The sequence below is a fragment of the Aquarana catesbeiana genome, linkage group LG05, assembly GCF_042186555.1.
Source record: "Aquarana catesbeiana isolate 2022-GZ linkage group LG05, ASM4218655v1, whole genome shotgun sequence".
NCBI lineage: Eukaryota > Metazoa > Chordata > Amphibia > Anura > Ranidae > Aquarana > Aquarana catesbeiana.
The window spans coordinates 122,225,906-122,360,056 of NC_133328.1; the positions used below are offsets into that span (position 1 = coordinate 122,225,906).

Below are 134,151 nucleotides of genomic sequence, written 5' to 3' on the forward strand. Positions count from 1 at the left end.
ATGGGGGTACACGGATCTTCCGCTTACAGGAGAGAAGTGCTATGTCAAAAGACATCAAAATGATGTTTCATTAATTGGAGTGCAGAATATAGTTTTTGTTGAAATTATTTATTCCAGGGTGGTTGTATATGGTTAGTCTTGCCCTAGGCTAAATAATTCAGTTAGAAAGGTACTGTTAATAACTTTGGTATTGATGAAGATAGTTTGAATTATTTTGGGATTTTAACCCTTTTAGAGTAAACAATTACATATTTTATTCATATGTAACTGTTTAGATATGTTAACTCATAAAATTGAGGTTGTATTGCTTCAGATTAGAATAAACAAAAACATAATTCTAGGAACTAGTTAGGTAATAATATATTTGTTTTAAGAAAAGAAAGAAAAAGCTTCCATTACTTCTGGATTATTGAACATATTTGTCCTAAAAAGTAATAAATCTATTGTTATTACCTAATATATAACTGAACAAGAATTTCCTTATTTCACTTATATATTCTAAGACTATATGAATCAGAAGTAATAAGAAATATAACTGGAATGTAACATGATCCCACAAAGTGTGTGACTATCAGAATGCAGTTACATTCAGTTATAAATACAGGTTTTTTATAGAGAACCATCTCTTAGTATAATAAATGAAGAGATATCAGGAATTAGGATGTCAGTCCATTGAATCTTCTTGGTCCATGGATGATGTGGCATAACGGCCTCTTTTGTGAGAATGATGATTCCCATTTTGTTCTGAAATTTTCTGTGTGCTGCCTGAAGGTGAAGATGATGCCATTCTTCTGCGTGTGGGAGTGTTGCTGCTTGTGGGTTCTGTCAGATTTAATTTTAAAAGGGTTTGTTGTAGTTCATCTGCTGATCTGCTTCTGTAAATTGTACCTTGGTAGTTAAATCTGACTGAAAAGGGGAAGCCCAATTGATATATAATGTTGTGGCGTTGCAGTTCCATTAGTTGGGGTTTCATGGATTGTCTTTTAGTAATAGTAAGTTGGGATAGGTCAGCAAAAATTTGATAATTGTGTCCTTGAAAATTAAGTTCCTTTTTTTCTCTTGCAGCAATTAGTATTTGTTCTTTCGTTCTGTAATAATGAAATTTTGTGATTATATCACGTGGGGGTCCATCTTTCTTTTTGGCTGTGAGGGCTCTGTGTACTCTGTCCAGTTCTAAACGTTCAATAGGGATATCTGGCTTTAGTTCTTGTAATAGAGCAGTAATAGTAGATTGCAGGTCTGTCACAGTTTCAGGTATTCCCCTTATGCGCAAGTTTGAACGTCTGGCTCTATTTTCGTAATCTTCGAGCTTAGTTTGAAGTATTAAATTCTCTTTTTTTAATTGTTCCAATTCTGTTATATATTCTTGGGTTGTAATTTCAATTTCATCCATTTTTATTTCTAAGGCTGCGGTGCGGTTTCCCAGCTCTCTTATTTCTTTGGTTAGGCTTTTTGTTATTTGGTCTGAGGTTTGTTTTAAAGCCTTATGAAGCATCTTTTCAAATTGTAATAATATTACTGGGGATGCTGAGGAGGCTTGTGGAGAAGTTTGTGAGAGGATTTGTTCTGTATCTGACTCAAATGGAGAGTCTTGCTGTGACATTTTCTGTCTGTGAGAGCGCCCTGATGCTGTATATTGTGAGGTGACTGGAGCTGCTTCAGCTGCAGTGAGTGCCTGTGAGCTCTTTGTGAGGTGATTTTTATTTCTGCCACGGTTTCCTCCCAGTACCATATTTTCTGCCCAAACTTTCACAGTTTGTTCCCTGGGGCAAAAAGGTTCAAATGGATACCTTTTGAGCCTGCAGGCTCCGCTTTGTCCTTCTCTTCTCTCCTCAGCGGTGTGGAGCTCTAACAATGCATGTCTGCTCTGCTAGGCTCCGCCTCCTGCCCCCCTCGTGTTCTTTCTTTTTAAGGATGTTCCAAACAGTTGATTTGGCCATACCTAATGTTTTTGCTATCTCTCTGATGGCTTTGTTTTGTTTTTTTCAGCCTAATGATGGCTTGCTTCACTGATAGTGACAGCTCTTTGGATCTCATATTGAGAGTTGACAGCAACAGATTCCAAATGCAAATAGCACACTTGAAATGAACTCTGGACCTTTTATCTGCTCTTTGTAAATGGGATAATGAGGAAATAACACACACCTGGCCATGGAACCGCTGAGCAGCCAATTGTCCCATTACTTTTGGTCCCTTAAAAAGTGGGAGGCACCTATACAAACTGCTGTAATTCCTACACTGTTCACCTGATTTGGATGTAAATACCCTAAAATTAAAGCTGAAAGTCTGCAGTTAAAACACATCTTGTTCGTTTCATTTCAAATCCATTGTGGTGGTGGATAGAGCCAAAAAGATTAGAATTGTGTCGATGTCCCAATATTTATGGACCTGACTGTATATATGTTGGAGACTGTATATATGTTTAATGCACTGCATATCACAGAATCACCTGCCTGCCTGCCTGAAAGTGTATTTGAAAATGTACACCAGGAACTACTTGCAGTCAAATATAGGCTTGGCTCGACTAGAATGCAGTGGATATTATATATATGTAGGAGACTGTATATATATTTTATGCACTGCAGATCACTGAATCACCTGCCTGCTTGCCTGAAAGTGTATTTGAAAACATACACCAGGAACTACCTGCAGTCAGATATAGGCTTGTCTAGATTAGAATGCAGTGGATATATATGTAGGAGACAGTATATATATAGAAAGATTTTCATGTAAAAGGAAAAACATACCAGATAAAGGGCTTTTATACCTGTTCTTCTGATCATGTCGTCTACTGCCTTACATGCCCTTGCGGCCTTTTTTATGTATTGCGCACCATTCGGCCATTGCGTAAATGTTTTGGCGAACATCGCCATTTTATCACTGGTGGACTGGATAACCATAGTGTCCCTAAACACTACCTTCAATTTCATAAAAAATCTACAGACGGTCTCAAGGTCTGGGTTATTGAAGCTATGCCTAGAGACCTCCCTCCAGCCGAGCGCTATAGAAGACTTTGTCATGGGGAAATGTATTGGATCTTTCTATTAAACGTTCTGGCCCCTGGAGGGTTAAATGAGGACTTTGAAGTCAGTGCTATAATTTACGACTCTATATACTGTTTGCCAGAGCCATTACATTACATGTGAATCTGCTATTATGTGATGCCCTATATTTAGTATACATACCTATGACATGCATGTCCTTGGTATATACATGCATGTATCTTCATGCACAGGCTGACATGCGTATATCTAGAACACTATGCATGGCATTCACCAGCTTACATTATTCATTCGTTTACATATATCAACATTTTATTTATTGTCCCCTTTTTTTACATACACATACATTTTTATTATTCTCCCACAAATTTTAAATATGCTTTTACTATGTTCTGCTGTATCAACTAGTATATATTTGTCTATATATACAGATTTTAAATATCTTCTCCCCTTCAAGAACGCTATTTTAATCACTCTAAATTGTTTATTTCCTGTTTTTCTCTATTGTCTCCGCCCACTGAAATCCCATTGTTAGTATATATTATGCACAGTCATCCTGATGGTCATAGGTTGAAAAAGGAACCAGTTAGCGTTCCGAAACGCGTCCCTTCTTGATGACCACATCCGTCCAGCGCTGCGGTCCAGGCTGGTTAGCTGTCTCTCCTGACTGACATCACTTCCAGGCTTCTTCCTCCTCTCTTCGGATGACCTCAGTTCCGCCGGCGCTTCAGCGTCCAGGACACTCTGCCGCTGACTGACACTGGATTTGTGATTAAGCCTGAGGACTCCCTCCTGCCGTGACCCCTTCCAATGCTGTATACTGCATTTCCGATGTGCCGTTTTTATCATCCCATCTTGTAAGTGTTTTTAGTCCCGTTGGGGATATTAAAATATGTAAACTTCTGCACTTAGATGCGCCTTGTCTTTGTTTATATTTCCATAGAAATTGATTCTTTCTGCTAGCTGCTGCCATAAGTGTTGAAGAATCCTCCAATTTCTGCCATCATCACTAATGTTGGACTTTTTTAAGAGACTTTTATTACCCTGAAGCCCTGAGCACCCTTAACATCCCTTTTTTTTGTACTGTATCTATATATACTAAATACACTGCAGCTAACTGAATCAACTGCCTGCCTGAAGTATATTAGAAACAGTACAGCAGGAATGGCCTGCAGTGAGATCTAGCTAAACTGTGTGCAGTGGATATATATACTGTATATATATATATATATATATATATATATATATATATATATATATATATATATATATCAGTCTGACTGTATGTATATATTAAATACACTGCAGCTAACTGAATCAACTGGCTGCCTGAACTATATTAGAAACAGTACAGCAGGAACGGTCTGCAGTGAGATCTAGCTAAACTGGATACAGTGTAAATGAAATGACACTCTCTCTCTCTATCAGCAACACACTACACAAGGCCGACATGCAGGCAGCCTTATATAGTGTGGGGAGTGGACTTAACCCCCTGAGCCATAATTGGCCGATGGCGCCCTGCCTTTGGCCACTTATGGCTCTCTTTGCTGACGGCGCTGTGATTGGCCAAAGCATGCTGGTCATAGTGCATGCTTGGCCAATCATCAGCCAGCAATGCACTGTGATGAGGCGTGACGCGCTGCTCGAATTTGGCCCGAACGCCCCATAATGTTCGATCTTCGTAGAACGATCGAACATCCAATGTTCGAGTCAAACTCATGTTCGACTCGAACTCGAAGCTCATCTCTACTTACAGGTAAGCCTTATTATAGCCTTATCTGTAAGTAAAAGTGGTGTGTAAGCGTTTACAACCACTTTAAATACCATATAATAGCTACAGATTAAACAGAGCAGGAAAAAGAAAATACATCCATATGGTTGACAAATCTGCTTGGTTCAAGACCCTTAACGCAAAAAAATCGGCAAAAAAAAACAAACAATAAATATGTGCCGCTTACAGGGCTGCAACCTTACTAAGTTTTTCTCTGTGTTTTTAAATAGACCTCAAGAAAAGGAAAGACAGAGCTTAGATACAGATTTTTTAATTCTGTGTTATGGATCTGAATGCAGTGTTTGTTTATGAACTTGTGTAAATTACTCCATTGAAATCAATGCAACTGTGTTCAGATCCGGAATTAAAAGACACTTTATCAAAACTTACCGTAATTTGCCTTTCCTGATGTACTCCATGGCAGACTACGTGTGGTTAACCCTGCCTCCTCTCCAATGCTATAGGACCCCACTCCCATAAATTTGAGCTCACCACTAGAGACTGCATTCCGTAACTAGCCAACTCTTTGACTGATGGGGGGGTGGGGGGTGGGGACTCCGTCTGCCATGGATTCCATCAGGAAAGGAAAATTACGGTAAGTTTTGATAATAAATTTTCTGTTTTCCTGACAGAATCCATGGCAGACTATGTGTGGGAAATAATTAGCCAATCCACACGGGTGGGTATACAGATCAAGAAGAAATGTAATTTAGCCCTTTAACTGACAACACTCTTAAACCAAAGTTCACAGAAGATAGAGACGCAAGCTCTATGCAATAATGTGACATAAAGGTATTAATGGAGGCTTATGAGGCCGCTTTACAGATGATGTCTGGAGCCACATGCCGGGCTGCTGCCCACGACACCTCCTGGTGGAATGTGCCGTCACTGCCTCTGGAGGAGCCAAGCCCTTGCCTCTATAAGCTTGCTGGATGGACTGGACAATCCAAGCCGCAATCGTTCTGGCCGAAGCTCACTTCCCTCTGTTACTGCAGACAAACAGGTAGTCAGAGCGTCTAAAGCAGGAAGTAACTTGCAGGTATTCCTTCAGTATTTCGCCTACATCCAGAGGATGAACTTCAGAGGACCCCAGGGTCCTGAGTGTAGGTAGGACAATTTCTTGGATCTCATGGAAAACTGAAGTAACTTTCGGGTTTGAGCCGAGCATAGGGATGAGGACCACCCGGTCCAGAAAGAAAGTCAGGAAAGGTTCTTCATGACCCAAGGACCCGATTTTTTAAACCCTTTTTGCCGAAGTGATGGCAACTAGGAAGGCAACTTTTGCACAAAGATCTTTGATAGAAAGCGGAGCGCATCCTGCGGTACTGAGACCAGACAGTGAGTCGAGAACAAGGGGAAATCCCATTTGGGAAATCTTGGTCTTGTCGCCCCACGGAAGAACTGCCGGATTAAAAGGTGAGCCGCCCATGATGTTCCAGAGAAGGCTGACAGAGCTGACACTTGAACTCTGAGAGAGCTGATGGATAGAGACAGATCTAGGCTGGATTGGAGGAAGCCGAGGATATCCTGGACTCCTGGATCCCTGAATGATCTGCCCGTAGAGGATGAGGATTCAATGAACTTGGCCCATATCCTCCCATAGACTTTATTCGTGCTCGCTTTTCTAAAGCTCATGAGGGTGGAAATTACTCTTGAAGCTCACCCGAGAGATTTCAGCCTTTCCCTCTCAAGTACAAGACCATCAGTCTTAGTGACGCTGGACAAGGGTGCAGGACTGCCCCCTGAAAAAGAAGATTCAGCCTGGTAGAAAGAGGCACCGGGTCCTGGAAGCTGAGCTGGGTCAGGAGGGGAAACCATGGCCTGTTCAGCCAGTAAGGTGCAATCACCACCACCTCGACTGCTTCCGCCTGGAGTCTCTGTAAGAACCTGAGGATGATCGGCAGCAGGGGAAAGGCGTATGCCTGTCAGGTCACCTGTATCCAGGTGACAGATGCACCCCATTGGGGTCAGGAGTGCACCGCTATGATAGTGGACCCTAAGGCTGACTGCTGCAGATGGAACTTGGGGTGGTTCAGGAAGGCAGGTCCCCTGGAGCACCAACACGGATCCCACAGTGAGTTAGAGCATAGATTCCCCAGGGCGCGGAGTCTAAGAGCCAGTTGGTGTTCACCAGAGCCTCTAGTGGTGAGGATGGACTGGGCTGCAACTGGCTCCAGGTCGCGGCCCCCAGGGTCTCCCAGCTCACGCTCAAGGTAGGCTACAGGAGGATGGAGAGGAAACAGCAGCCCAGGACAGCAAGGAATAGTAAGGAGGTAGCCAAATGTCGGGGCGACTAGCAGACAAGGATAACAGAGAACACGCCAAAAGTCAGGGTCACAGGCAAACAGGGATAGTCGAGAACGCGCCAAAGGTCAGGGTCACAAGCAGACAGGAATAGTCGGGAACACGCCAAGATCGGTAACAGAGACAGAGACAAACTAGAGCACACGGCAAACAGGACTCCAAACACACAATATTGCACGGCAAGGCAGGCTTGGAGAATACGGTGTTAAATAGTGGTTCCTGTTGAGGCTAGGGTGGAGCCACACAGAGGAAAGATTACTTAAGCATGCAGGTGTGAGAGTACAAACCTCAAGGCTGATACACAGACCAGGTAAGAGACAGACAGGTCATGAATGTATTACTGCAAGGTCATGACAGTACCCCCCCTCTTACGAGGCCACCCCTTCCCCCGCTTTGGACCAGGCTTGGAGGGGAACTTCAAATGGAACTTCCTCAGAAGACGAGGTGCGAAGACTTCAGATGCAGAAATCCAAGATCTCTCCTCAGGACCGAAACCTTTCCAATCCACGAGATATTGAAGGACACCTTTATAGAAGTGAGCATCCAAAATTTGACTAACCTTGTACCCCTGATCATCTTCAGAGACTGGAGCCAAGGTAGGGAGAGGTCGAGAGAACTTATTGAAAACTAAAGGTTTCAGAAGGGATACATGAAAGGAGTTTGAGATCCTGAGGCTTTTAGGGATCTGGAGTTTAAAATAAACAGGATTCAGCTTAGAAATTATATTGTAAGGACCAATGAATCTCGGGGCAAACTTGAGAGAAGGAACCCGGAGTCTGATGTTCCTGGTAGAAAGCCAGACTTTGTATCCTGGATGTAGAGAAGGCGGCTTATGCCTGCGACGGTCAGCAAAACTTTTGAACTTGTTGGCAGCTTTCTGGAGGGAATCATGAACGTCAGCCCACAAGGAATTGAATGATTCCTGAACAGTAGCCAAAGCTGGGATGTCAGAAGAACAGGTCATAGGAAGAGGGAGCTGAGGATATCTTCCATAAACAGTGACAAAGGGTGTCTTCTGAGAACTGACATTGACATGATTGTTGTGGGAGAACTCTGCCCACGGGAGTAATGAGACCCAATCATTGTGATGAGCCGAGACCAAGGTACGGAGGAAGACCTCCAACTCCTGATTAACCCTTTCAGTCTGGCCATTGGATTGGGGATGGTAAGAAGAGGTAAAATCCAAGGTAATGTTAAGGGATTTGCAAAAGGCTCTCCAAAAGCGAGAAGTAAACTGAACACCCCTGTCTGAAATTACATGGGAAGGGACACCATGAAGACGGAAAATCTCTTGTACGAAAATGGGAACCAAGGCAGGAGCAGAAGGGAGACCAGGAAGAGGAACAAAATGGGCCATCTTGGAGAACCGATCAATTACCACCCAAATGACCGTATTCTTCTCAGAAGGTGGAAGATCGGTGATGAAGTCCATAGCTATGTGAGACCAGGGCTCCTTGGGAATGGGCAAGGGCATGAGAAGACCAGCAGGAGCCTGCGTGGAGGACTTAGACTGGGCACGGACATGACAAGCCTTAACATAGTCTTTGACATCCGAACGGAGAGTAGGCCACTAGTAGTGGCGACTGATGAGGAGGAAGGATCGAAGAAACCCAGCATGACCTGCCACCTTGGAGTCATGTCCCCAACGAAGGATCTTAGCTCTTAGCTCAGTGGGGATGAAGGTCCTGCCAGGAGGAATTTTTGACTTCAGGGTGGTTGAATGGGCAAGGATGCATGAAGTAGGGATAATCGGCTCAGGTTCAATGGTAGGCTCCTCATCCTGAATGTCAAAAGATCTAGAGAGTGCATCAGCCCGACTGTTGCAGGGACCAGGTTTGAATGTAATGATGAAGTTAAAATGGGAAAAGAAGAGACTCCGCCTGGCTTGTCTGGGATTCAATTGTTTGGCATTCTGTAAGTACTGCAGATTTTTATGGTCAGTGAAAATTGTTATGGAATGTGGGGAACCCTCCAAGAGATGACGCCACTCCTCCAACACCAATTTAATCGCAAGAAGTTCCCGATCACCAATAGCGTAATTCTTCTCCGCCTGAGAAAATTTTCTGGAGAAAAACGCACATGGTAGACGTTTTTTCCCAAAGGATTGAAGAAGCACAGCTCCCACCCCAGTTGAGGAAGCGTCCACTTCAATAAAAAATGGATCCCTCGGGTCAGGTCGCCTCAACAAAGGTCCAGAAATGAAGGCCTGTTTCAAATCATGAAAGGCAGAGACAGCTTCGGGGGACCACTCCTTGGCATTAGCACCCTTCTTGGTCAAGGCAATAATTGGCGCAGCAATAGAGGAGTAATTTCTAATGAACTGCCTGTAATAATTAGTGAACCCAAGAAAGCGCTGCGTGGCCTTGAGGCCGGCAGGAAGAGGCCAGTTGGTAATGGCCGAGACCTTCCCAGGATCCATACGAAGACCGAAGTTAGAGACGAAGCATCCCAGAAACAGGACTTCAGAACATTCAAAAGAACATTTCTCCAGCTTGGCATACAGATTTTTTTCCCGAAGGCGCTGAAGTACAATCCGGACATGGTCTCTGTGAACCGACAGACTATCCAAAAAGATGAGAATGTCATCCAGGTAGATGACAACAAATTGGTAAAGCACATCCCTGAAGATTTCGTTAATAAAGTTTTGGAACACCGCTGGGGCGTTACACAAACCAAAGGGCATGACCAAATACTCGTAATGCCCATCTCTAGTGTTAAACGCAGTTTTCCATTCATCCCCTTCCCGTATTCGGATCAAATTGTATGCACCCCTTAGATCCAACTTGGTAAAAATGGAGGCACCTTTCAATCTGTCAAATAGTTCCGATATTAGGGGTAGAGGGTATCAATTTTTGATCGTTACTGCGTTTAGGCCCCGGTAGTCAATGGAGGGTCTTAGGGTACCATCCTTTTTGGCAACAAAAAAGAACCCTGCTCCTGCAGGCGATGAGGATTTCCGGATGAATCCTTTTTCTAGGTTTTCTGCAACATACTCAGACATGGCCTGGGTCTCTGGGATGGACAGAGGGTAGGTACGACCCCTGGGTAGAGCTGTTCCAGGAACAAGGTCAATGGCACAGTCAAAGGACCTGTGAGGAGGAAGAACCTCATCTGACTTTTTACAGAACACATCCCGGAAATCGCTATATGCAGTGGGAAGGGCAGAGGATACTGAGGTGGTAGCCATGGGAAGTCTCCCCTTAGGGGCAACCTTGAGTAGGCAGGAAGAAAAACAGGAGGGACCCCAAGCCAGGATCTGCCCAGAAGTCCAGTCAATGTGTGGAGAGTGGAGCTGCAACCAAGGAAGCCCCAATACGATAGGGGTTGAGACCTTAGGAAGGATAAGAAAGGATATCCACTCCTGGTGGAGTATCCCTACCGACATCTTAACAGGAGGAGTCTGGAAGCGGATAGGCCCCCCTGGAAGAACAGTGCCATCAATCGCCGAGACCACCAATGGAGTGGTGAGGGGTAAAAGGGTAAGGTTCATGGAAGATGCAGTTCTCCAGTCCATAAAGTTGTCAGCGGCTCCTGAATCCAGATAAGCCAAGGCCGAGTGGGAGGAAACGCCAACATGAAGAAACACCGAAAGAAGGAGAAGAGAAGATGACTTTTCTGGGTCCAATACTCCACCTTCCAGATGTATTACCCGAGCTTTTCCTGGACGAAATGAGCATGTGTCACGAAAATGACCTTTGCCCCCACAGCAGAGACACAGACCCAGAGTTCTGCGCCTAGCACGTTCCTCGGGGGATGGCCTGGTCTGGCCCAGCTGCATGAGTTCCTTAGTTGGCAGGAGATGCTCCACAAGATGAAAAGAGGGGAGCTCGGGCTGACTAAGGACCAAGGAGTGCTGGCGTCGCTTTTCTAAGGTCCTTTCCTGAAAACAAATATCTATCTGGTTACACAGGGAGATAACTTCGTCCAGATCAGTGGGGATGGTTCTTCCTGCTAATTCGTCCTTCACTCTATCAGAAAGGCCATGCAGAAAGGTTGCGACTAAGGCCTCATTGTTCCAGCTCAGCTCAGCCGTCAGTATGCGGAAACGAAGAGCATACTGTCCCATAGAAGCAGACTCTTGGCGGAGACGTAAGAGGGCGCTGGCCGCTGAAGAGACACGACCTGGTTCCTCAAAGATATTCCGGAAGAGTTTCAGAAAATTAGAGAGGCTGGAAACCACTGGGTCTTTCCTCTCCCACATAGGGGCAGCCCAAGCTAAAGCCTCGCCGGACAGGAGAGAAATAATATAGGCTACCTTTGCCCGATCAGACTTGAAGTTTTGGGGTTGGAGTTCGAAATGAATAGTACACTGGCTAAGGAATCCTCTGCAGGCCTTGGAATCCCCAAAGTAACGGGACGGAGCTGGTAAGTGCAAAGGGATAGCAGCTGCGACTGTAAGCGGAGCTGATACGGCAGCCGATTGCGGTTGTGGAACCGTGGAGCCTAAGGAGGCTTGAAGTTGTTCAAAGCGGAAGCCAGATCCTGAAGGAATCGCATCACCTGGGTCTGATTAGTTTCCTGGGTCTCGAGTCTGTAAACTATGCCCTGCAGCTGATCATCGGCATTGTAGCAGCACATCAGACAGGTCCATGGCCGTGCAAACTGTCAGGTCACCTGTATCCAGGTGACAGATGCACCCCGTTGGGGTCAGGAGTGCACCGCTATGATAGTGGCCCCTAAGGCTGACTGCTGCAGATGGAACTTGGGGTGGTTCAGGAAAGCAGGTCCCCTGGAGCACCAACACGGATCCCACAGTGAGTTAGAGCATAGATTCCCCAGGGCGCGGAGTCTAAGAGCCAGTTGGTGTTCACCAGAGCCTCTAGTGGTGAGGATGGACTGGGCTGCAACTGGCTCCAGGTCGTGACCCCCAGGGTCTCCCAGCTCACGCTCACAGTAGGCTACAGGAGGATGGAGAGGAAACAGCAGCCCAGGACAGCAAGGAATAGTAAGGAGGTAGCCAAATGTCGGGGCGACTAGCAGACAAGGATAACAGAGAACACGCCAAAAGTCAGGGTCACAAGCAGACAGGAATAGTCGGGAACACGCCAAGATCGGTAACAGAAACAGAGACAAACTAGAGCACACGGCAAACAGGAAGCCAAACACACAATATTGCACGGCAAGGCAGGCTTGGAGAATACTGTGTTAAATAGTGGTTCCTGTTGAGGCTAGGGTGGAGCCACATAGAGGGAAGACTACTTAAGCATGCAGGTGTGAGAGTACAAACCTCAAGGCTGATACACAGACCAGGTAAGAGACAGACAGGTCATGAATGTATTACTGCAAGGTCATGACAATGCCCTGTTAAAGCTCCACTGATCTGTCAAGGCATCCGCCCAAAAGGCCTGACTGCAACGGCCCCGTGTGTAATATTTCTTGATCTTGAAGTTGCAGGGGGATGCAAATAGGTCTACTTCAGGATTGATTCCCAAGGACAGGATCCATTCCAATGTCTGCACATGAATAGACCACTCGTTGTCTAACTGTGTGCGAGACAGGAAGTCGGCTTGGACGTCCTGAGTAAAAGATTGAAGGGCACACCAGGCTGCCCGTAGTTCCAGGCTGTAGTTCCAGGACATTTGAGCCCGGATTGTAAAGATGTAACCCCCACAGGGACCATTTGACCATGGGGGTCGTAGAGACCATTGTGCCGATAATTTTTAGGCACTGTCAGGCCTTTAGGTGTGAGAAGCTCAGAGCCCATGAGATTCTCCCTTGGATGACTGGGATCTTCTCCACTGGGAGAGAGATGGTGCTTTCCACCGTGTGGAACTGGGCCCCTAGGTATACCAGGAGCTCAACTGGTTCCAGATGGATTTTCTCTAAGTTTAGGAGCCAACCAAACTCAAGCAGTGTGGTGATAAGCTGCTCTCTGTGGATCAATAGCTGCTTCTTGTCTTGGGACAGTAGCAGGAGGTCCTTGAGATAGTGGTACAAGCATATCCCTTTTGTTCTGATGAGAGCCATTACGGCCAGAAGAACTTTTGGAAAGACTCAGGATGAGGTTGTCAACCCAAAAGAGAGGTAAGTGAACTGTAGATGTTCTTGCCTGACTCTGAACCAGAGGTATTTGCAGAATTCTTCTGTCACAGTCACATGAAAATAGTCATCTTTTTGGTCGATTGAGATTAGCCAATCACCTGGCTGCACCGCTTGTTGGATGGTAGACAAAGTCTCCATTTTGAATCTTTCATATTTTATAAACTTGTATACCCCCTGAAACTCTTCGCCTTTCAGGACAGGCACCGTGGCTCCTTGTACTATCAGTGAATCCACGTAGGACAGTAACACCTGCTTCTTTTCTTTTTTTTTTTTATTATTTATTTTATTTGATCAAAATTCTTGACATATAAAAAAAATGGTAAAACAGGATAAACCACTCAATTTACATTCCGCATCATGTTTTACATCAGAATTATACCAGTTCCCCTCTCTCCACCCCACCCCCCCTCTCCTCTCCCCTTCACCCACCCCACCCTTCCTCCCTCTCACAGAGCTAATTCTATTTTGTTTCACTCGTTATATCAGGCCTCCCCCCTCTCTCCAACATATAACCGCAACATATCTCCACGTCTTCTTGAACTCTTTCCAGCTTTCCCATTTATCAATCCCCTTGTCACTTTTTTCCTCCCCGCTATTTCCCAAATGCTCTATTTTATATGTGTCTTCTATAGCATTTATCCATTCCCAGATCCTAGGGCCGTCTACTTCTTGCCAATTTTTGGGTATAAGGCTTTTTGCGGCATTCAACAGGTGGGGGATTATTGACTCTTTGTATTTTTTTACGGAGCCTTCCACTTCATGAAATAAACATATCCACGGTTCTTCTGGGATTTCTTTTTTGATAATTTCCCTTATTAGATGTAAAACCTCTTTCCAATATTTTTTGATCTTAGGGCACTCCCACCACAGGTGGGCCATCGTTCCTACTGCCTTACATCCTCGCCAACACTCCAGGGATTGCTTCTTTTCTTCTGACCATGGAAGCAGGGTGGAGATAAATCTGGGGGGAGGAGTACTGATGAAGGACCATGTGTGGCCTATGGAGACCATCTTGATGGTCCAGTAGTCTGAGATCGAGGCCACCCAGATGTGCCTGAAGAGAAGCAGACGCGCCCCCACCCATTCTCTCAAAATGACTTAGCTGGCTCTCGTCCACTTGATGCCTGGCTTTTAGCAGACTTTTGCAAGGATGTCCGACCTCTGCTCCAATTCCTTCTGAAACCTCGGCCGGGCCTGTAAGAGCGTGCTTCCCTTGAACACTCAGTACTGCGTCTTCTGCGCTGAGGCTTCTTTTGACCAGATGCATATCCTGGGGCACGAAACCCGATACCCGTGGCTCGGGCTATGGCACTATCCAGCCTGTTACCAAACAATGAGAGCTCTTCAAAGGGGATCCTACACCAGGCTTGCTTAGATGCTGGATCAGCGAGCCAAAGGTGCAACCATAGGGCCCGCTTAGCCGTGACCAAGGATAGCATAGTCCGGGCCAATAGGCGGATCAGATCGATGGAAGCTTCCACCAGGAAGGCCACTGCTAGCTTCAATTCCCGGACTGCCGAGCCCTTGGCCAGATCTTCTGAGATGCCCTTGAGTACGGAGTCTACATTTTCTGTCCAGGCTTCCATAGCCTTGAACATAGCCCCAAGGGCCAAGGCGGGGTTTGCAAGCCATAACGGCTAGCCTGTAAATTCTCTTGAGGTCTTGGTCTATTCTCCTTTCAAGCCCGTCCTTGAAGGACACAGTGCCCTCTAAAGGAAGAGTAACGTATTTGGCCAGTCGCATTAATGCTGCATCTACAAGAGGGGCATTTGCCAGATATTTCACTTCCTCTACCTTGAAGGGGTATAATCTGGAGGTTTTGCTTGACATAGAAGTCTTCTTGTCTATCTTGCTCTACTCCTTGTCAATGATATCCTTTAATTCGGAAAGGAGCGGGAAGTTGGAACGTTCCTTCCCCAGGTGCTTAAAGAACTTTCTTTGCTTAGCCATAGGAGTGGAAGGATCTTCCCACTTAAGGGCCTCTTTGACCGCCTTAATTAGTGGGGAAACAATGGTGGAGCTGAAGCCACTGACAAAATCATCTTCCTCCAATTCGCTATCTGAAGAGCCGGGGGAGGCATTGTAAGGCTTGAATGGGCTCGGATCCTCTTGGGCATCGTCAGCCAGGGAGCCAGATAGAGTGGTGGAGTTGTATCCCACTCCTTTAGGGATTGCTGCACCACACACTTAACATGAGACTCCATTTGTTGGTTTTCCATCTATTTTTCCCCAACCGCCTGGGCATAACATGAATCACCAGTGACTTGCCGTCTGGGTCCCACATCCCTCTGTGCTCTGTGATCAGAGCGGCTGTCATGGCCTTGGGTGCGGTGTCTGGAGGAGGAATGGGAACATCTCCTCTGCTGGTGGGTCCTAGATGGAGAGTCATGTCTGGACCTGGATGAGAAAGGTTGACGTTGTGGCCTGGCAAGGTCCCTGTCGTTTTGGACAGTAAATTGACAGTCTGACCTGGAAGGGCTAAAAGAGAAGCAAAATAAAACATGACTTTAGGGGATATGTCCACACCAGTGTGGACTTGGCCCCCCCTTCTGCCGTAATGACGTCATGGTCGTGCCCGTACTGCGCATGCGCGAAACCAAGCCTCGGTTTTGTCCGAGAATCACGCATGCGCGGAAACACACCAGAAGAGGGAGCCTGCGTTCCAGGCGCCAAAGAAGAAAAAGCAAAGAAACAAAAAATTGCAGGAAAGAGGTGACGTGAGGGGGAGACAGACGATCACATACAAAAACTTTCTGCCATGGAGGAAAGATAAATCTTCAGACCTGCCAGCTGATCAACCGCTTCCTCACCTGGGCATACGAAAGGCCGCCCCCACCACCAGACATAGGGGCCTGGAGCCTCACACCCGCCCATGGCTGGACCCTGGGCTTCTTCACACCGCTAGAACATATGCCCAGCAACAACCTTGATCGATTTGGATGTCCAAAAAACATAAGTGTATTGTTTGTAGCTCCAAAGAGGAGGACAAAAAAGGAACGCAGTCTCTAGTGGTGAGCTCAAATTTATGAGAGTGGGGTCCTATAGCATTGGAGAGGAGGCGGGGGTTAACCACAAATAGTCTACCATGGAGTCTGTCAGGAAATGTATATTTTTTACAGCCGTGTGAATGAAGCCTAAGGCCCCTTTCACACATGTGGACAGTTTGTTTCATCCGTTCAGTCACGTTTTTTCAGGGAAAAAATGGATGAAGTTTGTCATCAGTTTTTCACTGTTTTTACATACTTTTTTTTACATCTGCCAGCTAGAGTCCTTTTCATGCAAAAATAGACCGTATGTACGTTTACATCTGCTTTTCATCCGATCCATTTTTTTTTTTTAACAGAAGAAAAATAGGGCTTTGATCCGTCCCAAAAAACTAATGTTGACAGAAACGGATGTAAATGGATGATTATCAGTTTACATCCTTTTTTTCTATAGAAATGCATTGATGTCTGTTTTTCATCCGTCAACAGAAAAATGGACAAACGGTCCGCAATTATCAAAGGGGCCTTATGGTGTATTTTTGTTTTTGCCAAACAAAGAAGGTTTTATTGAGCATAGGAAACAAAACATACATGTTCCAGAGCAGAACCATTACACACAATCTCCAGGGTAAATCACACAAGGAAGCAATTCAAACAATGTACTTTATCACCATCGTGCACCTATTTCTAGTCCAGTATTATCCCTATAGCCAACCCTTACATCATTTTGTCTCTTCAGGTAGACTCGTACAATCGCTAAATGTGAAACATAGACATGACAGGAAGAATGTATCATCTTTCAGTGCTAGAATATACGGTCATAAACCAAATCTACTGGAGCTAAACCTGGGACCTCTTACCAGGGGGCCCATAATTTGTCAAATTTGGCCCATTTACCCATGTGTTGATAAATAAGCTTCTCTAGGCAGAGGGTTTCACCCATTTGAGTAATCCATTGTTGCAATGTGGGAGGTTCTGTGGATTTCAGTGTAATAGCTTGTCTAGGGATATCCTCTATTGGGAGGCTATCTAGTATCCCTAGTAAGCAATGTTTAGGGCCCAGTGGAATCTGGGCCCAAAAGACTCTATTAAGAGTATTAATGACCTTCTTTCAATATAGGTATAGCTTTGGGCATCTCCATAAAAGGTGTATTAAATCTCCATGTTCCCTACTGCATCTAGTACAAGTGGAGTCAGGTCTCACCCCCATGCGGGCCAGCCTAGCTCGCGTGTAATGTACCCTAATTATTATATAGAGCTGTGATAGTCTCTGAGCCACATTCAAAGAACACTGGGGAACCGCCTGCAGGCAGGGTCAGACTGGGAATGAAAACCAGCCCTGGAAATAATTTCATACCAGCCCCATAGCATCATTATACCAGCCCAACATCATAACCATCATAACATCATTATTTTCTTGTTCATAAAAAGGGAAAACCATACATTTTAAAGCACTTTTGAAGAGCGTATTATATATAGATAAGACATATATGAAAGAACATAGGGCTAGGGATAGATAGAGATATATATAAAACAGTAAATTTCAGTTAAAAGTAGTAAAAGTGGAGCAATCACCAAGGGGGACACCTAGGACTTTGGTAATGTGGTGGGGGGGGCTGTTATTGTATTTACTCTCCCTTACATCAATGACCCCCCCCCCCCCCCGACTGGCTTGGTGGCGCTGTCACCTACCTCCTCTCAGGTGCACCTTGCGGGGATCAGTTAGCTGGCTCCAGCTTGGTGGCTCTGGTTTTTCTATGGTCTCCTCTCCACAGTCCACACACGTCTGACTTCTCCCATGATCCCCATCCCGGCGGTGCTCCCATTCTTAACTCCTCTCCAGACTCCCTCAGAGACTGCAGACATGATATAAGACAAGAGATTGGTCAGAGGTTGCGGACATGATACAAGAGATGGTTAGAGGCTGTGGGCATAGTACAGGAGATGTCAAGATGTCAGAGGCTGCGGGCATGGTACAGGAGATGGTCAGAAACTTAGGACATGATACTAAAGATGTTAAGAGAATGTAGACATGATACAGGAGATGGTCAGAGACTGCAGACATGGTACAAGAGATGGTCAGAGACTGCGGACATGATACAAGAGATGGTCAGAGACTGTTGACATGATACAAGAGATCAATGCAGCCACACCAGTGCCCATCAAATGCAGCCTCACTGTGCCCATCAATGCCAGCTCACTGTGCCAGTCAATGCAGCCTCACTGTGCCCATCAATGCAGCCTCACTGTGCCCATCATTGCAGCCTCACTGTGACCATCATTGCCGCCTCACCGTGCCCATCATTGCAGCCTCACTGTTCCCATCATTGATGCCTCACCGTGCTCTCATTGCAGCCTCACCATCATTGCAGCCATACTGTGCCCATCATTGCCGCCTTACTGTACCCATCATTGCCGCCTCACTGTGCCCATCATTGCAGCCTCACCATGCCTATCATTGCAGCCTCACATGCCCATCATTGTAGCCTCACCGTGCCCATCATTGCAGCCTTACTGTGCCCATCATTGCCGCCTTACCGTCCCCTCATTGCAGCCTCCCTCACCATCATTGCAGCCTTACCGTGCCCTCATTGCAGCCTCCGTCACCATCATTGCAGTCTTACTGTGCCCTCATTGCAGCCTCACCACTCAGTGCGTGCATTACGCACAGCGAGCATCTCCCACTGTGTCACGGAGCTGAGTGTGAAAAATTTGGCCGCACTGTGATAAAATTTCCACCCTTCTCCTAGACCAGCTCGTGTGATAGACAGAACACTGCGTCTACCACACGAGCTGGTCTAGGAGGAGGACGGGACTTTTATCACAGCGTGGCCAAACTTCTCACACTCAGCTCCGTGACACAGCGGTCTCACGCTGTGTGACAAGTAGGCAGGAGGAGGGGGAGGAGGAGGGATGGGAGCACTGCAGCCACAGCATAGATCAAAGCGGCCCCAGGGCAGGCAGCCTACTGGGAAATTTCCCGGTATCCCAGTAGGCCAGTCCGGCCCTGCCTGCAAGGCTTCCTCACATTGCTCTTCCTCAAACACCCCAACGTCTTGTTCCCACTGGGACACTGACTTCAGAGGAGAGCCCTGTAGGAAGGGATTAAGCAGCATGACATTGCAGCAAGATATACCGTATTTATCGGTGTATAACACGCACCAGCGTATAACACTCACCCCAAGTTTAGGAGGGAATTTTAAGGAAAAAAACTTTTAGGAGGGAAGTTTAAGGAAAAAAAACTTACATTTAAATGCCCATCAATGCAGCCTCATCAGTGTCCATCTGCAGCCTTGTCAGTGTCATTGCAGCCTTTTCAGTGTCAGTGCAGCTTTGCCCCAGTGCAGCCTTGTCAGTGCAGCTTTGCCCCAGTGCAGAATTGTCAGTGCAGCTTTGCCCCAATGCAGCCTTGCCCCAGTGCAGCCTTGCCCCAGTGGTCAGTGCAGCCTTGCCCCCAGTGTCCATTACATGGTTGCCTTGGACAGATCGCCGCCGACATACACAAAACATGTAGTTTTAAATATGGCGCCGCAGAGTTCGGAGGGACTCGGTGACTGGGCGGAGCCGAGTTACACATAGTGTTCTCGGCTCTTTCCGGTGCCGCTCACAGTCACGCCCAGTCCCGCCCTATGATGGACATAACATAGGTCCAATGGCGGGACTGGGCGTGACTGTGAGCAGCGCCGGAAAGAGCCGAGAACACTCTGCTATGTGTATCTCGGCTCCGCCCAGTCACTGTGATCTCGGCGGCGCTCGTTCAGCTCCGCCGAGACCCTCTGAACTCCGTGGCGCCATATTTAAAACTACATGCTATGTGAATGTCGGCGGCGATCGCGGCAATCGCTCCGATAGATCACAATTAGCGGGGATCGGCGTATAACACGCACCCACGATTTTCCCCTTATTTTAAGGGGAAAAAAGTGCGTGTTATACGCCGACAAATACAGTAAATCCTTTGTATGTGGTAACCTCAAACAGGTAGTAAAATCTAAGGTCCATTGATCCGCACCCCTCTGGGCGTTGACGGCATATTGGATTTGCAAGTAATAAAAGTGCGACGAAGCCTAAAGTTCTCGCGGAGCTCAAAAAAAGGGCCTCAGTTTTCCGTCTCTGAAAATATGGGTCATATGGGAGATACCAAACTGTTTCCACTTCACGCCAATTGCTCCAGTTTGTTTCTAGCAGGCTTAGAGTGCCAAATCAGGGATCTGAAAATTGAGTTAATAATTCTAAACTTTTTCAACGGAATGACCATAGGGGAATTGTGTAGCACATATAGCAATTGTGGCATCAAAATCATTTTTATAGGATTTACCCAGGGACAATTTCAGCCTAGTCCATACCTTAACCCAATCGTGACACCGATTGAGTAAACGGGTCAGGTCTGATATAGTCTAATGGGCTTGGAGTGACCTGTATACCTAAATAGTGAAAGGATGCAGAAACAGGAATATACTGTATGGTCAAGAAAGGGGGGGTAGGTGTCTGATCCAATAACAGCAGTGAGGACTTGGTCCAGTTAATGACCAGTCCCGAATACTCTCCAAATTCCTGTACAACCCCCATAGCCTCATTTAAGGAAGTAGATGTATCACCACGGAACAACATGGTGTCATCAGCGTACATCATTATTTTTTCATGACGATCTCCATAGTGAAAACCCTGTATTAGGGTATTAGAGTGGATTAGAGCAGCCAGGGATTTAATGGCCAGGGCAAACAAAAGGGGAGTCCGGGGGGCAACATTAAATGCCCATTAAATACTGTCAAAAGCCTTGTGGGCGTCAAGGGACAGTAACGCTCGATCCCCTTTGTTATCCGCTGAGGATTGAATATTCAGGAAGAGTCTACTCAGTTGACTTTTGGGGCATAAAACCGGACTGGTCCGAGTGAATGATAGTGGAGATTACCTTATTTAAATGTAGAGATAAAGCCTTTGCCAAAATCTTTACATCATTTTGCAGAAGAGAAATAGGCCTATATGAGCCCGGGTCAAGGGGGTCTTTATTTGGCTTCAGTATCAACACTATATTAGCCCTAGTCAATAGACAGTGGAAGGTTACCACTTTCCCTCGCCTCATTAAACACCTTCAATAGTTTAGGAAGTATGGACTCTCCAGGAGCCTTATGCTGCGTACACACGATCGGACTTTCCAACAACAAAACCATGGAATTTTGTTCAAAGGTTTTTGGCTCCAACTTGTCTTGCATACACACGGCCACACAAATGTTGGCCAACAATTAAGTTCGTAGTGACGTACTAGACGTATTACGTGGTCTTTCAGCTCTTTTGCGCCACCCTTTGGGCTCCTTCTGCTAATTTAGTGTTAGTAGACGTTTAGTGAGTGTTATTTCGCGCTTTTCTTTTTCCGTTTTTCATTTAGCACTATTATTATTATTATTATTATTATTCTTCTTGATATCACTTGAAAAAAAAAAAGCCTTTGAAAATTTGTTTGCAATAACTCCATCAGTATCACCAGCAAAGCAGCTTCATTATTATCCCATTAAAGAAGAAGAGAATTGTGCGCTGCATTTGGAGATTTCCTAATTTACCACGTCACAAATGTTAATTCTCCATTACGAACGCTAGTTTACAAGACCGACCGCTTCTGCTTTGGAGAATGCGTGAACTTTTGTGCAACAGACTTATGTACACACGATCGGAAAGTCCAACAACAAAATTTTGTTGGCGGAAAATTTGAGAACCTGCTAGCAAACATTTGTTTAGCGGAAAGTCCAACAACAAATGTTCGATGGAGCATACACACGGTCTGACTTTCCGCCAAAAAGCTCACATCCAACATTCCGAAAATCCGACCATGTGTACGTGGCATTAGAGTTAGGGAACAACAATCGCCACCTGCAATTCTTTCAAAGTCAAGGGGGCATCCAGTTGCCTTCTGAAGTATCAGACATACTAGGCAATCGGACAGTATCAAGGTAATCGGTCAGAGATTCCAATGGATACGTTTGGTTAGATGCATATAAGGAGGAGTAATAGTCTACAAGTTCTGACATAATCTGGTCTGGGGAGTTAGTCACACGACCAGTATGCATGCATAACGCCCCAATAGAGGGGGATACTTGCTGAGAATGAGCTATTTTTGCTAAGAGGCGACCAGTGTGCTCATCTTCTTCGTAGAAGGCCAACTCATTAAAAAACCTCTTTTGCTCCACCGCCGAAGCAGTAGTTCGGTAGAGAGCCTCCTGAGCTGACATCCAAGCCTCCCTATTAGCATCCGTTAGGTGGCAATGAAGTTTGCTTCAAAATCCTCTGCCAGCCATTCCATTCCCTCCCTCTGGGCATTCGTGTTTCACTTAATAGTCTGAATCTCTTTAATAAATATTCCTCTAAGGACAGCCTTAAAGGCCTCCCAGTTACTGTCTGCACTCACACCATCAGTATGAATGCGCCAGAAGTCTATAATTTGGGATTCAGTCTGCTCATGGGAAGGGAAGAGATGTAGCCAAAACGCATTCATCTTCCATGGAGCCCTGGCCACAGTTGAAGGAGGTTTAGCCTTCAGTTGCACAATCAATGGAGAGTGATCAATACACTTCTGAGGGCATATGTAGCCTCTGAAATATATAGTTCAGCCGAAAAAGAGCATAAACATAAGTCTATACGTGACAACGAAAAGTAGCTCTTGGAAAAGCAGGAGAATTGCTTCACTCCCAGATTTTTAGCTCGCCAGGGATCCTTCCACCCCACCTCATCTATGAATTTTTTAAGGGCAGTACAGCGAGTCCACCGCCCCACAACAACAGGCGGGTGTTTGTCTAAAGCCTGGTCTGTATAGCAATTGAAATCTCCCAAGACATAAAGTGGCACCTCAGGGTATTTCATTTGGTATTCCAATAGGGCTCTGAGGACCTGATTATTATACGGAGGGGGTATATAAACAAAAGCCAGAATACATTTAAGAGAAAGCAATTTTTGCGCAATTTTGGTGATCCAGCCACGTGCCTTCTCCCTGCTTGCCACAGGTCAGCATCGTTACTGTATGAGGGCAGATTCGTGTGGGTGCTCCCCGATGTCGTATGACCAAAACCGGGTGTCTCACTAAGCCGGAAACCGGATCAATTCAGGGCGATATCGGGAGCTCTGTGAAGAAGCATCTGCTCACATGCCACGCTGGCCACGCCCCCGCCTTATGGTCTATAAAGTGCTTCTAGTTAGGTGTCATGCACACAGGCGCACAATTTGATGTGTACAGGTCTGTAATTTATATAGATCTGAACGCAGCCATATTGTATCCTATGGGCCCAGTCACACTTCTCCATTATGGTCCACAGTAATTAGCTCCATAAACCAAAACTACAAATTCTCTATTCATAGTCCTGTATGTGGACTGTATTTTACACGTACACATGTAAACATTTGTGCCAAGCTTCCATGCATATATGGACCCTATGAGTCGCCATTGCTGCTCAGGGCTGACACATAAATATGAAAGATTTCTAGCCAGCGAAGAATGACCCTGGCCTTCAGCCATTCAGTTAGAGACGGTTCACACCTAAATGCATTCCTGTGCAGTGTGATTTTCAGCCCATTCATTTGAATGGGCTGAAACTGCACTGAATGCCACAAAAAGTAGGGCATGCCTTTTAAAAACGCACCACACCAAATTTCATGGTACTAATCTGCATTTGGGGAGTCAGTAAGAATATATTGACACCCACAACAGATCACACAGGCAGTGCATTTTGAGCGCAGTGCATGAAGTAAGCATGGAATGACTTTTCTCATACCACATTCTAGTGTGAACCAAGCAGAGCTCAACCCTCCTATCCTTTACAGCCAAGGAAGCTGCCATTTTAGCCTCTGTTTGATCTGCAGTAGCTATGGTGCTGCACATGCGATCAGTTATGATGGTTTGGTTGAGAGCAAAAACTACTGTGACAGTTCTTCACAACATTCCTTCCTGGATCCAGACTGAACCCTCTGTGAAGGGGCTCTAAAACACCCATAACGATTTTCTTAGATTGCTTTAGCTTGGTTTTCAGTCCCAGCATGCACTCATATACACTTTTAAAAAATATAAAAATGAAGGAACACTAGTGTTGTTTAAATGTTACAAAGAATATAACAGAATATGTAAAAAGGAAATCAAGGACGCAAAAACTCAAAACGAACAACAGATTGCAAAAAATAGTAGGACAAACCCCAAAAAATACTTCAAATATATTAATAGTAAAAAGGTCAGGTCTGAGCATGTAGGCCCTTTAAAAAAATAATCTAGAGTGGGTGACTGGGGACAAAGAGATAGGATAGAAAACTGGTTAAAAGACAGAATTCAGAGAGTAGTGGTTAATGATTCTTACTCTGAATGGTCTAAGGTTATCAGTGGTGTACCCCAAGGTTCAGTGCTGGTACCCTTACTTTTTAATATCTTCATAAATGATATTGGGTCTGAGATTAAAAGTAACATTTCTCCCTTTGCAGATGACACTAAGCTATGCAGTGGAATAACATCCTTACAGGATGTCTCCAAGCCAACCTCAATGCACTGTCTAATTGGGTGACTATGTGGCAGATGAGGGTTAATGTTGATAAAGGTAAAGTTATGCACTTGGGGGCTAAGAATATGCATGCATCATACATACTAGTGGGAGTACAACTGAGGGAATCAATGGTGGAGAAGGATCTGGGGGTTTTGGTAGATCATAAGCTCAATAATAGCATGCAATGCCAAGTTGCGGTTTCCAAAGTGAGCAAAGTCCTTTCTTGTATTAAGAGCGGTATGGACTCCAGAGAGAGAGATATCATTTTGCCCCTGCACAAATCATTAATAAGACCTCATCTAGAATATGCAGTTCAGTTTTGGGCACCAGTTCTCAAAAAGGATATCAGGGAACTGGAGAAAGTGCAGAAAAGAGCAACCAAACTGATAAGAGGCATGGAGGAGCTCAGCTTTGAGGAACTGAATTTATTCACTCTTGAGAAGAGGAAATTAAGGGGGAATATGATCACCATGTATAAATATATAAGGGGTCCATATAGTGAACTGGGTGTTGAGTTATTCACTTTTCAGTCAACACTGAGGACAAGGGGGCACTCTTTACGTCTAGAAAAAATGAGAGATTTCATCTCCAAATACGGTTCTGGCCAGCTCAGTAGATTGCTTTAAGAAAGGCCTGGATTCTTTCCTAAATGTACATAATATAACTGGGTACTTACATTTATTGGTAAATTTGATCCAGGGAAAATCCGATTGCCTCTCTGGGATCAGGAAGGAATTTTTTCCCCTGCTGTAGCAAATTGGATCATGCTTTTCTGTTTTTTTTTTCGCCTTTTCCTCTGGATCAACTGTGGGTATAGGATTGGGTATATGGGATTGTATGATATTTTTGTAGCCATGGTGACAAACACTCCTGACAAACAATCTGCCAATCACCCTGCTGCCAGACCCCCATCTATTATTTGAGAGCAGTCATTTGCGTAGTTTTGTTGCGTTTATTGTGGGTTACAACTTGTTTGGGGTAAAGGACGATATGGGATGCCCATAGTACTTAGAGAATTGTCATCCCATTAATAAGACATTAATTAGCAGCTTTAGTCTTGAAATGAAGCATCTCTAACATTCACAGTCTATTTCCTCTGCTTTATCTCCTCTGCAGACCATTGCTCCTCCTCCTCTGAACTGAATCCTGCAGAACATCACTTCTCTTGTACAAATCCTCCACTGCAAAACTGTTAGATTACTGCTGCTTCACTTCCATTGAAACAAGGAGGGATCACTCTGAATAACCCCAGCTTGCAGACCATAAAGGTGTTGCTTCAGCAAATCACTAAACCAGAGACATACACAGCCTCACCCCGATGGCTCAGTGAATTTAGTAGTCACACAGTCTTTTAAAAGGTATTATCCGGGGTGCTTCACCAGGCCAGAGATACTTGGTACCTCCCCCTGACGGCCTGACACATGGTAATAGGCGGACTACTGTTCCCAGCCAGTCTATTGCTGTAAATGCTGCGTTCCCCGGCCACAGCATTCTGAACTACTCTCAATAAGGTCTCCTTCTTCATTTCTCTCACACTGACCTTCTCCAAAGGGCGAATTCTGTGTTCCCAGGCCACAGAATGCTGATCTACTCTCCTCCGCTTTACTGCTACTTCTTTTTTACCAATCTTCTCCTGTGTTCAAGTCCTGTGTTCCCTGGTCACAGCAGCTTGACACCAATTGTATGATGAAGATCTTTATCATGCGGTAACTCCCTAACACTCCATTCTTTCTTCCTGCACCATCAGACTCCTCCCTGGCAGCATGTGACCTCAGCTTATATGGGAGGCCTGCTCCCTACCAATACCAAAGGGTAATTGGTCAGAGCTCCTCACATAAGCTGCCTGCCACTCAAACCTTAGGTCCAACCTCTCTTCCAGAACAATCTGCCTGAAAGCAGGGGAGGCGCCTCTGAGTCAGAGCACAGGTGGTCACATCCACCACCATACCAAACACTCCCAATCCCAAATCAAAACAACCAGGCCCAGCCTAAAGCACAGGCCTGGCTAAATTTGCCTACACTGAAAGCTTTAAACCCAGAAAAACCTCACTCTAACACCTACCTAAAGGTAGAGAGTACTACATTTTTTAATTTATTTTATTTTTTTATTTTGGTTGAACTAGATGGACTTTTTCAACCTGACTATCTACACGTGTACACTACATGGAAATACTGAGTGTGGATGCAGAACTTTCTGCTTTGATTTTACACAGCTGAACACAGCACAAGATTACAGAGCACAATGCATACACGGGTCCATACTATGCAATACTGCTGCAATCAGATATATACAAACTTATACACTCTACAAATCTTAAGGAAACATCTTTAGGGCCGTGTGCATAAGCTCTTATTGTAGGGGAAAGGCACAACACAGTGCATTTCAGGGCATATGCATTCACATGTGCAGATAATGTTCATAGAATTTGTTCATGCTTTGCTTTTTTTAAGGACCGATCTCATTGTGATGTATTAATGCACGTTGCCTTAAGGCAGTCCATTTAAAATTAATGGGCTGCCAATGTACCCTAACATCCTTAAAACCCCATTCTGGGCAAAAACACATTTTTCAACATCCGGGGGTGGGAGGAGGGACGTTTTTATCCCAGAGAGGGGCTTTAAAGGATAAGTTAAAGTGGAGTTCCAGTCCCCCAATTTGATTTTTTTTTAAGACTCCACTCTAATTTGATCCACTGTTTATGCCATCTTTAAATAGTGTTACATAGTTACATAGTTACATAGTAGGTGAGGTTGAAAAAAGACACAAGTCCATCAAGTCCAGCCTATGTGTGATTATGTGTCAGTATTACATTGTATATCCCTGTATGTTGCGGTCATTCAGGTGCTTATCTAATAGTTTCTTGAAGCTATCGATGCTCCCCGCTGAGACCACCCCCTGTGGAAGGGAATTCCACATTCTTGCCGCTCTTACAGTAAAGAACCCTCTACGTAGTTTAAAGTTAAGCCTCTTTTCTTCTAATTTTAATAAGTGGTCACAAGTCTTGTTAAACTCTCTTCTGCGAAAAAGTTTTTTTTCTATTGTGGGTCACCAGTACGGTATATAGGTTCAGTGCTCGCAACCTTTCCTCATAACTAAGATCATCCAGACCCTTTATTAGCCTTGTTACCCTTCTTTGTAGTCGTTTCATTTCCAGTACATCCTTCCTGAGGACTGGTGCCCAGAACTGGACAGCATACTCTAGGTGCGGCCGGACCAGAGTCTTGTAGAGTGGGAGAATTATCGTTTTATCTCTCGAGTTGATCCCCTTTTTAATTCATGCCAATATTCTGTTTGCTTTGTTAGCAGCAGCTTGGCATTGCATGCCATTGCTGAGCCTATCATCTACTAGGACCCCCAGGTCCTTTTCCATCCTAGATTCCCCCAGAGGTTCTCCCCCCAGTGTATAGATTGCATTCATATTTTTGCCACCCAAATGCATTATTTTTACATTTTTCTACATTGAACCTCATTTGCCATGTAGTTGCCCACCCCATTAATTTGTTCAGATCTTTTTGCAAGGTTTCCACATCCTGCGGAGAAGTTATTGCCCTGCTTAGCTTAGTATCGTCTGCAAGTAAAGAGATTGAACTGTTTATCCCATCCTCCAGGTCATTTATGAACAAATTAAATAGGATTGGTCCCAGCACAGAACCCTGGGGAACCCCACTACCCACCCCTGACCATTCTGAGTACTCCCCATTTATCACCACCCTTTGAACTCGCCCTTGTAGCCAGTTTTCAATCCATGTACTCACCCTATGGTCCATGCCAACGGACCTTATTTTGTACAGTAAACGTTTATGGGAAACTGTGTCAAATGCTTTTGCAAAATCCAGATACACCACTTCTACGGGCCTTCCTTTATCTAGATGGCAACTCACCTTCTCATAGAAGGTTAGTAGTTATCCTAGTAGTCCTTTTTATTTATGTTTGAATTGAAAAAAATTACCTGGATCTCGGAAGCTTGCAGGGTCCAACTCCACTATGGGCATTTGAAACCCTCTTCTATCCATTTCCGGGAATCGGTGCAGCTGGCTACCCAACATGCACCTCCTGATCTCGCGCCTGCACAGTAATGCCACCCGCGCCGCTCCTCCCTCCTGAGTCCTGACACATTGCCATAGTGGCATAGCATCAATCATCACAAGATTTAGTCACTAGGCGTTTCGCAAGGTCTCCTGGGATACATGACATCGCTATCCCAGGAGCCCTTGAGAATCGCCTAGTGATGTAATCGCCTAGGCAGGGAATGCCGGAAATGCAGGAAAAAGAAGATAATTAAGGTATTTCCTTTGAAAAAAAAAAAGAATTTCCATTGCGAAAAGAATGCTTACAGGCGATACCAGAGAGATGAAGTGTTTAAAATGGTTGGAACGCCGATTTAACTTAAAAAAAAAATTAAAAAAAAATAAATGCACATTTTTTTTGCAGGTAAAAACATGTGCATTTATTAATATTTTTTTTTTGGCCTGTAAAGCATTGCACCAGTGATCAGCAGATGGTGCCATGCAGATCTGTCAGTGTATCTGTGTGGCCGTACATCCCGTATGGGCAAGCAAATACACTGACTGGAAGAATCAATGAACTACTACGGCGCTCCACAGCACCATGGTAGTTCATTGATAACTACAAGCCGACAGCCGCAAAGGATATCGGGGCTTGTAGTTCATTCACACACAGAGCTGTGAGAATAAATGACGTGTGCGGAGCCCCGCACAGCCGCGCTGATTTTAAAAAGTGACAACTAGTGTAGGGTACTTCTCCCTGAACTGCTGTCATGGGGGGGGGATAGGGCAGCGGCTGCAGCATTGGGAACATGTTACATGTTCCCAAAGGTAAACGTATCCTTTAAAAAAGTACATGACTTTTTTTGTACAACCAGGAACTACCATGAACTTACATAATAAAGAACAAAGATTTTTGTCTTGTCCATGTTTTTGGAATACCTTGACCAACTGAGCCCAATGCATGTGGCGTGAAGGAGCCCTTCATGAGGTAGAATGTAAAAAATCCCTTTTATCAAGTGAGGTGGCTGTATACAATCTAATATAACAGTAATGCCGCGTACACACGGTCGGATTTTCCGATGGAAAATGTTCGATGGGAGCTTGTTGTCAGAAATTCCGACTGTGTGTAGGCTCCATTGGAAATTTTCCATCAGAATTTCCGAAAAACAAAATTTGAGATCTATATCTCAAATTTTCCGACAACAAAATCTGTTGTCGGAAATTCCGATTATGTGTACACAATTCCGATGCACAAAATGCCACGCATGCTCAGAATCAAGCAGAAGAGCCGCACTGGCTATTGAACTTCATTTTTCTCGGCTCGTCGTACGTGTTGTACGTCACTGCGTTCTTGATGTTCGGAATTTCTGATAGGATTTGTGTGACCGTGTGTATGCAGGACAAGTTTGAACCAACATCCGTTGGAAAAAAAAACAGGATTTTGTTGTCGGAATGTGCGATCGTGTGTACGCGGCATAACAGTAGGAACAGTTCCAGCATCAACTGGACCATTGTAAGGTGCATGACATGACTGATTCCAACCACGTGGTGATTTTTCCAGTGTGGTGTATAGTCTGCATGAAAGATTTTATTCACTTTCTTCTCAACTTTTCAGGTTTCTGAAGATGAGCTTTAATTACAGTGGTTGGTTCACTTGCAATGATTGTTTGGTGAATGTCACGTTTCTTGCCTTACAAATAGGCCCTGTTGCTAGCGGTATAACACAGGTCAGGGCCAGCTGGAGAGGTTTTCAACTTGCTGAAAAATCTCTGTTCAGTCATTCATTTTCCTGCATGATAAAAGAACAAGTCTTTCATTGTGCTGGGCTGCATGAATAACCACAGAAGGGTGCAGCATTAGCAGCAATGGGAGATCTCTTTTGGGTATGACAGATCTTAATAGACCTCTTTTGAGTAGGACAGCTCTTAGGAGTCCTCTTTTGAGTAGAGCAGATGACCTCTTTTGAGTAGGGCATATGTTAGGAGACCTCTTTTGAGTAGGGCAGATCTTAGGAGACCTCTTTTGAGTAGAGCAGATTTTAGGAGACCTCTTTTGGGTAGAGCAGATTTTAGGAGACTTCTTTTGGGTAGAACAGATCTTAGGAGACCTCTTTTGGGTAGGACAGATCATTTTCTTAGGAGACCTTTTTTGGATAGGACAAAAAGAACATTCCAAAGATCTGCCAGGTTATGGAGAGTCTACAGCTAAGTGTAATCCTATGCAGTATATATTGCTTAACCACTTTCTCCCCACGCTGTAGCCGAATGACAGCTACAGTGCGGGCTTCCAGTGCCGGGAGGACATTAATAGACGTCCTCCCATGATCGCGCTGTGATCAACGAGTCCTTCGGACTTGGCTGATCACAGAACAGGGTAAAGGTAATCACAGCGGGCTCTTTACCACGTGATCAGCTGTCACCCAATGACAGCTGATCAGGAAGTAAACAGAAGCCAGTTACCGGCTTTTTTTCTCCTCAAGATCAGCGTGAGGAGGAAGAATAAAGCTGGTACCCGGCTTCTGTTACAGGGACATCAGTTCCCGATCTGTGCTGCTATCAGTGCCCACCAGTACCACCTTTCAGTGCCAATCAGTTCCCACCAGTGCCACCTTTCAGTGCTAATCAGTGCCCTCCAGTGCCACCTTTCAGTGCTGCCAATCAGTGCCTCATCATTATTGTCACCTACCAGTGCCGCCTACCAGTCAGTGGTGGCCAGTGGTTATTTTCTTTGGGGGGCGACAAACAGTGACACCCCCCATCGGTCAACCAGCCGGCGGTTCTGGTGCACTGACTTACCCCATCCAATTGGCGCTTCTCCTCTCCCGGGCTCTCTCGGCAGCGGTGGCTCTCCCTCAGTTTCCTCCCTCCTGGCTCTGGCTTCCGTTTCCTCCATCTCAGACCTGCTTCTGATTGCCTGGATTGAGGATCAGTGTTACAACAACAAATATTAATTTGCTGTTGTAACACCTGGGTGGGCTTGTAGTGCAATGCTCTGCGCCACGAGTCCACCTTTTTTGAAGCCTATTAGAGCCTATGTCTCTAATCAGGTGCTTCAAAAATACACCCCCACTGCTGTAATTCAGGTGCCTGGCGTCCAGGAAGGGGCCGGAGGCCTGAATAGGGGTTGGCAGCGGCGGCCATGCATAGATTTATGCTATGCATGCATTTATCCCTTACTCATATAGGGGGTGGGGGGGTGGGGGGAGAGAGGGGGCGGCGCCCGGGCGCCCCTAATGGACGATCCTGCACTACTACCAGTGCCCGTCAGTTCCACTTATCGGTGCCCATCAGTGTAGCCTATCAGTGCTCATCATTGCCTCTCATCAGTGCCTCCTCTCAGTGCCGCCTATCAGTGCCCATCAGTGCAGCCAATCACTGCCCATCAGTGTAGCCTCATCAGTGCAAATTTTGCAAAACTACATTTTTGCAAAATTTTATAACAAACTACGAAAAAAAAATCAACATTTTCGGTCTTTTTTTTTTTTTTTTTTTTTAGCAAAAAATAAAAAACCCAGTGGTGATTAAATACCACCAAAAGAAAGTTCTATTTGTTTGAAAAAAAAATGATAAAAATTTTGTCTGAATACAGTGTTGCCTGACCGCGCAATTGTCATTCAAAGTGCAATAGCGCTGAAAGCTGAAAATTGGCCTGGACAGGAGGGGGTTTAAGTGCCCAGTGGATAATGTGTACAGTCTTGGTAGAAGTGGAAAGTAACAAAAAAAGTCTTGGCCTTTGGTATTTCTTTTCATCAATATTTGCAGTTAAACCGTGTGAGATGCATAAGCATGCCCTGTATATTTGCTGTACATTTCAGTACAACTTGATTGCATTAAAACAACACATATGTAAATAAAACAGTGAAAATTTTAAATGAATAGGAGTGGCTGTTTTACACTTTGGCTGCTACAACAAAAGTTCATTTACATTTCCTTTCTGTGAAGTGGGCTGGTCTGAAGGATTCATATGCATGCTAATAGTGTCTGTGGTAGAAACTTCATCATCACCAGTGTGAAAGTTATTTACATCAGAGTGGAAATCAATTCTGACTAATACACTTTACTGATGAATTTTAACAAAATTGTTATGTTTGTAGCCTATCAAAGATATTGATCATGGAAAATTTGGAAATAACGTATCAGTGTAGTTTAGTTTGGGTCTGGGCTTCGGGAGGCCCTCTATACAACATAATAAATGGTAATGTGTAGATGTTATTTTTCCAAATGATGTATACTCCAAATGATCTTCACTGATGTCAGACACATTTACTATTTTAGTTTCTTGAGTTCATATTTTTTTTCTTGCAACGCTCAGCAATACAGCTATGATCTTCATTTCTGATTTTTGATGCTCAAAGCGGTAGAATGTTTTGCATGGAAATTTAGCGTTTTATATTGTAGGCCTGTTTCTTAGGAAAAACTCACTTAAATCTGTCCAAACAAGAGTCTAGTAGAAATCCCGGGTATGATAAAGTTTAAAACATGAAATCATAAATTATAATATAATAAATAACTATAAATAATTATAACAAATAATAATATAATAATAAAAATTATTCAATAATGTAATCAAATCAAAAACACTGAAATGTGCTCAGTTGCAGAATTGTCGCTGTCATTACTTTCAGTGTTTGGTGACAAATTTCCCCACAAATCACTATCGCTCAATTCTGCAAGTGATTCTAATTTATTATCGCTGTTTTCTAGCTGGTCTAAAACTGCTTTTGATGTAAAGGGACGCTTTTTTGGTTGCTATGGACAATCTACAGTTTCCAGGCAGAAAGAACAGTATATATAATATAAAAGTGCATGCAGGGCACTGAACAAACCACTAGGGACAAAAGGGAGGTGAAATAATGTGATACAGTAATGTAATCTGTAAGATCTGTATTTTTTTTTCACTTTTTGAATTTGGCGCCGTGCTCCATCCCGTGCGTCGCAGCGCTCGAAGGGAACAGAGCTCGGCACTGTGATAGATCCGGCGGAGGACACAGCTCGCACAGCAGGGTGATATCGCAGGATCCTGGGGACAAGGTAAGTAACTTTGCCTGGATCCTGCGATGCGATCCCGAGTGTGGCTCAGTACCAGTTTTGGTACTGAAAATCCACCCCGAGCCACACTCGGAATTACCACTAGGGAGGTTAAATCCCTGGGTAAATTATGTATCTTATCCAAGTCTGAGCTTAAACTGGGCCAAGGACCCTTCCTGTCTCAACATGGCAGCATCCAGGCCTGGTGAATGGGTGCTTAGTCACAAAGCACTGCCTTATCGGTGGAAGAAGAGAGCATTTTATGCTCACCCATAACCTAGAGATAGGAGAGCATTTGGAAAGTAATTACTGGCAGTGGAGGGGACCTGCTATGGCGTAAACCTGTAAGTTTACCCTAAATGGGCAAAGGACAAGTTTGCTTTAACCACTTCAGCTCTTGAAGATTTTACCCCCTTCATGACCATGCCATTTTTTGCTATTTGGCACTGCACTACTTTAACTGGCGATTGCACATGCAACGCTGTACCCAAAAGAAATTTGTATATATTTTTTTCACACAAATAGAACTTTATTTTGGGGGTACTTAATCACCACTGTTTTTTTTTTTTTTTTTTGTGATATAAAGGAAAAAAAGACCAAAATAAATACTATAAAACCTATCCAATAAAAAAATCAAATTTCTTCATAAATTGTGGCCAAAATGTATTCTTCTACATGTCTTCTATTGATTGGCTTGCATGAGAGTTATAGCGCCTACAAACTATGGTATATATATTGGATTTTTTTTACTACTAATTGTGGCGATTAACCACTTATAATGGGACTGAGTTAACGTGGCAGGCAATCTGATACTAACTGACGCTCGGTGGAAATAACTAACTGCCACTGACATCACCAGTGACATTATTACAGTGATCAGTGATAATACTACTGTATACATGGTCACTGTACCAATGTACTACTAATGGGAAGGGCTTAACATCTAGGGCGATCAAGGGGCTAAATACAGTTGTGCTCATAAGTTTACATACCCTGGCAGAATTTATGATTTCTTGGCCATTTTTCAGAGAATATGAATGATAACACAAAAACTTTTCTTTCACTCGTGGTTAGTGTTTGGCTGAAGCCATTTATTATCAATCAACTGTGTTTACTCTTTTTAAATCACAATGGCAACAGAAACTACCCAAATGACCCTGATCAAAAGTTTACATACCCTGGTGAATTTGGCCTGATAACATGCACACAAATTGGCACAAAAGGGGTTTGAATGGCTATTAAAGGTAACCATCCTCACCTGTGATCTGTTTGCTTGTAATTAGTGTGTGTGTATAAAAGGTCAATGCGTTTCTGGACTCCTGACAGACCCTTGCATCTTTCATGCAGTGCTGCACTGACGTTTCTGGATTCTGAGTCATGGGAAAAGCAAAAGAATTGTCAAAGGATCTGCAGGAAAAGGTAGTTGAACTGTATAAAACAGGAAAGGGATAGGGATGAACTTCGTGTTCGAATCGAACCCATGTTCGATTCGAACATCGGCTGTTCGATCGTTCGTCGAATTACGAACGATATGGGCCGTTCGCGCCAAATTCGTGTGGCGCGTCACGGCCCATAATTCACTGCAGCATCGCAGTGCATTGCTGGCTGATGATTGGCCAAGCATGCACTATGACCCGCATGCTTGGCCAATCACAGCGCCATCGGTAGAGAGAGCTGTAATTGGCCAAAGCCAGGGTGGCTTTGGCCAATTATGGCTCAGGGGGTTTAGAACACGCCCCACACTATATAAGGCCGCCTGCACGGCGGCCCTGTGTAGTTTGTTCCGGCGTGCTTAAAGAGAGAGAGAGACAGTGTCACTTCATTTGAGTTAGCTAGATTAGGCAGGACAGTCAGTGAGTTAGCTGCACTAACAGTGTATTGTGTATATATATGCATCCCAGGTATTGCATATATATATATATATATATATATATACACTGTATTCAGTTTAGCTAGATGCATTCCTGTTATCTTCCTACTGACAGGCAGGGTTGTCTTGTTACAGTATTTACAGCTACCTGAAGAAAATTGTGTTCTTTTGATCCTATTAGTACCACAGTCAGCCAGCTAGACTATTTACAGTTAGTGTAGTGCGTCCTCCTCACAGTGTTCAGCTAAAGCTACAAGTTAGTTTAGTGTGACCTCTGCACAGTTTTCAGCTAAAGCTACAAGTTAGTGTAGTGTGTCCTCCTCACAGTGTTCAGCGAAAACTACAAGTTAGTGTAGTGCGACCTCTGCACAGTGTTCAGCTAAAGCTACAAGTTAGTGTAGTGCATCCTCCTCTAAAGCTACAAGTTAGGGTAGTGCGTCCTCCTCACAGTGTTCAGCTAAAGCTACAAGTTGGTGTAGTGTGTCCTCCTCACAGTGTTCAGCGAAAACTACAAGTTAGTGTAGTGCGACCTCTACACAGTGTTCAGCTAAGGCTACAAGTTAGTGTAGTGCGTCCTCCTCACAGTGTTCAGGTAAAACTACAAGTTAATGTAGTGAGACCTCTGCACAGTGTTCAGCTAAAGCTACAAGTTAGTGTAGTGTGACCTCTGCACAGTGTTCAGCTAAAGCTACAAGTTAGGGTAGTGCGTCCTCCTCACAGTGTTCAGCTAAAGCTACAAGTTGGTGTAGTGTGTCCTCCTCACAGTGTTCAGCGAAAACTACAAGTTAGTGTAGTGCGACCTCTGCACAGTGTTCAGCTAAAGCTACAAGTTAGTGTAGTGCGTCCTCCTCACAGTGTTCAGCTAAAACTACAGTTAGTGTAGTGCGACCTCTGCACAGTGTTCAGCTAAAGCTACAAGTTAGTGTAGTGCGTCCTCCTCACAGTGTTCAGCTAAACCTACAAGTTATTTTTTTGCGAGCTCTGCACAGTGTTCAGCTAAAGCTACCTGTAGAAGGTTGGTGGTGTTTTCCTGATCCTATCACTACCGCAGGCAGCTAAATAAGCTACAAGTTAGTGTAGTGCGAGCTCTGCACAGTGTTCACCTAAAGCTACCTGTAGAAGGTTGGTGGTGTTTTCCTGATCCTATCACTACCGCAGGCAGCTAAATAAGCTACAAGTTAGTGTAGTGCGAGCTCTGCACCGTGTTCACCTAAAGCTACCTGTAGAAGGTTGGTGGTGTTTTCCTGATCCTATTACTACCGCAGGCAGCTAAATAAGCTACAAGTTAGTGTAGTGCGAGCTCTGCACAGTGTTCACCTAAAGCTACCTGTAGAAGGTTGGTGGTGTTTTCCTGATCCTATCACTACCGCAGGCAGCTAAATAAGCTACAAGTTAGTGTAATGCGAGCTCTGCACAGTGTTCACCTAAAGCTACCTGTAGAAGGTTGGTGGTGTTTTCCTGATCCTATCACTACCGCAGGCAGCTAAATAAGCTACAAGTTAGTGTAGTGCGAGCTCTGCACAGTGTTCACCTAAAGCTACCTGTAGAAGGTTGGTGGAGTTTTCCTGATCCTATCACTACCGCAGGCAGCTAAATAAGCTACAAGTTATTTTTTGGTGAGCTCTGCATAGTGTTCACCTAAAGCTACCTGTAGAAGGTTGGTGGTGTTTTCCTGATCCTATCACTACCGCAGGCAGCTAAATAAGCTACAAGTTAGTGTAGTGCGAGCTCTGCACAGTGTTCACCTAAAGCTACCTGTAGAAGATTGGTGGTGTTTTCCTGATCCTATCACTACCGCAGGCAGCTAAATAAGCTACAAGTTAGTGTAGTGCGAGCTCTGCACAGTGTTCACCTAAAGCTACCTGTAGAAGGTTGGTGGAGTTTTCCTGATCCTATCACTACCGCAGGCAGCTAAATAAGCTACAAGTTATTTTTTGGTGAGCTCTGCACAGTGTTCACCTAAAGCTACCTGTAGAAGGTTGGTGGTGTTTTCCTGATCCTATCACTACCGCAGGCAGCTAAATAAGCTACAAGTTAGTGTAGTGCGAGCTCTGCACAGTGTTCACCTAAAGCTACCTGTAGAAGATTGGTGGTGTTTTCCTGATCCTATCACTACCGCAGGCAGCTAAATAAGCTACAAGTTAGTGTAGTGCGAGCTCTGCACAGTGTTCACCTAAAGCTACCTGTAGAAGGTTGATGGTGTTTTCGTGTTCCTATGACTACTGCAGGCAGCTAAATAAACTACAAGTTAGTGTAGTGCGAGCTCTGCACAGTGTTCACCTAAAGCTACCTGTAGAAGGTTGGTGGTGTTTTCCTGATCCTATCACTACCGCAGGCAGCTAAATAAGCTACAAGTTATTTTTTGGTGAGCTCTGCACAGTGTTCACCTAAAGCTACCTGTAGAAGGTTGGTGGTGTTTTCCTGATCCTATTACTACCGCAGGCAGCTAAATAAGCTACAAGTTAGTTTTTTGCAAGCTCTGCACAGTGTTCAGCTAAAGTTACCTGTAGAAGGTTGGTGGTGTTTTCCTGATCCTATCACTACCGCAGGCAGCTAAATAAGCTACAAGTTAGTGTAGTGCGAGCTCTGCACAGTGTTCACCTAAAGCTACCTGTAGAAGGTTGGTGGTGTTTTCCTGATCCTATTACTACGGCAGGCAGCTAAATAAGCTACAAGTTAGCTTTTTGGTGAGCTCTGCATAGTGTTCACCTAAAGCTACCTGTAGAAGGTTGGTGGTGTTTTCCTGATCCTATCACTACCGCAGGCAGCTAAATAAGCTACAAGTTAGTGTAGTGCGAGCTCTGCACAGTGTTCACCTAAAGCTACCTGTAGAAGATTGGTGGTGTTTTCCTGATCCTATCACTACCGCAGGCAGCTAAATAAGCTACAAGTTAGTGTAGTGCGAGCTCTGCACAGTGTTCACCTAAAGCTACCTGTAGAAGGTTGGTGGAGTTTTCCTGATCCTATCACTACCGCAGGCAGCTAAATAAGCTACAAGTTATTTTTTGGTGAGCTCTGCACAGTGTTCACCTAAAGCTACCTGTAGAAGGTTGGTGGTGTTTTCCTGATCCTATCACTACCGCAGGCAGCTAAATAAGCTACAAGTTAGTGTAGTGCGAGCTCTGCACAGTGTTCACCTAAAGCTACCTGTAGAAGATTGGTGGTGTTTTCCTGATCCTATCACTACCGCAGGCAGCTAAATAAGCTACAAGTTAGTGTAGTGCGAGCTCTGCACAGTGTTCACCTAAAGCTACCTGTAGAAGGTTGATGGTGTTTTCGTGTTCCTATGACTACTGCAGGCAGCTAAATAAACTACAAGTTAGTGTAGTGCGAGCTCTGCACAGTGTTCACCTAAAGCTACCTGTAGAAGGTTGGTGGTGTTTTCCTGATCCTATCACTACCGCAGGCAGCTAAATAAGCTACAAGTTATTTTTTGGTGAGCTCTGCACAGTGTTCACCTAAAGCTACCTGTAGAAGGTTGGTGGTGTTTTCCTGATCCTATTACTACCGCAGGCAGCTAAATAAGCTACAAGTTAGTTTTTTGCAAGCTCTGCACAGTGTTCAGCTAAAGTTACCTGTAGAAGGTTGGTGGTGTTTTCCTGATCCTATCACTACCGCAGGCAGCTAAATAAGCTACAAGTTAGTGTAGTGCGAGCTCTGCACAGTGTTCACCTAAAGCTACCTGTAGAAGGTTGGTGGTGTTTTCCTGATCCTATTACTACGGCAGGCAGCTAAATAAGCTACAAGTTAGCTTTTTGCGAGCTCTGCACAGTGTTCACCTAAAGCTACCTGTAGAAGGTTGGTGGTGTTTTCCTGATCCTATCACTACCGCAGGCAGCTAAATAAGCTACAAGTTATTTTTTGGCGAGCTCTGCACAGTGTTCAGTTAAAGCTACCTGTAGAAGGTTGGTGGTGTTCTCATACTACAGGGAGGCAGTTGATTTTGCTAGCTGATATATATCCCCGTTTAGTGCAGCTACAGGTCATTAGTATGTCTGGAAGGCCAACAAGGAGAGGCAGACAGTCGCAAGCCAATAAAAGAGGGCAAGCAGGCTCTGTGTCTAGAGGCAACAGTGCTGGTCGTGGAGACGGTGCATCCTCATCAGCACATGGCCGTGGGACACGCTTGGCCTTTTTTTTCAGCAGCTGGCCATGTTGAGCCGCAACATGCGGAAGACTTGGTCGAGTGGATGACCAAGCCGTCCTCATCCTCCTCATCCATGCTCAGGGTACTTTGTCTGGCAAAGCAGCGGCCTCTTCCCTCGGCTCAATGTCATCAGTGACTCCTTCCCTAGCCCCACCATGTCCTCCTGAGGAGTCCCTCGAACTGTTTGACCACAGTGTTGGGTAAATGCTCCAGGAGGATGCCCAGCGTTTAGAAGGCTCCTTTGATGACACTGAGCTAGATGAAGGCAGTAACGTGAGCACGGACAGAGGGGGTGCCCAAGAAGGACAGCAATCTGGCAGTCATGCTCCCCCTGCTGCAGCATACTGCCAGGTTTGCTCCAGTGATGAGGAGGGAGGGGATGATGAGGTCACTGACTCAACGTGGGTGCCTGATAGGAGAGAGGAGGAGGAGGAGGAGGCACATCACCAACGAGGCAGGATGCCCTCCAGGGGCCAGCCTAAGGGCAGCACACTGACTGCATCACACCCCAAAGCTCCGCATGTGCAGGGCGCTGCAGTCTCTGCGCGTTATTCAAAAAGATCTTTGGTGTGGGCCTTTTTTGAGATGAGTGCATCAGATCGCACCGCTGCTATTTGCAACATATGTCTCAAGCGTATCTCGCGTGGCCAAAACATCTCCCGCTTGGGCACCACATGCTTTACCAGTCATATGTTGTCCTGCCATGCAGTTCGTTGGCAAGCGTATCTGAAAGACCCACACCAAAGAACAAAGAGGACCTCTCCTTGCTCCTCATCAGCTGAGATCTCCAACCCCACTATACCTTCAGTTCTCTCTGAGACCTGCACTGAGAGGAATGAAGGTGTAGAATTAGGTGTGTCACAGCCAAGTACTTGTGGGCAATCTGCTTTCGGTACACCGACGTCAGATTGTACCAGGCAAATTTCCCTGCCCCAGCTGCTGCACCGCCGAAAGAAGTTCGCTCCCAGCCATCCACATGCCCAGCGGTTGAATGCTAGCTTGACAAAATTTCTAGCACTTCAACTGCTGCCTTTTCAGTTGGTAGACTCTATCCCCTTCTATGAGTTTGTGGAATGTGTGGTTCCTCAGTGGCAGGTACCCAAACGCCACTTTTTCTCACAGAAGGTGATTCCGGCTCTCTACCGGCATGTGGAAGGCAATGTCTTGGCCTCGCTGGACAGGGCGGTCAGCGGTAAGGTGCATATTACCGCTGACTCATGTCCAGCAGACATGGACAGGGACGTTACCTAAGTTTCACCGCGCATTGGGTGACTCTGCTGGCAGCTGGGAAGGATGCAGGACAAGGTGCAGTAGTGTTGGAGGTTGTTCCGCCACCACGCCTCAAAAATGCCACTACTAATGATTGTGACACACCTCTCTCCTCCACCCCCTCCTCTTCTTCTTCCTCCATGGACTCTTCCTGTAATTTGACCTCGGAACCAGCGGTGCTCCGTAGGCGTTCAAGGGGCTACGCAAGTACGCAGGCCAAAAGATGCCATGCGGTGCTTGAGCTGGTATGCTTGGGTGACAGGAGCCACACTGGGGCAGAGGTTCTGTCAGCTCTGCAGGGGCAGGTTCAGAGGTGGTTGATGCCACGCCAACTTAAGGCAGGAATGGTGGTTTGCGACAATGGCACCAACCTCCTCTCTGCCCTCCGACAGGGACAAATGACCCATGTGCCCTGTTTGGCTCACGTCCTTAACTGGGTGGTGCAGCGGTTCTTGGGCAGGTACCTGGGCTTACAGGATGTCCTGAGGCAGGCCAGGAAAGTCTGTGTGCATTTCCGCCGGTCATATAATGCCAGTGCTCGGCTGGCGGACCTCCAAAAGGAGTTTAACCTGCCCAAGAACCGCCTAATCTGTGACATGTCCACCAGGTGGAACTCAACGTTGGCCATGCTGCAGCGGCTGCACACGCAGCAGAGGGCCATCAATGAGTACCTGTGCGACTATGGCACCAGGACAGGGTCGGGGAGCTTGTTTTTTTCTCCCCACGTCAGTGGGCCATGATCAGGGATGCATGCACTGTCCTGTCACCATTTGAGGAGGCCACGAGGATGGTGAGCAGTGACAGTGCATGAATCAGTGAGACTGTCCCCCTTGTCCACCTGTAGGAGCACACGCTGCGTGGAATAATGGACAGGGCACTTGAGGTAGAACAGATTCAGGAAGAGGCGGACTTCCTTAGCTCTCAAGGCCCCCTTTATCCAGACAGTGTTCCTGCGTGCCCGCCGATCACACAGGAAGAGGACGAGGAGGAGGAGGATAGTGTCAGTATGGAGGTGGAGCCTGGCACTCAGCATCAGCAGCAGTCTTTAAGGGATCAGTCCCAAGAAACACATGGACTTGTACGTGGCTGGGAGGAGGTGGCTGCGGACCATGTCGTCCTTAGTGACCCAGAGGACTCCGGACCGAATGCCTCAGCAAACCTACGCTGCATGGCCTCCCTGATCCTGCAAAGCCTGCGTAAAGATCCTCGTATTCGTGGTATCAAGGAGAAGGACCAATACTGGCTGGCAACCCTCCTTGATCCACGTTACAAGGGTAAGGTTGCGGACCTTATTTTGCTGTCGCAGAGGGAGCAGAGGATGAAACATCTTCAGGAGGCCTTGCAGAAAGGTCTGTGCAACGTGTTCCCAGAGACTGGGAGGTTACAAACTCCTGTTTCTGGACAACGTGTTGCTGAGGCTTCGGTCTGTCAAAGAAGGAGCGGTGGAGAGGGTGGCCGCCTGACCGATGTGTTCAGCCAATTTTTTGGTCCGCAGCCCCAAGGTATGATCGGTTCCAGCAACCATCGCCAGCGTCTGTTTTACATGGTGCAGGAACACCTAGGGGCAAGATCTGACTTGGACACCTTTCCCACCGAAAATCCTCTGGGTTACTGGGTCTTGAGGATGGATCACTGGCCAGAGCTTGCACAGTATGCAATTGAGCTACTGGCCTGTCCTGCATCCAGCGTTCTTTCGGAACGCACATTCAGTGCTGCAGGAGGCTTTGTAACCGATCACAGGGTGCGTCTGTCCACCGACTCGATCGATCCACTGACCTTCATAAAGATGAATCAGTCTTGGATCACCACCAGCTACCAAGCACCTGATGCTGTTATACCGAATAATTTTTTTTGAAATCTCAGATCCCTTCAAAGACTGCTTATGCTGATGCTGAGTGACTATCCTGAGTAATTTCCTCTTCCTCCTCAATGATCACGCTGATAGCTTGTAAGAACATTTTTGGTTCTGGGCGCCGCCACCAGTGCCTAAGGCCCAATTTTTCAGCCCCTGTTTAACCACATGCCGACCGGGCCATAGCCGAAAGACAACTACAGCGTGGTCGGCTTGTTCTGGGCGGGCGTCCATGGACGTCCTCCGGAACTCTCGCTCCACCGGGGGCGCGCGCACGGAAGTGTCCGTGCTCGCCGGGTTCACGGGACCCGGCGCAACACGGATCACGGTATGAGGGAGCGATCACAATGTAAACAAACTGGGGTCATGCAAAGGTCCCAGCTCCCTTCTCTCCTCACACAATACAGCGTGAGAGGAGAGAAGAGAGATTGAGTGAAAAACCATGAGTGAAAGGTACAACAGTGCCCAGTAGTGCCATACAGTGCCATTCAAGTGCCACGACAGTGCTAATCTGTGCCCCACAGTGCCATCAGTGCCACTTCACTACCCATCAGTGCCACTAAAGTGTCCTAAAGTGTTCATCAGTGCCACTACAGTGCCCATTTGTGCCACCAGTGCCACTACAGTACCCATCAGTGCCACTAAAGTACCCATCAGTGCCACTAAAGTGTCCATCAGTCCCACTACAGTGCTCATTTGTGCCATCAGTGCCACTATAGTGCTCATCAGTGCCACATCAGTGCCACCAGTGCCCATCAGTGCCACCTCTGCCACTTCAGTGCCCATCTGTGCCGCCAGTGCCACGTCAGTGCTCCATTAGTGCCACACCAGTGCCCAGTGCCACTACAGTGCTCATCTGTGCCACCAGTGCCACATCGGTGCCACCAGTGCCCATCAGTGCCACCTGTGCCACTACAGTGCCCATCTGTGCCACCAGTGCCCACCAGTACCACTAGAGTGCCACATCAGTGCTCCATCAGTGCCACGTCAGTGCTCCATCAGTACTCCATCAGTGCTCCATCAGTGCCACGTCAGAGCTCCATCAGTGCTCCATCAGTGCTACACCAGGCCACTACAGTGCCCAGTGCCACTACAGTGCTTATCAGTGCCACATTATTGCCAATACAGTGCTCATTTGTGCCATCAGTACCATATCAGCGTCACTAGAGTGCTCATCTGCACCACTACAGCGCTCGTCTGCCCCACTACATCGCTCATCAGTGCCACTACAGCGCTCATCGGTGCCACTACAGTATCCAATAGTGCACATTAGTGCCCATAAGTGAGTGCTCATCAGTGCTACCTTATCAGTGCACATCAGTGCACCCTCATCAGTACCCAGCAGTGCACCCTCATCAGTAGCCAGCAGTGCACCCTCATCAGTAGCCAGCAGTGCACCCTCATCAGTAGCCAGCAGTACACCCTCATTAGTAGCCAGCAGTACACCCTCATCAGTACCCAGCAGTGCACCCTCATCAGTAGCCAGCAGTGCACCCTCATCAGTAGCCAGCAGTACACCCTCATCAGTAGCCAGCAGTACACCCTCATCAGTAGCCAGCAGTGCACCCTCATCAGTACCCAGCAGTGCACCCTCATCAGTACCCAGCAGTGCAGCCTTTTCAGCACCCAGCAGTGCAGCCTCATTAGACCAGCCTCATCAGCACCCATCAGTGCAGCCATATCTGTCCAAGTGTCCCTACCACAGCAGTTTGTCACCACAGCCCACAGTCACCAGTATGGCAAAAAAAAAATTTTCCGCTGAGGAGGCATACCAACAGCTTAGCTTGACCGACGAGAGCAGCAGGGAGCTCTCCGAGTCTGCGTCTGATTCTGGTTCAGAATATGAACCCGTTGTAAGCAGTGGGTCTGATACAGAATCGGAGGAAGAGCAAAGTGTGCCCGTCAAACCAAGGCGCTCTGGCATGGAGGAGCAGGCTACCACAAGTAGTGCTGTGGCATCAACGAGCAGCTCCGTGCCATCCACCAGAAATGCAGTGGCATCAACTAGCAGCTCAGTGCCACCCACCAGTAGCACAGTTCCATCCTGAAGAAATGAAGTACCACTGCAGCAAAGGCCAAGAACTAGCGGGGTGTCATCTCAGACCCAAAGCGTTAGGACCCATGCCGGTCTTCCCTATGCCCTTGAAAACCCTCTGTGGCTTCCCCCTAATTCAAGAGCAGCAAACATCCCCCCTTTCACCGCCCAGCCAGGTGTTCGGGTGAACACAGAGAATTTTGCCCCTATTGATTTTTTTAATTTAATTTTTACCCAAGACCTATTATCCTCCATCGTGGCCCAGTGCAACCTCTATGCACAACAATTTATAACAAGCAACCCTGGTTCAAGTTATGCCCGTCCCTATGAGTGGAGACCATTGACTGTGGAGGAATTTAAATTATTTTTAGGTCTAACATTTAATATGGGACTCACAAAAAAAAATGAATTATACTCCTATTGGTCCACCAACCCCATCCACCATATGCCAATCTATTCATCCATTATGCCAAGATCAAGATACCTTATGATAATGCGTTTCCTCCATTACAATGACAACACCCAGTGCCCTCCCTGAAATGACCCATCACATGACAAATTATTTAAAATTCGGCCACTTCTAAATTTTTTCTCTGAGAAATTCCCCCAGTTATTCATCCCCAACCAAAAAATCTCCGTGGATGAGTCATTGGTCCACTTCACAGGTACTCATTACATGGTCCCTGCAGAGGGCAAAAATCTGCATGCCTGATAGACCCTGCCAAGGAGGGGGTCCAACACGGAGGGTAAGAGTCCACCTTTATCACTTTCTTACTTATTGGAGTCACCGCCAGTGGATTTGCACCATCCTGCACATCTCTCTCCCTTGTCAATCCACTCATAGGGGGATTAGTTGCTGCTGAGCTGTATAGTGGATGGAAGCTTTTTTTTCACTGATGAACTTTTTATATTTGAACCCATGGACTGAGTTTGTTTGATTTTCAGATTTTCATGCTATTAATATCATTGTATTTCACATGTACACATTTTTTGTTTCTTCTTTTTATTTGAGTTTTTATGTTTTGCACTTATATATTTTTACCACTCATGGAGTCATTTACTTGCTCTCAGTAGATTGTGGTTTTTACTACTACCCACATGTATTCACATCTATGTGTGTATTTTCATATAATTAGCGCACTTTATTTATTTTTTACACTTCACAGGTAGGCTTGGGTTCAAGCAGCTTATCCCCAGCAAAAGGGCCCGATATGGGGTTAAGCTCTACAAGCTATGTGACCGAGAAACGGGGTATATCTACGCCTTCCGGGTGTACAAAGGGAAGGACACCCAACTGCATCCCCCTGAATGTCCGGAGTACATAGGAGCCAGCGGAAAGGTTGTTTGGGAGCTTGTATATCCACTCCTTGGAAAGGGTTACCACCTTTATGTGGATAACTACTATACAAGCTTGCCCCTCTTCCGCAATCTTTACCACAAGGACACTCCAGCGTGTGGTACAGTGCGAGCCAATAGGAAGGGATTCCCGCAAAAACTCATTACTGAAAGACTACGACAAGAGGAGACGGCATCTTTACGGAATGCAGAGATATTGGCTCTCAGGTGGAGGGACAGACGAAATGTCCACATGCTCACAACTATCCACAATGACACCTACGTGGAAATCCCCCCGAAGAAACGGCCCAATCCAGAAACCAAAATGTGTCCATGACTATAATTTGTTTATGGGGGGTGTCGACTTCAATGATCAGATGATCGAACCCTACCTTCCCACAAGAAAAAGCCGCTTTTGGTATAAAAAAGTCTCTATATATCTTTTCAGTTTGGCCATTTACAATAGTTTTGTTATTTACCGTAAATCTACAGGAAGCCCCGTATCTTATCTTCAGTACCAAGAACAAATTATCTCCACCCTTTTGTACCCTGAAGGCGCACCAGAAAGCATTGGCTCGGATTCAGTCAGCAGACTGCACGAATGCCACTTTCCTAAAAGACTCCCCCATCATGAAACAGGCCGGAAACGTCAGAAGAAATGCCGGGTGTGCACCAAAGGAGGAACTGGAAGAGACACCGTGTATTATTGTCCTTCCCAACCAGGCCTTTGTATTGATGAATGTTTCCGCCGTTACCATACTTCTCTACATTATTAGGGAAGTATGGTAAACGTAATTGTCATTTACCGCCACACCCCTTTATGCCACTGTATATACCCCTGCCTTCTCCGGAACTGACCCTGGTTTGCTAAACGACCACGCTTCTGCCTAATGCTAAACTGTACCTACCTCTGCCTTCTCCGGAACTGACCTTGGCCTGCTAAACGACCACGCTTCTGTTTAACGCTAAACTGTACATACCTCTGCCTTCTCCGGAACTGACCCTGGCCTGCTAAATGACCACGCTTCTGCCTAACGCTAAACTGTACCTACCTCTGCCTGCTCTGGAACTGACCCTGGACTGTTTGACCACGTTTTTTGCCTGCCTCTTGGATTGATCTTTTACCCTGCTATGCTAGTGGGAACACAGGGGTCTCACATGTGAGGGGCTCCAGAATTGTTTTTCTGGATGAAGAAAACTAATTTTTTAGTTTTCTCATTCCCGATTAGGGTCTGGAGACTCGGAGGCTTCAAAGAGATTTGGGTGGGAGAAGCCTCTACCCCTGTCCCCATTCTTTCCTGGCCTGCTACTTGGACCATGTTCCTGCTTACTACCAGGACCAATATTTTGGCACTGCTGGCAATGTCTCTACTTGCACTGACCCTGGACTGTATATGGACAGTATCCCTGCCTGTACTGACTATGGACAATATTCCTGCCTGCTGCCTTGGACAATTCCATTCACTGTCGCTGACCACGTCCCTGCCTGCTGCCTGGATCAGGGCTCTCCTCCTGTGACAACTGCACTACTAAAACCACAGGTAATCTTTTGTTTACCCTTTGCTCAGAAGAATGTATTTTAGGGTGTAATTCTTGGTATGTTCATGCTATGTGTTAGAAATATGAAGGGTTTTCAAAAATGTGATAGATTGTAAGGAAATTAGATGTGTAATTTATGCTCCTAGAACGCCTGAATGTGCTACTTCAATGTTGGGCCTCTGTATATGGCCAGGCTGTGTAAAAGTCTCACACATGTGGTATCGCCATACTCAGGAGGAGTAGCAGAATATATTTTGGGGTGTCATTTTTGCTATGTACATGCTATGTGCTGGAAATATCTTAGAAATGGACAACTTTGTGTAAAAAAATGCGTTTTCATTTTTTTTCCACATTTTCCAAAAACTTCTGGAAAAAAATGAACCGTTCAAAAGACTCATTATGCCTCATAGATTATACGTTGGGGTGTTTGCTTTCCAAAATGGGGTCACTTTGTGGGCGTTTCCATTGTCCTGGTGCTCCAGGGCCTTCAAAAGTGTAATAGGTGGTTGAGAGATTAGATATGTAATTTATGCTCCTAGAACGCCTGAATGTGCTACTTCAATGTCGGACCTCTGTATATGGCCAGGCTGTGTAAAAGTCTCACACATGTGGTATCGTCATACTCAGGAGGAGTAGCAGAATATATTTTGGGGTGTCATTTTTGCTATGTACATGCTATGTGTTGGAAATATCTTAGAAATGGACAACTGTGTGTAAAAAAATGAGTTTTCATTTTTTTCCCACATTTTCCAAAAACTTCTGGAAAAAAATGAACCATTCAAAAGACTCATTATGCTTCATAGATTATACGTTATGGTGTTTGCTTTCCAAAATGGGGTCACTTTGTGGGCGTTTCCATTGTCCTGGTGCTCCAGGACCTTCAAAAGTGTAATAGGCGGTTGAGAGATTAGATATGTAATTTATGCTCCTAGAACGCCTGAATGTGCTACTTCAATGTCGGGCCTCTGTATGTGGCCAGGCTATGTAAAAGTCTCACACATGTGGGTGTCATTTGTGGAATGTACATGCCATCTGAGAGAAATAGCCTGTTATATTGACAATTTGGTGTGAAAAAAAATAAAAATAAAAAAAATCATAATTTTGCAAAGAATTGTGGAAAAAAATGACAACTTCAAAAAACTCACCATGCCTCTTACTAAATACCTTGGAATGTCTACTTTCCAAAAAGGGGTCATTTTGTGGGTATTTGTACTTTTCTGGTTTGTTAGGGTCTCAAGAAATGAGGCCTCAGTACATCAGGTGTGATCAGATGTGATCAATTTTCAGTGATTGGCACCATAACTTGTAGACTCTATGACTTTCACACAGACTAAATAATATCTACTAATTTGGGTTATTTTCACCAAAGATATGTAGCAGTATAAATTTTGGCCCAAATTTATTTAGAAAAATTACTTATTTGCCAAATTTCTATAATAGAAATGAAGAAAAATTCATTTTTTTACAACATTTTCGGTCTTTTTTCATTTATAGCACAGAAAATAAAAAACCCAGAGGTGATCAAATACCACCAAAAGAAAGCTCTATTTGTGTGGAAAAAAAGGACGAAAATTTCATATGGGTACAGTGTTGCATGACTGAGTAACTGTCATTCAAAATGTGAGAGCACCGAAAGCTGAAAATTGGTCTGTTTAGGAAGGGGGTTTAAGTGCCCAGTGGTCCAGTGGTTAAGAGGGGCGTGTAATTAAAATTTTTGATGCAATACTTTGCAGCAGGGCTCGTTCCTGCATTCCAACTAGAGTATCTGTGAGGGGTTGCAGTGTTGTGGCACCAGCACCAGTGCCTAAGGCCCAATTTTTCAGCCCCTGTTCAACAGGGGCATGTAATTACAATTCTTGATTTAATATTTCACAGCAGGGCCCGTTTCTGCGCCTACCAAGAGCGAGTGAGGACTTATAGTGTTGTGGCACCAGCACCAGCACGACCACCAAAGACCCAATTTTTCAGCCCCTGTTAAACATGGGCATGTAATTACAATTCTTGATCTAATATTTCACAGCAGGGCCCGTTTCTGAGCCCACCAAGAGCGAGTGAGGACTAACAGTGTTGTGGCACCAGCACCACCACCACCACCACCACCAAAGGCCCAATTTTTCAGCCCCTGTTCAACAGGGGCATGTAATTACAATTCTTGATCTAATATTTCACAGCAGGGCCCTGAGAAGGCTTACGGTGTTGTGGCCACAACAACACCTAAGGCCCAAATTTCTGCTGAGTATATAGGGCAGGCCCCTACTTTCAAACATCCAACTTACAAACGACTCCTGCTTGCAAACGGAAGGAAACAACAGGAAGTGAGATGAAATCTACCCCTAAGAGTTAATATGGTAAAAACATTTATGCTTTCCATTGATGCTTTATCACCAATCCTTGTTTCACAAAAAACCCCACATTTCCAAAAAACATTTGGCATTGGGACAAAAAGTGAGGTTCAATCTTCTGAAGAGGAGCACAGACAGCAAAACAAATGTCACAGGGGTGATGTTTTACAAAAAGCTTAAAAAATATTTTTTGGCTGGAGCTAAACACGTTAAAAATGTACCCGTTCAAAATTACAAACAGATTCCACTTAACAACAAATATACAGTCCCTGTCTTGTTTGCACCGCCTGTATACTGCTGTTCAGAGTATATAGGGCCTGGTGGCCCCACACCTTTCCTTTTTTTTATTTGGGTGCGGGGTTCCCCTTAATATCCATACAAGACCGAAAGGGCCTGGTAATGGACTGGGGGGTACCCATGCCGTTTGTCTCACTGATTTTCATCCATATTGCCAGGACCCGACATTACATTAAAGCTGCAAGCAGTTTTAAATGAGTTTTTTTCCTTCAAAAAGACATTTTGTGCAGGGACTGTTCTAAGCACGGGAAACACGCGCCACTTTACAGGCATACTATAGACACCCCCCAGGTACGATATTTAAAGGAATATTTCACTTTTTTTTTTTTTACTTTAAAATCACTGCTCCCGAAAAAACTTCAGTTTTTAAAAGTTTTTTTTGCATTGATACATGTCCCCTGGGGCAGGACCCAAACGCTTTTTAGGACAATACCATGAAAATTAGCCTTTAAAATGAGCACTTTAATTTCGAACGTTCGAGTCCCATAGACGTCAATGGGGTTCTAACGTTCGTGCGAATTTTTGGTCCATTCGCAGGTTCTGGTGCGAACCGAACCGGGGGGTGTTCGGCTCATCCCTAGAAAGGGATATTAAAAGATATCCAAGGCATTGAGAATGCCAATCAGCAGTGTTCAAACTCTAGTCAAGAAGTGGAAAATGAGGGGTTCTGTTGAAACCAAACCACGGTCAGGTAGACCAACTAAAATTTCAGCCACAACTGCCAGGAAAATTGTTCGGGGTGCAAAGAAAACCCCACAAATAACTTCAGATGAAATACAGGACTCTATGAAAACATGTGGTGTGGCTGTTTCAAGATGCACAATAAGGAGGCACTTGAAGAAAGATGGGCTGCATGGTCGAGTTGCCAGAAGAAAGCTACTAACTGATCTCTAAGTTTGTCCAGGACTTGCTGACAATCTCCCGCAGCGGGATCAGTAATCACAGCGGGGGGGTTGCATTCTTGCGCTCTGAACCTGAAAGTAGGCAGTCATGTACCAACACATTGCTTTGCCTACAGCGCCTGCTTGTTCGCAGTACATTGCGGGTGGGCGGTAGCTAAGTGGTTAAAGGTTATTTTCTGAGTGTGATAAATCAGGTATAGTTGTAATACTTTTATTTTTCAGGTCTGCTTGTTTACTTTTTGATGTTTAAACCTCCTGATGCCCAAAGAATGCATCAAAAATAGACATGATTAAAGTATATCTAAACCCAGTTACTAAAATTGTTTTCCATCTTTTTAAATCTGCAGCTTAGGGTTAAAATAATATGTGGTGATCCTGCCATGAAGGTCCTTGCTCAGGCACTTCCTGTTAGGGGTTGACAACTGTCTCCCAATTGTGCTCCCACGTTCTCATCCTTGCAAGGTGACAATGCAAGAGAGTAATTGGAATCCTGGGACAGAGTATATTTAATCCATAACAGAAAGTGCCGGAATATGGACTCTAACGGCAAGATCAGCAGGTATTTTTTTTTAAAAGCTGCAGATTTAGGCTGGGTTCACACTAGTGCGAATTGGATGCGGTTTTCAACAGCCTTAATGATGAAATTCACCAGTAGGACTGTGTTGTAGGAATTGTTTGTGTGTGATAGAACTGAATAGAAATGAAAAACACAGGAGAATAAAACCCAATGACCATAACAAGTGTTGTAGCAGGAGGCTATTGTTGTCAGTGGAGACGACACTTCGTCCCAATTGAGTCTTAAATTTCATTAATATGTTATTTTCACCTTGAAGTGACACTAAACTCTGGTTTAAAAATATATTCAATTAAGTATTCTTAACTTAAAAAAGTATCCCCTGTTGCTCTCAGCCTCCTGCAAATCTCAAAATTCCTTTTTATTGCTGCTGTGATCTGCCTTTTTGTTAGAGGGTGTCTACGTTTGTTCTCTATGGTTCCACTATATATAGGAATGTAGCCATCCTCTCTTGCTCGCTCCCAAGATGGACTTTGAACTATGGCAAAGGTCTCCAAACTTTCTAAACAAAGGGTCGGTTTACTGTCCTTCAGAGTTTAGGGGGCCAGACTAGGGCCAGTGGGGGTAAACAATGCCCTATCTTTTGTGTCTGTTCCTTCACTACTTTTGGCGATTTCGAGTGCAACTTGCATAGACATCTGTGCGTGAAGCCGCACACATGTCTTCCAAGTCACCCCCGAAGTCGCGCTGACATGCAGACCGCCTTTCGGTTTCCATCCCATGCTATCCGATCCACCAGATGGATGGGTAAAAGGACCACCATCTATCTGTTTTTGGCAGACAGGATTAGATGGGATGGCGGCGGGTGTCAGCAGACAATTTGTTAGCTGACATCCCCGCTCTATAGAGGAGACTGGAGGGTCCAATCAGGTCCGCCTGAAAAACTGACCTGATCAGATAGCCCGTGTGAAAGGGGCCTTAAAGTTTTACAATAAATAACAAACATACTTACCTGCTCTGTTTAGTAGTTTTGCACAGAGCAGCTTGGATCCTCCTCTTCTCGGATCCCATGCTGGAGCTCCTGGCCCCTCCTTGCTGCCAGATGCCCCCACAGCAAGCAGCTTGCTCTGGGGGGCACCCAAGCAGGCGCGCTCCAGAACTGCGGCTCTGTATGTCCATTCACACATAGAGCTGTAGCTTGGCCCTGCCCTCTCCGTCTCCTGATTGGCTCACTGGCTGTGATTGACAGCAGTGGGAGCGAATGGCTCACGCTGCTGCCAAACCCAATCAGACTGTGAGCCCCTGGAGAGCCAAGGTTTCTCGTTCACATCACTGGATCGAGAGGGGGCTCAGCTAAGTATTTGGGGGGCTGCTGCACACAGAAGGTTTTTTTACCTTCATGCATAGAATGCACAAAGGTAAAAAAAAACCTTGTGCCTTTACAACCACTTTTATCCATTTAACCCCCGGAAGGATTTACTGCCCTAACGACCAGGCCATTTTTTGCGATATGGCACTGTGTCTAACGGTCGTGCAACGTTGTACCAAAACAAAATTGATGTCCTTTTTTTCCCACATATAGAGCTTTCTTTTGGTGCTATTTGATCACCTCTGTGGTTTTTATTTTTTGCGCTATAAAAAAAGACAGACAATTTTGAAAAAAAAAACAATGTTTTTTACTTTCTGCTATAATACATATCCAAAGTGATTCATCGGTTTAGGTCAATATGTGTTCTGCTACGTATTTTTGGTAAAAAAAAAAAACGCAATAAGAGTATATTGATTGGTTTGCGCAAAAGTTATAGCGTCTACAAAATAGGGGAAAGATTTAAGGACTTTTTATTTTTTTATTGTTTTTACTAGTAATGGTGGTGATCAGCAATTTATAGCAGGACTGCGACATTGCGGTGGACAAATCTGACCCTAAGTGACACTTTTTGCTGACCAATGACACCAATACAGTGATCAGTGCTATAAAAATGCACTGATCACTGTATAAAAGAAAGAGGTTAACACTAGGGGGCGATCAATGGGTTAAGTGTTCCCTAGGGAGGTGTTTCTAACTGTCAGGGGGACGGACAGACTGGGAGTAGAGAGAGATCACTGTTCCTGATCACTAGGAAGAGCTGATCTCTCTCTCCTCCCCTGTCAGAACGGGGATCCACCTTGTTTACAATGGCAGATCCCGTTCTGCCTCTCCATACCGCAATCTCAAGTGGCTGGCGTACATCGAGTCAGCCGGACCCGCGGGTGGGCTCATGCGACAAGCACATGCCCGCAGTACCACATGCACAAACCGATGTACAGGTACGCCGGTTTGCGCATCCAAGCCGCCTTGCCGCAGTATATATGCGAGAGGCGGTTGGCAAGTGGTTAAGCTTTGACAATAACTTGTGCGATTTCAAACCGGCATTTTAGTCCAACTTTGGGAGCAATTTGACAGATATCTGTGCGGGTTCATTTACAGTGCGGGAACTACTTTTGGGAATCGGTGCAGTGCTGCAAAGTCGGTGTTGCACCGATTCGGACAGTGCCATTGTAGCAATTTGACACGTCAAATCGCATGTCAAAACGGCACAATGTGAACGTGGTCTTAACAAGTGATCCATAGCTGATCCCCTAATAGGTCAGCTCTAAACGGTAAAATAAATTACATATGAGAGATCCACGTCCTTTACATTTTTTTCCTTCATTGTGTGGAGGAAAAACTAACTCCTTACAGGCGATCAGATGTAAATGGACATGTATCCACCAATATCCACCCATATTTCTTCAGGTCTGCATAAGTGGACCTGGATGCAAACTTATCTGAAAAAACCTTAACTGACCTGAATGTAAATGTACATACATCCACTTACTGTACCTAGTAAAGACCAAGGCATCCTATTGCTTCAACTGTTTTTAGATGTCAAAGAGGAGATGGATCCTTGCCAGTGTTTATTTGGTATTATTGATACAATATTAAAGTTCATGTGTAACCTAACATATTTTGTTACTTTTGGATAGAAGAGGGAAGGATTACAACCTCTGTCAGTTTATTTTTTTCTGTCTGTGTCCTGTTTCCTGCACTTTTTGTCCCCGAGATGCAACAGGAAGTAAGAGGAAATCTATGCAAAGTCATTTGAATTCCTCTCTGAAACAATTGTAAGCAGAACAGATGTCCCTATCAGAAGATTTCCACTCACCTCTTCTTCTGGTGACTTTCTGTCTCAATGATCAAAAGACTACACAAAACAAGAGGGTGAAACTACTTAGAAGGGGCATGGATAACAATACAAAGTTGACAGGGGTTCTGGTCTTTCCCTGCTTAAAACAAACAAGAGGTTTTTATTCACTATGTGGCCCCTTTCTGGAGATATTAGGCATGTGGCAACCTGTTCTAACTCCTACTAAGCACCCTAAGCAGCCTCGCTTTGCCTATAATGGCAGCCTCACCGTGCCCATAATGCAGTCTCACTGTGCCCATAATGCAGTCTCACCCTGTATCCTGAGCATTTTAGCTCGGTTCATAATATGCAGCTGGGGAGGAGTGCTGGGCTCCAAATCCTATTTGCAGTGTTAAGACTGTGACTATCTTTTGGACTCTGTGACTTATTCTAGTGGTCCAGTAAAGCTGGCCATACATGGATTACTTCTGGCTGGTTCAGCAGTGACCAGCTGAATTTCGATCAATGTATGGCCACTGTGGTTGAACAGAAGTCAATCTACTGATTTACTTCAGTTCAATCATCCTGACAGATTTTAGCCGCTTGATCAGTGCTGCAGGCTATAGTGTGCAGTGCTGATCAGTGTATTCTGATGGTGGGTAAGTCTCCCCATTGTCAAAATACAATTACACAGCAGGTAGGATTTCCCCATCCACATTAGGTTGAGCGAAAAAAAATGGACTCATCTACGGGTTGCATAACTATCAGACTACTGCTTTGAAAAACTGCATTGGATGCTCTTATGGGGTAGTGTCAGGAAATCTCTACTGTGCACTGGTCCATTATTCACATGGCCCTTTATAAAGATGGACAAGTGTCTACATGCATAGGTGCGTGTGTTTGTTAGTACACCTTACAGCCTATGGGGTTGATTTACTAAAACTGGAGTGTGCAAAATATGGTGCAGCTGTGCATAGAAACCAATCAGCTTCCATGTTTTTAGTCAAAGCTTAATTGAACAAGCTGAAGTTAGAACCCGATTGGCTACCATGCATAGCTGAACCAGATATTGCAATTTCCAGTTTTAGTAAATCAACCTCATGCATTTATGTCTAGTATTGGCATTAGGGCAACATGAGCCCTGCTTGGGATCATTACATTTGCAGTGATAGTGAGACAAATAGGATGTGCTCTAGGTAAGCAATTAGTAAAAGAGGAAGGAATTCTCTAACTATAGCATTAACAAAATGCTGCATTGGTGCCCGAGTTATACATACAATGGGAATAACCAATAATAAAACGCAGAGTAAATTTGAAATGCACTTGTCTCCCTCCTGGATTCCATCCAGATGACATGCACACCCTTGGTTCAGTTTGGTAAACCCTTTAGGTGATCAAAATGTAGTGATGTGAACTGTAACCAGAAAGTTTCGTACCTTCCAGTGTTTTGAATATTGTGATCAGGGCAGAACTGAGGGTGGTGGGGGCCCCTGGGCTTGAGTCACTTTCGGGCCCTACCTTCTATACATTACTTTAAACCTTTGGTTTTCTTTTAAGCGCGCCACTCTGATACCGTTTGTCCGCCATTACATCACTGTCTAATGCAGGCAGGTTTTCTCAACGGCAGTAAACGAGGCACTACGTAACTGCCAATAACCAATCAGCAAACCTCAAGATAAGGAAAAAACTATTTAAGGAAAAAAACTTAGGGCTCTTTTTTTCCTGCTGAGCAGGAAAATGACAGGTCCGTCGCTGCACAGTGTCAGAGCGCCGCTCTCCCCTATGGGGGATCGGATGATGACGGACCGTAGAGTACGTCGTCACCCGATCCGATCCGAAAACGGATGGAAAAGTAGGGTTTTCCTCCGTTACACTTTTCGGATCGGAGTGGGTCGGATGTCAGCGGACATGTCACCGCTGACATCCGACGCGCCATAGGGATACATGTATGTCCGTTTTTCATCCTTACGTTTTCGTCACAGCGCGGCCAAAGTTTTCACACTCAGCTCGGAGACACACAGCGGGAGATGCCCGCAGACTGTGTATGACATATAGTGGAGGAGGAGGGAGCAGAGCGCAGCTCGGCCCAAAATGGCCCCAGGGCAGGCAGCCTACCGATCAAAAAAATTTTGATCGATCAAAAAAATGAACGATTAATCGAGGAATCATTAATTTCCGCAGCCCTAATATATATATATATAACACCAGCAGGAGATTAGCTCTCCCATTAATATAGCATAGGCTGTTTAAATTGCATTTATCGAAGTGTGGCCACAATCGTAGTTAATTGAAACATCCACTAGAAGGTGACCTAGGATCTGAATACAGTGTACCTTTGTGTATATAACATTATTCATTGTTCAACCATTGTTGTGTTTGGGAGGAGTCTGCTTGCTGAGTTGGTGCTGTTATCACTACTCAGCGAATTCACTCCTTGCTTTGTACAATAACTTTTTGAGTCAACATTTCAGAACCTTATACTATTGAGTTGCTTGATTCTTGCTTTATAGTATTAACAGGATATCTGAACCCAGAGTGTCAGGTGGGTTGGAAGGTTCACTTGGTCATGGCCGTGCAGATGAGCAGGTAATTCTTAGCAGTCCTCAAGGGGGCAGTGCTACATAAATCTCTGGAAAAACTTTGGAATAAGAAGCAGTAGATATATTCTTTTACAGTGGTTTTATTAAGGTCCCTGTAATCCACACATGGATGGAGGAAAAACTGATATTAGCTGGACTCAGAGTTGAGGCAGAGTGATGATGTGTCAGGGCTGGGCTCAGCCCTTCCTTCTCAGAGCAGGCCGCTCAGCTGTCAGTTAATTGCCAGCTCTAATCTTTCCACAGTGACTAACCTGGTGATGATATCCTGCTTGTCAGTCCTGCTGGCTACTTAAACTGCTGAGTCCAGATCCTCTCTGCTTTTGCCTTGGTCAACACATCCAGAGACTCTCTCTTGTGTACCTGTTGAAGACTCGCTTGGCTGACGTCCCCTCTGGTTCCTGATCCTGCTTGCTGTTCCACCACGTTGATTCTCCGGTTTCCTGATTTCCTGGCCTGTCCTGAAGTACAATGATCTCTGGCTCCCTGACATCCTGGTTTGTCTGACTATCCGTTCCGGTTACCGAACTCTGGCTATGATTTGACTACATTCAGTGGCGGCTGGTGCTCAAAATTTTTTTGGGGGGCGCAAACAAACTGAAAAATTCAGAAAAAAAACAATCAATTGCAGCCTCACTGTGCTTATCAAACGCAGCCACTGTGCCCATCAATTGCAGCCACTGTGCCATTAAATGCAGCCACTGTGCCCATCAATTGCAGCCACTGTGCCCAGTAATTGCCGGCACTGTGCCATCAAATGCTGCCACTGTGCCCATCAAATGCAGCCACTGTGCCCATCAAATGCTGCTACTGTGCCATCAAATGCTGCCGATGTGCCCATCAAATGCTGCCACTATGTCCATCAAATGCTGCCACTGTGCTCATCAAATGCAGCCACTATGTCATAAAATGCTGCCATTGTGCCCATCAAATGCTGCCACTGTGCCCATCAAATGCAGTCACTGTGCCATCAAATGCTGCCACTGTGCCCATCAAATGCAGCCACTGTGCCCATCAAATGCTTCCACTGTGCCCATCGAATGCTGCCACTGTGCCATCAAATGCTGCCACTGTGCCATCAAATGCCGCCACTGTGACTCCCCCACCTGCTCGCCATCTGCCCGGCCCTTACCCTATCTCAGTAGGGCAGAGGGTGACAGCGGCAAGTGGTGTCCTCCATGCGTCTCTTCCCGTCCTCTCCTCTCGATAGGCATCCAATCACAGCGCTTGTCATTTGAGCCAATCAGGTGACCGGTCCCAGAACCTGATAGGCGGAGAGGAGGTTCAGTGTTAGGAAAGTGAATATTAATTCGCTGTTCCAACACACCTGGGTCACCTTTTTTGATGCCTAGTAGAGCTTAAGGCTCTAATCAGGTGCTTTAAAAACACCCCCCGCCGCTGTAATTCAGGCGCCCGGCACCCGAATAGGGGGTGGCAGTGGCAGCCATGGATAGATTCATGCTATGCATGAATCTATCTATTGGTCATAGAGGGGGTGGCTGGAGAGAGGGGGCGGCGCCCGTACACCCTTATGGACGCACCACCACTGACTAAGTTGCTCTGTTTACTTTTTACTATTATTATTAAACAAGTGTGATTTTAACTGTACTTCTGTCTCGGTCTGATTCATGGTTTCTGACAGAAGGCGAAGGCCATGAATTTACCTGTCCTGACTTACCCAAAGTTTGTGCCTTCCTTTAAAATGGTATTTGACATTCCCGCAACCTCCACTTCTGATGCCAAGTGCATCATGTCCATCAAACAGAGTATGAGAACTGGTGCCAATTATGCCATTGAACTCCATACTCTGGCAGCAGAGATTGCGTGGAACAATGTGGCCCTCGTGGCTGCTTTTTCTCATGGTCTCTCGGATACCATCAAAGATGAGATAGCAGCCTGAGATATACCCACTGAGCTGGAGAAGTTGATCACGTTTGCCATCCTCATTGACTCTAGACTCAGAGAAAGACTCTCTTTTAAAGAGCGCTTGCAGAAGCCTCCTGAACGTTTGTCTCCAAACTTTGCAGTCCCACCCTTGCCTCCCTCACCTCCTGGTACTGAGTCAGTCAGTGAAGGTGAACTCATGTACTTTAGCTTCACATGTCTCTGTGCGGATGGGAGAGCCCTTAGGAGGAGGGAAAGATTGTGCCTTTATTGTGGCCAGGCAGGTCACTTTTTGAAGTCTTGTCCTACCCATCCAGGGAACGTCTGAACCTTGAGGTCCTGTAACAGACAGACCTTAGGTGGCATTGTTTTGTCCCAAGTTATCCAGAAGGATAAGCCCCTGGTTCTGGTTACCCTTTCTTGGTCTGAGTTGTCCGTCGAGATACAGGCTCTAATTGACTCTGGGGCTGCAGGCCTGTTCATTGATGCTGCCTTTGTATCTAAACACTAGATTCCACTGCAATTGCGTGCCACTCCACTTGCCATTGAGGCTCTTGACGGGGACCTCTACAGCCTGCCCATGTAACTCATGAGACTGCTCTGTTGTCCATGGCCGTAGGGGCTCTTCACCATAAGATATTGCAATTCCAAGTTATTTTCCTCCACTTCCAAGATGGAATCGATTCCTGTTCCTGTTAGAGGTCGACCGATATGGGTTTTTCTCTGGCCGATGCCGATGCCGATATTTAGAAATCGCGGTGGCCGATGGCCGATATGTGATGCCGATTTTTTTGGGCCGATATATTTGGCCGATTTTTTTTTTTTCCCTTTCTTTTTTTCCTTCATCTCATAAAATCTAACAGTTAGACCCCTTTCACACTGGGGCGTTTTTCAGGCGCTTTTGGGCTAAAAATAGCACCTGTAAAGTGCCTGTAAAACGGCTCCCCTGCAGTCTCAGTGTGAGATCCCGAGTGCTTTCACACTGAGGCGATGCGCTGGCAGGATGTAAAAAAAAGTCCTGCAAACGGCATCTTTGGAGCGGTGTATACTGCTGCTCCACCACTCCTGCCCATTGAAATAAATGCGCACCGCTACCGAAGCGCCTGCAAAGCGTTTTGGCAGCGGTGCTTCAGGGGCGCATTTAACCCCTTCCTCGGCCGCTAGCTGGGTTATAAGCGCCCCGCTAGCAGCCGAATAGCGCCTCTAAAATGACGGTAAAGCGCCGCTAAAACTAGCAGCGTTTTACCATCAATGCCTGCCCGCTCCAGTGTGAAAGCAGCCTTAAGTAATACAGAAATTTTTTTTCATTTAAACATTAAACAAAACAAACCTCCAATCAGTTCACTTGTATGTATAATTTAGAAAAAAAACCTAAAAAAAAAAAAAAAAAAAAAAAACCCTATCTTAAATAATAAATACACAAAAACAGGTAATCAAAACTTTTGGACGAAAAAAAATGGGCTAACTTTACTGCTTATTTTTTTTTTTTTTAATTCATTACTGTATTTTTTTTTTTTAAATTGCGTTTGAAAGACCGCTGCGCAAATACCGTGTGACATAAAATATTGCAACAATCACCATTTTATTCCCTAGGGTCTCTGCTAAAAAAATATATATAATGTTTGGGGGTTCTAAGTGATTTTCTAGCAGAAAATACAGGATTTTTACTTGTAAGCAACAAGTGTCAGAAAAGATTTAGTCTTTAAATGGTTAAACTGAAAACTTCTACACACAGAGTTCAGTCTATTGATAAAAAGAACCTGAAAGAGATACAATGTATCTTCTTATCAGACTTGGCAGGCTGCCCAGAGGAGGGGAGAATCCTCTCCACAGATAACTTAGGGAAACTTGCATTAACTTCTATTACAGAAGTCATTTGCAAGTCACGGCTGAAGTTATAATCGGCCTTTTTTATCAGCACAATCGGCCGATGCCGATTAAGTAAAAAACGCCAAATATCGGCCGATATATCGGCCGGCCGATATATCGGTCGACCTCTAGTTCCTGTGATTTCTTCTGATTGTATTCTGGCTACGGTTCACACCAGTCTCACTTTTCCTTTGGGTGACAAAATTCTTGCTGCTCAGGTCCATGCTCCTCCTGAGAAAACTTGTGACCACTGCTTTGTCCCTGAGAGTCTCCGAACTGCCCTGCTCCAAACTTACCATTCTCCCAAGGCTGCTGGCCACCCTGGGAAGAATCAACTCTTTTGGGCTATTTCCCAACAATTCTGGTGGCCTAGTCTACGTGCTGATGTATCCGCCTTCGTAGCTGCTTGCTCCGGGTGTACTCAGAATAAGACAGCACAACACCTTCCTGTGGGCCTCCTACAACCCATACCCAATGGAGAGATGCCTTCGACCCACCTGTCCATGGATTTCATTGTGGAGTTACCCAACTCTCAGGGCGACACAGTTATCCTTATGGTGGTTGATCGGTTCTTGAAGATGTCTCATTGTATTCCACTTAAGAAGTTGCCCATATCTAAGGAACTAGCTTCCATTATTGCTCGGGAGATCTTTCAGTTACATGGGCTACCCAAGGTGATCATCTCGGACAGGGGTAGTCAGTTTGTGTACCAGTTCTGGCCAGCCTTTTGTGCACAGCTGGGAATTCAGCTTTCTTTCTCCTCTACGTATCACCCGCAGTCTAATGGGGCCACAGAACGAGCCAACCAGTCCTTGTAGCAGTTTCTACATTGCTATATTGCTGACCATCACCAACAACTGGTCAGACCTCTTACCTTGGGCGGAGTTTGCTCACAATAGTGCCTTGAATTCTGCGTCCCGATTGTCCCCGTTTATGGCGAACTATGGTTTCCAGCCATCCATGCTGCCTGACTCATTTGTTTTGCAGAGCATTCCTGCGTTAGAGGAGCATCTCCGTGGTCTTCGTGCCACTTGGGTACAAGTCCAGGATGCCTTGCGACATGCGAATGATAGGTACAGACTCCATTTACATACGGTCCATTTACATACGACCACCCATAGAGGAGAGTGAACTGTGTCCACTCTGCATAAGTGCAATGGACACTAACCTATCATCTGCCTCCTCAGCGGGGATCAGCGAACAGATCCCCTGTTGAGCATGCGGATCGCAGGCAGAGTCCGCCCCGTGTGAAAGGACCCTTAATACTACTTTAGGCTGATGTGGTCATAGTTTTGGACACCATTCAGGTGGGCTAAAAACTCATTGTTCGTTTCAACCTTTTGTATCTACATACACTAATTGGTGGATAAATAGTTTTTGACAATTCTAGGTTCTCCAGTTCTGGCTAACAAATATTTTAAAGGATCAGATATACTAAGGTAAAACTAACATCATAAAGAAGCTCCAGCCCCACCACTGGACGTCAGACACGTAGCCCAGCATTTATCTACAACCTTGCTAGAATGCACTAAGCCTTATTCCCGCTTCAAAGAATCAATGGGGATGTAGTAAAGCTGGGTCATGTCTTCAAAGAAGGAAGAAATCATAGGAGATCATAGTTCTGGACCAGCTCACAGTGGGTCCAGGAGGGAAATCTACTCAACACAGATAGAAGCCAAAACCTGACAAAGGTTTGAACTCTTCCCAACTCTATCCAAAGCTAAAAAAAAAAAAAAAAAAAAAAAAAAAAAAACCCCCTGAAAAGCAATCCTATGCCCACTCGTCATTACGGTAAGTGGTATCTTTGTAATAACCAAGAAAGTAAATTTAAAGTTGTGGCTATAGGTTTTCATACCTCGGTCTCCGATGTTCATGAGGTAAGCGATCCAGGGGGAAGATATCTTATCCTTAAATGTAAAATCAACAAAATGCCATTTACTTTGATCAATGTGTATGCTCCTAACCATGGACAGATCCCTATGCTGCTCACCGTTTTGCATAAAGTACGTGCTTTGGCGAAAGGGAGGGTAGTACTGGGAGGGGATCTAAATATCATACTGGATTCATCGTTAGACACAACTTCAAACTGTCATCGCCTTCCCTTTTTCAACTCAATCGATTAAAGCTCTGCTTACATGAATTCCAATTAGTAGATATGTGGTGGGTACTAAATCCAACTAAACGGGACTACACCTGCCATTCTTTAGCTCACTCTATCTACAGTAGGATAGACCTATTTTTTGTCTTGCATGAAATGCTTGGTTGTCAGCCATAGGTGTTTATTGGATTCCAACTTTGGTCGGATAATTTTCCACTCTTTGTTTCGGTCATTTTACCACATTTCTCTAAACCTATGGCATCTCGGAGGCTGAATGAAACCCTCTTAAAAGATAAACTGACTTGCGAGGCAATTAGGCGTACAATCTCTCAATTTGTATTAGATCATATGCAAGACACAACAGCGCAACCATTCAAATGGGAGGCTTTGAAAGGTGTTATTAGAGGGACCTTTATTTCAGAGGGTGCCTGCTTGAAAAAAGAACACTCTTTGGAAATCACAAGACTTATACAGGAAGTTTACACGTTATCGCTTTCCCACAAACGTACCCTTGCAGCTAATCTTTTTCAACAACTGGAAAGAAAACGTAAGGATCTTCTCCAGCTACTGGATCAAATGTACTATCGACATAAGGACTGCACAAGTAGAACGAGTTACGAGTTTGGCAATAAGATTGGTAGACCGTTAGCTAATTCTATATGTAGCGTTACCCCTGTAGGTGCTGCTGAAAGTTGTGGTCCCACCTGTCACCTCTGCCCAGCCCACAATTCACTCCTCAGTCACTCTTGAGACAATGAACAGGTTGGTACTTTATTTTGTTGATTTATTGAGGGGAATTTAACTTGGATGGGTAAGAGAATTATGAGATGCCCAGAAATAAATTGATGGCTTGCTTAGGACCTCTATTTACACTGTACTCCAGTCTCCTCCAGCACAACACTCGCTTGCAGACTGTCTCCTCTCTCTCTCTCCTGCACAACACTTCAACTCCCAGGACTTGCTAGAACATGGTTGGGCCCAACTCTAACTCCGTTAGGCCTTGTTGGATGCCTTTTACAGACAGGGACCGTGGGCCCCTTTGATGTAGCAAAGCAATGAGAGCAAAGTCTGTTTGTACTAGCTGTCCTGTTGCGGACTACTGCTCCCAGCTAGTCCTCTTCAGGCCCTGCCAACCCTCCTGGCTGCAGCTGGCCAAATGCACTGCACATGACATCACAGTCTTTCCTACTGGCTCTACATCCATCTCAGACTGCACACTCCCAGTCCGCTCCAGCATGCCTCCCCAGCTCTCCCAACTGTACCTGTCACTCACCAGCCCTCCTGGCTGCACACACACCACTGGTTCCCCCTGAAGACTTGAATGGCAACACTAGCTCCTGTTGTCCTCTTTGGTGCCTCTCTGTGCCTCCTGACCAGATCCTCCTTGCTTTCCAGAAGGACTCCATCCTGCACCTGTACCCCAGGCCCAAGGTCACCCCTCCAGAATGGGGAGCGTCCTCAAAGGCCCCGACAACCTAGTGCTCCATCTCCTGTTCTTCTGCCTGACAACCCCCCCCTAGCTGGGCTGACCCTGGGTATATCAAGGAGGCCTGCCTCCTGCCAATCCTAGTTGTGGATTGGTCAGAACTCCCTGAGACACCTCAGACAGCTCTACCTCTCTTCTCCTCCACTCTTCTAGAATCCTCTAAAAGCCAGAGGGAGGTAACTGAAAGATGATCTGTGAGTTACCAGCCTACTTTGGGCCACTCTCAGCCCACACAGATCAAAACAAACAGGCCTATCTTCCAGCTAGATCTGCCTAAATTTACCTGCTCTGACAAAAAATCTCACCTCTAGCACCTACCTAAGTAGAGGGTGCTACATATAAGTACAAAAATAAGACAAACATATATTCCCAAACTTCAATGTCCCAAGAGGGGGCTGGTGCAATCATCCGAAGGGATTGCTTCGACGTTTCATGAGTACTATGAACTCTTTATAACATCTTCAATCCCCTCACAAATTCGACTAATAAGGGGGGACATGAAAAGCTTTCCCAATACATGTCAACCACGGCCCTGCCTAGATTAGATCATTCTGCTGCTTCTTCATTGAATACACCATTTAACACTGAGGAAATTTTGCAAACGATTAATGCTCTTCCTTCGGGTAAGAGCCCAGGTCCAGATGGTTTTTCAGGCGCTTTTTATAAACAATTTCAAAACATTTTAACTCCTATTATGGATTCCACTTTCAACTCAATCTCTGACGCGTGCGCTTTTTCTCGCCGATCACAGGAGGCTCATATTACTCTTATGCCGCGTACACACGATCGGATTTTCCGATGGGAAATGTTGGATGTGAGCTTGTTGGTGGTAAGTCCAACCCTGTGTATGCTCCATCGGACAATTGTTGTCGGATTTTCCGCCAACAGATGTTGGCTAGCATGTTCTCAAATTTTCCACCAACAAATGTGTGTTGTCGGACTTTCCGATCGTGTGTACACAAGTACGTCGGACAAAAGTCCAAAGTACAAACACACATGCTCGGAATCAAGGATGAGCCGGAAGCACTTGATCTTGTAAAACTTGCGTTCGTAATAAAGATATCACATTCGTGACGCTGAAAAATATGAAATCTCTCAATGCAGCGCATTCTCTTCTTCTTTATAATGGTATAATAATGAAGCTGCTTTGCTGCTGATATTCACAGAGTTCTTTTTTTTTTTTTTTTTAGCGATCTCCAGAATATGTTTTTTTTTTCTAGTGTTCTCCAGAATATTTTTTTGTTTGTTTTTCTAGTGATCTCCAGAATAATATTTTTTTTTCTAGCGATCTCCAGAATATTTTCTAGTAATCTCCAGAATAATATGTTTTTTAGTTTTGTGTGTCAAGTTACCACAACTCCATTATTATGTTGTATTTTTTAACCTCAAAGATACAACTATGTTGGTGTCCCTTGTTAATTTGACATTATATTTTTGAAATGTACCTGCCTACTCACAAACAAACTGTCCTTTTTTGAAGTAAAACACATAGCCAAGTATTTGTCAAAACAAAATTTTTTTATTCAATAGGGAACACAAGGTCATATCAAAATAAAGAGGAAGGCAACGATGGAGAAACAGTTGGAATTGGTGAAGCCTTTGTACCCCAGGGCAGACAACAATTATTTGACTGTCCAAATTGGTAACCTGAGGAGTCCATTTAATAGGGAGCACAATACGGTCCTGGACTCCGAGAGATCGGGAGCAGCACCAGATGACACATATGTCCCGAGGCTGTGGTCTTCCAACAGCCTTCGTTTTTTGCCAGACCACACCGAACCCAGGCCATCACTCTCAACACTTCTTTCCACGCTTCCTTCCATGCTGCTGAGGTGGGTGGGGTGGCTGTGTTGTTGGTGGAGGTGGTGGAGGAGCATGGTCCAACTCGCACAGGTGCGTTTGATGGGTGAGTTCGCCCCTCGTCCCCTTGTTTAGGGCCTGAAGAATTATTTCTTCTCATATAGTGTGCTGGGCCTCCTCCATCTGTTTTAATTTATTACCTGTCAGGCCCTTTTGGTTGGAGGGCGGATGGGAGGAACCTGAGATTCTGTCAGGCTGCTTGCCACGGCCTCCTCTTGGCTAAGGCTGAGACTTTCGTGTGTATAAAAATGGTACATAGTTTTAGGTTTTTGGTCATCAATCACACACAATTTTTAGCTCACTACTGTTGCAAATTGAATGTTAACAAATAGAAAATACTATCATTCTGACCCCAGCATTTTTCATTCTTGTCCCAATCATTTTTGGCCACTACTGTCTATTGATACGTAAACCACTTTGTTAAATCAGAAATTTGTGATTAAAAACATATAGTTAACATCATTCAATTTTTGACAAGAAATATGTTCAACAATGCTATACCTGGGTCAAACTGGGCTCCTCCACATCTTCTTCCTGGGTGGAAGGCCCAGGTTGGACCTCAGGAGCCTAAAGTGATGTTGAAGAAAGTGTTGAGAGTGATGGCCTGGATTCCGTCTGGTCGGAGAAAAATGCAGGCTGTGGTAGTACCACAGCCTGGGGACATATACGTCATCTGCTGATGCTCTGGATCTCTGGGAATCCTGGACTTTCTTGCGCTCCCTATTATATGTGCTCCTCAGGCTACCAATTTTGGCCTTCAAATAGGTGATGTCTGCTGTGGGATACACAGGCTTCACTAATTCCAACAGTTTCTCCATCGCTACCTTCCTCTTTAGCTTGTTTGAATAGTCCCTGCATTGTACTTGCCAGAGACATGACAGCTACCTGTATTTTTCGATAAACTCTGGCAGGAAATCTGGGGCTATAAATTTATCAACCATTTTATCTGCAAGAGACAACACAAGACAAACCCTAATGTCAGGCTAAACTCTCCTAATCTTGTTAATCTTGTCCCAATATAGGCCACAATCTATAAGCAGTATAGGCCACGAACCACTGATGCCCCAATTTACAATTGTACCTTCGTTTCAACGTCCCTTTTGCACGATCTTCCGTCCTCTACTCACAGATCGTACCTAGGTCCACTTCAGCGACCGCTCGTTATGCTTTTTATACACTGCGCATGCGTTAAACTCTGCCCCTGTCCTTCTTTCTAGTGTATTCTCCACCTCTCCTCTCTCGGGCCAGTGGGAGAGACAGCAGGTGCCTGCAGAAAGCAGCAAGAAGAAAGTCCGGAGCAAGGCAGTTCCCGATCCAGGAGGAGATATAAGGCCTCAAATATGTCCTTTGAAGAGATGGTGGAGATGGTGGACATCTTAACCACTTCAGCCCCGGAAGGATTTACCCCCTTCCTGACCAGAGCACTTTTTACAATTTGGCACTGCGTTGCTTTAACTGCTAATTGCACGGTCATGCAATGCTGTACCCAAACAAAATTTGCGTCCTTTTCTTCCCACAAATAGAGCTTTCTTTTGATGGTATTTGATTACCTCTGTGGTTTTTATTTTTTGCGCTATAAACAGAAAAAGACCGAAAATTTTGAAAAAAAAATGATATTTTCTACTTTTTGTTATAAAAAAAATCCAATAAACTCAATTTTAGTCATACATTTAGGCCAAAATGTATTTGGCCACATGTTTTTGGTAAAAAAAAATGTCAATAAGCGTATATTTATTGGTTTGCGCAAAAGTTATAGCGTCTACAAACTAGGGTACATTTTCTGGAATTTACACAGCTTTTAGTTTATGAATGCCTATGTCATTTCTTGAGGTGCTAAAATGGCAGGGTGGTACAACCCCCCCCCCAAATGACCCCATTTTGGAAAGTAGACACCCCAAGGAAATTGCTGAGAGGCATGTTGAGCCCATTGAATATTAATTTTTTGTCCCAAGTGATTGAATAATGACAAAAAAAAAAAAATTACAAAAAGTTGTCACTAAATGATATATTGCTCACACAGGCCATGGGCTGTGTGGAATTGCACCCCAAAATATATTCAGCTGCTTCTCCTGAGTACAGGAATACCACATGTGTGGGACTTTTTGGGAGCCTAGCCGCGAACGGGGCCCCGAAAACCAATCACCGCCTTCAGGATTTCTAAGGGCGTAAATTTTTGATTTTACTCCTCACTACCTATTACAGTTTTGAAGGCCATAAAATGCCCAGATGGCACAACCCCCCCCAAATGACCCCATTTTGGAAAGTAGACACCCCAAGCTATTTGCTTTGAGGCATGTTGAGTCCATGGAATATTTTATATTTTGACACAAGTTGCGGGAAAGTGACAAATTTTTTTTTTTTTTTTGCACAAAGTTGTCACTAAATGATATGTTGCTCACACAGGCCATGGGCATATGTGGAATTGCACCCCAAAATACATTTAGCTGCTTCTACTGAGTATGGGGATACAACATGTGTGGGACTTTTTGGGAGCCTAGCTGCGTACGGGGCCCCGAAAACCAAGCACCGCCTTCAGGCTTTCTAAGTGCGTAAATTTTTGATTTCACTCTTCACTGCCTATCACAGTTTCGGAGGCCATGGAATGCCCAGGTGGCACAACCCCCCCCCCCCCCCCAAATGACCCCATTTTGGAAAGTAGACACCCCAAGCTATTTGCTGAGAGGCATGGTGAGTATTTTGCAGCTCTCATTTGTGTTTGAAAATGAAGAAAGACAATTTTCAAAACTTTGTGACAAAAAGTGAGGTCTGCAAAATACTCACTATACCTCTCAGCAAATAGCTTGGGGTGTCTACTTTCCAAAATGGGGTCATTTGGGGGGGGGGGTTGTGCCACCTGGGCATTCCATGGCATAACTGTGATAGGCAGTGAAGAGTGAAATAAAAAATTTACGCCCTTAGAAAGCCTGAAGGCGGTGCTTGGTTTTCGGGTTCCCGTACGAGGCTAGGCTCCCAAAAAGTCTCACACATGTGGTATCCCCGTACTCAGGAGAAGCAACAGAATGTATTTTGGGGTGTAATTTCACATATTCCCATGGCATGTTTGAGCAATATATCATTTAGTGACAACTTTGTGCAAAAAAAAAAAAAAAAATGTGTCTCTTTTCCGCAACTTGTGTCACAATATAAAATATTCCATGGACTTGACATGACTCTCAGCAAATAGCTTGGGGTGTCTACTTTCCAAAATGGGGTCATTTGGGGGGGTTTGAACTGCCCTGGCATTTTATGCACAACATTTAGAAGCTTATGTCACACATCACCCACTCTTCTAACCACTTGAAGACAAAGCCCTTTCTGACACTTTTTGTTTACATGAAAAATTTATTTTTTTTTTTTGCAAGAAAATTACTTTGAACCCCCAAACATTATATATTTTTTTAAAGCAAATGACCCACAGATTAAAATGGTGGGTGTTTCATTTTTTTTTTTTCTCACAGTATTTGAGCAGCGATTTTTCAAACGCATTTTTTTGGGAAAAAACACACTTTTTTAAATTTTAATGCACTAAAACACACTATATTGCCCAAATGTTTGATGGAATAAAAAAGATGATCTTAGGCCGAGTACATGGATACCAAACATGACATGCTTTAAAATTGCGCACAAACGTGCAGTGGCAACAAAATTAATACATTTTACATTTTAAAAGCCTTTACAGGTTACCACTTTAGATTTACAGAGGAGGTCTACTGCTAAAATTATTACCCTCGATCTGACCTTCGCGGTGATACCTCACATGCATGGTGCAATTGCTGTTTACATTTGACGCCAGACCGACGCTTGCGTTCGCCTTAGCGCGAGACCAGGGGGGGACAGGGGTGCTTTTTTTTTTTTTATTATTTTTTTGCTTTTTTATCTTATTTTTAAACTGTTCCTTTAATTTTTTTTTTTTTTAAATCATTTTTATTGTTATCTCAGGGAATGTAAATATCCCCTATGATAGCAATAGGTAGTGACAGGTACTCTTTTTTGAAAAAATTGGGGTCTATTAGACCCTAGATCTCTCCTCTGCCCTCAAAGCATCTGACCACACCAAGATCGGTGTGATAAAATGCTTTCCCAATTTTCCAATGGTGCTGTTTACATCCGGAGAAATCTAAGTCAGAAAATGCTCGTAGCTTCCGGTTTCTTAGGCCATAGAGATGTTTGGATCCACTCTGGTCTCTGATCAGCTCTATGGTCAGCTGGCTGAATCACGGCTGCATTCTCAGGTTCCCTGTTGAGACAGGAGAGCCAGAGAAATACACAGAAGACGGTGGGGGGGATTCCCTCCCACTGCCTGTAAAAGCAGTCTAGAGGCTAATTAGCCGCTAGGATTGCTTTTACATGAAAGCCGACCGCTGGCTGAAAAGAATGATACCAAGATGATACCTAAACCTGCAGGTATCATTCTGGTATAACCACTCAAAGTCGTGAATTGCGTACCTGAAGACAAAAAAATGGTTAACAATAAAGCACAGTAAACAGTAAAGTATATAAAATTGCATACCTGAAAAGCAAACATGATAAAATATAATAACAATAAAACATTGCAGAATAAAATACAGTAAAAAAGAGCAGAACAATAGAGAGAGAATAGAGAGAGAGAGAACAATAAAACGACAACTATTTTTTTTTTTTTGTGTGTTTTTTTTTTCTTTTTTTTTTTACACTTTTTTTGTAACTGTAACTTTTATAACTGTAACCGGTTCCAGGTTCGGGTCTCTCAAAATGCGATGGCATCTTGGGAGACCCTGTGAAAGTGTGCCTAGTTTGTGCAATGCTGTACCCTACGCTAATACTCAACTAGTGAATGGTAGCGTTCAAAACATTCACCAATGCAAAGACCAGGATTGTCAGGACAGGAGGGACAATAATAGGGGGTGTCACGCCTATATCAGCGCTTGCTGTAGACACGACATCTTTTTTGGGGGGGTTCGTTGGGTAGGGGTACTCGGGAGGACATAAAGAAAATGCCTCTCATGCAGCCGACTGCATCTGGTTGGGGATGTGAATGGGGGAAGTACGGGTGCTGCAGAAGTGGTGGGTTCCCAATTAGGATTGGCGAATGCAGCAGGAAGGGCATTATGGGCACGACGGGCCTGTTTGTCTTCTTCTTGGTGGCAGCGGGACACTACTTGTGCTTGCCACCTCACCAGCTTGAACTGCACTTATGGGACTCGCCACGTCACCAAGTGTTACTGCAGTGCTGGTTTGACTACGACTGGGGTGTACTAGGCCGCTGGTGCTTTCACCAAAACGCTACCAAAAAAACTGTTAGTGATCACAGGGATCAGGCCTGACTCTGCGAACGCTGCAGTTATGCATTTAGTGTTTTGTAAGTGACAGTGATCGATCGATACTGCACTTGAGTGGGCTGGGCCTGGCAGAGGGACAAAACGCAGGTACTAGCAGGTATCTGGGCTGATCGTGCTAACAATGCGTTTTTGGGAACCCTAAACTGCTGGGGACGCTAGTATAGATCTGATCGGATCAGATATTGATCCGTTCAGATACTATACCACTAAGGGAGGTGTACGGTGCGTGCGTGGGTGTTAGCGCTACTGGCACTAACCTGACGCTGCCTGGGGCTGGTGCTTGCCAGTTCACCAAAATGCTACCAAAAAAACTGTTAGCGATCGCAGGGATCAGGCCTGACTCTGCGAATGCTGCAGTTATGCGTTTAGGCTATGTTTCCACTAGTGCGTCCCCAAAGTTGCGCGATTTACACTGCAACTTTACAATGCGATTTATGTTGCGATTTGATGCGACTTTAAAAACGACTTTGATGTTCTGCGATTTAGCCAGAGTGATGTAATTCCTTATCCTGCTTAGTTACTTCCCCTTCCTGTCTTCCACACTCACGTACATCAATATAGGAAGTGATGTATTTGGGAGGAGCAGAGATCATGTGCTTCCGTAGACTTCCGTGGAAGTCGTAAACAAAGTCTCGGTGTCAGACTGCATTGCGACTTAATACCTTTCTATGGAGAACAAGTCGCACCGAAGACGGAACAAAGTGGTGCAAGAACCTTTTTTGAAAACGCTGCGACTTGAGTCGCACTAATTAGAACGGGGACCATTGAAATACATGGGTTTTGACTTGTCATGCGACTTGACATGTGTCAAGTCGCAAAACAAGTCGCAGTAGTGGAAACAGAGCCTTAGTGTTTTGTAAGTGACAGTGATCGATCGATACTGCACTTGGGTGGGCTGGGCCGTGCGGAGGGGCAAAACGCAGGTGCTAGCAGGTATCTGGGCTGATCCCGCTAACACTGCGTTTTTCGGATTCCTAAACTGCTGGGGAAATGTATAGTTCTGATCGGATCAGATATTGATCCGTTCAGATACTATACCACTAAGGGAGGTGTATGGTGCGTGCGTGGGTGTTAGCGGTACTGGCGCTAATCTGACGCTGCCTGGGGCAACGCATATCACCGCCGGGCGATCAGGGGGCTAAACCTTTATTCGGTAATAAACGACGGGTGCCCTGACACTATAATAAAATAAACTAACTAACCAGCGTCACCCGTAACAGTTATACGGTGATCAGTGGTGAAAGGGTTAACTAGGGGGCAATCAAGGGGTTAAAACATTTATTAGGTAGTATATGGGGGTCCCTGACGCTATAAAACACTGACGGCGAACCTATATATTTACCCCCCTAACTAGCATCACCAGTGACACTAACACAGCGATCAGAAAAATGATCGCTTAGCGACACTGGCGACGGGGGATGATCAAGGGGTTAAAACTTTATTAGGGGGGGGTTAGGGGGGTACCCTAGACCTAAAGGGGGCTAACACTAACTGCCATACCACACTAACTGTCACAAACTGACACCAATACAGTAATCAGAAAAAAAAAAAACTGCTTGGTCTACTGTGTGTGTGTTTAACCATCACTCGGATGTCTCCTCTCCTTGGTGCCGGAACGGAAAATACCGAGCCGAGGAGAGATGACATCACTTCCTCTGCCTCTGTGTACTATACAGAGGCAGGGGAAGAATCTCATTGGCTGGGAGCGATCGCGAGGGGGGGCCACGAATGGATGGCCTCCCCCTCATCTCTGAACAATCCCAGTCAGAAGCCGACAGCCTCGGGCACCAGGGGGGTGTCAGGCTTACACGTACCTGACGAACCCGGTATAGCAGGGGAGGCCTCCCGTACGTATCTGGTTCCCAGCCCCTGGTAGTGTAAACAGAAGGCACAGGAGCGCAGAGTGGTTAGAGAGCCTGGCAGGTGACTTGCAGAGGTAAGGCCCAGGATCCTGATGCGTATGGTCTGGAAGTCCTAGAAAGTAAGGGTCTAGGCAGCTGGTGCAGAGCAGGAGCAAAGTGGGCTGGTCCGGTCACAGGCAGAATTGGCAACAAACGGTAAGCGAGGTACAGAGGAACAGGCAGGCTCAAAGTCCGGGTCACGGGCAGGGTTGGCAGCAGGCAGGCAGCGTGGTACAAAGGAGTAGGCAGAGTCGTAGTCAAGGAAAGCCGTGGTCAGGTGCAGGCGGATAACAAGAGGAGTCCAAAGGCAGGCCGGGGTCACTTAGGCGATCAAACAGGCAAACAGGAAGCAAACTCTCATCTGGGACAGTCTATCAGCGAGAGCATTCCAGAAGTCTCCTAAAAGTTCCTTAGCGTGCAGATTGCCTTCTGGTTCCCAGGAGTTATCTTCTGGTCCATACCCCCTCCATTTGATCAAATATTGGACTTGATCATGTCTCTTCCTGCAGTCCAGGATTGCTTCCACCTCAAACTCTGTCTCGTTGTCCACTATTACAGGTTCAGGTGGGCCGGCATTACGACCCGAAAAGGAATTGGGAATAGCAGGTTTCAGCAAGGATACGTGGAAGACTGGGTGAACTTTTAATGTATTGAGTAGATCCAGTTCATAGGTCACATCATTAATTTTCCTTTTGATTGGAAAGGGACCCATGAATTTGGGACCCAACTTCTTTGAGGGACAGGCCAACTTTAAGTTGAGGGTGGACAACCAAACCTGGTTGCCAGGTTCCAGAATGAGTTCTCCACGCTTCTTCCTATCAAACATCCTTTTATTATATTCTTGGGTTTTAGCCATGGTTTCGCATAGTAATTTATTATTGGTGACAAAGAAGTCCATTGTTTCAGAAGCTGCAGGAAAGGAGCACTCAGGTAAGGTTTCAGGCAGGAATGACGGGTGAAAGCCATAATTGGCGAAGAATGGTGTTTGTTTAATAGCTGAGTGCACAGAGTTGTTGTATGCGAACTCAGCAATAGGCAGAAGAGAGACCCAATTGTTCTGTGAGAAGGTGGAAAAGCATCGGCGGTATTGCTCCAGGGTTTGGTTAGTTCTCTCTGTCTGCCCGTTTGTCTGGGGGTGATAGGCAGATGAGAATGCCAACTCAATTTCAAATGACCCACAGAGAGCCTTCCAGAACCTGGAAGTGAACTGCACACCTCTATCGGAGACTATACTTGATGGTACTCCATGTAATCTTACGATTTCTCTGACAAAAATGTTTGCAGTTTCCACGGCAGAAGGTGTACCTTTCATGGGCAAAAAATGAGCCATCTTAGACAGTCTATCTACAATGAGAAAAATGGTGGAAAAACCCTCTGCCAGGGGGAGTTCTACAATGAAGTCCATCGCAATCATTTTCCAGGGTCTTTCTGGAACGGGTAGAGGTTTTAGTAGACCCCAAGCCTTTGTCCGACTATTCTTGCTCCGAGCACAGGTGGTGCAGGACTCCACATAACTTTTACAATCCTTTACCAGTTGGGGCCACCAAAATGTACGTTGCACCAGCTCTGTCGTCTTCAGTACGCCAAAATGCCCCGCTAACTTATGATCATGGCAAAGTTCCAGTACTGCCACTCTTATGCCCCGTACACACGGTCGGATTTTCCGATGGACAATGTCCGATCGGAGCGTGTTGTCGGAAATTCCGACCGTGCGTGGGCGCCATCGGACATTTTCCATCGGATTTTCCGACACACAAAGTTGGACAGCAGGAGATAAAATTTTCCGACAACAAAATCCGATCGCGTCAATTCCGACCGTGTGTGGCCTGTTCCGACGCACAAAGTGCCACGCATGCTCAGAAGAAATTCCGACACGGGACAGCTCGTTCTGGTAAACGTAGCGTTCGGAATGGATACAGCACTTTCGTCACTCTGCAATGTTCAAAATGGTTTAATACAGCGCACTCTCTTCTTCTTTATAATGTGACAAGAATTAAGTAGTTTTGCTGCTCATATTTACACACACTTCTCACAAACTTATTTCGTTACTATTTATCGGGATTCCCTCAATATATTTTGATTTCTCACATCTGACAACAAAATTTTTTTTTTTTTTTGGACTTTAATGTAGATTCCTTTTTTGTGTTTCTCTTTTTTATTTATTTATTTTTTTTTGGTGATTTTGATTTGTATTCCCGAAAATGTTTGTGTGTTTTTTGTGACAAGTTCCCACAACACCATTGATATGTTGTTCTATTTAATCTGTAGGAGATTGTTTGGTGTTGTTGTCCCTTGTTAATTTCACATTGTACTTTAGAAATGTACCTGAATCGTCACCAACAAACTGTCCTTTTTGGATGAAAACACACACAGGAGAGTAGAATTTACCCAAAAAAATGTTAGTAAGGGCTCACAACTAAACAAAGAGGGAGGCAACGCTGGAGAAACTGCAGAAGTGGGCGAAGCCTTGGACCCCCGGGGCAGACATCAATTATTTAAAAGCAAAATTGGTGGCCTGAGGAGTCCATATCTAAGGGAGGGCAGTCTGGTCCAGAAGTCCCAGAGATCCGGAAAGCAGCAGATGACATCTGTGTCCCCAGGCTGTGGTCATACGAGAGACTGCAGCTTTTGTCAGACCAGACTGAACCCAGGGCAATCACTCTTTGGTCTTCCTTCCACGCTTCCTTACAGGCTTTGGCTGTGGTGGTGGAGTTGTGGCAGCAGGAGGAGGAGGAGGATCGTTGATCTCAATGACATCCGTCTTGTGTGTCAGTTCCCCACTCTCCCCCTTACGTAGGACTTTATAAATCAGGTCCTCAGAGATCTTGCGTTGACCCTCCTGCATGCCCTGCAATTTGGTGGCAGCCATGCAGGCAAAGGCCTCTTCAGGACTGGGGAAGGCTCTGAGGGACGCCGAAGCCTCCTGGATCAGCCTGTATGCTGAATCCTGCACGGGACTCGGAGTGGCCTTCCTGGCTCGTTTATATGGCAGGCGGAGGGGAGGGACCTGAGACTCAGTCAGGCTGCGACTTGTCCCAGGCTTCTCTTGGCTGACACTTAGCCCCGCCTCCTCCTGGCTGCCACTAATCCCCGCCTCCTCCTGGCTGACACTAATCCCCGCCTCCTCCTGACTGCCACATTCCACAGCCTCCTCCTGGCTGAGGTCTTCCTGTGTATGAAAAAGGGACATAGTTTTAGTTTTTTATTCATCAATCACACACAATTTTCACCTCCTGACTGCTGCAAATTGAATGTTAACAAATATAACAGACTATCCTTCTGAGCCCAGCAGTTTTCATTCTTTTCCCAATTTTGGGTGCCCACTACTGTCTATTGATATGTAAAGCACTTTTTTTAATCAGCAATTAGTGATCAATAATAACATCTAATAAACATCATTTATTTATTGACCAGAAATCTGTAGAACAATGCTATACCTGGCTCCAGCTGGGTTCCTCCACTTCTTCCTGGCTGGAAGGCCCAGGTTGGACATCGGAAGCCTCAGCTGGGATGGAAGGAAGAGTGGAAGGAAGAGTAGAGAGGGATTCCCTGACTCCAGTGTGGTCTGACAGAAATCGCAGTCTCTCATAGTACCACAGCCTGGGGACATAAATGTCATCTGCTGCAGCTCCGGATCTCTGGGAATCTGTGACCTTCTTGCGCTCCCTAAGATAAGTGCTCCTCAGGCCACCAATTTTAGCTTTCAAATAAGGGATGGTTGCTGTGGGGACCACCGGCTTCACCAACTCCAGCAGTTTCTCCAGCGCTGCCTGCCTCTTCTGTTTGTGATTATAGTGGGGGTGTCTCACTTGCCACAGACAGGGCAGCTCCCTGTACTTGTCTATGAACAGGGGCAGGAAATTGTGGTCGTTGAACCCATCCATTTTCTCTGTAAGACACAACACAAGACAAAGCCTAATGTCAGGCCAAACTCCCCTAATCTTGTTACAATATAGGCTTCCATTTCGAAGCAGTATAGGCCCAAGTTTAGATCCTACCTTCGTTAGCACGATCGGCGTCTCCGATGCTCCTTCCTCCGCTCACAGATCGTACGTAAGACGCGCGCATTACGATTTATACACACTGCGCATGCGTATAACTCCGCCCGCCCCTGACGTTCTTTCTATTCTATTCCCCGCCCCTTTTCGTTCGGCGCAGTGGGGGAAGAGCACATGGCGGATAGACAGCAGGATCATGCTAATTGTAGCAACGAGGAGGAGGAGGAGGAGGAAAGGCTGGAGCCTGAAACGTCCCGATCCAGAAATAGATTAAAGGACTCAAATATGTCCTTTGGGGAGATGGTGGACATCCTGAAGAAGGCCGACTATGATGGAAAGTATGGGCCTTACCCCAACCCCACTGTCCGAAAGGCCAAGATCATGGCGAAAGTGGTCAGGAGTCTGCACCGGAAATTCGGGGTACGACGATCGAGAGATCAGCTCAGGAAGCGGTGGTCGGACCTGAAATTACGAGAACATGAGCAGTACAGAAAGATCTGGAGAGTGCTGCAAAAAAGTAAGTAGTTGTGCTGTGTTCCTATTCTTTATGTTTATTACGTTCGTGCTGCTCCATGTGCTTTTAGGAACTGTTGTACAGTTTAAAATGGCAACTTTCATGTTCATGGGCACATTATTCGTTCGGATCACACATTGTTATTTCGGACGATAAAATACCATTGTTTAGGCCATATGCATTTGGCCACCATTTTGACGCCCTATACTTGTCTTCAAAGAATTGGGTTGTGTAGATGGCTTTGTTACTATAATGAAATGCAAACTAGATTGTGTGTAAGGAGAGGACACTGAGCAGCTGTTTTCACATCTGGACACTGGAGCACTATAGTGTGGGACACAAGAACACCATTTTTATTAGGGGGGCCACACAGGTGCTCCAGTGTATACTATAGGGGGGGCTACATCTGTGAAGCTTTTACCAAACAGGTAAAGTATTGCAGCTTGACAAAGGGCACTAAAAAAGCTACATCTTGGAACTCGGCTAAAATAGACAATTGTACCCCACTTCCAAGCAATGTTTCATCTTTCTAGTTCTGCCATTAAATATCTGTGTGCTAATTATACCATTTTTGTTTTACATAGGGGAGAAAAGACTCGGAGGACACCCCTCATCCGAGGAGACCAGAGTCCCCCCCCCTCTGGAAGAAGGGGAAATCCCCCCAACACAAGATGAGCAGGAGGATGAAGACGTGGTGGAAGTAGTTACCACAACAGGTGAGTGTCTGCGACCACAGGCTCAGATAAGAGATGGATTGCGGCATTTTTTTGAAACCTAATTTATTTTGGGGTTCCTCTCTTTTTAGGTGATCGTGAGGTTGTGGATGAAGATCCTTTCACATCCGAAAGTGCCCAGATCCTGATCGGGGAGACCATGGGGTGTAATTTACAATTGGAAAACATCAAGCAAAACATCAATGATGTTATTCCAAAATATAAAAACATCATTGATGTTTTGGGGCGAGTTTAAAACCCCTCCCAATCACTTTCTTCTTTTGTGTGCTACAATGTGCAAAATGTTTTTGTGATTTTTCCCAAAGCCAAATTTGGAGGATGCACACAGTGTGTCAACATGTGCTATCTGCCATCACGGGAGATCAATGCACGCGTTTTGGGGGTGCAACCCCTTCCTCAATAATAAAGTAGCGGTGAGGAAGGGCTTTCTCCCCCAAAACACGTCCCTTGATCCCCCGTGATGGCAGATAGCACATGTTGACATTGTGAAATTTGTGTGCATCTTCCAAATTTGGCTTTTCCAGGGGTGATTTCCCCCCATCTGAACGCTATATCAAACACAGTTCCTAAATACTCATGTCTGATATTGCCTTCCAGTTCTACCAAATGTGAACTTTGTAAGATCAAGATTTGTGTCTTTCTTGTGGGTTTTACACAGGCCTGTTTTCTATAAAATGGACATTTTGATTTTGGATAATGACACCACAAAAATTGGTATACAACAAACATGTTGGTTTGTCAGAAAAACCTTTGGTAAATGCACATGTGATTGTGCTGGTATTAAAAAGATTGTTCATCAAGAATGTGTGGATTATTGTCTCAAGCTACAACACTTTTGGGGTGATGTAACTGTTGTTTTATGAGAAAATGGGGGTTATTTCCTAAGGGCAAATCCACTTTGCACTACAAGTGCAGTTTCAGTGCAGTTGCAAGTGCACTTGTAGTGAAAAGTGTCTTTGCATTTAGTAAATAACAGCCAACAGTGCTTTGTATAAGGTTACACAATCACGACATTTTCTGCACTCCACACATTTCTGTCAGGGTCAGCTAAAACAAACACAAGCAGTAAATGTCCACAAAGAAGAGCCTGGGGGGAGATGCCTGTCGAGAACTTGAGGTCCTGCAGGCTTCTCCCTGTGGCCAAATACCGCAAGGTAGCAACCAACCTCTGCTCCGGAGTGATGGCTTGCCTCATGCAGGTATCCTGCCTGCTAATATAAGGGGTCAGCAAAGCCAACAAACGGTGAAACACGGGGTCCGTCATCCTGAGAAAGTTCCTGAAATCATCAGGATTATTCTCACGGATCTCACGGAGCAAAGGCATATGACAGAACTGGTGACGCTGAAGCAACCAATTCTTGGTCCATGAACTCCTCCCCACCCTGTTCATGGACTGGACTTGTGTCAAGGTCAGGACCCCAACACCAAGCCCCCGCACAGCACGAACTGTACGAGGAGTACGCATACGAAACATGGCTAGAAAACGGTCGGCTGCTCAGAACGAAGTAACAGAACGCACTGAAGAACAGCAAGGCCTGTGAAGAGCGACCTGAAAAACAGCAACGAGCGGGCAAGATCGCACAGAAAACTCCGATACGAACTGACTGCACGCACTGAAGAGCAGATACAAACCCACAAGCACAAACTGAACGGCAGAAAACGATCTGAAAGCCACGAGTCTGAAAAAGCGCGAATCGTCTCTCACCAAACTTTTACTAACAAGAGATTAGCAAAAGGAGCCCAAAGGGTGCCGCGCTTGGTTCTGAACCGGCCTTTTCTAGTCTCGTCGTACGTGGTGTACGTCACCGCGTGGTTGTCGATCGGAAATTCCGACAACTTTGTGCGACCGTGTGTAGGCAAAACAAGTTTGAGCCAACATCCGTCGGAAAAAATCCTAGGATTTTGTTGTCGGAATGTCCGAACAAAGTCCGACCGTGTGTACGGGGCATTAGACTCTCTGGGACCAAGATCTTGTCTTTGTACTGGAACAACCCATTTTGCAAGCTTACATCGACTTCCATAGGTGGAGACAGATTCCTGGAGGCCTGTTTAATTTGGGATATGATATCCCCCTGTAGCAACAGAAAATTTCCAGCAGGAAGGATGGTGTCAGAAGGTAAAGGTTCCTCGGACTCCTGGAACATGCGGGATAATGCGTCCGACTTAGTGTTCTTGGAGCCAGGTTTGTACGTGATGTGAAACTGGAACCTAGAGAAGAACAGAGCCCACCTTGCCTGCCGAGGTCTCAGTCTCTTGGCTGTTCTCAAGTATTCAAGGTTCTTATGGTCGGTATAGACCAAAATGGGATGTGCAGCACCCCCTAGGAGATAACGCCACTCTTCCAATGCGGCCTTAATAGCTAGAAGCTCTCTGTCTCCAACGTCGTAGTTCCTTTCCGCAGTGGAGAGTTTCAGAGAAAAAAAAGCCACTGGATAAAGCAGAGACTTGGCACCTTGCCGCTGAGAGAGTACTGCCCCCACTGCAACCTTGGAAGCGTCCACTTCAAGGACGAAAGGTAAGGCAGGGTTTGGATGCTTCAGGATGGAGGCGGAGACGAACAACTTTTTAAGTTTGTCAAAGGCAGATTGCGCCTCGGTAGACCAACAGAAACGGTTCCCTTGCTTGGTTATTTCGGTAATTGGTGTAATAATTGCAGAGAAGCCTTTAATAAATTTGCGATAAAAGTTGGCGAAGCCAATAAAGCGTTGGACCCCTTTTTTATCGGAGGGAGCAGGCCAGTCGAGGATAGCTGCCACTTTTTGCGGATCCATTTTAATGCCGTCACTAGAAATGATTAGGCCGAGGAACTGGATGCATTGGCGTTCAAATTCGCACTTTTCTAATTTGGCATAAAGTTCATGCTGCCTGAGCTGGGTTAGTACATTTCGGACATGCCTGCGATGTTCGATGACTGAGGAGGAGAAGATCGAAATATCATCTAGATATACTATAACGTATAAGTCCAGGAAGTCATGGAAAATATCATTAATGAAGTGCTGAAACTTTGCAGGTGCGTTGCACAGAACAAAGGGCATAACAAGATATTCAAAGTGCTCGAACCGGGTACGGAAGGCAGTTTTCCATTCATCTCCCTCTCTGATGCGGATTAGGTTATAGGCCCCACGGAGATCGAGTTTAGTGAAAATTGTTGCTGAACCCAGTCTTTGGAAGAGTTCAGGTACCAGAGGTAAGGGATAGCGATTCTTGATAGTAATTTTGTTTAACTCTCTATAGTCGATACAAGGCCGAAGGGAGTGGTCCTTCTTTTCCACAACGGCCACACGGCCGGTGACGTTGAAGGACGGATGAATCCTCGCCTTAAGTTCTCATCAATATAGGTCTTGAGAGTACCCAGCTCCTGCTCTGTTAACGGGAAAATTCGTCCAAAAGGAACTTCAGACCCAGGCAAAAGTTCTATCGGGCAATCGTAAGGTCTGTGAGGAGGAAGGGTTTCCGCCCCCTTTTTACTGAAGACATCAAGAAAATCCCGATACGGAGTGGGAATCCTTGCTGCGATTCGGTGTCTACGTCCAGACACGAGTTGAGAAGAATCAGTAGGAGTGCTGGGCAAACAGTATTGCTGATAATAGTGGGAGCAGAACTTAATTTCCCTGGACACCCAATCAATACTAGGGTTATGGGCTTGTAGCCACAGCATTCCCAAAATAATTGGAAAAAGTGGAGAAGCGATCTCCCTTGGATCAGGTGGAAGCATGACCACGGAGGGAGGAGATGAAAGTCCAGTAGCAGAAGCAGCTAGAGGGTTAGCAGGTGAGGAGAGCACCTGGACTCTTTCTTCCAGCCTAGTGTAGCCTTCCTGAAGGCTCTTTACAGCTTGAGTGAGACCTGCCAGGTGTCTGCATAGCTCCTCCATGGGAGGGGATCCCTGCTCGGGCTCGGACATGGCTGTCCGATACTGTCAGGCTTACACGTACCTGACTGACGAACCCGGTATAGCAGGGGAGGCCTCCCGTACGAATCTGGTTCCTGGGCCCTCGTAGTGTAAACAGAAGGTACAGGAGCGCAGAGTGGTAAGAGAGCCTGGCAGGTGACTTGCAGAGGTAAGGCCCAGGATCCTGATGCGTATGGTCTGGAAGTCCTAGAAAGTAAGGGTCTAGGCAGCTGGTGCAGAGCAGGAGCAAAGTGGGCTGGTCCAGTCACAGGCAGAGTTGGCAACAAACGGTAAGCGAGGTACAGAGGAGCAGGCAGGCTCAAAGTCCGGGTCACAGGCAGGGTTGGCAGCAGGCGGGCAGCGTGGTACAAAGGAGTAGGCAGAGTCGTAGTCAAGGAAAGCCGTGGTCAGGTGCAGGCGGATAACAAGAGGAGTCCAAAGGCAGGCCGGGGTCACTTAGGCGATCAAACAGGCAAACAGGAAGCAAACTCTCATCTGGGACAGTCTATCAGCGAGAGCATTACAGAAGTCTCCTAAAAGTTCCTTAGCGTGCAGATTGCCTTCTGGTTCCCAGGAGTTATCTTCTGGTCCATACCCCCTCCATTTGATCAAATATTGGACTTGATCATGTCTCTTCCTGCAGTCCAGGATTGCTTCCACCTCAAACTCTGTCTCGTTGTCCACAATTACAGGTTCAGGTGGGCCGGCATTACGACCCGAAAAGGAATTGGGAATAGCAGGTTTCAGCAAGGATACGTGGAAGACTGGGTGAACTTTTAATGTATTGGGTAGATCCAGTTCATAGGTCACATCATTAATTTTCCTTTTGATTGGAAAGGGACCCATGAATTTGGGACCCAACTTCTTTGTGGGACAGGCCAACTTTAAGTTGAGGGTGGACAACCAAACCTGGTTGCCAGGTTCCAGAATGAGTTCTCCACGCTTCTTCCTATCGAACATCCTTTTATTATATTCTTGGGTTTTAGCCATGGTTTCGCATAGTAATTTATTATTGGTGACAAAGAAGTCCATTGTTTCAGAAGCGTGGTCAGGTGCAGGCGGATAACAAGAGGAGTCCAAAGGCAGGCCGGGGTCACTTAGGCGATCAAACAGGCAAACAGGAAGCAAACAGGAACTCAGGAACTGGGAGCTGCAGATCGGACAGCACCGAGCAGAAGATTCCAGCAGACTAAATAGGGCGGCTGGCGCCAAGCGCTGTGCACGCCTCGCACAGCGGCGTGGACCGGCGCACACTGGAGCGCCCAATAGCCAATCTATTCGGAGAACTCCTCTGACAGGGGGTACCAGGTACCAGGTACGTGATTTTGCCTGCCCGTGCCATTCTGCCGCAGTATATCTGCGTTAGGCGGTCGGCAAGTGGTTAAAGAGGACAGACTATTATGGGAATCATGGGCCGCAAAATGCCAAGTTTGAGGTTCGTGGACACAGGAATCGTTTGTATTAAACATTGTTCATGCGACCACTAATACGTCGTTTTTGGCAGATGCAGGTTAACTACATTTGTTCAGGCCTATTTTGATTAAAATAAGATTATTACATTGTTATCTAGATGTGTTTGAAACTATAATGAAAGACAACTTTATTCAGTGTCAGGAGAGGACACTCAGCAGCTGTTTACACATATGGACGCAGGAGCACTAGTGTGGGACACCATAACACCCTTGTTATGGTGTCCCACACAGGTGCTCCAGTGGATACTAGGGGTCTCTCCATGTGTGAAACTTGCACAAAACAGGGAAGTATTCCAGCTTTTGAAAGGGAAACAAATCAGGTATTCAGCTTGGAACTCTGCCAAAACAGACAATTGGAAGACACTTCCAAGCAATGTTTCATATTACTATTTCTAGCCTAACATATCTGTCTGCTAAGTATACCTTTTTTGTATTCACATAGGGGAGAAAAGAAAAGGGACATCTGAGGACACCAGTAACTCCACACCGAATGAAGAAAGGCAACTCACCACACACCCTGAAGATGTGGATGCAGATATTCAGGAAGTGCTGGGTGATGTGGTAGAAATGGTGTCGACAACAGGTCAGTGTCTGAGACCACAGCTTCAGGTAATAGATGGATGCCTGCATAATTATAATACATGGTGTGTTTTTTTATTTTTAGGTGATGTGGATGTTGTGGAAGAAGAAACTCACTTCAGCAGTGCAAGTGCACAAATCCTGATCAGTGAGATCATGGTTTGTAATCGTGATTTGGAAAAGATGAAACAAAACATCCATGATGTTCAAAAAAGACTGAGCAACATCATAGATATTTTAGGCAAAATCTAAACAAAAAAAAAAATTTAAAGTTTTCGTTATGTTGTACGTGTTTTTACAGTTTTAAATGAATTGCAAAGCCAAATTTTGAAGATGCACACAGTGTGTCAACATGTGCTATCTCCCATCATGGGATATCAATGTATGCGTTTTGTGGGTTCAACCCCTTCCTCCAAACTAAAGTGGGTGAGAGGAAGGGGTTGCACCGCAAGGTGGCGACGAGTCAATTAAGCAACCAATTCTTGGTCCAAGAACTCCTCCTCCCCCTGTTCATGGACTGGACTTGGGCCAAAGCAATAACTCCAAGCCCAACAACAGCACGATCTCTCCGGTGAGAATGCTAGTAAATGAACGGCTGCTCAGAACGAACTGATAGAACGCACTGAAAATCAGAAAAGAACTGACAAGCATGACCTGAAAATCAGAAATGACCGGACAAGCACGCACTGAAAATCAGAAGCGAACTATAAATAGAACGCACTAAAAAACAGAAACGACCTGACAAGCACGCACTGAAAAACAAATATGAACCGACAAGCACAACCTGAAAAGCAGAAACGAACTGCAAAGCACGAGGCTGAAAAGCGCGAATCGTCACTCAACAAACTTCTACTAACAGGAGATAAACACGAGATTAGCAAAAGGAGCCCAACGGGTGGCGCATGACTATTGGGCTTCCTCGGCTCGTCGTACATCTTGTAGTCACTACGTTTGTAATTGTTGGTCAACATTTGTGTGACCGTGTGTATGCAAGACAAGTTGGAGCCAACACCCTTCCAACAAAATTCCACAGTTTTGTTATCGGAAAGTCTGATCATGTGTACGAGGCTTTAGGCTTAGATCGAAAAGACCCAGCCGAATGCTTAAGTTACCGCCCAATTTCTTTCATTAATGTTGATCTTAAAATTAATGTTAAATTATTGGCAGATAGACTTTCAGTCAGTTATTCCATCTATTATCAGTCTTGATCAGGTTGGTTTTGTCCCTACTTGCGAAGCACGAGATAATACTATTAAAATAATATCGCTTATCTCTCATTGTCAATCATGAAAGATTCCTCTCTGCCTTCTCTCACTTGACGCGAAAAAAGCATTTGATCGTCTAGAATGGGCATTTTTGAAAGCAACATTGGAGCAAATTGGTTTATCCCAGAATTTTATACATAAAATAATGGCTCTCTATTCCTGCCCTACAGCTAGGATTAGGGTAAATGGTGTACTCTTGGATCCGTTTCATATATCTAATGGGACCTGTCAAGGATGTCCTCTTTCACCGCTTTTGTATAAACTAGCAATGGAACACTTGGTGGTAGCTCTGCGTTCTAACAATTCAATACAGGGCGTGAACATCGCTGGCAAGCAATATAAGATCAGCTTGTTTTCGGTTGGTCTTCTGCTTCATATTACCAATCCGCTAGTAGCCTTCCCTTCTCTATTAAAGGAATTGGAATTATTTGGCATCTTAAAGAGGAGGTCAAGCCTGAAAAAAGCCAAAAATGAAAAGTCTTCAGCTACAAATATTGTAGCTGCTGACTTTTAATATTAGGAGACCTACCCGTGTCCAGGAAGCCTTTGATATTGGCACCCTAGCCGATCTTCGGATCGACTCCCGGGTGCTGCCGTTGCCATTCCTGCTAAGGGAACACAGCAGTGAAGCCTTTTGGCTTCACTGCTGGTTCCCTACTGCGCATGGGCGAAGCGCTCTGCGCTTTCTAAATGGCCCAGCGTCAGGGGAAGGAGGACGGGGGCCGAACTTCCGGGAGATTGGGCTGTGGCCCCGTCTCCAGAAATGGGGAAGGGGACCTCTCAAAAATAGGTCCCCGTTCCCCCCCTCCCCCCTGAATGGGAGGAAGCGTATAAGCGGGAGTTCCACTTTTGGGTGGAACTCCGCTTTAAGTAATTTTTAAATTAATGCTGCTAAAGCATATTGCTTAGCTATATCACTACCTGCAGGCACTCAAGACTCTATCCCAGATAAATTCCCATTTCAGTGGGTGCAACACTCTATCAAATATCTAGGAGTCCAAATACGGTCGCAACTTCAAAAACCGTTAAATTATTGTCCGTTCCTGTATACCATGGAGCAGCGCTTTTAGACATGGTCATCTATGTGTCATTCCTGACTAGATGGAAGACTATCTTCAAGATGGATATCCTCCCTAGATTTCTTTACATCTTTCAAACAATTCCAATTCGGAATCCCACGCTTATTCTTTTGACTGGCACGCTCTATACTACTCAATTTCATTTGGTCTAGATCGTTGGTTAACCCATGGTCCTTTAAAGCGGTGGGTCATTCTTGAGTCTGACTTATCACCAGTACCACTGATTTTTCTTCCACGGCTGCTTCCAATGGACCGTCAAAAGAAAAAACTATTTTTTGTTGCGCTAAGGAATAACAGCTGTATGCACAGGCTATATGTAAAATGGATGGGAAAGATAAAACAGTCCAGGAGCAGTATACTGTTGAAGGTAACAGCAGTAGGTAAATGTACAGTTGTCCAAAAGGTAAAGTTCCTGGTGTGGGTATATGAGGTGGGGGGGGGGGACTGAGTCCATGACCTGGGTATGTAACCTCAGGGGGAAATGTACTGGGATGACACAGGAAGCAGCATGCTGAAGGGCAGAAAACATCTTTGGAGAGAGATACAAAAGAGAGTCAAAGCAGCGCCAACCTGAGTGCAGTATTAAAACACACACATTTTAATTTCAGTAGAAATGCACTCACTCTGAGTTCGGTGAAAAACAGGCACATCAAAAAAATAAGTCCGGGTGGGCCGTGAAGTGGGCAGCAGGGCTCCAAAGGGGGCGATCCTCTTATGCTGTGTGGTCCCGTCTGGTGGCGCCGGTGGATTCCAGTTTCCCAGGCTAGGGTCGATGAGGCGCAGCAGGGATCGTCCGACCAATTGGGTCCCGGGTCGCGGAGTGATGACGCTAATGGCGTGCACGCATTCGGGGTATGCGTGCTCCTTTGTTTTTCACCGAACTAAGAGTGAGTGCATTTCTACTGAAATTAAAATGTGTGTGTTTTAATACTGCACTCAGGTTGGCGCTGCTTTGTCTCTCTTTTGTATCCAATGGACCGTCCGCCTCTTTCACAGTTGACACTCCCACTCTCCTCACTCTTATACATCTGGGACAAGGCTATCACTATATATAGTCTATCTTCGCACCTCTTACCCCGATTCTGGGCAATTCAGTGTTTTTACCCGGGTGGTCAGATAAGGGTTTTCTTTGTTGGTAACCACTACATCCATCTCCTATTCAACATGCACTCACTCTGAAGGGCCTGAAACCCCTGAGTGAGCTTAGCTTTTTCTCTTGCGTTGGATGAGGAGACTTCAATACTTACAACTAAGCCATTTTTATGATGGATTGGGCAAAAAGTGGGTTTATAGGGACATGACCAAGTTTAAGAAGGTGTGTCTTTCTGATCAAAAATGTACACATGCCCTTTCTAAAATGTATGGAATTCTCCTATCTCGTGCATTCCCCCACCGACCTGTCTATATCCGGGACTGGGAGCGAGAATTAGGCCATGAATTGGCTCCTGATTAATGGGATAAAGTCCTTTATCGTACATTTAAATCAACTTTAGCCTTCCACTCGTAAGAAAGAAACTATAAAATCATAACCAGATGGTATCATTGTCCGGTCCTATTAAATAAAATCAACCCGGCCATACCAGACCAATGTTGGAGATGTGTTAGGCCTAGTGGTACACATCTACACATGTGGTGGTCCTGCTTGGCAATAAAACCAAACTGATCTGCCATATTTTGTCACTTGATCACGGGCAAGATCTGGCCAGAGCCCCCGGAGGTTGCCCTTCTATCCCTGATCCCGGGATCTATTACATCCATGAAAAGGGAAATATTTAAATTTTTACTGATGGCAGGTAGAGCTTTGATACCCAGATATTGGAAATCGGCAGCTTTAGCCAACGAAAACAATTTTAAGTTCAGGGAGGGCTGGAGCCCATGGGTGCAGTCTCTTAAATCCCCTATGTTCTTGCCCTTTATGAGGTAATAAACATTGGCAACTTTTCATGAATAGTTATATCTCTTGGACCTACTGGGTCAGACACTCCGGGGTACTAGACAAATGCATATATACAGACACATATACATTATAATACATTATATGAGTTTATAGCCATATATATAGATCAACACTTTACTTAATAAACCTATAAGCATGGTTAGGCTGGCTCCCTCATTAGACACCTCCCCCTCCCTTTTTTTCCCCCTTCCCTCCTTTAATAGGTTGGAGAATGATGGCTTTGATAGCAATGCATCATATTGCAATTGAATAATTTTGTGTTGACAGTTGCTGCATGACATGATGATATGCAGTGGCGGCTGGTGGGTTCTTCTTTTTGGGGGCGGAAAACAAACACCCCCCCGGTGGAGTAGCATAGCACTGAAACAGCACCCCCGACCCCCCTATGGGTGGTCTGCCACTTACTCGCTCGTTGTGTGGCGGGGCTGTGGTGTCCTCTCCTGGAGTGCGGGCAGCCAGCTTCCTCTGCCGTGTGTCTCCTCTTCCGCCAAAGCGCTAGGTATCCAATAGGATCACCTGACGCTTTGGTCAATCGGGAAACAGGTCTCACAGACCTGCCTTCTGATTGGCGGGGAGGAACTTTAGTGTGATAATAGCCTCTGGCTCTAATCAGGTGCTTCAAACCCCCCCATGGAATCCATGGTCCAATATGTAAATCAGGGGCCAGACACGTGGATAGGGGAGGCGGCGCCCTTGAACCCTCTTTGGACAGGCCGCCACTGACGATATGCAAACAATTTTAGTTTTGGTAGCTAGCTTTAAGTAGAGTTAACCATAACAAATAGATTTGTTGATGTTATACCCATATTTTTTAACAACAATAAAAAAGTATTAAACAGAAAAGCAATCCACAGTGGGTTGCTCTTTTAGAGGGCTTGTGTAAGGGATTGTTAGAGAAAAATATATATATTTTTGGGTATATAAATAACCCAAGGTCGGACTTTAGGGGCACATTGGACAGTGATAAGTATAAAAAAAATATTAACAATACATGATACAAAAAAGCAAAAAAAAAAAAATAACAATACATGATACAAAAAAGCAAAAAAAAAAAAGAATAAAGAACTAAAAGTATATGATACACAATACATGACAAAGATGAGTATGCATGATATACATGGTAGTGAGCCCCTGTGCATCAACGCGTTTCGCTGTCTAGCTTCATCAGGACACCCAGGAGTCATTGAAAAAGAAAACAGGTCTCACTATCTAAAAATTAAACATATAAGTAAAATTTCATATAATGAAAACATATATTTAAAATAAATCATCCTCGCATCTGAAGGACATACGTGGCACACACATGAAAAAAATACCTTGCAAGGGAGTCCAAAGAGAGACTAATCTCACCCCTTAAGCCTCAAATGTCACCCTATATAGTATTTTGGGTGCTTGGATGTTTGCAGCCTAGAGCCAACCAGAACAATTCATATATTGGTATAAATCATTAGGAGAACCAGGGCACATAAGATATTCCAACAAAAAAGTACTACAATAAAATATAAGAAATACTCACTGGCTCAAGCACATATATTGAAAAATTGGCAGGTGACAAATCTCCACAAGACAGGAGGGAGAAAAGGAAAGGGGGGTGATAATTTGGACTTGGACAATGAAAACCAAAACACCTTAAAAGTATAAATATATACTAAAGGCCAGCCAGATACACATGAATGCTCGATAAAGAGCCCAGGCTGCGATCAGCAAAACAGAGACCAAATTAGGTCAGGTTTAGAGTCAGTCACTCAGAGCCATCTGGAAGAGAAAAGACAAAACATATATGTATACTTTGAACAGGCATCGGGTTTATATAGCTTGTTATACTGATAGAGTTATCCCTGCTAAGGCTTACCATAGCTAATGATCCGTCCTGCATACCCCCCAAGAAAAGAATCACAAATCCACCACATTCTAGTAAGGCAGGGGGAACTATTTATAGCCCTCCAGGTGTGTGGGACCCATAGGCGTCGCCAGGGGGTGGCTATCGAGGCTGGAGCCCCGAATCTTGAGCCCATAGCCCCGAGTCTCAGTGGGTGTGGAGGAGAGACGAGCGGGCGGGTCGCGACTGCAGCGGGCGGCATTGGAGGTGGAGGAGAGACGAGCAGGCATGTACTGGCACTGAGCCATCGGTCCGCCACCCCCCTCCGCTCCTCTGACTCCTCGCCCCCCCCCCCCCAAGAGCTCACCTCTTCTCCCTGCTTAGTTATGCAGCACAGCTGCATACAGACATGATCCTTAGGAGTGGACACTGAGACGCTCATCGTACGATCCAGAAGACATGCAGCCGCACACAGCTGTGACATAACCTTCCTTGGCACTGTTCTCTTGTTCTTTCCTTCCCCCGCTCTCCATCCTGTCTGCTGCCGCAGAGAATCTACATGAGAGCGGGGGAAGGAAAGAACAAGGGAACGAGTGCCGAGGAAGTTTATGTCACAGCTGTGTGCAGCTGCATGTCTTGTGGATCGTATGATGAGCTTCTCAGTGTCCACTCCTAAGGATCATATCTGTATGCCTGCCTGTGTACTGTCATGTCTGTATGCCGTGCTGCATATCTAAGCAGGGAGAAGAGGTGAGCGCTGGGGGGGGGGGGGGGGATAGAGGAGCATGGGGACCAGAGCAGTGGGGGGGGACCAGCAGAGCACATGTGGGACCAAAACAGCATGCGGGGGATCAGCGGAGCATGCAGGGGACCAGCACAGCACACAGCACATGGGGGACCAGCGCAGCACATGGGGGACCACAACAGCACGCGGGGGACCAGAGCAGCACGCGGGGGACCAGAGCAGCACGCGGGGGACCACAGGAGCAAGGGGAACCAGAAGATCAGGAGAGGAATGCAGAAGCATGTGGGGGAACAGAGAAGCAGGGGGAGACCAGAGAAACACGAGGGTACAGAGGAGCATGGGGGGGATCAGATGAGCATGGGGGGAACAGAGAAGCAGGAGAGGAACGCATAAGCATGTGGGGGAACAGAAAAGCAGGGGGAGGACCAGAGGAGCATGGGGGGACAGAGGAGCATGGGAGGAACCAGAAGGAGCACGGGGGAGGGGACAGACAGCTGACTCAACAGCTATGGCCTATGGGAGATCTCACTTCTGCCTAGACTTCTTGTCCCATTACGGGGAGGGCACCGAACTGATTCTTTGCCCCAGGTAAAATAATGTCTAGCTTCCCCACTGGTACTACCTATAAGAGTACCAGTACCAGCCGTTCTACGCTAATAAAGTAGAACGGCTAATGGCTAGTGAAGGTGGAGGCTTGGGTGGCCATCGGGGTTGGCGGCCGTGGGTGGGGGGGGGCGGGTTTGGCCGGCATGGGTGAGACCTGTAAAAGTTGGCCGGTCTGGATGAAGTCCAGGGCCAAATTTTTGTTCCAGTCCAGCCCTGGAGACGAGCGGGCGGATGAGCAGAGATGACATCATCTCTCTCCACCCACCCGTCACCACTCTTCCGCCCTCACAGCCGGGACTTCAACGTGGGAGCGATGTGCGGCGGGGAGCAGAGAGATTACATCATCTCTCACTGCCTGCCACACATCAGCGCTCTTCTGCCCTCACAGCGCGGGCTGTGGACAATCTGCAAATGGTGGCAAGTGACAATCTGCAAATGGTGGCAAGTGACAATCTGCAAATGGTGGCAGGTGACGTGGCAAGTGACAATCTGCAAATGATGGCAGGTGATATGGCAAGTGACAATCTGCAAATGGTGGCAGGTGACGTGGCAAGTGACAATCTGCAAATGGTGGCAGGTGACGTGGCAAGTGACAATCTGCTAATGGTGGCAGGTGACGTGGCAAATGACAATCTGCAAATGGTGGCAGGTGACGTGGCAAGTGACAATCTGCAAATGGTGGCAGGTGACGTGGCAAGTGACCATCTGCAAATGGTGGCAGGTGGCGTGGCAAGTGACAATCTGCAAATGGTGGCAAGTGACAATCTGCAAATGGTGGCAGGTGACGTGGCAAGTGACAATCTGCAAATGGTGGCAAGTGACAATCTGCTAATGGTGGCAGGTGACGTGGCAAGTGACAATCTGCAAATGGTGGCAAATGACGTGGCAAGAGACAATCTGCAAATGGTGGCAAGTGACAATCTGCAAATGGTGGCAAGTGACAATCTGCTAATGGTGGCAGGTGACGTGGCAAGTGACAATCTGCTAATGGTGGCAGGTGAAGTTGCAAGTGACAATCTGCAAATGGTGGCAGGTGACGTTGCAAGTGACAATCTGCAAATGGTGGCAAGTGACATGGCAAGTGACAATCTGCTAATGGTGGCAGGTGACGTGGCAAGTGACAATCTGCAAATGGTGGCAAGTGACGTGGCAAGAGACAATCTGCAAATGGTGGCAAGTGACAATCTGCAAATGGTGGCAGGTGACGTGGCAAGTGACACGCTCAGGGCTCCCACTGATTCTGCATTATGGTGAGTTGAACCATTTCATTATATATTACAATATAACATAGAAACAATGTGCTTCGATCAACCTGACACCATATCAACCATGGTGCCATGATGATTGAACTGCCAACACCAGCCTTCCTTTGACCACAAAAAATTGCTTACCACCGGCATGCCCCCCCCCCCCCCCCCCCGGTTGGTGACCGCTGCTATGGGCTCTAGCCCCAGATCTTTTGCAGACTTAGCAACGCCCCTGGTGGGACCCGACCACAATAACATACACGTGGCCGCCAAGCGACTGTCACGTACCTGGTCGTTGACCCCAATATGCAGAGGGAGGCCTCTCTTACGTCCCTGGCTCGCGACTCTTGGTAGCGTGAACAGGAAGCACAGGAGTATAGGACAGCGCAAGTGCCTGGCAGGATCAACAGCTAGATGGCTGGTCTGGAGCTCCGGATGATGCTGAGACAACTGGAACAGCAGGTGGGATGCAGCAGACAGGAGCTGAAGCAGGCAAGCAGGGAGACACTCGCAGGGTGCAGGAAGACGGTCCCAGGGATTGAGACACAGGAAGGTCAGACAGGCTGGGTCATACACAGGCGGGCAGTACTGGAGCAGATACAGGAGGCTGAAGGAGAGTCACAGGACAAGCCGGGTCGGCAACAGACTGGTACGGATAAGCCAGAGGATCAGACAAGAGCAAGGTCGTGGACAGGCCAGGATCAGGTGCAGAGAGGCAAAGAGTAGTCACAAGGCAAGCCGGATTTCACAGGAACAGATCAGAACACACGGATATCTCTCAGGGAACGCTGTAGATCAGACAGTAGGGCTTCCTTGTCATAGTGAAGTTTAAATAGTGCGCCTGGCGCCGGTAATCGCGCTCGCACGCTCCAGTTTCGAGCGCCCGCGCACGCTTATAGGCGCGCATTTGCGCATACGCACATACACCAGCAAGCTCGCAACCCACTTGTATGGAACTGCTAGTCCCAGCAAGCCTTTCCTGATATTACCCCCCCAAGGGGCAGCCTCCGGATGCCCAACCGGGCCAACTATTTGGGGTGAGATCTCCTGAAAGACTGGATTAGTCTCTTGGCATGAATGTTACCTTCAGGTTCCCAAGAATTTTCTTCTGGGCCGTAAGCCTTCCATTTTAACATGAATTGTGTCTGATTACTTCTTCTCTGACAATCTATGATTGCTTCTACTTCATATTCTTCTTCCCCATTAACAATCACGGGTTCAGGGGGATCCGTATTTCGTCCTAGAAAAGGGTTAGCCACAGCAGGCTTAAGTAAGGAGACATGGAAAACGGGGTGTACCCGAAACGAATCCGGTAGTTCCAACTCGTAGGCCACCTCATTGATCCTTCTCTTTACTGAGAAAGGACCCACGAACCTAGGACCCAACTTCTTGGCAGGGCAAGCTAGCCTAATGCCGCGTACACACGGTCGGACTTTTCGTCTACAAAAGTCCGACAGCCTGTCCGACAGACTTCCTGCGGACTTTCGGCGGACTTGCAGCAGACTTTCTAACGAACGGACTTGCCTACACACGACCACACAAAAGTCCGACGGATTCGTACGTGATGACGTACACCGGACTAAAATAAGGAAGTTCATAGCCAGTAGCCAATAGCTGCCCTAGCATGGGTTTTTGTCCGTCGGACTAGCACACAGACGAGCGGATTTCGGGGTCCGTCGTAGTTACGACGTAAAGATTTGAAGCATGTTTCAAATCTAAAGTCCGTCGGATTTGAGGCTGAAAAAGTCTGCTGAAAGTCCGGAGAAGCCCACACACGATCGGATTACCAGCCAGCTTTAGTCCGTCGGCGTCCGTTGGACTCTTGTAGACGAAAAGTCCGACCGTGTGTACGCGGCATTAGATTCACAGTGGATAGCCATACCTGGTCTCTGGGCTTCAGGATTATTTCTCCTCGTCCTTTCCTATCAAATGTCTCCTTGTTAAGTTCTTGTGCTTTGGCCATAGTTTTCTGTAGTAGTTTGTTTGTGTTGAAGAAGTTCATGGTTTCAAGAGTGGTTGGCACCGAACATTCTGGGAGAGCATTAAGTAGGAATGATGGATGGTACCTACAGTTGGCGAAGAAGGGAGTCTGTTTTATGGAAGAATGAGTAGAGTTAGTATAGGCAAATTCAGCCAGTGGTAATAGAGAAATCCAGTCATTTTGGGAAAAAGAGGAGAAGCATCGTAGGTACTGCTCAAGAGTCTGGTTGGTCTTCTCCGTCTGCCCGTTTGTCTATGGGTGGTAGGCAGAGGAGAAGGACAATTCGATGCCAAGAAATTTGCATAATGCTTTCCAGAATCTGGAGATGAATTGTACTCCCCTATCCGAGATGATGTTGGCAGGGATTCCGTGTAGTCTGACAATCTCCCTGATAAAAAATTGTGTCGTTTCGGGGGCGGATGGTGTTCCTTTCAAAGGAATGAAGTGTGCCATCTTCGATACCATAGCTCATGATCCATCCTGCATAACCCCCAGGAAAAGAATCACAAATCCACCACATTCTAGTGAGGCAGGGGGAACTATTTATAGCCCTCCAGGTGTGTGGGACCCGACCACAATAACATACACGTGGCACAGGTCATCTGCCGAGCGACTGTCACGTACCTGGTCATTGAGCCCGATATGCAGAGGGAGGCCTCTGTTACGTCCCTGATGCGCGACCCCTGGTAGAGTAAACAGGAAGCACAGGAGTACGGGACAGCATGAGTGCCTGGCAGGATCAACAGCTGGATGGCTGCTCTGGAGCTCCGGATGATGCTGAGACAACTGGAACAGCAGGTGGGATGCAGCAGACAGGAGCTGAAGCAGGCAAGCAGGGAGAAACTCGCAGGGTAATGCTTTCCAGAATCTGGAGGTGAATTGTACTTCCCTATCCGAGAAGATGTTGGCAGGGACTCTGTGTAATATGACAATCTCCCTGATGAAAACTTATGCCGTTTCAGGGGCAGATGATGTTCCTTTCAAAGAATGAAGTGTGCCATCTTGGATAGCCGGTCTACGACTACAAATATGACAGTATGACCTTCTGCGGGAGGAAGCTCCACAATAAAGTTCATGGAAAAAAGTCTCCAGGACCTGTCTGGAACAGGCAAAGGTTTAAGCAGGCCCCAGGCCTTGGTTCGGTTACACTTGCTTTGGGCACAGATAGGACAATATTCCACATAATCTTTATAGTCTCTCGTTACCTGAGGCCACCAAAATTTACGCTGCACCAGGTCAGATGTTTTGGATGCACCGAAGTGCCCAGCTAAAACATGGTCCTGACAAAGTTCAAGTATGGTGACCCGGAGACTCTCGGGTATGAAGATTTTATCATTATGCCATAGTAGGCCATCTCTTGCAAGTATCTTTGTTTCCAGAGAGGGAGGAATATTGAGGGAGGCCTGCTTGACCCAGGCAAGTAGATCTTCCTGCACCAGAAGAAAATTTTCCACAGGCAGAATGGTGTCCGGTGATGCAGTTGTTCTAGAGTCACTGAACATACAGGACAAGGCATCTGGTTTTGTGTTTTTTGAGCCGGGCCAGTATGTGAAATGGAAGAAGAATCTAAAAAAGAATAATGCCCACCTGGCTTGACGTGGTTTCAATTGTTTTGCAGTTCTCAAGTATTCCAGGTTTTTGTGTTCTGTGTACACTAGAATTGGATGAGCTACCCCTTCCAGCAGGTAGCGCCATTCTTCTAGCGCAGCTTTAATTGCCAAAAGTTCCCGGTCCCCGACATCATAGTTCCTTTCCAGGACAGACAACTTATGGGAAAAGAAGGCAATGGGGAACAGGAGAGACTTGGGTCCTTGGCATTGTGAGAGCACTGCACCGACAACAACCTCCAAGTTAAACGGTAAGGTAGGGTCAGGGTGTTTTAATACCGAGGTAAACAGTTTCTTGAGAGAGTCAAAGGCTGCCTGGGCTTCAGGCGTCCAGTGGAAACGGATTCCCTGCTTGGTTAGCTGAGTAATAGGGGAAATAATAGCTGAAAAACTTGTAAACCTTTGAATTTCCGATAAGAGTTCGCAAATCCAACGAACCGCTGAATCCCCTTTTTATCTGTAGGAGCAGGCCAATCCAAAATAGCAGAGATCTTTTGAGGGTCCATCGTAATGCCTTTGCTGGAAATAATCAGCCCCAGAAATTGTATGCTTTGTCGTTCAAATTCACACTTTTCAGCTTTGGCGTATAGGCCGTGTTGACGTATTTAACATGTTTGTGATGACTGTCAATGGAGGAGGAAAAAATTAGAATGTCGTCTAAGAATGGTGAGAAGTTCCCAGGTGGGGGGGGGGGTGACTGTCAGCACCTGTGGGACCCACATCTAGTAAATATTGGCCCCTAGAGTGTCAGAGGGACGTTTTACCGCTGCAGTCAAGGTGTGCCTAGAATATAGGTAATGTGAGAAGCGGATCACTGTGGTGGCAATCTCCAAACCTCCAATGCACGTGGCTGGCAAAAGGGAGTGAATTGTGAACAGCGTGAATATTAGATAAATTGCAGACAGAGTGAATTTGAGGTAGATTGTGAACAGTGTAAATGTGAGGTGAATCGTGAACAAGAGGTGAATCGTGAACTGAGTGAATGTGTAAATAATTGTGAACAGTGAATGTGTGGTAAATTGTGAAGAGTGTGAATGTGAGGTGAATTTTGAAGAGTGATTGTGAGTTGAATTGTGGACAGAGTGACTGTGAGGTGAATTGTTGACAGAGTGAATGTGAGGTGAATTGGGGACAGAGTGAATGTGAGGTGAATTGTGAACAGAGGGAGTGTGAGGTGAATTGTGAACAGAGGGAGTGTGAGGTGAATTGTGAATAAGGATGAGCTCCGGCGTGTTCGCATGCTGCACGTGCAGAGCCCGCCAGGAAGTCGGCACGGCGCAGCGCTAATCACAGGCAGTGAGACATTTCCCGATCTCTGCAACAGCACATCGGGAAATGTCTCACTGCTTGTGATTAGCGCAGCACCATGCCGACTTCCTGGCGGGCTCTGCACGTGCAGCATGCGAACACGCCGGAGCTCATCCTTAATTGTGAACACAGTGAATGTGAGGTGAACTGTGAACAGAGGGAGTGTGAGGTGAATTGTGAACACAGTGAATGTGAGGTGAATTGTGAACACAGTGAATGTGAGGTGAACTGTGAACAGAGAGAGTGTGAGCTGAATTGTGAACACAGTGAATGTGAGGTAAAATGTGAACAGAGGGAGTGTGTGCTGAATTGTGAACACAGTGAATGTGAGGTGAATTGTGAACACAGTGAATGTGAGGTGAACTGTGAACAGAGGGAGTGTGAGCTGAATTGTGAACACAGTGAATGTGAGGTGAATTGTAGACATAGTGAATGTGAGGTGAATTGTGAACACAGTGAATGTGAGGTGAATTGTGAACACAGTGAATTTGAGGTGAATTGTGAACACAGTGAATTTGAGGTGAATTGTGAACACAGTGAATTTGAGGTGAATTGTGAACACAGTGAAAGTGAGGTGAATTGTGAACACAGTGAAAGTGAGGTGAATTGTGAACACAGTGAATTTGAGGTGAATTGTGAACACAGTGAATTTGAGGTGAATTGTGAACACAGTGAATTTGAGGTGAATTGTGAACACAGTGAAAGTGAGGTGAATTGTGAACACAGTGAATGTGTGGGGTACCTGTTGGTTCCAATCACGTGTAGAGCAAGAGGGGGGGGGGGTCACAAGGATGGTAGCAGCCCCCCATCTCTTAATGTGTGACATGGTGGGTGATGGTTGTGAGGTGAGGGGTTAACTCCTCCGCAGTGAACGGGTTAAGATTGGCGCCAGTAAAATCCCCGCCAGAATGCGGGGAGAACCCATTGTTCTCGCGCGTCACACGCCCCGCCCCCTCGCGCTCTCTGACGCTGTGAGTGGCGGATTCAGCCGAGTGTCGGTCAGAAGGGACGGCAGAGCGGCGGACGTTTCCTGACTGTACCGGAGAGGTAATTACCGAGCGGTGTGAATAGAGCAGGGGGAGTGGAGGCAGAGAACTGCTGCCCCTCCGGTTTGTACACAGAGAGGCGCTTCCTGCGGTTCGGTGCCTTTCCTGCGTTCTATGGAACGGGCGGGAAAGTGCGGCACACCGGAGGGAGGGTGGATGGTCTGTACACCGGGGTACTGCGCACACTGGGGTGGGGAGTGGGGAGGATGTACCTGACGGAGCACAAGTCCCAGCGAGCAGAGCTTGGCAGTGCATGCTGGGATTTGTAGTCCTCAGAGGTCGGTCCAGTCTGTGTGATGGGCTCATACACGGCCAGATACGGAGTAGGGAGGGGGTACGGCCCCCAGTCCAGTCGGTGTGATCAGCCCGGATCGGGGAATTGTGCCAGACACCCCATCGGGGGGGGGGGGGGAGGGTCGGCCATCTTGGGTAGATTTTGTCGATCGTTGTCTGCCCTGTATGGCCGATTGACTTCATTTCACAATCTATTCACAGAAGTGTCAGCTCCTCTGCACGAGTCCGGGGGGGGGATCAGTCACATGGCGGCCAATGGAGGGTAGGCTGCTGATGGAGCTTTATGAATGCATTGCCGGACCTGTCCATACACATCCCAGGAGGATCATTCCTCCCCCACCCCCCCTCATCCACGCTTATGTCTATGGCCAGTGCTATGCATCCCTACACTGAGTTACCCCCCCCCCCCCCCCCATGCAATGGAGGTCTGCCCTAAGCGCCCCCTTTTTCAGTGGATCTCGGTACTGTGTGCCCCCCCTCCCCCATATGCCCCAGTGCAATCAATGGAGGTCTGCACTAAGTGCTTCTCCCCCTCATGCAATGTAGGTCTGCACTTTTCACCTAGACCACTTTCCAGTGCAATGTCCTGTATGCCCACCCTAAGGGCTCATTCACACCAGGTGCATTGGTACAGTCACATGGATGTGGCGGTTTGTATTGTTTACAATCGGCTCTATTTTCAGTACTGTGTACCTCGCTCTGATTCAGTGGTGTGCCCTGGAAAAAAGTGTTTTTCAGCCCCTGCAGATTTGGAATAGGACAGGGATGTTTTCTTTAAATCCCAACGCCCACGTTCCTGTTGAAATAGCTGTGCATCAAAGTGGGTGCTGTAGTGACCAATATCTGGAACTGTTTTAAGTCAAAGTGTCACCAGCACACCGAAGATCTTCAGATTACGTCCTTTTTTTTTTTTTTTTTTTTTTTTTCTATCAGTGATCACATTGTTACAGCAGATAAGGTTTCGGAGCCACGCAGGACCCCTTCTATCAGGCATGAATGCTGGAAGGGGTCCTGCGTGGCTCAAACGTTGCTATCTGCTGTAACAATGTGATCACTGATGAAAAAACTTTGGACACAATCTGAAGGTCCTCGGTGTGCTGGTGCCTTTTTTTTTTTTTTTAATGCAATACTGTGAATGTTTGGTTCAATAGATGCTGCAAATGCGTTTTGCAATCAGCCTAAGGGCTTGTTCACACTACAGAAACCTTCTCCAGATCCGCTCCGGATGCATTTCGGCATCTGTGTTTGGCACGCTTTGATGTCTTTTTGGGTGCATTCCAGGTGCCCCCGCCCCCCCTTGCAAAATGACTTCTATATAGAAGTCAGTGCAAGCTTCTCCTGAAGTTGCCCCAAAGTAGCACAGAAACCTTTTTCTAAGTCAGTGACTTGAGTTGCTCCTATTAGACTGGTTCCATTGTACGGAATGGAGCACGACTTGTCAGGCAGCCCCTGTGTGAACCGGGTCTAAATGTAAGTAATGGTTGTAAATGATATAATTCACACTCAGTTTCTCTACATTTTTTTTATAGAGAATAGAATTGTGTGCCCTGAGGAATAGAAGATCCTCTGTACACTCAGGAGAAGGTGATGTGAGGGTGATACATTGTATAGACTTCACACATCACTTCTCCTTCATAATCCAAACATAGGAGGTCAGAGGGAATGTAGCCTGCACTCTGCTCCTCCTCTTCCAGAACTTTCCCTCCTATAGGCTCCTTTCATAAAGCCTCAGCACGAGGACCGGGCTCTTTATTTTCAGCCATGTGACTGTTGTCTTCAAATCCGATTGGACTCAGATGAAAATTAGCTTTTACAAATGAGGATGTTGTGACCTTAGCTGTGTATAGAGTAGTGTGTCCTGAGCATTCATGGGGGAGGGATTGTTTACCTTTGTGGCCCTTGTGTGAAATGTTAGTACATTGCTGTGGCCACAAAACAAGCATAATGATAACCTCTAAAGGCCATAGCTTGTTTACTACTTATGTCATATAACATACTTGTATCAAAGTATTGGAACCATATATATCTGCTCCCCTATGACTGACAAGACACATATTATGAGTCTAGCATACCCCTCATCCCGTAAATGCTGCCAGCAATTTAAAAAGGCTTTTTTCTTATGAGTAGGAATGTCCGTCTAACTGCCAGGAGTGGAAAAGGTCACTAGATGCAGGACACCCATTGGCTAATTGGAAATGTAGGCAGTGCTGTGATGCAGCATGTCCATGTGACTACAGACTTGAATGGGGGACAACACTGCATTCACAGCAGGATTATTCAGTGTTGTTGACCTGCAGAACGAAGTGGAGGATTGGGAGAGGGGAACTGACAGCTATTTAGGCTAGGCTCACACCTAAGCGGATCTGACAGCCACATTTGTGTGGGCAAGTCCTTTTGAATGGGCTGCTTTGACAAGGTTCCTACACATTTTTTTTAAAATGCAGCTAGAGGGAAATTGCTTGGTACTTTTGCATCATGCGTTTTCCCACAACTGAAAATGCGCTGCATTTTCAGATGTGTGGGGTGCCATTAAGAATGAATGGCAGCCCTACGTCTCTGCAAAGGAGCAGAGTGGTTTGGTTGCATTATACACTAGCCTTACACTCGGTTGACAGCTTCAGAATATTTTAAGATTGATAATTGGATGTTTTCTCTTTGTGTTTTTTATTTAAGTTAAAATTGTTTTATTTGCTGTTGGAGAACCGCTTACATTTGTTATCGATTGACAAAAGTGCTCTATTCTGAGCTTAGCTTTGTTTTCAAAGACCTGCCATATGTTTAGCTTTACGTAGTGTATGAGTTAAAGTGATATTAAACCCTTGGTGTTTTTAATTTTTTTTTTTTTTTTTTAGCACTTTCATTTGCTGATTTAAATAATTTCAGGTAAGGCTATTTCTAGCTTGGACCAGAGTAACTACATATAGAAGCTGGAATTCCCAGTGGTAGACTATGCAACTCCAGTGATCTCCACTAGCTTCCAGGTCCTGTGTCAATGGCTGTTCTGCTCCATTGTAAACAAAGGAAGTCAGCATGGGTGCCATTTAGAGAATGCGTTTTTCTCAATGATGCAAAGCATTCTGTGATTGGACGAGGTGGAGAGGCAGGGTGGTGATGTCAAGCCTGTCCAATTGGAGAAAACAAAGCTTTCTCTTAAAGTGATACTAAAGGCTCATTTTTTTTTTTTCCCCTAATAAAATAGTTTACCCTGCTGTGTGCAAGGGTGTTGCACAGAGCGGCCCCCTACCACCTCTACTGGTGTCCCTGCCAGCACTGTCTGCTCCTCCTCTTCAAGTGCCCCCATTATAAGCCCTGTGCTATGGGGGCATCCGTGTGGCCACTCTTCTGAGCCAGGCTGTGTCCAAGCCCCGCTACCTCACAGGATTTGACGGACAGCAGCATGAGCCAATGGCTAGTGGAAGGGTTTTTACCTTAATGCAGGCAATGCATTAAGGTTAAATACATTTATTTCAGGTACTTGTATAGCGCCGTCAATTTACGCAGCGCTCTACATATACAGTGTATATTCACATCAGTCCCTGCCCTCAAGGAGCTTGCAACCTAAGGTCCCTAACTCACATTCATACATACTAGGGCCAATTTAGACAGAATCTGATTAACCTACCAGCATGTCTTTTAGAGTGTGGGAGGAAACCCACGCAAGCACAGGGAGACCATGCAAACTCCAGGCAGATGGTGTCGTGGTCGGGATTCGAACCAGCGACCCTTTTTGCTACTAGGTGAAAGTGCTAACCACTACATCACTGCGCTGACTTTTGAACCAATTTAAGGGCCTGTTCATATGGGTGTCAATGTTAATTACACCCCAAATGCAGTGAGTTTGCCTGCCCCTGGATTGCATAGTGCATAAGTACCATGCAATCTGGTTGCAATGAGTTTCCAAAAGTAGTGCCTGCACTAAATTTTGTGAGATGTGAGCCCAAAATGAATGTGCTAAAAATTGCACTACAGTGAATCATGCAGCACATTTCTGTGTGATTTCTACTGTGAACTGGCCCTAATGGGACCCATGCTGAGTGGCTGACCACCCGTTTGGATTGCAGCAGGGCAGCCATTTGGCATGGGACGTGGAAGCAAGTGGAGATGCCTGGAGTCGTGGTGTCTTTCAGTGATTTCCAGCTTCTAGAGCAGGCATCACTAAATGGCGATCTGCATCCGGCCGGAGCTGCCGCTCTTTCTGTACCACTGCGATTGCGCCATTTAGTCGCTGCTTTTGTCCCCAGCCTCCTCAGCTGTCATTAGCAGGGGGGGGGGGGGAGACCAGCACTGTGTGGAGAAAGGTAGCTGCCTGTCATGTTAATCGGGAGGTGATTGGTTGCTAGGTGGCAGTCCTAGCAGCCAATCACCAGTCCGCTGATATGAAAAGTCAACTCGGCAGCTCCTGCCCAGTGCTGCTGTGCCTCCAGTTTAGGATTGTCCCCCCCCCTCCTGCTCTCCGCTCTGTGAAAGGTAGGAGAGTAAATGGAAGAAAATGTATGGAACTGTGAAGGATGGGGAGCGGGGGAATGGGGCAATACTGCGTGTGGGGCTGATATGTAAAGGGGGCAGTACTGTGTGTGTGGGGGAGATATGTGAAGGGGGCAGTACTGTGTGTGGGGGGGGGAGATATGTGAAGGGGGCAGTACTGTGTGTGGGGGGGGGAGATATGTGAAGGGGGCAGTACTGTGTGTGGGGGGGGGAGATATGTGAAGGGGGCAGTACTGTGTGTGGGGGGGGGAGATATGTGAAGGGGGCAGTACTGTGTGTGGGGGGGGAGATATGTGAAGGGGGCAGTACTGTGTGTGGGGGGGGGAGATATGTGAAGGGGGCAGTACTGTGTGTGGGGGGGGGAGATATGTGAAGGGGGCAGTACTGTGTGTGTGGGGGGGGGGAGATATGTGAAGGGGGCAGTACTGTGTGTGTGTGTGTGTGGGGGGGAGATATGTGAAGGGGGCAGTACTGTGTGTGTGTGGGGGGGGGGGGGAGATATGTGAAGGGGGGAGATATGTGAAGGGGGCAGTACTGTGTGTGTGGGGGGGAGCTATGTGGGGGGGGGGATATGTGAAGGGGGCAGTCCTGTGTGGGGGGGGGGAATATGTGAAGGGGCAGTACTGTGTGTGTGTGTGTGTGGGGGGGGGGGGGAATATGTGAAGGGGCAGTACTGTGTGTGTGGGGGGGAGATATGTGAAGGGGCAGTACTGTGTGTGTGTGTGTGTGTGTGTGTGTGTGTGTGTGTGTGTGTGTGGGGGGGGGGGGGGGGGGGGGGGGGGGGAGGATGATATGTGAAGGGGGCAGTACTGTGTGGGGGGGGAGAATATGTGAAGGGGGCAGTACTGTGTGTGGGGGGGGGGATATGTGAAGGGGGCAGTACTGTGGGGGGGGGGGGAGATGATATGTGAAGGGGGCAGTACTGTGTGTGGGGGGGGAGAATATGTGAAGGGGCAGTACTGTGTGGGGGGGGGAGAATATGTGAAGGGGCAGTACTGTGTGTGTGGGGGGGGGATATGTGAAGGGGGCAGTACTGTGGGGGGGGGGGGATATGTGAAGGGGGCAGTACTGTGTGTGTGTGTGGGGGGGGGGGGATATGTGAAGGGGGCAGTACTGTGTGTGTGTGGGGGGGGGATATGTGAAGGGGGCAGTACTGTGTGTGTGTGGGGGGGGATATGTGAAGGGGGCAGTACTGTGTGTGTGTGTGTGTGTGTGGGGGGGGGGGGGGGGATATGTGAAGGGGGCAGTACTGTGTGTGTGGGGGGGGGGGGATATGTGAAGGGGGCAGTACTGTGTGTGTGTGTGTGTGTGTGTGGGGGGTGGGGGAAGATATGTGAAGGGGGCAGTACTGTGTGGGGGGGGGGATATGTGAAGGGGGCAGTACTGTGTGTGTGTGGGGGGGGGGATATGTGAAGGGGGCAGTACTGTGTGTGTGTGGGGGGGGGAGGATATGTGAAGGGGGCAGTACTGTGTGTGTGGGGGGGGGGATATGTGAAGGGGGCAGTACTGTGTGTGTGTGTGTGTGTGGGGGGGGGGGGATATGTGAAGGGGGCAGTACTGTGTGTGTGTGTGGGGGGGGATATGTGAAGGGGGCAGTACTGTGTGTGGGGGGGGGGGGGATATGTGAAGGGGCAGTACTGTGTGTGTGTGGGGGGGGGGGGGGATATGTGAAGGGGCAGTACTGTGTGTGTGGGGGGGGGGGATATGTGAAGGGGGCAGTACTGTGTGTGGGGGGGGGGGGGGATATGTGAAGGGGCAGTACTGTGTGTGTGTGTGGGGGGGGGATATGTGAAGGGGGCAGTACTGAGTGGGGGGATTAGTGAAGGGGTGGTACTGTGGGGGGGGGGGAGGTATGTGAGGGGGGGGCAATACTGTGGTGGGGAAGATGTGAAGGGGGCAATCGGCTGCGCACAAAATGAGGTGCTCACAGAAAACGTGTAGGGGTACCATTGACTCTTAAACACTGAAATGCAAGGTGCAATTTCCCGCACATGGAAATTGCATGGTACAATTGCACCATGCAGTTTCTATGCTGCTGCATTTTTAAAAAGGTGCCAGGACCTTAAGGTGCCAGGACCTTTTCCCAGCAGAAAACGCAGACACAGCAGCCAATTCAAATGAATGGACTGTCGTGCCTGCACACCTGGGCTGTGACGTAAAGAATTTTGATTGGGACCTCGTCTGGAAGTAAATTTTACTAATCGGACCCCCATGAATTTTAGTTCAATACCCCTGTTCTAGAGGGTCCCTACAGGTATGAATTGGTCCAAGCTGGACCAATGTATCTATGTAAAATATACCATACTTGGAATTTTTTAATCACTTGAGTGCAGCTTCTTTATCTTTTATTCCTTGCCTGTGTTCCAGTTCAAGCTGTGCCATGTCTGCCTCGCCAGCATTGCATGTGGGGTCTAGTTGTCTCTACACTCAATAAGAACACAACCCTATAGCCTTGGATGGTAAGGCACTCCCTGGCTCCTCCTCCAATCTAGTAGACTGACACTAGACTGCACTGTCCACTCTTACCTGTGAAGATTGGAAGTTCAGTTAAAGCAGCAAAGAGCAGGAGGCAGCAGCATTGAAAGTTGAAAACTGTGAGTGGTGGGGTATATGAATTTTACCACTTTACTGGGGGATGTTTATGTTAATGTGTTAAACTAAAAACACTGAGGGTTTATTATTATAGAGGCTTTATATGGTGCCGACAGTTTACGCAGCGCTTTACATCTTGAGGGTTTATACTAGTAACATTTTGACAAACTGTTTCTGTTGCTTAATGTAAATGTAATTGCATATGAACCTTAATTTAATTACACATTATCACTCATTACTTTTATAAGACCTGACAGTATATGGCTGGCCTAAAGAAGCTGCATGAGCTCCCGGGCATAAAGGACAGGTTCACTTTGGATTTAAAGCTTCCTTTACCCCTCACATATTCAAAGCCAAAAACCCTCCCCTGAGTGCCTAGTAAAAGCTTTCTGACAACCTCCTGCAGTTGCCAAAAACCTTGTCAGGTGCTGTCTGTGCGGTGATGTCCCATAGATTGGCGGTGGCCCGTTTGCTGGCCTTGTGGTTATGGCCAATTCTTGTCAATGGGAAGCTCTTTGCAGGCCGCATCAGATGAGCTTTGTGCAGTGAAGGTGTAAATATGTCAGAAGACCATTGGATGGGTGTGAGGGGTCACCCGGTGGTGGGTGGGATTATAGTTTGGAATGGGTCAGGCCGGGTTCACATGTGTGCATGGCATTTTTGCTTCAGCTCGGGTTTAGGTGTGCTCCCATTGATGTCTATTAGAACGTGTGTTTTGTTGTTTTTTTTTTTTTTTTGTGAGCGCAACAAAGATGCCACATACAGCATTTTAATGCACGTTGATGAAAATGCTCACTCTAATAGACTTCAGTGGAAGCGTGTCTAAAAATGCTCACATGTGACCCCGGCTTTGGACTGGAGAGTTTTTATCCCAAAGTGAAACTTGCCCTTCAAAACTATCTGCACCCAATGACACCGGTTTATAGTGGTGTGTGTGGGATCTTACCAGTTTGCTGCTGTTCCCCCTGAGATGAGCCAGTTGTGGGGATGCTTGTGCTCTCCTCCTCCATGTTCACCATAAACATGCACGCAGGGCTGGGATGACACATGCATGTTTATGGAACCCTCTCATCCCATCCTCTGCACATATACTGCAATCTGCCTGGGTAACCGGGGATTCTTCTGTGATAAGCTGCCTCCTAATAAGATCTGTAGTAAATGAACCGTACATTTCCTAGCTGATGATGTGTTTAAGATTGAAGCATTCATGTACTAAAGGTTTATGTATTTCATACACAGGACTACATAGTGCTGCAGAGCCATAAGGTCCCCAGATAGGTATTTAAATGCAGGACAGACTGGAGATGCAGGTAGTAATGTTACATTTTCTCATTGTATTAAGCTGTATAAGTGACATTTGGTCCAGGGAGCTGGGCGCTTGTTTCAGATGTTGTCTAGGCATGAAGAGGAGCGCTCCGCCATTGCACAGCAGGCTCTCATTCACTCACACTGCCCGCGGGCGGCGCTCCTCCCTCCCTCCCCGCGCCGCTTAGCTTTGTCCCATCCACTCTACAAGGGCGCATGCGCGGGGCGGAGCCACGCACAGGGAGAGGCGGGCTTACACGTTTCCTGGCCTGGAGTATTAGAGAAGCTCTGTACATCCTAACGGTGACCGCGGGAGCGCGCTCTAACCATTCGCTCTCCGGTAAGCCGGACCGGCGGCTCCCTCCCCCCCCCCCCCCCCCCTCCGCTGATCATATGTAAACGTTCCCCTCCTGATCGGTGTGCTCTATGCACAGCCAGCGCGGCAATACTAAAGATGTAACAACTGCCCCTCCCCCTTCTCTTATCCCGTTTCCCGCATTGTATACCTTCCCATCCCCGCACAATGCATCGGCTGCCCGGCTCAGTGCGGACTGACCCCATGTATAGAGATTATATAGAGAGCATCCATAGTGGGCCACCCTCTCCCTCCATCCGTCCATCCATCCCCCCTCCACACACACCATTTATCAGACGCCTTTGTGTAATGGAACAAAGACTGAGACCTGAATGATCCCCCTTCTCTCCCCTCATCCATCCCTCCCTCTGTACACACTGCCAGGCTTGTCCTCTGAACCATGTACTCCTATCTGTCTGGATGTTCTGTCCATTGTGTGTAATCTGACATTTCTTCTTATAAGATGTTTGTTTATTTTGTAACTATCTGTGATTGTATGGAGGTGAACTTTTTGATGAGTGTTTGTATTTTATGCAGAAAATGGGGAAGAAGCAGAATGGAAAAGGCAAGAAGGTGGAGGAGGCCGAGCCTGAGGAATTTGTAGTGGAAAAGGTTCTAGATAGACGCGTTGTCAATGGAAAGGTCGAATATTATCTCAAGTGGAAAGGATTCACAGAGTAAGAATTTCTGTTTTCATCTTCATTTTGTACTGTTTGTGTTGTGTGTGTAAAAGGTCAGTGCCTCCCTCTGGTGTTTGTATAACCCATTCTTAGTCTGGTATGCTTCAGGTGTATACCATTTGTATTTATAATTGGAGGGAGGGAAAAAAAAACTTTTTAGGCCTCCCTCACATGGGGCGCCTAAATACCACTTTTTAAGCATTTAGGGCCAGTTCACACCATAGAAACAGTCCGTATGCATTCCAAATGCTTTTCTGCATGCTGGTTTGTGTTCCAGTGCATTTTCGGTGCGTCTTGATGCAGCCTGATGCATTTTTTTTCATAACTGTAAATGACGTGTTTAGGTGTGCATTCCAGTGCGTTGTGTGTTTTCAGTGTTCCTGTACTGCGCAGTGCAGGAAAAAGCAGCATGTTCTACTTTTTTTTTTTTTCCCCCCATGGAGGGAACAGTGCAAAGTGTTTCAGTGTAAATGCACTGTGCCTTTTAGGTAAAAGAAGAAAAGAAAAAAAAAACAAAATCAATAATTTGAAGCTTGCCGCTCTGTTAGATATGGTTGCTGCGTTTTTTTCCTTTCACCTGGGGATCCATCTTTCAACTTCTTCTTTTAACAGACAAAAGCTGTCCAAAGTAGCAGAGGGTTGAGACAAACCATTTACCACTGACAGGTGCTTACAATGGTCAGCTTTTTTTTTTCACTGATGTAAATCTTTACTCAAAATAAATAATATAAAAATGGTTGTTTTAATGGTTTATTAACAAACTAAAGTGCAGTGCCAGCTAATGCTTTATAAAGTCCATCTAAATCTGCTAGTCTAACACTACCCTCTCTACAGACTGACAATGCTGCTGTCCAAATGTGTCCGCTTTACTACATCAATAACAATACAGACACCTTAAGACGAGGAAGTGTTACTGCCCAGATCACCAGGTGAAATAAGGTGTGGGAAAATATATATATATATATATAATCTATCTCTCTCTATATATATATATATATATATATATATATATATATATATATATATATATATATATATATATATATATATATATATATATATATATATATATATATATATATATATATCTCTATCTCTATATATATATATATATATCTATCTATCTCTCTCTCTATATATATATATATATATATATATATATATATATATATATATATATATATATATATATATATATATATATATATATATATATATATATATATATATATATATATAGATATATATATAAAATCTATATAGATATATCTATATATAGATATAGATATAGATATAGATATATATAATCTGCAGTCACCACATTTAGAGGATTGGTAAGCTGCAGTATATGACATTTTTGTTTTAAGGGGTACTACAGTTTTTTATGTTGTGGTGACCAGTGCTGAAGAATGCAGACATGCTGCATTTATCCTCTGGGGAATGAAGGTCAATACAGTGTGAATAATCCCCCCCCCGCCCCCCCCCCCTTTTTTTTTTTTTTTCCCCCACAAAAAAAAGTTACATTGTCATGTGACACTGCATCTCTTCCTCCTGAGGGTGGGTTACAGGACATTGCAGAAATATAATGTGCCTGTATTTCATAGTCTTTTCTGCCTAAGGCAAGATGCAGACTGTGTTTTAAGACAGGCTGTGATTGGGAGGGGGGTGTGTGCGCCAGTGACACTGTCAATGGTCAGAGGATGTGGCGGCTGAACAAACTCATGCAATACTAAAAGCTGAACTAAACCCTCCTGTTCCTATACAGCCAAGGAAGCTGCAATTTTAGCCTCTGTTTGATGTTAGTCTGCAGTTGCCATGGTGCTGCACATGTGATCAGTTATGACACCAACCATTTGATGGCTGAGCGTTCGGTTGAGAACACGGTCAACTGTGACAGTTATTGACGGCATAGCTTAAATATAACGGTTTTGAGAAAATTAGATCTGAGTTTTTAGTTCTGCTTTAAAAGCATAATTTATCATTTTAATAAACGGCGGCTTTAAAATAGTGTTTATCATGCCTGCAGTACTGAAATTGTCAGTTTTGTGGCAAGCAGGATGTTCTTGCAAAGGTTGGTTGGTAGCTTGTAAAACAGCAAATATTTTTGAGTTATGCGGAACAGCAAGCAAAGTTGTTCCTCTGCATGGTACATAGGATGGGGCTCAGTGAGTTGACACCCTCCAAAGTCTGTGCTAGAATACTGTGCATAGGAGAATCAATTGACAAAGGTGTAAGATCATGGTCTGACATCAGTGCGTATTGGCATCAACCTCAAACAAGCTTACAACCAGTGCAATACAAGATTCTTACTGGCATGCTGTATTTTTTATTTTTTATTTTTTTTTTTTTTTGTGTAAGCAGGATAAGCTGTTCTGGGAATGTCTGTAGAGTACTCCTCCTTAGGCAGAGATGCTTTATGCTTCTGTATATTACAGCATCCTAACATGTTTAGTGTCCTGAAAGCTAATGTGGATTAGCTAACAACTATCTGGAGACTTGTTTCGGGTATGCTCACAGCCCATGTGTGAGTGCAGACCCATCACATGGACAAGGCAAAAATGAATTGTCTCCCATGTGCCCGATTAACACCATTGGATTGCTGTGGAGTCCAAAAAAAAGTACTGCTTGCAGTACGCTTTTCAGTGCAGTGCGAGGCAATCTGCTGGCCCACACTGTGCGTCCTGCAATTGAACTACGTGAGAAGTCTGTGTGATGGTTTGTTTAAAAGTAAAAAAGGTGATGTGCCAAGCTTGGCACATAATCACTGCACTAATCCCAATGGAAATTAAATTTTAAGAGGTAACAAATTTCATGGGTCATATGTAGGGCTGCAACTAACGATTATTTTCATAATCGATTAGTTGGCCGATTATTGTTTCGGTTAATCGATTAATCGGTTAATAACCTTTAAAAAAAAAGTGTGGTGTATAATTTTAGTTAATATGTAAAGTTTTAAAAAAAGGCAATTTATTCTTAAATATCTCTATGCAGTGGTAAGTATAAATAACCAACTATATGGTTAGGGAGCAAAATATCTAATCCACTCTGAGAATAACAGACAGAGGAGATATACTGTATATACTATTAGAGGAGATATACTGTATATACTATTAAAGGGTGAATCTGGTAAATAATCATCAGAGATCAATTTTTTTAAATTAAAAATAAAAACAATGTCATTTTAAGAACGTTTGTTCGATTTTCTAATCGTTAGTGGGGTCAAATCGATGTTCATTTTCAACCACAGTGACGGGAAAATTTGGAAATAATAGAAAGCTTGTTCAAAGGAATTTTCAGACAGTGTATGTGGTTTTCGTTCAGAAATGACATTCATTTTAAAAACAGAATGTTAAAAACAAGTGAAAATGTCAAACAACATTCTTTCATTCAGCGAATGTACAAAGATTTTTTTGAAAATTGATCCGTGTGGCCAGCATAAGGCTCGGTACACGCCTATGCAGTTTGCTTTTGATCTGTTTCTGCAGTGCGTTTTGATTTTTGTGCACGTGTTTTTGCTGTGATTTGCATTTTGCTTTTTTTTGGCCAATTTGTTGTTGGGCAGATTAAAAAGCACAAATTGCTGCAAAAACGCATTACATGCTTTTCTGCAGCTTCTCCATTGAAGTCTATTGAACCAAAAAAGTTTTGCGTGAACGTGTCCCATAGGAAACCATGTAGATGAACTGTAGTGCGTTTTTGCAAAAAAAACATAGATGTGAACCAGGTCTAAGACATTTAGTAACATAATGGGGTAAAAAAAAACGAAAATAGGCCCTTTATAGTACAAAAAACAGCAGATAATCACTACTGTAATTTTTTTTACTGTAGAACTATGAAAGTAATACTTACAGTAGCGATTATTTGCTCTTTTTGTACTATAAAGGGCTCATTTTAGTTTTTTTTTAACCCCATTATGTTACTGGCCGATTAATCGATTATGAAAATAGTAATCGATTAATTTCATAATCGATTAGTTGTCGATTAATCGATTAGTTGTTTCAGCCCTAGTCATATGGTAAATGCACCAACAAGAAACAAAGCATTACTGATTACTAACAATACAGACCTGATCACAGATGTGGAAATACTGGGCAATTTAGGATACACCAACACAGGTCCATTAGTTTCACTATAAATCGCACAAATGGGAAACCTAAGGGGAATACAAAGACACTAAATTTCGAAAGGGCCAACCTCCATAAACTAGGCTCCTTGCTAGAAGATATTAAATGGGATAAAATCCCAGGAACAATGAACAGAGGAAGAATGGGTGTGCTTTAAGAGCATACTAAGGGTATTAGCCAGTGCATCCCAATGAGAAATGCATTTAAAAGTCCTGGGTGGCTTGACTCAATGTAAAAATGCATATAAAAGCAAAGGAGAAGGCCTTCATAAAATACAAGGCTGAGGGGTCCTCATCAGAATTCCAACTTTACAAAGAATTCAATAAGAAATGGTAAGGGTGCAAATCAGGGCGGCTAAGATGTAACACTAAAGGCACATAGCGGTTGAGAGTTTAAAAAAAAAACAATTTCTTCTATAAGTATAGAAATGGTAAGAAAGGTCAGAACATATTGGGCCCCATAAAGAATGAAGAGAATCTGGTTACAAAAGATGGCAAAAGTTTTGAATTCTTCTCAGTCTTCGCGGGAAACGGTAACCAAGACTGCAATGTTTATCCTAATGACATGTCACAGGAAGCAACCTCATGGCTAACGGACGATAGAATTAGAAATGGACTTGAAAAATGTAACATTAAGCCACCGGGACCAGATGGCTTGTACCCGAGGGGTCCTTAAGGAACTCGGGTGATTGCCAGACCATTGTTCCTCATTTTTACAAAGTCTACTGACTGGTATGGTACCAGCTGATTGGAGAAAAGCCAATGTAGCCCCAATAGTTAAAGAGTAGAGATATATCCCTGGGAACTACAGACCAGTTAGCCTAACATCAATAGTTTGCAAGCTCTCGGAGGGGATGCTAAGGGACTATATACAAGATTTTAGTAATGGAACTAGTATTGGCAGTAATCGTGGATTTATGAAGACTTGTTCTTGCCAAACCAATCGATTAACATTCTATGAGGAGGTGAGCTGCCATCTAGATAAAGGAAGGCCTGTAGATGTGGTGTATCTGGATTTTGCAAAGGCATTTGATACGTTTACTGTACAAACTAAGGTCTGTCAGCATGGACCATAGGGTGAGTACATGGATTGAAAACTGGCTACGGGGTGAGTTCAGAGGGTGGTGATAAATGGGGAGTACTTGGAATGGTCAGGAGTGGAAAGTGGGGTCCCCCAAGGTTCTGTGCTTGGACCAGTCCTATTTAATTTGTTCATAAACGACCTGGAGGATGGGTTAAAAGGCTCAATCTCAGTATTTGCGGATGATACTAAGCTAAGCAGGGCAATAACTTCTCCGCAGGATGTGGAAACCTTGCAAGAAGATCTAAACAAATTAATGGGGTGGGCGACTACATGGCAAATGAGGTTTAACTGCTTCAGCCCCGGAAGATTTGGCTGCTGAATGACCAGGCCATTTTTTTTGTGATTCGTCACTGCGTCGCTTTAACTGAAAATTGCGCGGTGCTGCACCCAAACAAAATTGCCGCCCTTTCTTTTGGTGGTATTTGATCATCTCTGCGGTTTTTATTTTTTGCGCTATAAACAAAACGACAATTTTGAAAAATATTTTGTACTTTTTTGCTATATCCCTTTTGCGAAAAAAAAAAAAAATTTAGTTTAGGCCGATATGTATTCTACATATTTTTGGTAATAAAAATCGCAATAAGCGTATATTGATTTATAGAAGAGAAATTTTATAGCCCTTTTTTTTTTTTTTTTTTGACTGCGACATTATGGCGGACACTTTTGACACATTTTTGGGACCACTGGCATTTATACAGCGATTGGTGCTATAAAAATGCATTGATTACTGTAAAAATGCCACTGGCAGGGAAGGGGTTAACTGTGTTCCCACTCTGTGTTCTAACTTCGTATGAACACATGATCAGTCTCTTCTCCCCTCAGAGAACCGGGATCTCGCCGTGTCATGAACGATCGACTGCCGGGCACTCTCATTGGCTCCAGGGGTGAGCAGCAGGCGCGCGCCCCTAGTGGCCACAGGGTGAAGCGATGTATGGTAACATTTTCGCCCAGCCATGCCATTCTGCAGCAGTACAACTGCGGAGGCTGGTCGGCAAGTGGTTAATGTTGAAAAATTAAAATAATACATTTGGGTGCCAAAGAATATGAATGCAATCTACTCACTAGGGTGAAAACCTCTGGGGGAATCTAGGATAGAAAAGGACCTGGAGGTCCTAGTAGATGACCGGCTCAGCAGTGGCATGCAATGCCAAGCTGCTGCAAGCAAAGCCAACAGATTATTGGCATGCATTAAAAAGATTGTTTTATCTCTGGATAAAATCCCAATTCTCCCACTCTACAAGACTCTGTTCTGGCCACACCTGGAATATTTCGTCCAGTTCTGGGCACCAGTCCTCTGGAAGGATGTGCTGGAACTGGAGGGTCCAGAGAAGGGCAACAAAGCTAATAAAGGGACTGTAGGATCTCCGCTATGGGGAGACTGCAAGCGCTGAACTTATTTTCTCTGGACAAGAGATGCTTGAGGGGTTATGATTTCAATGTACAAATACCGTACTGGTGACCCCACAATGGGGATAAAACTTTTCCATGAAAGGGAATTTAAAGACGTGTGGCCATTCACTAAAGTTAGAAAAGCGGTTTAACCTTTAACTGCGTAGAGCAGGGATCTTCAAACTCCGGCCCTCCAGCTGTTGCAGAACTACACATCCCATGAGGCATTGTAAAACTCTGACATTCACAGACATGACTAGGCATGATGGGAATTGTAGTTCCTGAACTGGAGGGCCATAGTTTGAAGACCCATGGCGTAGAGGGCTCTTTACTGTAAGAGCGTTAAGAATGTGGAATTCTCTTCCACGAACAGTGGTTTCAGCTGGGTGCATCGGTAATTTAAAAAAATCTATTGGGTGGGCACCTAAACAACCACCATGCAGGTATATAATATGTAATGACATAAAAGCGCGCGCACACACAGGCTGGCCTTGATGGACTTGTCGTTTTTTTTTTTTTTTTTTTTTTTTTTTTTTTTTTCCAGCCTCACCAACTATGTAATCTCTGCACTGCACACCAGCTGCAACGCAGAGGCTGGTGTGAATGAGCCCTAAAGTTTCTCCTATGTCTTTTATTGTACTGACATTTATTTTGTATGATGTTTTCAGTGCAGACAACACATGGGAACCGGAAGAGAACTTGGATTGTCCAGAATTAATTGAAGCTTTTCTCAACTCACAAAAGGCTGGCAAAGAAAAGCCAACAGATGGAAAAAGGAAGTCCATTTCAGACAGCGAGTCTGAAGAAAGCAAAGCGAAGAAAAAGCGAGAATCGGTATGCTTATAGGGATAGTGCTGGGGTGGCATTGTGAAAGCAAGGTGGTACAAAAACAGATTTTATAAGATGGCCGCCAAATGTTTTAACCAATTTTTATTTTTTTAAGCCCAATCGGCATACTATCTATCTTTTATATGGTCAGTGTACCTTTAGCATTTTAAAACCCACTACAACTTGAAAATTGAGAGGGATCTTTGACGCCATAATTTGCATGTCATGACTTCTGATTTACATGAAAGGCTAGCTGCTTGGGGGAGGGGGGCTCTTATAGCCAGTACTTTTGCCCGTCATAGCCCTGAGTTAATATGGAGGCAAAGTGGCCAAGAAGGCCAGCCTTTTACATGAAGGAAGTGAGCTGGCAAGAGCCTCTGGCAATGGCAACAGACCAATTTTACCAGCTGTTTGTTAGATTGTTTTGGAAATGGGGTTCTTGATAAAGTAAATGTCTAATCTGTTGTCTTTCAGTAAGTCATATTCCTGATTAAAAGCTAATATACCAGAAGCATTGTAAAGGTTAACATTGCTTGAGGTGGAAACTGTTAAGACACTGAGGTTTTTTTCAGGCATTTTAGCGCTAGAAATGGCACCTGAAAAATGCCTCCCCAGTGTGAAAGCCAGAGTACTTTTCACACTGGTGGTGCGCTTGCGGGACGTTAGAAAGTCCTGCAAGCAGCATCTTTGGGGTGGCTTTGGGAGCGCTGTATACAGTGCTCCTAAACTGCCCCTGCCCATTGAAATCAATGGGCAGCGCCGCAGCTCGGGCGCTTTTAACCTTTTCTTTGGCCGCTAGCGGGGTTAAGTGTCCCGCTGGTGGACGGTAAAGCGCCGCTTTACTGCTAACGCTGGGCACTTTCCGTGTGAAAGTAGCCTTAGTGAGCAGGCACACTGCACATTCAGGGAAAAGTAACAAATTTTACCTGATGGTCTTCCACAGCTTATACTTGCCTGCACAGCCACATGAGATATGTGGGCAAGGGGTGTCTGACAATTTTTTATTTATTTTTTGGGATGGCAGCTCTTGCTGATTTATCAACAGCAAGTGCTCTTATGTGAGGGTTCTGACCTGGAAGCTCTAGAAGGCTTTATTGGGGCTCTATGGAAGTGATGCGGCAGAAGGGGAGGGTTAGACTATAGGCTAAATATGATTTGAAGGTGTTGCTTCTAGTCTTGTGTCCTGATTGTATTGAAAATGTTCTAAAGGCAGCATTGTGAAATGTGTGTGTGTGTGTGTGGTTTTTTTTTTTTTTTTTTTTTTTTTTTTTTGTTATCTGAGTTCTGTCACATCTCTAACCCAGATAATTTTATTTCAGGTTGATAAACCCAGAGGCTTTTCTAGAAGTTTGGAACCAGAGAGGATAATTGGAGCTACAGACAGCAGCGGAGAACTGATGTTCCTTATGAAATGGTGAGATGAAGTTGACAAAATACAAGTCTTCCAAAACTGGATGTAGTGGGAAAGGGAAATTGTTTTGCCTATTTGCTTTGTGTTTGGTGTTCCGTGCACTACTTGGCTTTTAATTGAAGTGTGACAGAACAGGAAGTCAAAGGAAACCTTTCTAATGGGGATACAAGCGGGTTTAGAATTTGTCACTTTTTTACCACCTGTGTTTGCATTGGACATTCCCATTACTTTCTAAGTAACGGCGCAAGGGGGTCCAGCAAGAATGTAGAGAAATTGTACACGAGGGTAGTTATGCAAGTCTGTTTTGGTAACATACAGATCTTAGTCACCTTTTTACATTTTATATCTATTTTTGAAGAAAACTTTGCTAAACTTCAACATTTCAGCTGTAACAATGTGATCGTGCACCCACCTTTATTTTGCTGACTTATATAGGTATATGTGCAAATCTCTTCTACTAGACACAACTGTAAGGGTTAAATGTTTTTTATCTAGACTTAGAATAGGCCATTCTTGCCTTTTTGTTCGTTCCTCCAACAGCCAATGCTTCCATGATATGGCAGGCCCTTGACTTTTCATATGCAGTACAGAACTGCTGGTCTTGTACCATAAAGTCAGAGAGCCAGCAATTTGGTGAAGGAAAGCAGCTTTGGGGAATTGTTGCAGCCAGGGGAAGCCTGTGTGAGTGAGGAATAAGGTAAGTATTGCTGCTTAATCCCCATACTCCTAAACTGGGCGGCTCCAGTGCAAGGGTAAATTTGGCTGCTGCCTTTTGTTGGGCTTAAAGACCTGACAGCAGATCCAATCCTTACCCTTGCTGTCCAAAACAATGGTTTTAGCTAAAATTTGAAATGTAACCCTTTAGTTTCCCTGGTAATTAAAAGTTGATTGCCACATGTGTAAAATTGACATTGTTAGTTGCATTTATTTAGGGCATTTTCTACTTAATCTCCTCGGCTAATATCTGATGTAGAAAGATCCTGCATATGATTTAGTTTATTGACCTGCAGTATCTAATCAAGTTGGTTGTATGGATTAAATTGTCTGTACACCTATAAGTGCAGGATTCAAAAACAAACATTTCTACTCACCTAGATGGCTACAACACCGACCCAAGCTGCAGCTGTCTCCCGCCAGCTGTATCCTGAGAACTCAACTCAAAGATCGCTTAGTTCTTGGGTCTGCTCTGACCAGGAGTGCTGACTCTGTCACCGACTCTGTGCTCTGCCCCTCCAGTGCTCACTGGAGTGCTGAACTCTGGAGGGGGAGGGAGTGGCTTGCTCAGTGGCAGTAAGAATTGCCATTGCTTTTGATGTGTAAATCTTAATTTCCACCATAAATAGTTGTGGGTCTATAGAATATTTTAACTGTAAGTAGGCTGCAGCAGTAAAAAAGGTAGTGAAGCTGCTTTCAGTTCTTGGTAATGGAGGAAGAAATGCATAGGCAGAAAAACTTTGCTTTCTTAAGTCTCTGAAATGCTCTTATGGATTCAGCTTGTGTTCTAGTATGGTCTAGTAGGATTACTATACAATGGCTCTCAATATCCTCAATGAAAACACCTATAGACTCCTATAAAGTTGTATGTTTATATGTGTGTGTGCTGGGGTGATGGAATGCTTGCATTTCTGGTGACCTTTAAAAGAAAGGGGGGGAAAAAAATCTGTAGTAGTGTTTGGGTTTTGCTTTTTTTTTATGTGTTAAATAGGTTCTAAAGCCCTAGACTTTATTTATTTTTTTGCCTTAATGCATTCTCTGCATTAAAGTAAAAAAAATGTTCAGTAGTTGCATTGCCTCCTATATACTTACCGGAGTTTGATCTCGATCCAGTGCTGTGCTGGTCTGTCGCCTCACAGGACACAGGTGGAAGTCAATGGCTCCTGCTGTCAGTCAAATCCTGTGAGGGTTTGGGGTCGAGCCATGCGGGTCCGTCTATAGATACGGACAGCCTGATTCGGGAGCAAGTCTGCAGGTGTGTCCCATAGCAAGCAACTTTCTATGGAGATGCACAGTAGAGGAGCTGTCAAGTGTGCCAGCAGTTCTCTCTAGGAGAGGAGGTTTGGGCAGCTCTGTGTAATAACCTTGCACAGGGTAGTATTAGAGTGGTGTGTTTTTTGTTTTGTTTTTTTTATGGATGGGTTGGATTTTACCATTGGGTAGTACCTGGGATCTGGATAGTCTTCTAACTTAGAATTTGTTGCTTTAGACTGAACTCTCAAATTATTTTACAGGAAAGACTCTGATGAAGCAGATTTGGTTCCAGCAAAAGAAGCAAATGTGAAATGTCCGCAAGTTGTAATTGCTTTTTATGAAGAGAGGTTAACATGGCACTCCTGTCCAGAGGATGAAGCGCAATAGAACTATTGCCGTTGTAGGATTTTTGTTGTGTGTTTTTTGTTTTTTTTTGTTTTTTTTCTTCTTCTTTTTTTTTTTTTTTGTTTTTTTTTAAATTGACTTTTGGCCACTTGAACTTATGGTTATGTGTTTAGTATTTTTCTGATAAACCACACCAGTAATTCGGCTGAATGTGGCCCCACAATGTATATGGTCTATAGAGCTTTTGATACATATGTATTGCTCTAGGCTTTTTATAAATCTGTACAACTGAAGTCTGAGCATCTAATGCAAACTTGCAATCGTTTTGTAGCCTTCAAAAGATGTGCATGTTAATGCTTTATTCCCATTACCATAGGCTATTAGTACCAGATTCTTCTTCAATGTAAGCAGTCTGGAGAACTTTGTAGTATGTGGAATGTTTCCTGACTGTATATTGTTTACTTCAATGTAAATACTGGTGAGCAGTGTTCAATAAATAGTTTTATATTCTCGATTCTTTTATTTTTTTTTTTTTTTATATCCTGAACATTTTAAAGGATTGGTTTGCCTTCACTTTCTAGTGGATCCAAGGGGAGCCCGGTATGTTTGAATCATTGGGCAGTGGAGAAGAATTCTTCCTTTAAAATTGCATATTTTTTTTTTTTTTTTTTTTTTGCCACTTTACAGTTGGGGCAATGTCTGACCATGAGTCTTCCAGTCAGTTTAATCTTCAGCTGTAATATAATCAGGTTAGAGAAACCAATGAGGAGCTCAAAGAAATGACAAGTCACCTGTCTCTTCCTGCTCCAGTCACTGCAGGGCTGAGGTTGCCAGAGGGAGGCTAATATATTGCCTGCTCAGTTCTGTGTTACCTCTTCTCAGGAACTGAACTACAGTGATTGATCTGGTGTCTACAGCTGGAATAACAGCTCTAGGTGGGCATGCTTTGAATCTGGGCTCAGTTACAATAAGTCAAGACAAAGGGGTGTGGGTAATGTGTTCAGGAATATCTTTTACATGTTGACTTTCATTCATTTAATCGCTGCAGCCTCAAACTAGCAAAGGTGGACCAATCCTTTAAAGGAAATCTGTACTGCAAGATCCATAAGGGGTATGTCTGGCTGTCCTGCTTAAAGTGGTTGTAAAGACTGAAGATTTACCTTCATGCAGTCTCTGCATGAAGTTTTTAAAAAAAACTTCAGTGTCCAGCTGCTCCCTCTAATACTTAAGCCCAAACTTGATTCAGCAATGTGCACGAGAGCCAAGGCTTCTGATTTGGCTCCTGCTGCTGTCAATCGCAGCCAGTAGGGCAGGAACAGGGGGCTAGGCTGAGCCACACTGTCTTTTAGACACAGAGCTGGCTCAGGAACGAGCATGCACAAGTGCTCCCATAGCAAGTGGCTTGCTGTAGGGGCACTCTGCAAGAGTGAGGGGCCCACAGCACTGGTGGGGGACCCAAGAAGAGGAGAGTTTGAAACGCTGTGCAAAACAATTGCACAGAGCAGGTAAGTAACATGTCTTGTTTAAAAAAAAAAAAAAAATTCCTTTTACAATAACTTTTAATGATTTGCCTCACTGACTTGGAACACGTATTTAGAAAACTGTAAAGGCAGAAATATTTCTGAAGATTTTGTTTCAGATTGATGTCTGAGTATTAAAACCACTGAATCAAAATGATGGCAATGTAACTAGCAATTTAAGAGATATCGACTACTGCACCCTCTGTATACCATCAGTTCATGTTTCCTGTAATCACATGTAGGTTGGCAGATAATTGAACTTTTTTTAAACCTATGAGAAATTTTTTAAGTTTTTCTCTGCTGGGAATTATGGCCATTCAGCTGAGAGGAGTGTTTTGCCAATGGGGAAAAAAAAAACAAACTTGGTGGCCCCCATCACCTGCTACTGCAATACATGAGGGATAATGGCCTGGGTCAGTAAACTCACTGCTATACTGCCTTTGGAAGTGTTCCTGCAGCAGCTCCTCACTTCCCGAGTGTGCATCAGATGTTGAGGAATCTAAAATGTTAGCTGTTAGGGTTGCACCGATTACTATTATCGGTACCAAGCATTTGTGCAGATGTTCCGATACCTGGGCAGTCGGTGGGGGGGGGGGGGGGGGGGGGAGTTACAAGCACCAATCTTCCTGTATAGCTTCCAATAAAGCAACTGACAGCCGCTTCCAGCTGGTTTATTGAAAGCTATACAGGGAGATCAGTGCTTGTAAGTCCCCGCACCGATCACCCTGACTGTCCCCTGGGTCCTCCTCTCTGTACCTGATCTGTCAGGATGGAGAGGGCCAGTAAATCTTTCATTTTACTGGCCCTTTTTGTTTCTGAGCACAGTCAGTGATCGCGGACTCTGTCCATTCATAACTGAGTATCATCAACTGTGTTTACTATGTCTATGAATGGAGGAGCTACTGTCTCCTGTCCCTTTCTCCGTCTTAAAGGGGAGATGTTGGGTCTGTTTAGACCCCTGATATCTCGCCGAAGGCCCCTAACAGGGCTGATTAAAAAAAAAAAAACAGACCATCCACTCCCCTCTATCTTGACTCTTTGATGTCTTTGGTCTACCAGTACGCTTCCCTTTTAACAACCTTTGAATTTAATTTGTACTAACAAAAACAATCAGTAACACCTAGACATAAAAAAACAGGGTTACAGTGGGCTAAAGAAAAGTAATCGTGCTTTTGTTTGGTGGCGTGCCAATGAAATGTATGAAGATGACTGCCAGGTAAAGGTACGGAGGAGATATGATGGTCATTAAATCTTCAATGAGTACATAAGTTTATATTGAGATTTTGGAGGAATTCCCCCCCCCCCTCAATGGAGAGGATGTTTGATGACATTTTTTCAGGATGTCACCTGATGCAGATGTTTGTTTTAGAACTGCAAAGTATATACCTGCATAATATTTGCCTCATAATTGAGTGATTCCATATTTCTGCTTGATCTGCAAAAATTTGCAACGTTTTTTTTTTTTTTTTTTTTTTTTTTTTCTTCTCTCTACACAATTAAATGAACATTTTGCAAAAGTGGTGATTTCATACTTTTTGCCAGGAGTTGTATACTGATTTCTTCTTTACAAGGTTAGTGTTAGATCGTGGATGGCTGTAGATGCAGGGATTTTAGTGTTGGGTTGGACTTGCACTTTAACCTGTAGAGTGCCCTGCCAGTAGCAGGTACCCTGTTTACGGCTGCCTGATAACCTTACAGGCCATCTCCAATTCTTCTGCAGTGTGGTTTGGGTGCCAGCCCTCTGTGCTCAAGGCCTTATGTGACCCAGCTGGATAAAGCCCGTCCTTTTCCCCAGCTGGGGTGTTATGGTACAGGCAGGTAAAAACAAAGGAAACCTGTTTGGAGAGGGGGAAATAGAGAATATATATAATATTTAATTATCTCTATATATCTCTTCTGAGGCACATCCATCACCTAAGAACTCTACCACAGACTGTACTTGGAGGGATTATGCGTGAGATGGGAAAGCCTGCTGTTTTGGCCAGTGTCCATTCATCTGTAGGTGGCAGCATAGCCTAAGTAGTCATGAATATAAAGAAACCCTGTGTCCTGTGATGTACTCAAGAAAAGGGTGTGTGTGTGTGTGTGTGTGTGTGGTTTTTTTTTTTTTTTTTTTTTTTTTTTTTTTTTTTTTTTTTTTACGGGTAAACAAAATTCCTGTTTTTGCTGACTATTTAGCAACCAGATTGGGTACAACTTTGTGTTTTGGCTCTGTTATTTTGCCTGGTTAAGCAGGAGGAGGCTTCTGAGAACCTAGGTGAGTGACGAGCCTTACTTAAAACAAATTATAATTTGGTTATTTCCGTTCCTAGATACCATGTGTAATGTGGTTTTAACATGTTCCTGCCTGTGCTATAGCCAAAAGATGGCTACAGTGTGGGCTTACATTGCTGGAAAGGCGTCCATGGACATCGTCCTGTTATCGCTGTGTTCTTTGGACACAGCTGATCACAGATTGGGGTAAAGGGCCAATCACAGTGGTCCTTTAACACATGGTCACCTGTGTCCAATGACAGCTGCTCATGATGTAAACATAAGCCAGTTATTGGCATTCCTTTCTGCAAGCTGACAGTGTGAGGAGAGCTGATAACCGGTTTGTGTGAAAGGGACATCTACACTGATTATCAGTGAAGGAGAAACATTACCTGTTTGCAAAATTTTCTAACAAACCATGAAAGGGTTTTTTTTTTTTTTTTTCAAATTTTTTTTTTAAATTAAAAGAAAGCAAAAAAGTGGTGAATGAATACCACCAAATGAAAGCTCTATTTTATGTGAGAAAGATATAAAAAAAAAAAAAAAAAAAAAAAAAAACATATGGGTACAGTGTAGCATGACCACGCAATTGTCATTCAAAGTGTCACAGTGCTAAAAATTGGCCTGGGTAAAATGGCCCAGTATGCAAATGGATAATGCGGTGTGGATATTGCACATGACAATTTTCAAAGGCTTCTGGTTACTGAGTTGCCTTTGCAGAAGTATTTGAGCAGGATTTTTTTCCCCTGCTGTATCCAAGCAATACTTGTTTAGGTGGAGTTGAATTTCAAGCATTGAGACTGACAAAGTGCAAATATTTATTAGTAACACTGTGGTCTAGTACAGCCTTTGTCAACTGCAAAATGTCTAGGAACTGCCCGAAAACTGTATGCAAGCCAGTAGGTGGATCAAGCCTGCCTATTGGTTAAATAAGGCCACAGGTTTTCCTTGTGCACCATTACAACCTTCTAGCTGCCAGTGTCCTAACAACCAATGACCTCATCTGTTGATAAGGAGGATGTTGGGCACCTACACAGCACCCTTGTTTGCTCCTTCATCAGCACTGGGTTCACACTAGCTGAGGGAGAAGAGAAACATTGGAATACTAGTCAGTACCAGTGTGCAAAGGTGTTTGCTTTGGAAGAATAAATCACTGCTAATGGTGGGTTTCCTAAGCATATGGGTGTTGCTGCATTATGTAAAACTATTAATTATGTTTTTTAAATTTTAGAATGGGGTGCCTTGAGAATGTGTGGAATTGTAAAGGGTGTCTTGACTGAAAAAAGGTTGTGAAACACTGCTCTAGTATATTGTAATTCAAATTATTTTCCAACAAATACATGAGATGCAGAATGTTTTTGAAGCTAGAAACGCCCTTCTAGTCCATCTTTCCTAACCTGGTAACAACTGTTTCTGTTCTGGGCCAAAATGTTCACTGTTGCTTTGCCTGTATTGTGAGCCCCAACAGACTTGATTAGGACTGGATCACTGAGGGCCGGTTCCCACATCGCACTGGAACTTAGAGGTGGTTCACACTGCCCTATGCGAACCGCTGCAGGTGTTAATGACTCCCCCCAGATCGGTTCGCATATCGCAATGTGAACTGTGAATTCAGACAGAAATAGGATCGCATGGGGTATGAACCTCCATGCGATCCAATTCTGGTGTGGATAAATAAAAGGGTCCTTCCACGATTTTGGTCTGAATGTGATGCAAATTCAGCCATACAATCTGCACAGTGGTGCAAATCATATGTGATGTCTGACATGAACTGGCACTAAATGTCTCCATTCTCAGAGCAGTTTTAAGACTTGGTAGTTTTATCCTGGAATATTTCACATTTAATGTCAGTCAAACACGAGTCTGGAGTAAAGTGGAGTTCCACCCATTTCTGTGTTTATTAAAAGTCAGCAGCTACAAAGAGAGTAGCTGCTGACTTTTAATAAAGGGACATTTGCCTGTCCCACGGTCCAGCGATGTAGCTGCCCCAAGCCTTGCTTCTCTCCTCCTCTCAACAGCGTCGCAAGTGTTCACACCCGGCTGTGACAGCTTGCTGGTCCACAGCCGGGTGCACACTGTGCGTTCTGAATGGTGGGGCAACCTTCTAGGACCTGTGATGTGTCCCAGAAGATTGGAGGGGGAAAAGCAGAACTTCCCCATGGTGCCATGACCGCAAGTGGGAGCTGGGTACCTGTCAAAAATAGCTACCCCCCCCCCCCCAAAAAAGGCATGCCAAATGTGGCATGTCAGCGGGTAAGGAGTCCTTAAAGAACTTCCGCTTTAAAGCTGAAATCCAGGAATTATATATATTTTATAGCTACATTGGGCCAGCTTGGCTAGTTAAAAAGCAAAAGAGAGGGGTAGTGGGACTTTAAATGAGGCATGGGTATGTCTTTGAAATAGTCTAGGATACCTTATATTAAATTAACTGTCACCACCCCATACAGGGAGCTGTATAGCCATAGAGAATTGCTAATCAAGGAAATGCATAGACATCAGTTCATGAGTAATAATATAATAATGCATCATAATATACAATACATAAATCATGCACATTGAGGCATAATAAAAATAGTAGTCATGTTGATAGAAATGCTGTTTATAAAATATAGACATAATTGATACAGGCAATCACAGTTATAAAATGGATATACAAAAAAGGTGAACAAGGTATTCCGGATAACAATGTTAATATGTATAAATGGTATACGATAGAATTCATAGATGAAACAAACTTGAAATGGCAACCCTGCGTGTAGACTCTACGCGTTTCATGGCGTTTAAAGCCAATCATCAGGAGTGGGATGCATCAAAAGATGACTAGAACAATAAATAAACAAATAAATAAATAGATCATTGAAGTCTCGATTTAAATCATGCTTTCAAAGGGCAAAGCAGGTATTTTAAAAATATATAAATGCACATTACCTTCTGGCAACAACCCAGTACATAACCCAACAGTCCAATTATGGAATGGTGAAGGTGGCCCTGAGAGAGCTGTCTCCCCCAGGGTTGAGGCCAAGGACACACAAGGCTAACCCCCAAACTGAAGATCTCCATGGAGGGCGGAGAATCGGAGAGGGGGTGGAGAGGAGCAGCAGCCAAGGAGAGAGCCAGACAGCCAAAGCACACTTCCAAAGTAGGAGGCATGCATGTATGGGCCACAGATGAAGTTCTGCAAAAAATGAAAAGAAAAGAAATAAGGATAATGAGGAGGAGATGTATAACAAAGAGGTGGGAATGAGTGTGTCAGAAAAAGAAATATGAACAAATGTTGTAAATGAAGGAAAGTAGAGTGTAAAACCAAACTGGCACTAGAGTGTATGTCTGACACCTGCCCTAAAAATAACTGGGTGGTGAGAACCAACAAACAAAAAATAATTATATATATATATATAAATAATGTATACTCGCATATTGCCAATGTATTGGTATTTAAATGAGAGGCGTAGAAAGAAAGAAATAAAGCAGACCTGTATAAAGAGAAATCAGGCATGATGTGAATAGGTGTGTGATAGTGATGATGGGGAGAGAAACAGCCTGATTACCTGAGGTGTGGATGAAGACCCATATACCCTCTCCTCCTGAGAAAATGTGTGAAATGAACTGCCGGCTCGTCCCGACCTTTGTATCCTCAGCCTGAGGGTGTGTCCCAGCCAACGTCATGCTGTCACGTTTGGCCAAAGAAATAGACGGGGCAGACAACCAACTGAGGCACACAGATCTCAGCGGCGGTTCATCCCCGCCCATCAAGCCTAGGTGGGATGGAGGGAGCATAATCACGCAGGTCGGCGTTGGGAGGACACCGCACCTGCGGCATGCTGGGCATGACGCCGATGCGTCAAGATCCAACCCCGCCCCCATCGCCAAAGGAGATGGGTGGGGGAGAAGGAGCTGGGCACAATCGCAACCCCGGGGGGAGAGAGATCAATCAAAACGGACCACCCACCCTGTGGGTGGGGCAGGCCAAACAAGCAATGGAAACAAACAAAGGAAAGAGATAAAGAATGGGCTGTATCTCTGAACTAACAGAGGGTAGAGACTAAAATTAAATAACCAGTGATCCAAAGAACGAGTAAGGTTACATAATGAACTAAATGAAGGGGAAATAAGAAAGCGGATGCCAGCATAAAAATTAGCTCTTGGGACTAAAAACCCAGATTAAATAGGTGCGTTAGTGAGGTGGGGCATGACAGGTCAAAGAGGGAAACGGGTGTCTTCCACCCAAATAAACATATTGTAAAGCAGTTGACCTGATTGGGCCCCACAGTTACCATAACCATGTCTCCATCCCTGTATAAGCATTAAAAAGCAAAAGAGAGGGGTAGTGGGACTTTAAATGAGGCATGCGTATGTCTTTGAAATAGTCTAGGATACCTTATATTAAATTAACTGTCACCACCCTATACGGGGAGCTGTATAGCCATAGAGAATTGCTAATCAAGGAAATGCATAGACATCAGTTCATGAGTAATAATATAATAATAATATAATGCATCATAATATACAATACATAAATCATGCACATTGAGGCATAATAAAAATAGTAGTCATGTTGATAGAAATGCTGTTTATAAAATATAGACATAATTGATACAGGCAATCACAGTTATAAAATAGATATACAAAAAAGGTGAACAAGGTATTCCGGATAACAATGTTAATATGTATAAATGGTATACGATAGAATTCATAGATGAAACAAACTTGAAATGGCAACCCTGAGTGTAGACTCTACGCGTTTCATGGCGTTTAAAGCCAATCATCAGGAGTGGGATGCATCAAGAGATGACTAGAAAAATAAATAAACAAATAAATAAATAGATCATTGGAGTCTCGATTTAAATCATGCTTTCAAAGGGCAAAGCAGGTATTTTAAAATATATAAATGCACATTACCTTCTGGCAACAACCCAGTACATAACCCAACAGTCCAATTATGGAATGGTGAAGGTGGCCCTGAGAGAGCTGTCTCCCCCAGGGTTGAGGCCAAGGACACACAAGGCAATGGAACAGGCAATGGAAACAAAGAAAAGAGATAAAGAATGGGCTGTATCTCTGAACTAACAGAGGGTAGAGACTAAAATGAAATAACCAGTGATCCAAAGAACGAGTATATTATATTATTATTATATTATTACTCATGAACTGATGTCTATGCATTTCCTTGATTAGCAATTCTCTATGGCTATACAGCTCCCCGTATGGGGTGGTGACAGTTAATTTAATATAAGGTATCCTAGACTATTTCAAAGACATACCCATGCCTCATTTAAAGTCCCACTACCCCTCTCTTTTGCTTTTTAATGCTTATACAGGGATGGAGACATGGTTATGGTAACTGTGGGGCCCAATCAGGTCAACTGCTTTACAGCTTGGCTTGTTGTTAGTGTCCATCTCTGGTATCCAGAAGTCCACGCTACATACAGGGAGAGCTGAGTACTGTGTGAGTGGCTTCCCCTCTGCACATTCTACATAGAGGGTTGCTCACTTGGTACCTCTGCCATTCGTAGAACACTTGTATTTTCAATGAACACAAGCCATTCTCTGTTTGAACGAAGTGGAGATTGTGGTGTCACTACCCCTCCTCTCCAACTGCATGATAACTTTAGCTCATTAAGGTAGTTTCTTTCAGCAAGCAGCTTCATTTATGAAGAAGCCACTAGGTGGTGCATGGATATTTGCAGATAATCCGCTACAGTAGCTAGGTCAACGATTTAACACATTAAATACAAACCCTGCCTGTTTAACTAGGTATTACTACTGTTACTACTAGGGTAACTACTGTTTTATGTCAGATATTAATTTAATAAAAAAGTTGCTTTTCCATATATTAGTAAAAGTGTGTTTGAATCTACTGTAATATCACATTCAGGGGGATTTTCTGTTGTAACTTAAAGTATAGCTGTACTTTTAGATTTAATATATAGAAAATATACGATTTTTGTACTCCCTAAATTCTTTTTTGTGAGTCTATTAAGGGACACAAGAAGTCTTAAACCAGGAGTGCCCAGCCTTTTGAGGAGCGAGGGCCACTTTAGCGACTTGGTAACCGGTCGTGGGCCACAATGAGTGGAGCGTGCAGATGACAGGTTTGTGCCCACTCTGCATATGCAGAGCAGACCTGGACACAGCCCGCTCTACTCTATGGGCCCTCCGATCCACCCAAACAGAAGGGGATCCTCCTTTTTTTAAGATCGGATTGGAGATAGGCGGGTGTAAACGGACACAAGTCCGTTTACAACTGGCACTCTATAGAGGTGAATGGAGGGTCCGATTGGGTCCGCCTGAAAAACAGACAGGCAGATCTGATCAGACTGATCGTGTGAAAGGGGCCTAAGGGTCCTTTCACACTGATGCACTGTGGTTTACCTGCAGATCAACTGACCTCAATCTTCACTTCTTCCTCAGGATACCTGCAGGTATCGCTGGCTGCTGCTGGCCCCCAAGTGGGTATGGTTGGTGGCTGCTGCTGGCTGTCCTCCAGGGCTGGTACTGCTGGTGGGTCCTGCTGTCTGGTTCATGATCCACCATCTCCAAGAACCAGTGTGACAGGAGCCGGCGCTTGAGGAAGCATGCTGCTGCAGTAGAGAGCAGAGCCAATGCTTCTTGTATTTCTCCCATCACAGGTGGAGTACATTTGGTATCACTCCACCTGTGACAGGAGCCGGCGCTATACAGGAAGCATCGGCTCTGCTTCCTGTAGCGCCAGCTCCTTTTCCTTACACTGATTCTCAGAGATGGCAGGTCGGGACCCGCAATCTGGGCTTGCTGACTTGCCGTCCCAGAGCAGAAGGTGGCGGGCCACATCAGAGGGCACCAGTGGTTGAGCACCCCTATCTTAAACCTTCAGATTATGCTGATACCATCAGTACACCTCAGTTTTGTAGTAAAGTGCTTAGTGTACCACATCCTCCTGGTCTGGTCTGGTACAATGAGGACCACTGGATTCCCTCCGGCTTGATCCTGCTAAGCACACAGAGTTTCAGGTTAAGAAAGGTATAGATCAGGGGAAAGGAAAACATCAATCCAATCAAAAGACTAACACACCCAATGGATAGCATATAAGTAGTATGGCACCCGGGGATCAGAAGCAGGACTCAAAACACAGCCATATTCCAAGGATAAAGGCAGGGTTGGAGGCTCTCAAAAAGGTACTTAGGGCGGCCCTCATTCAGATGGCTGCCACCAGGGGACAGGCTCTATCACAGGCATTTCAAGGTAAGACAGATCTGTCCAGCCACGTCACTTTAGTGAGCGAACGTTTTGGTTGCCGCTTATACTCGCCAGCGTTACCTGTGCTTTCATGACAGAAAGTCGCTGGCACGTGCTGATATTGTTTTCTTACGCTATGTGGTCTATGATGTGGACCAACGGTCCATATCTTTATATGTACTCATTGCACCTGTTTCTTTAGCCTAACGGCTATAGGGGACCTGTTGCTGGCCACATCTGACTACTGAACATCGCTCCTTACAAACAAGTTTACCTGCCTTTATCCTTGGAATATGGCTGTGTTTTGAGTCCTGCCTCTGATCCCCGGGTACCATACTACTTATATGCTATCCATTGGGTGGGTTAGTCTTTTGATTGGATTGATGTTTTCCTTTCCCCTTCCCAGGGCATTGGCTGGGAGGGGAATTGGCTCCCGCTGCTGTCAATCAAATGCTGTGACACGGGAGCGAGGGGTAGGGCTGAATCCGGCTGTCTTTGTCAATGGACGCAGCAGCGGGACTCTGGAGCACACCTGCACGGGTGCCTCCAGGGAAAGCGGATTTCCGTGGGGGCACATGATGAAGGGTGGGGGCCTGGAGCGCTGGTGGGGGACCCCTGAAGATGAGGATTGGGGCTGCTCTGTGCAAAACCATTGCACCATGTACAAGTATAGGCATGTTTGTTTTTTTATTTTAAAAAAACAAAAACATTTACAACCACTTTAAATGTAACCTAAAGAGGTTGTAAACTCAGAAAAAAACAAACAAACAAAAAAACCCAGAAAGACAGAGGCATAATGAGCTAGTATGCACCGCATGCACCCTGCATTCTGACCGTAATGCACTCCTGATCCCTGCATTCTGACCGTAATGCACTCCTGATCCCTGTATTCTGACCGTAACGCACTCCTGATCCCTGCATTTTGACGATAACGCAATCCTGATCCCTGCATTCTGACCGTAACACACTCCTGATCCCTGCATTCTGACCATAACGCACACTCCTGATCCCTGCATTCTGACCATAACGCACACTCCTGATCCCTGCATTCTGACCGTTACGCACTCCTGATCCCTGCATTCTGACCATTACGCACTCCTGATCCCTGCATTCTGAGCATAACACACTCCTGATCCCTGCATTCTGAGCGTAACGCGCTCCTGAACCCTGCATTCTGAGCGTAATGCACTCCTGAACCCTGCATTCTGAGCGTAACGCACTCCTGAACCCTGCATTCTGAGCGTAACGCACTCCTGATCCCTGCATTCTGAGCGTAATGCACTCCTGAACCCTGCATTCTGAGCGTAACGCACTCCTTATCCCTCCATTCTGAGCGTAACGCACTCCCAAACCCTGCACTCTCTTGTAATACTTTTTTTTGTGTCCACTGCCTTTGCAATCTACATTTGGGGTTAACAATGTATCATCCCCCACAGTAGATCACAAAGGCGGTGGGTTTTAAACACGGTACAGGAAACACACATGGAACATGCATTTCTGGCACTGCGTTCTGGTGTGAACCGGCTCTAACAACAGGACACTATGCCGGTGATCTTTGACTTCATCAGTGTTGTTCAAGTAGATCTCCATCTCTCTAAGGCTGCCTACCCCTGGTATAGGTTATGGTGAGCTTTAGGGCCACGGTACATGTTACAATCTGACTGTACAATCTTTGCACAACTTTGGATTTACCCTATGTAGTATGAGGACATGACGCCGGAAGTGACGCGTGCGCTCCACCGCTGCTGGACCCGGAACGAGGAAGTGCTTTCCATCGCTCCTTGATTTCCTAGACAGAACTACCGGACGTCCCTACGGTGCAGTGCACAGTGCTTTCACTCTTTATGCTCTATGATTGCTTTTGTCTAGTACGTATATATTGATGGGGGATGTGTGATGTGATGGGTTTTTATTAATAATAAACGGGATTACGCTATGTGCGCTTTTCTTTTGTTTATGATCCTTCTTGGAGCCCTACCATCTACTTATCTCCTGGAAAAGTGTTGATATAAGTTTGGCTCAGAGATTTTCTTCCCTTGGAAGCTTGGAGCTTTTTTATATTTTAACTCTGGTGAGTTTAACCCCCTGAGTGGAGTGTGTTCACGCATGGTGGAATTGGATTGATCGGTGGAAGGTACACGCTGTGACACTCTATAGGATCTACTTTGAACACTCTCTGAACCACTGGTGTTTGCTTCACTGTTCCTAAGGACTTTTCTGTGTAAAGTTGGCCACACATTATTTATATGTTTACATTTGCTCAACACTAGCGCTGTTTTTAGTATATGACTATCACATTTACTGTCCATACGTTTTTATACTATTGTGTGTATTTTATTGTTTTAAACGGCAGCTCAGTCTCCACACCCTTGTTTTCACAAACCGTTTGGGTGCTTTTGGGAGGTTTTGTGTACTTTTGCTATGTCATTACCTATGCTGGCTACTTCTGAATAGTGGGTGGTTTCTGTGGCGCTGAGCGGTGTATTATAGGCCTGTAATATACACCTTTGTTTCCATTCTAGTATGAGGACCTACCTAATAAGCCAGGC

General features: G+C 45.2%; 1 protein-coding gene and 1 long non-coding RNA gene across 7 annotated transcripts; one reads left to right on the forward strand and one right to left on the reverse strand.

The window, feature by feature from the left end:
• Nucleotides 1-17,801: 17,801 nt before the first annotated feature.
• LOC141144440 (uncharacterized) lies at nucleotides 17,802-91,481 on the reverse strand. The gene is made up of 3 exons (XR_012244407.1): nucleotides 91,249-91,481; nucleotides 90,913-91,151; nucleotides 17,802-17,959 (listed from the first exon to the last, which is right to left on the reverse strand). It is a non-coding gene; the product is annotated as an uncharacterized lncRNA (long non-coding RNA).
• Nucleotides 91,482-91,821: 340 nt separating this feature from the next.
• Nucleotides 91,822-121,128, forward strand: CBX3 (chromobox 3). Of its 6 annotated transcripts, XM_073630140.1 has the most exons (7): nucleotides 99,656-99,756; nucleotides 102,902-102,932; nucleotides 108,366-108,436; nucleotides 109,324-109,463; nucleotides 116,731-116,896; nucleotides 118,210-118,304; nucleotides 120,530-121,128. In XM_073630140.1, the coding sequence occupies exons 3-7, from the start codon at nucleotides 108,413-108,415 to the stop codon at nucleotides 120,654-120,656; spliced, it is 552 nt and encodes a 183-aa protein (XP_073486241.1). In that variant the 5' UTR covers nucleotides 99,656-99,756; nucleotides 102,902-102,932; nucleotides 108,366-108,412; the 3' UTR covers nucleotides 120,657-121,128. The 6 variants fall into 6 exon arrangements, with proteins under 6 accessions (XP_073486238.1, XP_073486242.1, XP_073486239.1 ...); XM_073630138.1 differs by lacking the exon at nucleotides 102,902-102,932 and having other exon boundaries at nucleotides 99,606-99,756; XM_073630137.1 differs by lacking the exons at nucleotides 99,656-99,756; nucleotides 102,902-102,932; nucleotides 108,366-108,436 and adding an exon at nucleotides 91,822-91,965.
• The last annotated feature ends 13,023 nt before the right edge of the window (nucleotides 121,129-134,151 follow it).

What these genes read in the sequence shown, in the direction of transcription:
- CBX3 (XM_073630137.1), top strand. Translation starts at nt 91,933, where the DNA reads ATGCCGTGCTGCATATCTAAGCAGGGAGAAGAG. An exon ending in TATCTAAGCAGGGAGAAGAG is followed by an intron (nt 91,966 to 109,323) that starts GTGAGCGCTGGG and finishes TATTTTATGCAG; the next exon opens with AAAATGGGGAAGAAGCAGAA. An exon ending in CGAAGAAAAAGCGAGAATCG is followed by an intron (nt 116,897 to 118,209) that starts GTATGCTTATAG and finishes ATTTTATTTCAG; the next exon opens with GTTGATAAACCCAGAGGCTT.